Raw genomic sequence first — 144,179 nt, 5'->3', positions numbered from 1 at the left:
CTTGGCTATTGTAAATTGTGCTACCATGAATATTGGAGTGCATAGATCTTTATGAATTATTGTTTTGGTTTTCTTTGGATAAATACCCAGAAGTGCAATTGCTGGGTCAAAAGGCATATCCATTTTTAATTTTTTGAGGAACCTCCATACACTTTTCCGTAGCGGCTATACCAATTTGCAATCCCACCAACAATGTATGAGGGTTTCCTTTTCTCCGCATCCTCACCAACACTTGCTGTTTTTTGATTTATTGATGATAGCCATTCTGACAGGTGTGAGGTGATATCTCATTGTGGTTTTAATTTGCATTTCTCTGATTAGCGACCTTGAGCATCTTTTCATGTGTCTGTTAGCCAAAGGGAAACAGAAGAAAAAATAAACAAATAGGACTACATCAAACTAAAAAGGTTTTGTACAGCAAAGGAAACTACCAATAAAACAAAAAGATAACCGACTGTTCGGGAAAAGATATTCACTAATGATACATCTGATAAGGGGTTAATATCCAAAATTTATAAAGAACTTATACAACTCAACAACAACAACAAAAAAAAAACAATTCGATTTAAAAATGGGCAGAAGACCTGAAAAGATACTTCTCCAAAGAGGAAATACACATGGTTCACTTTTAAAGCAATTTACAGAAGCTCGTTCTTATAATCTTCCACCAATGAAGGACAGAAATTTCAAGAAGACTTGAAACGAAGCACTAATTCTGCCCATGAATAGCTAGGTCCAGTAGAATTTTAGCATCCTTATTTCATGGTGCTCCTCAAGGATCACTAAATTCCTAACCCTGTACTAGGCTTACTTATACAGAAAGCATAAACTGAGAACTCAGAAAACAAGGTCTCTCTCCATCTTTCCACATCCAAGCATTCTACTCCCAATCTCTACCACAAGAACACCACTTAACTGGTAGCAAATATGTATATAAGACTTATGGGCATAATAAGAAATACATAAATATGCTGAAACTGAACTTACCATTGACTACAGAGAACAAATGAGGAAAGTGGAAGTAGCCCAGTTGTATTGCAAGTCCATGATCACAAAAGGAATGCTCAAGAGGTCTGACCTCCAGCTCTGTTTATTCTCTAGGTTCACAAGCCTTCTCAAATTGTGGTCAGAGTCAAAGTGAGGTTTAAACATTCCCTTCCTCCAACTCACTGAATCATTATCTCCAAGGGTGGGGCCTGGAAAAGCCTACAGCTGATTCTAATGCACAAATTGTGGGACCACTGCCAAGTGCAGCACACACGTTGACCCTCAGACTTTCACAGTCATTTCTCCCATTTTTAAGGCCCACTTGCTCCAATGCCAGTCTCTAGCCATAGAAAGGCTGAAAAGCCTCTCAGGAGCCCTTCATAATTACTATAAGAAGAATATGCAGCCAATGCCCAGAGCTCTTCATGTAGCTCATGCTTGAACCTCTGAGTTAGCCGAGCAAATATGTGTGTGTATGTCTTCTCCTTATGCTGAGTTTCCCAAATCTTATTCATTCTTCTACCACTTTCTTGTGATTGTGCAGGTACCACTTGTTTTATTGTTTAATATTTTCTTTCATCTGACCCACTGTTCAAGACATAAACTATGTTTATTTTAAATAGAAATTGTATATCACCACCACAAATGGAAAACCATTATCATATTTCAGAAATGAAAAGTAACCAAAATATAAATGTAACAAAACAAAACAAAAAGGAAATTATTAAATTCTAGTTAGATTATAGCCTGTAAAAGGCTTAGACATGCTCTTTCTTTGTTAAAAAAAAAAAAAGAAAAAAAAAGGAGGGGAAGATTAGCAAGAATTAAAAAGTGTTTAAGGCAGATAAGTCCCAGACTAAAATTGAAAATCATTCTTCATTCTCCTGAAAACTATCTGACATTCCATGAGTGGAAGGGTTCCTAATCTTTAGGAAACACTGCCTCAGAAATGAAGTTTATCAAAGACAAGGACAGTATTTTTAAGAGAAAGGTAGACATATTGCTGGTTAAAAAGTCAATCTAAATATTTGTAAATACCATCATGTACATCCTTAAAACTGATTTAGAACTTAGAACAAGTGCTTTGCATATGGATTGCACTGAACAAATATTTGTTGAGTGAATGAGTGAAGGAATGTACAAACATCCTGGCTGTAAAATTGATTTTGCAACTTTCCTCAGTTTCACTGTTTCAGTAACCTTTAGTGGTTCAGTTCAGTAGCTCTCCCTAGTACAATACAAATTCTATTCTTTGAATTCTTTCCCTGGGTGGTGAGTTCCAATTACATGATTCAAGTAGACAGCACCTGATTTGCATGTGATTTCATTCAGGTCAGAAGGCTCATTAACAGAGGCTGAAGTGGGGTTTTCATCTGTTTATTACACTTTCCCTTTAGTGTCAGATCACCCCTTTCATTTATGTTAGCTTATTGGAGCCACTGGTTGACTTTTATGTTTGGGTTTTGATTTAGAATTATATGTCTAATATTAATCCTCCAGTTGCTAGCTTCTCTGTTGCTGAGAGTTTGTGTAAATGCTTGTGCAACCTAAAGCAGTTTCTCTCAACCTGCAGCTCTGGCTCCAGCTCACTGAACAACTTCTTCGTGCTATTTTTTATTAACTTAAAGGTAAACATTTCTATTTCTGGCTCATGAGCATTGCAAACTCCATGCACCCAAAATCTGATAATTCCTTTGAAATGTTTCTATAAACTACACACACACACACACACAGAGTTTGTTTTTGCTGTTAAGGTTTATAGTTAAGAAATAGCTTTTAAAAATATTCATTTTGCTTTTGAGTATATTTAGGCCTTATTTTCAGAATAGTATGTAATCAATTTTTTCAAACTTCAGGGCAGATGGATACCACACGTGCAGTTACAACGATAAAGGAAAAGACATTCTGCTTGCCATAACACTTGGTATTTTTGCTTATCCAATAGATTTTTATATTCAAGACATACTTTTTGAGCAGCTACCAGAGGCATGAGATCAACAACATATCCTCACCCAAATTAAAATCACGAAACATAGATAGTACAGTCCCTTTCTATTACAAATCTTATTTTGACCTGCTTATGGGAGTGTCTTTTAAGAATGCTAATTACTGTGACATATCCAAATCCTTAAAAATGTTCTGCTCAGGAGATATGGCTTCCACTAATAATAAACTTGGTTATTCAGATAGACAGCCCAGCAGTTGGTGAATATACAGGGTAGACAGCCAAGAAAAGCCAAGAGAACCTCAAAAGAGAACAAGAAGGAAGACTGCTCATGCAGATGTCAAAACTTGGTATAAATCTCTCACTTTTGAGACAATGTGATTTGATGCAGCAACCAAAAAATAGACAAGGGACTATAATAGACCAGGTAGCTTCATCACAGACTCATGCATATATGGACCCTGAGTTGTAACAAACTTGGCACTGCAAAAAGATAGGACAGAGTCAATCTTTCAATAAATGATGCTTGGACAATTAGATGTCCATACTGAAAAAATGACATTGGGCATGAACCTCAAACTATACATGAAACTCAATTCTAGCTAAATTACAAACCTGAATGTGAAAGGTAAAACACTAATGCTTTTAGAACATAATAAAGAAGATCTCAATAGAAAAAATGAGATCTTCTTTTTAATGATCTCAATAGAAAAAAAAATTGACATTATACAAAAGCACTATCTACAAAGGAAAAAAATATGTAATTAATTACATTAAAAATAAGAACTTCCGTTCATCAAAAAATAACATAAATGAAAAGGAAATATAAATCATGGAATGGGAGAAGATATTGCAACACAAGTGAGTGACAAAGGACTGCTATCAACATTACACAAAGAACTCCCACATATTGGTAAGGAAAAGGCAGTTAACATAAAAAAAAAATAACTGCAAAAGATTTGAATAAGCTCTTCACAAAGGAATAAGTTGAAGTTACCAATATACACAAAAAGGTGCTCAATGTCATTAATAATCAGACAGATGCAACTAAGAACCACAATGAGATACTACTATAAACCACCAAATTGCTCAAAACATAACAAATCTAGCAGTACCAACTGCTGGTGAGATGGGAACTTTCATTCACAGCTGGTGGAACTCAAGTTATTGCTACCTTGGAAAAAAGTTCTGGCATAATGTAGTAAACTTGAAATGTCCATACCTTATGACCCAGCAATTCTACTCATTGGTTATATTTGCTGGAGAATTTGTGCACATGTGCACCAGGAGATAGAAAAGAATCTTCAAAACAACATTGTTTATAAAATCTAAAACTGCAAAATAGATAAATATATTATAGAGCCGAGCAATATAATATGAAATGAAAAGGAATGAACTAGAGTATAAACAAAAAAATGATGAATCTTATAGATACAGTTGAGTAGAAGGAGCAAGAAATACAGTATTATTTTATTTATATAAAGTTCAAGAACAGCAAACAGCTGAAACTATACTATATTCTTTTGGGTTATATACATAGGTGATAAAACTATATGTTTATTTTAAAAATCAAAGAAATGCTTTTCACAGAATTCAGACACTAGTTACCTTCATGGAGAAGAAAGCAGATGTTGATTGAGAAGGCATATGAGGGTGCTTTGGGGAGACTCATGATGTTATATTTCTTGACTTAGATGGTGGTACATGAGTGTTTACCTTACCAATATTAATTATGATGTACATTTTTATGTGCTTTTCTAATGTGTGGTATACTTTATAAGATAAAAGGAAATAAAAGGAAAATTAAGGAAGGAAGACAAAGCAAGGAAAGAAAGAAGGGAGGAAGAAAGGAAAGAAGGAAGGAAGGAAGGAAGGAAGGAAGGAAAGGAGAAGTAAGGAGGAAAGGAAGGAAAGAGTAAGGGAGAAAATAAGAGAGATAGGCAGAGAGACAGATATATACTCAATGACCCACATAAAATTTGTGCAACAAAAATAATAGAGATGTGTGTAAAGTTTTAGCTAAGAATTACGATATTGTTTGTGAACTTCTGGTCAAGATGGTAGAGTATGTAAATGCTGTGCTCACCTCCACTCATGACTATATCAAAATTATAACTAAATTATAAAACAATCAGCCTGAAGAACCATCTGAAGACTAACTGAACGTAACTCCTATAACAAGAATATAAAGAAGCCACATCGAGAATAGTAGAAGTGGAGGATACCTCAGCTATGGAGATCCCCCATGAGGAGCAAGGGGTCCCAGCCCCACACCAGGCTCCCCAGCCCATACCACAAGTGTGGGGAAAAAGCAGTCAAGAAATCATAACAGAAAACTTCCTTATCTTAGTGAATGAAACAGACATATGATGGCAGAAAGTGTAGAAAGTCCCAGACAAGATGAACCCAAAGAGGCCCACACCAAGACACATCATAATTCAAATGCCAAAGGGTACAAAGAGAGAATCTTAAAAGCAGCAAGAGAAAAGCAATTAGTTACTTACAAGGGAACTCCTATAAGATTGTCAGCTGATTTCTCAATAGAAACTTTGCAGACCAAAAGGGATTGGCATGAAATATTCAAAGTGATGAAAAGTAAGGACCTACAACCAAGATTACTCTACCCAGCAAAGCTATCCTTTAGAATCAAAGGACAGATAAAGAGCTTTCCAGCCAAGAAAAAGCTAAAGAAATTCATCACCACCAAACGAGTATTGCAAGAAATGTTACAGGAACTTCTTTAAAAAGAAGAAAAAAAAATAAAAATATAAATAATAAAATAGCAATAACTATATACGTATTAACCATCACTTTAAATGTAAATGGATTAAATGCTCTAATCAAAAGATAGGGTGGCTGAATGGATAAGAAAACAAGAGACTCACTTCAGATCAAAAGACATACATAGACTGAAAATAAAGATATGGGAAAAAATATACACGAAAATAAAAACAAAGAAACAAAAAAGCTGGGATAGCAAGGCTTATACCAGACAAAATAGACTTTAAAACAAAGGATATAACAAGAGACAAAGAAAGACCCAGTAATCTCACTTTTGGGTATTCACCTGAAGAAACCCAAAACATTACTTTGAAGGGACATGTGCATCCATATGTTCATTGCAGCATTATTTACAGTAGCCGAGATATGGAGGCAACCTGGGTGTCCAACAATGAATAAATGGATAAAGCAGAGGTGAATACACACACACACACACACACACACACACACACACACACACACACACATGTAAGCCAGAATATTACTTTCAAGCTATAAAACAATGAAATCTTGCCATCTGCAACAACATCAACGAACCTAGAAGGTATTGTGCTGAGTGGAGTAAGTCAAACAGAGAAAGACAAATGCCATATGATTTTACTTACAATTGAATCTGAAGAATAAAATAAACAAACAAAACAGAAATAGACTCATATATAGAGAGAATATTTTAATGGTTCTTAAATAGGAGGGAGCCAGGAGGGGTGTGAAAAAGGGGAAGGGTTTAAAAAGTACAAATTGGCAGTTACAAAATCATCATGGGGATGTAAAGTATATAAGGAATATAGTCGATAATATTGTAATAACTATGTATGGCGTCAGATGGGTATTAGATTTATTGGGGTTATCACTTTGTGAGTTATATAAACATCTAATCACTTTGTTGTACACCTGAAACTAATATAACATTGCATGACAATTATAATTGAAAAATATAATTGTTTTTAAAAATTATGAATAATAAAATCACAATGACTGTATATCTATCACTAATTACCTTAAATGTAAGTGGATTAAAAGCTCCAAATCAAAAGACAGAGCAATTGAATGGATAAGAAAATAAGACCCATACATATGCTGCCTACAAGAGACTCACTTCAGATGGAAAGAAACACACAGACTCAAAGTATAGGGATGGAAAAAGATATTTCATGCAAATGGAAACTAAAAAAATCTGAGGTAGCAATACTTATATCAGAAAAAATACACTTTAAAACAAACTACAAGAGACAAAGAAGGATGTTTCATAATGACAAAGGGACCAATCCAACAAGAGGATATAACCCTTGTATACATTTATGCACCCAATATAAGAGCACCTAAATATAGAGAGTTAATATTGACAAACATGAAAGGAGAAATAAACAGTAATACAGTCAAAGTAGGGGAATTTAACACCCCATCGGCATCAATGGGTAGATCATCCAGACAGGAAATCAAGATGGAAACAGCGGCCTTAAATGACACATTGAACCAGATGGGTTTAACTGATATCTTTAGAACATTTTACCCAAAGCAGCAGAATCTATATTCTTTTTAAGCACACATGGAACATTTCTGAGGATAGAACACTTGTTAGGCCATAAAACAATTCGCAATAAATTTAAGAAGATTGACATTATATCAAGCATCTTCTCTGATCACAACAATATGAAACTGGAAATCAATTACAAGAAAACTGAAAAAAGTGCAAACACATGGGGACTAAATAACATGCTACTAAGCAATGAATGGGTTAACAACAAAATGAAGAAATAAATGAGACACTTTGAGACAAGTGAAAATGAAAACAAAACAAAACAAAATTTATGGGACAGAGCCAAAGTAGTTCAAAGAGGGAAATTCATAGCAATACAGACCTACCTCAAGGAACAAGTAAAATATCAAATAAACCATCTATCTTACATCTAAAAGAACTAGAAAAAGAAGAACAAACAAAGCCCAAAGTGAGTGGGAGGAAAGAAATAATAAAGATCAGAGTGGAAATAAAAATTAAGTCTAAAAAAAAACAATACAAAAGATTAATGAAACCAAGAGCTGGTTCTTTGGAAAGATAAACAAAATGATAAAACTTTAACCAGACTTATCAAGAAAACAAAGAGATAGGGCCCAAATATTTAAAATCAGAAAGGAAAAAGAAGCGACAACTGGCACCACAGAAATACAAAGGATTATAAGAAAGTACTATGAACAATTATATGCCAGCAAATGAGACAACCTGGAAGAAATGGACAATTCCTCAAAACATAAAATATTCCAATATTGAATCAAGAGGAAACAGAAAATCTGAACAGACAAATGACTAGTAATGAAATCGAATCAGTAATCAAAAAACTCCCAACAATCAAAAGTCCTGGACCAAATGGCTTCATAGGTGAATTGAACCAAACATTCAAAGAAGAATTAATACCTATCTTCCTCAAACTAGTCCAAAAAATTGAAAAGAAGGGAAGACTCTTAAGTTCATTTTATGAGGCCATCATTACCCTGATTTTAAAACCAAAAAATTACCAAAAAAAAAAATTATAGACCAATATCTCTGATGTACATAGATATAAAAATCTTCCACAAAATATTAGCAAAGTAAATTCGGCAATACATTAAAAAGATCATACACCATGATCAAGTGGGATTTAGTCTTGGGATGTAAGGTGGCTTCAATATCTGCAGCCAATTAACATGATACACCAAATCAACAAATGAAGAATAAAAATCATATGATCATTTCAGTAGATGCAGAAAAAGCATTTGACAAAATCCAGCATCCATTTATGATAAAACCCCCAGCAAAATGGGGAAAGGGGGACCATACCTCAACATAATACATGTCTTATATGGCAAGCCCACAGCTAAAATCAGACTCAAAAGTGAAAAGCTAAAAACATTTCCCTTAAGATTAGGAACAAGGCAAGAATGTCCACCTTCATTACTTTTATTCAACATAGTATTGAAAGTCCTAGCCACAGCAATAAGACAAGAAAAAAAAGTAAAAGTCATCCAAATTGAAAAGGAAGGAGTAAAATTGTTGTTATTTGTAGATAACATGATATTATATAAAGAGAACCCCAAAGAGTTCACCAAAAAATCTACTTGAACTGATAAATGAATTCAGTAAAGTAACAGGATACAAAATTAATATTTAGATATCTGTTGCATTTTTATATACCAACAATGAACTATCAGGAAGAGAAATTAAGAAAACAATCCCGGGGTGGCTCCATAGTGTAGTGGTTAGCACGTCTACTTTACACGCAGAAGGTCCTGGGTTTGTGCCCCAGGTGGAGCAATGGATCATACCCCAGGTGCACCAGGCCCCCCGGGTATGCCAGGCCCCCCAAGTGCGTCAGGGGTGCCAGGCCCTGGGTGAACGCTGCGAGTGTGTGGGAGGAGATGCCCCACCTTCAGAGATCCAGTTTTTAAGGGGAGATGGCGACATCCATAGGTCAGAGATGGAAGTGTGGGGGGGCGGAGAAATGGGGGCGGTGGGAATTAAAGAGGGGGGAACAATCCCATTTACAATTGCCACAAATTAAAATACTCAGGAATAAATTTAACCAAGGAAGTAAAAGATCTATATTCAAAAATTATAAGACATTGAAGAAAGAAATTAAAGAAGATATAAATAAATGGAAGCATATACCATTCTTATGGACAGAAAGAATTAGTATTATTAAAATATCCATACTACCCAAAGTAATCTATAGAGTCAATGCAATCTCTGTCAAAATACCAATGGCAATGTTCACAGAAGTGGAACAAATAATCCTAAAATTTATATGGAAACATAAAAGACCCTAAATAGACAAAAGAACAAATTTGAGACAAAAGAACAAATTTGGAGGTATCACGCTACCTGATATCAAAGTATACTACAAGGCTATAGTCATCAAACCATCATGGTGCTGGTATAAAAACAGACACAGAGATCAATGGAACAGAACAGAAAATCCAGAAATTAACCCGCACCTATATGGCCATTTAATCTATGACAAAGGAGGCAGGAATGGACATTGGAGTAAAGACAGTCTCTTCAATAAATGATGTTGGGAAAACTGGACAGATATAGGCAAAAAAAATGAAACCACTTTCTTACACCATCTATAAGAATAAATTCAAAATGGTTTAAAGACTTAAATGTAAGACCCCAAACTATAAAAGAAAACATAGGCAGTACACTCTCTGACATTGCTCTTAGTAATTTTTTTTTTTGATATGTCTCCTCAGGCAAGGGAAGCAAAAGAAAAATTAACTAAAGGGCCTAAACTAAATTAAACTAAACTACATCAAACTAAAAAGGTTTTGCACAGCAAAGGAAACAATCAACAAAACGCAAAGACAACCTACTAAATGGGAGCATATACTCACCAATGATACATCTGATAAGGAGGTAATATCCAAACTATATAAGGAACTCATAAAACTTAACACCAAAAAAACAAATAATCTTTAAAAATAGGCAGAGAACTTGAATAGTCATTTCTTCAAAGAGGACATACATAGCCAATAGACATATGAAAAGTTGCTCAATATCACTAATCATCAGAGAAATCAAATTAAAGCCACAATGAGATATCACCCCACACCTGTCAGAATGGCTATGATCAATAAATTTACAAACAACCAGTGTTGGTGAAGATGTGGAGATAAGAGAACTCTCATGCACTGTTGGTGAGATTGCAAACTTGTGTAGCCACGATGGAAAACCTTTTGGAAGTTCCTCAAAAAATTAAAAATAAAACTACCTTATGACCCAGTATTTTCACTTCTGGGTATTTATCTGAAAAAATCCAAAACATTAATCAAAAAGATACTTGCACCTCTATGTTCACTGCAGTCTATTTATAATAGTCAAGATACCTAAGTGCCCATCAATAGACTGGATAAAGTTGAAGTGGTACGTATATATGATGGAATATTACTCAGCCATAAACAAGAATGAAATTTTGCCATTTGTGACATGATGGATAAACCTAGAGTGTATTATACTAAGTGAAATAAATCAAAGAAAGACTAATACCATATAATGTCACTTATATGTGGAATCAAAACAAAACAAAACAAATAAACAAACAAAACAGAAACAAACTCATAGATACAGAGAACAAACTGATGGTTGCCAGATTGGGCAGTGGGTGGGGAGCTGGGTGAAAAAAGTGAAGGGATTAAGAAGTACAAACTGGCAATTACAAAATAGTCATGGGGATACAGCTTAGGGAATTAGGCAATAATATTGTAATAACTACATATGATGTCAGTTGGATGCATGACTTAGTGGCATCGCTTTGTAAGTTATATAATTATGTACACCTGAAACAAACATAACATCGAATGTCAACTATAATTGACAAAAAAATATATTGTTTCTAATAGCAAGTATAGAGAAGAATCTAAAAGTCCCAAAAGGAGGAAGTAGATGAGTATAATCATATGATATGGTATGTCCATTTTCAAAGTCTGTGTAACTATTACAAATGATGTTCTAGAAATATATTTATTTACATGGTGGATCACATCATGTGGCAGACACAGAGATGTGAGGAAGGGTTGTGGACCTCCTCCAGCTGACAGCTACATCCGGATTGGCCTCTGTTGTAGAGAGCCTCTGGAACATAGATAGGCCTATGACTCAGCTTTGATCATGCAGATAAAGACAATACCCTAAAGGATGAAAGAGCAAAAAAGATACAGGAGCCTTCATATTTGAATGATCATGCAGCGCACAGAGGCCCCCCCTCCACCCTGCTACCTCTGCCTAGCTGGTCTGGTCCACCACCTTGGAGAAATCAATTTCTATCTTCTTAAAGTCTCTGTATTTTGAAGTATATTTGTTATAGCCGTGTTGCCTTTTACCATAGCTAATATAGTTGTCTGCATTGCAAATCAGGAGATATCACATAAAAATACTAATTTCTGTTGAAAAATCTGGTAATGTAGCAACACTGGACCTGTATTTTTGTAAGATAATCTTCCAGGGGTGAATGGTGACTGCCCCTCAGAAGGACCACGTGATGTTTAGCTCACTATAGTCCTGCCTGGTCCACTTCTTTCTTTCATGGTATCTGCCTAACTTCTGAGAAATTTGTACCCTCAGCATTAAAGGCACTTTTACCAATCCATTCTCCTGATCCAAAGATTTCGCTCCCTCCCCAGTGACAGCTAGATTTTTCAGTATGAGAAGCACCACATTCTCACCCCATCTATTAGTTGCCCCTTCACTCCTGTACTCTCAAAGTCTCATCTCCATGTCTTTGCTCATGCTGGTCCTCCTGCCCAGAAAAACCAGCCTCCTCTCCACTCCTGTAAAGCACCCCTGTATATCTCCTCAGTGCCCAGTGACCTTGTCTTTTTCTATACTGCTAGGATGCAAATTAATTGTCTGTGCTTCTCAAAGGATCATAGAATTTCAGAGGTAGAAAGAACCATAAGGAAAGGAGATAGAGATGTAAAATAAGTATTTGAAATGAAATGACAAAACTAGTCAATGGCCAGTTTCTGGAGGGAAAACTTAGACTCGCCAACACCTAGCCCTTCTCACTCCATCTCATTCATGAACTTTTCCAAAACAGTTTCATAAAAAAATTTTTTTTATCACAACATATCATAGAAAGTCAGTTTCACATTATAACTCTGTACATGTACATACACATAAAGTTCACAAAACATGAAATATACTGATATTTTCTAGTCTATTCTATTTTTTTAATGCTTTCCTTGAATTATTTCTATGACCCATTAAATAGTTTACAACCTACAGTTTGAAAAACAGCCTCCTCCATCATTTCTTCTTGTCTGGAACTCTGCTTGTCTCCGATCCAGGGTCAGCCACTTAAGGAGCTCTGAGGCCTTGGGAAATTACTTTACTTCTTTGAGTATCAATGTTCTCATCTATAATATGAGATACTAATACTTACTTTACTAGGTTGTTGTAAGGATTCGAGATAATATATAAAAAAATTTTAGACCTCTTACATAACATAGTAAGTGGTCAATTTTGTTGTCAGCTAAATTTGTTGTCAGCTTTTCTTTACATTTTTGTATCGTATTCTTAAACTACGTAGCAATTTCTTTAGAATGTCACAATACCCAGAAAGTTGCTGTGCACCTGATAGGGTCTCAGTATGTGCATCAGGGACAGTGTCCTGTCACCTCCTGGATTCCTGCCTTGAATACTCAACTTCAGGAGTCAGTGATAGAATCCAAATGGGAATGGGGGAGGCAGGATGGTGAGAGAGTGTGAGAAGGGAGGAAAGAGAAGGCCGAGTTTTTCCTCCTCCAAAGGCTATGAGCACCAACTATTTCACCCTCCCAAGCACAGCTTCAGATGCTGTCAGAAACACAAAGAGTCTTCTAGGTGAGCAGAACAGAACTCCTTATATGGGGTCCAAAGGGAACATTACCTGGCAGCAGCAAAAAGGATAGGTTAGAACAATGGTATTCAGTTTGGGGAAGGGCAGTTTTGGGGAGGGCAGATTTTAAAAATTACACACAAACACATACACATGTGTGCATGCACTAACACACAGAGACACACACACATACACACTGAGTTAGTTGGTAAGAATAATAGTATAATACGGTGTGACAGCACCATTTATAGAGGAAGAAGCTAGTCCTCAGAGTTGTTCACTGAAGGTCTCAAGTTCACCCAGATCTAGGCCAGAAACAGAATTCTCTTCTCAGCCAATACCTTTCACTCTGTGCCACAGCCAGCTGCATACTTCCAAAATGCCCTCAGATGCCCACTCTGCCTCCATCTCCTGGATATAGGCAGGTTACATATTGGTTTTGAAAAGCCATAGGCATTTAACCTTCTTTTCTTATTTTTTATAAGAACCAATGTTGTTTTTTGATTAATTTTTGTTTTTTAAATCCCTGGGGAAAGTAACATGGACTACATTCGATTCTGCAAATATCATCACTCTACTGGCCTCTTCACAAGCAGCCCCAAACCATCTTTTCTGAAGACACTGCAGTGGCCATATAAAAACAGCCTCTCTTCCTATTCTCACATTTGCCTCATTTGATTCCGGAAGTCAGAAAATAACTGCTGAACCATTAAAATACTGTCAAATTACTGATTGATGAGAAACCAAGTAATTTCACTGGCAGCCTGCACTGCCGGTTCCCCACCCAGCCTAGAGAAATGCAGAACAGTTAGGTCATGAAGTGCAGGCCAGACACACTAACTCGTTCTGCACAACAAAAGAATTTCCCATATACAGGAGGCCAAACAACAGCTCAGGCTCCGAGTTTCTCAGCTTTGTCAGTTTAAGTTAGTATTTTAACACAATTTTAATAGGTAGTGATTTTATTTTGTATCTAATTAAATCAACGGAGCATGAAAATAGACATCAGAATCTGGAAGATAATGAGTCTGTTAACTTTGCTGCCAGCGTAGCTGAGCGAGGTACAGTACTTAAGCCAGAAGAATAGACTGCTTCAGAAGAGGCTTTTATTAGCTTCATTAGAGTGGTCATCAAATGAATGATTTCATAGTAAATCTAATTAACCAAGGAATGTGCAGGAGTGCATCTTCTTCCTGCTAATTGGGCATCTAGACACAAGGCATATTAGCTACCTTAGAAATTTAGCACACAGATAAATTTGATAGATTCTTCAGGGAAAAGTGTTTTATGCAAGGGGATTATATAGAACAATTTTGAACAACACAAGATCAAACTTACCAGCCTCTGGGTTCTGATGGTGGACTGAGGAACTGAGGACACGCATCTTTTTCCCCAACCCCAGGAAAGGCAGCATCTGAGACAGAAATTTTGAGGAATCTCTGAGGGAAAAAGAGCAGAGATAAAGTCAGTGCTAGATAATAGACATAAGTGTAGGGTGCAGGTCTGCCTCAGGGAGTCCTGGGGAAGCTACAGGTTCTGCCAAATACAAAGGTCTGTCCTGGGGCATGTTGTCTGATTGCAAAGAAGTCACTGAGGAGTCAGGGTTCTCAGCAACACCCTCTCAGACAGAACCACAGCGAACTGTCCACAGCGAAGCACTCTACCTCAGGATGAAACCTCCTCATGATAGCCAATGTGGGTCTCCCAAGGCCACCTGCCTGACTTGACTTGTCCATGCACCTATAAGGCTTTTCAACATGCCCCACTCACTTAAAGGAGAGCACAAGGCTCCTGCTTCAGGAAAACTCAGACCTATATACCTGAAAAGGAAACTCATGTCAGCTACCGGATGATGTGAAAAATAGTCAATCAGAAAAAAGAAGAGATCAATTAAAAATACGATCACCACTATAAAAATATAGAAGGAATAGTGGCAAAGACTAAAAAGCAAGTTTTATTTTAAAGGCAGAGTCAAAATCTCCCAGAATATATACAGTAAAAAGCAAAGACATAGAAAATACGAGAGAAAAGTAGAGAAAGAGAATATATTCAGACAGTGTGACATGTATCTCATAGTACATTCTAGTAGAAATGTACAGTCATACCTGAAGAGAAGAAATAATCAAAATGATAATAAAACAAGAAGCCCCTGAACTGAAGAAAGATGTGAATTTTCAGACTGAAAAGGGTCACCACATTCCATACAAGATCAAAGTAGAAGACTCTCATCTAGACATATTCTGCTAACATTTCCTGACTCCAAGGGTAAAGAGAAAATCCTAAAAAATTCCAGAAAAAAAAAAATCTGATTACTGAAAAGAAACAGAAATCAAGGTTCTCTTAAGCAACACTGGATTCTAAAACATCATGCAAGTCTAATGAAAAATTATTTTTTACCAAGAATTTTATGCCCTGGCAAATTAAGTCAAATACTAAAGTAAAATAAAAATACTTTCAGTCTAACAAGTACTAAAAGATTTATCCCCCACATACTCTGTATGAAAGAACTAAACAAGCAAAATTAAATGAAACAAAATAAATCTATGTTATGTTGTAAGAGTGGCCACTGAATATGATTTCACAGAAGTGAAATATACTGGAAGAACTTAAGGGAAATCCATTAGAATGAGATACTGAAAAAATTCTTTGATGAGCAAAGTGTTTTTTAAAAAAAAGTATTACGTTTTCTAATACAGGGTTCAAATCATAGCTGACTCTACAATGACCAATACCTACCTAATAACATTATTGTAAATGCTGTTAATTGGTTTTCAATATTTTAGAATTAACCTGAAGACAAGACAGAAGACTTAATTGTAGTTACACGAAGTGTGACATTATAACTCTAACGACCATTAACTGGGAGGTGGAGAAAGAGATGGAAGAAAAGATATAAGAAGAGATGGAAGAAAGAGAGTAAATGGGTAATATCTAGGAATTCTCACTGCCGATAGAGGCAACCACTTGAAGAATTAGTCAAAATTACAGGCAACAGGTACCAATGTGGAGAGTGGGAAGGGAGCAGTTGAGTAAGCTAAAGTCCTTTCTTGATAGATGGAAGTTAAAAGATTCTATTTAAAGATGATATATCAAGAAATAGAGGTGCAAGCATATTACATAAAGTTATAATGTTAAGTGTCAGAAGAATTTATGACAGAAACTATTGATAGTAGTTGTCTCTGAGGATAGGCTCTGAAAGTTAAAGAAGATTTGAAATTTCACTTTCTACTCTTCTATGTGTTTGAAATTTATTATTAGGCTTTTGTTTTTTATGGAATCTTTAAAATAAAAGAAGAATTTTCACATTGATCACATTGTAGTCTTCACCAATGTTTTTCAAATTCAGTTAGTAGGAGCATACTAATTTGAATGACTTCATGGCCTTCAGCAGATTTCAAAATCCACTTGTCTTTAAAGAACTTTATTTAGCTGGACATTAAAGATTAAAGTGAAATGCTTAGAAATGCTTAGAAATTTTTTTCTCTTAAGAGGTAAAATGAGTAGCTGTCTGTATGAGAACTATGAAAACATACACATACACACAAATACACACTTTTAGGCTAATTTATAAGCATATGGCTCCAAAACTATTCCTGTTGCCCTGAAATATGCCAGTATTAAGGGAAAAGGTAAGCTCTTCAGAAACTCAATAATGATGATTATATAGGAATCTATGTATATCCTTTTGAGGTCAGAGAGCAAGGAGAAGCCCTAAGGAAATTCTAAACCCCTGTGGATTCTGGGATCTTAGCAAACAACATTGGAAGCCCTCTTTCCGTGTTTCTTTTTGATGAAATCACTGGAAACTGTTTCTTTCTTAGTATCTCCTCTATAACTCTAGCATCTTTGTGGAATAGCAATAAAAATGTATTGTCTTGCTATTACAAACAAGCTCTTTCTCTCTGTGATGTCACTTTCAAAGCCTTTAAAAACTCAGCCCTGGGGAGAGGGGGAAAAAAAATGGCTTAGATGATAGAGGCTTTGTCATTCCTCTGGCAACTAAATCAAAATCGTGATGGAAACAAGGAGCAGCAGCAAGGAAAAATCACCTGGGATCTTGATGAACAAGCCACACTAATAGGGAGAAATCCAAGAAATTACCTTGCAACAGCAGAAGGTAGGACGGGGCGAGGACGCAGGGCTGCCCGATCTCGAGTGGCTGAATGAGACAGAGGCTGCGGCAGCAGCAGCGGCACAAGCCTCTTAACCTGGCGGTGTCCACAAGTATATTGTCACAGTGACAAACCTGCTCACTCTGAGCACCAGTGCCAATTCAGCTGTGTGCAGGGGGCACCAGGAACTTATAGGGAGACATTGTCAGAGTGAGAGCCAAGGCAAGACTTGCTCTGTACAGAAGTGCTGGCGGTATCCATTGTTTCCTGTTGAGCCCTCACTCATCCAGTGCGCAGACACAGCACTGCCATAGCTCTGACGTCATCAAACTAGATAACAGATCACTCCGCCCAGAGGATTCCCTGAAACCCCACCTCCCCCAACTCCCCGCCCCACCCAAGCCACATCCTGGTGTATCCTCAACGAGTCAGGTGCTCCTTGCTGAGCAGCGCCTAGACTCACACTGGAGGCAGCTGGCCTGGGTTTCTGGTGTGGCCTTTTGAGGCAACTATAAGCACAGGATCTGTGGATTGCTTGCTGAATCTTAACAGGTGGTCCCGGGGGCACAGAGACTTGGGCTAAGTTTGGCCTGTAGCTGAACCCCGCTCAGGACTGTGCCATTGGACACCTACTTCACAAATCCACACTAATAAGACCAGGAGACTTAGAAGCTTTGCTTAGTACATTAAAAACAGACACAGAATGGCAGCCAAAATGGGAAGACAAAAAAGCAGAAACTACATGAGAGAAAAGAACAGAGATCCAGATATAATGGAGTCAAGTAATCTAACAGATGCAGAGTTCAAAACACTGATTATAAAGATGCTCGATGAACTTTTGAGAAGTATAGATAAATTCAGTGAAAACTTCAACAAAGATAAAAAACATAAAAATGGAAATTATAAAAGAGAACCAGTCTGAAATGAAGAACACATTATCTGAGATGAGAAGCATATTAAAAGGAATAAACAAAGTGAATAAAGAAAAAGATCAAATGGCCTATGTAAAGGGCAGAAAAGCCAAAGACACACAAGCAGAATGGCAAGAGATAAGATGCCAAGACTATAAAAATTATTTAAGGAGCATATGGGACACTATTAAGGGTCCAAATATCCATCTGATCGGTGTAAATGAAGAAAATCAAGATGTTGAACAGCTGTTTGAAGAAATAATGATGGAAAACTTCCCTAACCTGGTGAAGGAAATGCACATAAAACCTCAGGAACCTCAAAGAATTCCAAAAATCAGGGATTCAAAGAGGCCCACACCAAGACACATCATAATTAAAATTCCAAAGTTTAAATACAAAGAAAGAATACTAAAAGCAGCAAGAGAAAAACAGATAGTTACTTATAAGGGAACACCCATAAGACTGGCAGCTGATTTCTCAAAAGAAACTATGCAGGACAGAAGGGCTTGGCACAAAATATTCGACAGAGTGAAGACTGAGGATTCACAACGAAGGATACTTTATCCAGCAAAGCTATCATTTAGAATTGAAGGACAGATAAAGGGCTTCCCAGACAAAAATGAGCTAAAGGAATTTATCACCACCAAGCCAGTATTACAGGAAATGTTGGAGGAATTTCTTTAAGAAGAAAAACATGTATCAAAAACAGGAATAAAGAATGGTAACAACTAATTTAAATCATTTAAAAGTTTTTAAATAATTTCTTCCATTAAAATAATTAATTAATTAAAAGAATAGTAACAACTATGTTCCTATCAATAAGCACCTTAAATGGAAAAGAATGAAGTGCTCCAACCAAAAGATAGAGTAGCTGAATGGATAAGAAAACAAGACCCCTACATATGCTGCCTACAAAAGATTCACTTCAGATTAAAAGAGGCACACGGACTAAAAGGAAAGCAATGGAAAAAGATATTGCTTTGATGGATCTAGAAGGTATTTAAATCAGACAGAGAAAGATAAACACTATATGATTTCAGTTACATGCAGAATCTAAGGAATAAAAGGAACTAATCGAAAACAGACTCAAATATAGTGGACAATTTGGTGACCGACAGAGGGAAGGGTGGCCTGGGGGACTGGGAGAATGGGGTGAAGGGTTAAAGTAGTACAAATTAGTAGCTGATGGATGGTCACGGGGATGGGGAGCATGGTATAGGGAATGCAGTTAGCATTAACACATTAGCTAGGTGGAGGGTCAGAAGAAGAAGGGAGCGATTGGAGGGAAGATTTTATGAACTAAACAGATGTCTAACCAATGTATTGTATACTTGAAACTAATTTAAATAAATAAATAAACTCAGCCCTGGAACATAACTCCTGGCCCAAAAGCTGAAGGCATATCCACTGCCCAGACACATGTGATTCATATCATCTGCCTGCGAATTTTTTTTAATTTTGATAATTCTCTTGATGGTATATAAGCATGTGGAGCGAGACCAATTCAATGTTACAACTGCTGTTAGAAAAATATGGTTTGCCTTTTAGTTGAAAGTGAAGGAAAACATCTGCCTGTCTGTCCTCTACAGTGATTACACGACAAAGTGTAGCCCCAGTGGTGGTTCCAGAGTTCTAGTTTCAATTGTCTAAAACCAAAATGGACACGAAAAATCTTCATGGGAATACCTAACATTTATAGCACGTTTATTCTGCAACTGTTCCACATGCTCTCCATGAATATGTTACTCAATATTCACATGACTCTGTGAAATAGATGTCATTATTAGTGTCCCCATCTTTTAGAAGAGATAACTGAGAAATTGAGAGAAGTAACTTACTTGAGGTCGCAGAGCTAAAAAGAAGTGGAGCTGAGATTTGAACCAGGCAATTATCTTCCTCCTTTAGCTATGCTTCCTCCAAAGCAAGACTTTCATTCTCTCAACATTTTTAAGTGCAAATAATTTTGAGAATCATAATTTGTGCCAGAAGGGGTTGTACAGATTAGGTTGATTTTTACAATAATGCCCACCCTCTTCTCCATGATTCACAGCCCCTGGTTCCACGTCTCTCTGCAATGTTAATTCAATGCTCCCATCTAGAGAAGGAGTCCCTCTCCCTGGTATCTGGACTAACCGCATCTGGACTAACCGTATCTGGACTGACCTTATCTGTGCCTTTCACCAAGAGAATTCAATGGAAGTAAAGTTGTAGAATTTCAGAGCCTAAGCCTTAAGAGGTCTTGCTGCTTCCAGCATTGTCGTCTCCAAAGACCCTGTGATCACCACAGCAAGAAGAAGTCCAGGATGAAACATCACATGGGAAGAGAGGCTAGTGTCCCAGATGTCCCATCTGAGCCCAGTCTCCGACAGACGCACCAGTCAAGTGCTGTTCATGAGTGCATATGGGTGAGACCAGCAAACAACAGCTCAGTCAACTCACAGCCCTGAGAAACTGTCATTGTAGGCCTCAGAAGCCCACACTTGCTACAGTCACTGTCCTGGGCTGCTCAGCCAGCAAAGCTGGACAGACCTGACCTGGGGTGGGCGTGGTCAGGGGACACTGGATGAGAAGGGGAAGAAAAGGAGAAAAGTAGAGAAAGATATGAATCCAGCGAGGGCTCCTGAAAGAACTCTTGTTTCCACCCTGTTTCAGTTGGGCTCTCTGCAACTGCAGGCCAAGAAGAGAGAAGATGAAGGATTATCGGGGGTCTCGGAGAAGTTCAGCCCCTCCCCTTCAAGACTGGGATTGGCTATGCTGCTGCCCCTGGATCTCTCTCCCTGGGGCCATGGCAGGAGATATCTCCCAGTTCTGGCCACCTCCATCCTCTCCCCTCTTCAAACTGCCACCATAATGGTATAGAAGGAACAGCCCCAAAACTCAAATACAGTGTCCCCTTTTCCTACAAAAAGGTGACAAGATCCTGTGGTCTCCGCCAGCTATTCACACAACACCTTTGAGATTTTTTTTACCCATAGCCACGGACACTTGTACTACCATTGCTTAGTGTTTTTGTTTTTTTGTTTGTTTGTTTGTTTTTTAATGACTCACTTCCTGACTTAAATAAATGTATTCTCATTCTAAGCAATAATACCTATGACGCTGTGGGTTTGATTTACTGTTTATAGTTTTTCCCAATATCATTAAAATAATTGCATAACTGAAAATTGTAAATGTTCCTTCCTTGTGTACCACCTGAAATCATCCCATTGACTATGTTTTACTCTGAAGCCATATTGAGAGTGTGTTAGAATATGTGGGTTGCAAGAAACAGGAACTGAGTCTGACTGCTCTAAATGAAAAGAGAGCAGTTTCACAGGCCAGAAAGAAAAGTAGAAGTCCCAGGCTGACAAAGAACATAGCCAGTAAATAAGTCTGGTCAGGGAGATGGGGGTGCCCAAGTGACAGGGCTCCATCCCCATCCAGGCACAGCCATTAGAGTGAATGACAGCCAAGCATTTTTGGTCTCTAAGTCACTCTGTGATTCACATTCCAAGTAGGAAATTCCCACTGGCCTTCTTGGGACCTTTGCCCACCTCGTAGCTACTGGCCCAAAGGTGCAATTATAGAATGGATGTTGCACCATCAAAAGAACACTGTCAACTCTTCTTTCCTTCTTAACAGAAAATTGCCTCTGCAACAATATTCATTGGTAGGGTATTTCACCAACTTCACATTGAAGGTAGAAATAATTTTGTGTCTTTTGGGCAGATTTGGTTCTTTTGGGGATTTTTATGTTTTTGATTTGTTTGATGTTAGAGCTTTTTAGGAAAAAGGGTGCGCAATAAAGAGAATTAATAGCACTATAATTATCCAGCTTTTAAAAATAAATCCTATTTAAATAGATTAAAAGTACTTTAATTATAATAATCTACTGATTACCTGGGCCTAAAAGAAATCCTTTCAGGTCCGTATTCTAAGACCAGCTGGGCTCCATCTAGTTCAACTAGAAAGCTCAGAGCCCAATTTTGGCCCACCGACAGTAATCGATAGAGGGTGCTTTTCAGCCTTATTTCATTTTATATATCTATGCTTGTTTTTCTTTTTCCATCACTCCTTCCTAAACACCTTCTTTCTTTTATGGGATATTGTTTGTTTCTTTATATCCTTGAAAGGTACCTTAAGTATGATGCATAACTAGTTGAGAGATGTAGATGATGATGGTGATGAAGAAGATTCACATAGATACACACACATAACAGGATGTTAAAATGGACTTCTTTCAGTCTCAGTTTTGGCCAAAGCTCATATGGCCAAGAACAAATCAATAGGTGTCAAGTACTCCCATATTTCACAGGTTGGTACTAGACCACTCATGCAAGACTTGCAAAAGAGGGGCTCAAAAATTGCAATCATTAACCTGTTACCGCCTTGAGGATTGAGGTTGAGAGGTTATGGAGAAAGCTATCAGTGAAATGAAAAAATGCCCTCTCCCCACTTCTCTGGGGAGAAATTGGAGGAGAGGGTGCAAGAGGGGAAAATAAGTGGGTTTTTTTTTTTTAATGAGTCCTCAGGATTCCTATTCTTTTAACATACCAGTTCCACAAAACTCGCAGTCTTAACACAAAGAGTTGAGATCATAGGAATCACTTCTTGACATAGCGTTGGTTTCAGCATTCCTGGATGCAGGTCTACATGATGGCCATGAGAAATCTATCACTGGACTAAATAAAAGCTCTTACTTGAGATTAGACCATAGAATTTTTCTAAGCTGAGCAAAATGCCACTCCTCCTAGATGCCTACATTCTCCTGAGGGGTCTTTGGATTTTGTTTCCTTGATCTGTGAGCTTTTCAAGTTTTCCCTCATTTTGCATTTGCCAGTGCTGGTCTTTTGAGACTAAGGACTGAACAGCAACTTCTCCTTCCTCAGAAAATGAGTTGACAAGGCCACTGGCCTGTGGCTGTCAGGGATGTGCAGAGTCTGAGGAGGGAATGGGTAATAAATAGAGCACCAGAATGGTGGTGGGCTCAGGCCGCAGGCACATCTAAAGATGTAAACCTCAGGAAAAACTGTGAAATATCTTTATCATACTTTCAAAACAGAAACCCAGTGACGGTTTTCTCCACAAGCTAGGACGTTAAACAGCCCTGCTGCTTCATGAAATGTAGTAGCTAAATGTAGTGCTCTCACAAGGAACCAACCCACTTCACCTAATTGGTGAACACTTCAAGACTGAGTCTTTCTACGTCACCATAATGATAGGCTGTACTGAATGTTCAACACGTTAATAGGTGCAGTAGGAAGAATGGATTGTGCAGTTTAAAGCAAGTGGTATGAAATTCTAGCAGATCAATGCACTCTGGGTTAAGTGTTTTATTACAATTACAGGAAAACTAAGATTCAAGTAATGGGCTCAAAATAAACTCTTAGTTTTCTGAGGTTATAGCTTTAGAATATTATCTTTTCTGAAAAATCTAAAACACAGCAAACGAGATTCTTTTTTTAATTCAAATTGGTTATTTTTCATTCACTTCTGGGATTATATCCTTGAGCTAGTAAAATGAGAAATCAAGACACCCCAGGGCTCCTTATTAATTATATATGCCAATTATTTCCCAATGGCCCCATATAAAACACTGCTGACAATAAATATTTTGAGAATATTTATTGTCTGAGAGAGAAATATATTAATTTTAAATTTATGGTTGGAGGTAAGCTTCTTACCCTTTTTATTATTTTCCAGAAATTTCCCAAAGATAGATGTTGAAGAGGAGCTTTTCCGAAAGAATTTTTTTAAATGAGTTATCAACTCGATAAAGAAGTGGGCAAAAGATGTGAACACACATTTCACCAGCAACTAAATCCTTTTCCTATGTTTGAAAATTTCCTCAACATGAGTCTATCCTACTAGAGAAACTGGAAGGGGCAAACACTCACATTCCCAGACCCTGTATCGAGGGCCCAAGCCTGTGACCTCAGCTCAGCTAACCAGGCATGCAGAGTCAGGAGAGACGAGAATCCAGTCTGACAGAGGCAGCTGTGGGTCTTTGGGGTCTGTGCCATTTGCACCTCTCTTTCCACCCATTCTTTGAGCCTGGCTCACTCGTCTTTCTGGTGATTCTGGGAGATGCCCAGTAACACTTTTTCTCCTCAATCAGCACTAGTCACTTTCTGTTGCATTCAACTAAGAACCCTGACTCATTAAGTATTGAATCAAGAATATGAGAGCACTGTTCAGACAAAATGCTAGACCTCAAATGTGCCTCAGTTTCCCACCTAAAACATGGAGCTGCTAACACCAGCCTCCGTTTCACTGAATTCTTGAAAAATAACTTGCAAAAATGCAGAAGTTCTTCAGAATTAAGTGACATGGACAAAATAAATATGTATATCTGTTTTTGAACCAGGTATTTTACTAAAAACAATAGAGATTTCAAAGCCAGAGGAGAAGAAAAGACTCCATGTGGAAATATTGTTCTATGTCCGTGTTCCATTTCTTTTAGGCAGAAGTTGAAAATCCAGCCCACACAACAGCCTGAGTGGATTTCAGAATTTATGGAGTCATCTAGAAGAGTTTTTTAACAGACTCAACAATGCTACCTAAAGCTTTGAAAAGCATACTACTTAGCCATAATTCATTCCACCTGTGTCACAGCTTCCGTGTGTTTCTCTGCCCTGTATCTTTTTTAAGCTACTGAGACAAATACAGGACTGCTGTCTTTTAAAAACTCATCTGTTCGAGCCTTTTTCTTACCAGCTGTAAGCCCTAATCATAGCATCTGAGGTACAGGCTAGGGAAGTGGTAATTATGTCACGAAGAATGAGCCCAGAGAAGAAAAAGCAGCAAATATGAGGAAGCCCTGAACGTCAGAGGCCCATTCTTAGAAGAAAAGGTCATTTACAAATTGAATGCAGTGCATCTGGAGAATATTCCTTCATTAAGACTTTCTTTTTAATTCTATAAGGTCAAGGTACCCACAGCATTCAGAGAATATCACACACTTTCATTTGCGAATCCACCCAGTGACACTGTGTCCCCTCTCACAGCAAAGGTATTGGAGATGAACAGAGACCGTGAACCGAGACCGCCCCTGGGCTGACACCACTGGGAAGGAATGGGGCCCCCAGGAACTTCGGGGCATTAAACCAGAACAAGCTGCTTGAACTGAGCTAATGTTTTCCTGCCGGTGTCAATGGCTTGGAAAGTCAATTCCATTCTGCTGAGTCTTTTTCATCAGTTCTGATACACTGAACCCATCTTCTTTTCACACCTGCAGCTTAGAGAAAATTCTGTGAATCAGTCTGTCACCAGTCCACCCTTGGCTTGTCTCCAACAGGCACAGATATGGTTGTGGCCAGTCTCAGGCAAACAGAGATTCCTTGTAGAGGAGAGAGCTACCAAAAGAGTGTCAATGTCTGGGTGCATATAAGACAGACCTATAGACTTCCCGCTGTTTCCATAGAACCAGACACCTCTCACAGGGCCCAGAAGGCAGAGAGAAAACGGCTCTTCCCTGAAAGTGGAGTTGGGTCACCCTTGCACACTCCTGGAGGGAGTGCCCAACGTACAGACAAACTCTCTTAGCACTTGTAGAATCAAGGGAAGAAGGACAGGCCAGGTGAGGAGGTGATCTCTCCCTGCAGCACAGAAATGACCAATCAGACATGGTTCCCTCAGTTTAGCCTCAAGGCTGCACAGGGGGGCTGGGGTGTCCCAGCTCCTAGGGTAGGGAACGTTGGGTGCTCCAGGTTTGCCCTCAGCCTGTCATATCCCTCCCCCAGAGCATCATAAAAGGTCTCCACACAACCAAGATGGGCACTTCTTTTGCATGGTTTCAATATGTGTGCAGCCCCCTGAACTTCGGCTACTGCAAGTTCAAATGGCTTCATTCTCCCCAGCCAATGGGGACATGGAGCAGGGCCATGCAATGCCAGACACAACCACAGTGCTCAACACATTCCTATAATTTCCATTCTATACAGTGCACCCACAACCCATTCTACTGGCCACGGCACAAAGAACTGACTCCAGAGTTTAAACTATTGGTGTTAGCATTTTTCAGTATTATTCCTAAACACAACTATAATACCAGCTCTAGCCGCCCTTTCCAATTTTAACATTCTCATACTCTGTGCATCCCAAGTGGCCTCTTTCCTCACAAAGATATTTACCTTAGATATGTGTAACTTCCAGGAGACTAAAATACAATTATAAAGCTATTAGCTAACACAATAACTTTTGGCTCTTCCAAAGAACTCACACAATTAATAAGTTTGTTAGGATATTCATCCTTGCGAATTTATCTCCCTATGCGAGGAGGACTTACAGACTATATCTTGGATCTACCAAGGGACCACAGAAATGACATTTTATTATCCCAACAGATTATGTTCATGATGGAGAAGGAAGAAAAGCTTTTCCTTCAGACTGAAACAGGAGGGAGAAGACCTAGCCTGGGCAAGAAAAGGGCCAGGCTCCTGGATCTCTTCTCATAGGGCTCACTTCTGCCGTTGAGAGGCCAGAAGGTTTATGCTCTCCAGGAACCCAACTCTAAGAGATCACCTGTGAATTTGGAGTTGGTTTAGACACTGACTCTCATACTGGAGCACCTATCAGAATCACCTGGAGGGCTAATTGAAACATAGATTGCTGGGCCCCACCAGAATTTCTGGTTCTAATTGGTCTGGGATGAGGGCTTAGAATCTGTATTTCAAACCAGTTCCCAAGCTGGGTCACTGTTTTAGGACACTCTAAGGGAGCTAGTGAACACAGGCTCTGATGGATACCCCAGTCCAGCTGCTCTTTGGCCCCCTGGCCCTTACTGTGAGCTCCCCATTCTCAGGAGTCTAACCTTCCCTGGATGGGCCCTAGGCCCATTCCCTTTGACACCAGAGCCAAGTGCTGTCCATGTAGCAACTCCCATGCCACAAAGTCAAGTGTCCGCTGGCTCTGCCCCTGTTTTTCCCACTGCCAGGATCAGCTACATAATTTGTGGGGCCCTTGTTCAAAAGTTATTAAGAATTTCAAGTGTAACAATGGAACATTAAACTAAGCACATTCCTTTCTTCCCAGAACTTGGTCTCTGGGCCCCCACCATCCAAACCAGAGTTCTGATTCTTTCTCTGCTCAATCCTCTCTCTCTCGTGTCTTCATACAAGAATCCATTCTCCCTCTGCACCATGCTGCACCCCTTTGTCTCCACAACTTTGGCCCCTCAAAAAGGAGGTATTGGTATATTTTTGGAGGGAAATTTAAAAATCCATCAAAATTATAAAGTGCAGTGTTTTTAGTACACATTTTTTTGACACAGCAATTCCACTCCAAGGCACTTATTTGTCCTCCAGGGGATAGAGTCCTTGAAGTGCTCTCACAATACTCAAAGGGTACCACTCAGTGACACGTTGTTTGTAATAAAAAAAAAAAAGTTAAAACTTAAATATCTGTCAATAGTAGTTAAAGAATAAGGCAGATTTATAGGTAATGACAAGAAAGTATATAGTCAAGTGTACAGCAAGTATAAAAAGCAAGTTGAAAATGTGTGTGTGTGCACATGTGTGCATAAATAGAAAAAAAATTCAGGAAATCTAAAAAACAAATTGTTAGCCATTACCACCAGGAATTTTGACTTTACAATTTTGACTTTATCCACTCTAAATTTAAATTTTGTATTAATTCTTTTATTACTTCTGAATATATGTAGAACTAAAACATACTTAATAAACCCCCCACCCCACCCCCATCCCTCCAGTGAAACTGTTTTCAACCAGAAACCTTGACCACCAGTAAGGGCTGCTCCCTCCAGCCATCCCTATTCTTTCCAGCTCTGTCCCTTCCGCACTGTTCTGTGTCCCATTCCTGTCTCCACCCCTGTTGTCGTGAAGCCTCTCAGGTATCTGATCTAAGTGAGACTACAGCTGAATCTCCTGCATCTAAATATGTTCAGTTTGCCCAAAAAATAGGCCCCTGTGAAAGCCCAATAAAAATATTGAAAGAAGCATTTATGAAACGTCTTATAGATCTATTGCCTTATTCAGTTTTCACTCTAAGGTAATGGATGCCTTCTTATTTTTACATTGGATTTTAGATATGCAACAAGACCCCTACCCAATACCTCAAAGTCAAAAGTGTCTCAGGTATATCCCACATTGAATTTTTATGGGCCTCCAGCCCACTAAGGGCCTCTAGCCTACCCATCTCTTGAGGCACGAAACCATTCATTCCTTTCTCACACTCAATTTGGAATAATAGTTAGTCCTCCAATGGATAGGTTCCTTGAAGTTCTCTCACAGTTCTCAAAGGGTGAGGTGTTAGGGTAATGAATGCTAGTTAACAACAAACTCCCAAATTCCAGTGGCTTAACATAGGTTTAATTCAGCTAAGCCCATTGTGGATTTTCCTCAACGGCAGACAGCTTTCTGCTTGATCATGCAGGGTCCCAGGTGCCTCCATCTTCTGGCTCTATTCTCCTTTGTGTCCTTGGTATTGGAAAGGGAGAGAGCATGGAGGCTACAAGGGAGGTTTTATGGGCCATGCCTGGAAGGGAAGAGTAAAAATCACATTCCTTTGGTCACAGGATTTGGCCTCATAACCTACCTAACTGTATGAGAGACTGAGGTGAGTGGTGTGGCAGACAGAATAATGGCCCCCATAAGTGTCCACATCCTCATCCTCAGATACGGGGTTCCATGTTACATGCCAAAAGGGACTTTGCAAATATGATTGGGTTAAGAAGCTTGAGAATAGGTGATTGTCCTGGATTCTACAGATGGGCCCAATGTAATCAATATCCTAATAAGAGAAGTGAGAAGGTCCACGTTAAAAACAGGAGATGTGAAGATGGAGCAAAGGTCAGAGTAATGTGCTTGAAGATGAGGGTAATGTGCTCTGGAAGCTGAAAAAGGCAACGAAACAGATTCTCCCCAGAAGTCCCTGTAAAGAACAAAGCCCTGTCAACACCTTGATTTTAGACTTCTGACCCCCAAAACTGTAAGAGAACAAACCTGCGTTGTTTTAAGCCTCTAAGTTTGTGGCAGTTTGTTACAGCAGCCATAGGACTAATACCAGTGGTCCAGCTATGTGCCAAGGAGGAAAAAGCAACAGAATCTGGTAAATGCTTTCCTCAGCAGATAAACCCGTCCCCGCCTTTCTGTTGCTGCCATCTCTGTTCAAGCTCCTGTGGCCTGTCATTTGGCCCATGGCTTTGGCTGCTCTCCCTCTGATTTTACCTCATGCTAATGTCTTTCCTACTCAGATGCCAGAGTGGTTTTCCCTAAATTGTAGGTCAGATTGCATCACTGCTTCCTCAAAAACTCCGGTAGTTCCTACAGAAGAAAGTTCAAAATTGTCAGCCTGCATTCCAAGTCCTCTGTGATGTGGCTCCTATCTGCCTTTTCATCCTTACCCCTCACAAGCTCCTCTCTCCGTGAGGTAGAAATGCTGGGGCAATAAGTGCCCATGAGTAAAGTCAAAAGACGTGGGTTAAAGAGGCCTGTTAAGGTGCTGGTAGTTGGCCTACGGCTTATCCCCTTCCACACTCTCAACTTCCCCTTAGGTACCGCCTCTGTCAAGAAAGAGAAATCCAGGGAAGAGCCTTCCACATGTGAGAAGGGGTCTGAGAAAAGGTGTCTCACATACCAATAAGTATAACCCAAAGGAGCTTGTTCTAAGTCTAAATAATGAAAACGGCAAGCCTCAAATTTTCATTGACCCTCCTGGTTATCGAAGCCAGTTACCTCAGCATGCCAGGCTGGACAGTCATCTCTGCCATCAAGCCACTTCACTGAAGTTTTTGGTATGAAAACTGATCCACCAGCAAGGAGACAAAGGAGCCTTTAAAGATTCCAAGCCCCTGCTTGGAGCTTAACTGCTTCTGAGCCCAATGAAGACAAAGCTCAATGAAGTCAAAGACAATGTCCACTGTCGACCCCACTGGCCTTTATCAGCTCGGTGCCTATATCCCCTCCCCCATTACTCCCTAGGTAATTCCCAAACTCTGGGCTGTGCCTTCTGGTCTGTATCCCTTTTCCCTAACCCCTGTGGCTTCTAAATAACAAGGGACTGCAAGTCAGTTAATCATGTAAGATCATAGACTTATAGAATTTTAAAATACATGTATAATTTGGGGAAAAGTTTGGAAAGGGGGGAAGACAGAGAAAAATCGCCCATACCTCTACTAACCTACTGCTTGCTATCACTTTGATATATTTCACTGAAAACATTTTGGTATGTATATTTTAACATAACGTCTTAAATACAATTTTGTATCTGGCTGCATAGTCCTCTCAGGCATCATTTAATGGCCTCATAATATTCCTTCCAATAAATTCCCTGCAAACTATCAAACTGATCCCCTATTTTTAGATATTTGAGCTATGTCTAATTTTTTTATAGTTTGCAAATAAAACTTTGATGAATGCATCTTTTTCCATTTTTAAAAAATTATTTCCTTAGACCAGATTTCTAAAAGTGAGATTTCTAGATCAAGATGTATGAAACTATAAAGGGCAGTATACATTTTGTCAAACTGCATTTTAAAAAGTTGTACTAATTTAAAGTGAACAAAGGAAAAGACTATCAGTTATTGAAATGTTTTTATTTCATGTAAATATATAAGAATCATTTCAAATATATTTTTGCTATTTTAATTGGCAAAGAAAAAAAAAAACAGGATTTCGGACTTGGAAGGAAACTCTCATCCAGTAGTTTCCAAACTTGGCTGCACATCAGAATTACCTGAGGAGTCTTTTAACAATATGAGTTCCACTAACACCTGAGAAATGGCTGTTTTACATCTGGAGTAAAAAATGTACAAAATGAGCCTGGAGAGTTTTGTCATTTCAGAAAACAAGGAAGCTGTTAAAGATCAATGGCATGTGTCAACATAACTCAGGTGCCAACTTGAAGCAGCTCCCACTGGCCAAAGAGAGGAATTCTAAGGATAAGAATTGCAACGGATCAAAGCACATCAAACATGCCAAAACCTATAAGGTTATAATGATACTAAAAATAATAATAAAACTTCAGTGGTCACTTTGGAGGATGGTAGTAATATCCCAGCATCAAAATGATTCTGAAAACTTAAGGTAGCATTTAGGTTCCATTTCTTTTCTGAACTTTACTGTGGAATAAGCAAATAGTAGATGAGGGGAAGTTTCTCTGTATTACCTCAGCTGATAAGTGACAAAGGAATGATAAATTTAGGATATCACCATTGACCATAATGAATTAATGGACACAGGCAATATTCAATGGCTACTAATGTCACAAAAAGAGACAACCAGACATTAATGTGCCCCTAATGAAAGAGCACACCACCTCTTATGAAGTATTCTTGCCAAAATTTTTTAACCTAAGTCATATCAATCCTCTAGATCAAATTACTGCTTTACAAAATCTAGACTACATAGGAAAGTTATCAGAACAAACCACCCAGTTTCTTCAAAAAAATGTTTAAAGGGAAAAAAATTGACGGACACCAATGAATTAAAAGTTACTTTAGAGCTATATTAATCAATCATAATGAATGATCCTTATTTGGATTTTAATTTAAACAAAAAAATCATCTTTTTATAAGACAATTGTGGATTTGTGGACAGGATTTTTCTTATATTAAGGGATCACTGTTATTTTTTTCTGGTGTATAATGATATTGTGGATATTTTCAACATCTTTATATTATAGAAAAACATACTAAAATATGTACAATTAATAATATATCTGGGATTTATACAGATTAAAGAGGTCATGAAGGAATAATTGTTGAAGCTGGGTGGTATTTCAAGGGGGTTCATTATATGAATTCTTCTCACTTTGTATGTTTGAATTTTCCATAATTCAAAGTAAATTTAATTTTTACATCAATTTTTTCACATAATTTAGGTCCTAGGCCCCACTCCCACCTTCTGAATTAGGATCTCAAAGGTAATCTGAGTTCTGAGAGCTCCCATGTGATTCTGATGTTGCTGGTCTGTGTACTGCTTGTCTAGGAAACAGTGATTTGACTCACAAGGAAACTGAGGCACAAGGACAGTACATTTCTGGCCCAATCTCACATACCTAGTTCATGAAAGAACCTAGGTTACCAGACTCTGGCCTATGGTTCTTTTCAAGATAATAGGCAGCCTCTTGAATGTGAATGTCCTAGCTCTTGAATGTATTCCCCTTAAGTAACATGATGCTTTAACCTAGTTTAAATGCGTGTGTCTAGAAGGTGCTCTGGAAGTTGTCTAGACTCTTCCAGTTCTCTGAAATCACAGTCCCATGAGGCTACCTGATCTATGAGGACCTGCGTCTATTATAGCAAAGGAGGGGGACTTTTGAGCCACACCCGCATACAGAAACTCAACCTTAAAACCTCCAATGTTATTTCCAAACGAGATTATAAATGAAGATCAAAAATCTTCCCCAGCTATCTTCCAGTATTCCCAGCCCAACACTAGCAAAAGCCCCTATATCCTCTACCTCTTTTCTGAATATTCAAATGGCAAGAGACACGTTCAGAAAGGAGGTTGAGGACTGAGGGCATTTTGTTTCTATTGGATTGTGAATCCTGGAAAGAATAGGGGATATTCAATCTAAGGGGTATTAGAATATTGGGGGTGAAGAGTGGTATGGGAGTCTAGGACTTCCCAGGATAACTGACATAACCTGGGAGAAAGGGTTCAGTAAATTCAATCTTGGTGGATTAAAGAAAAATAATCTTTTTAAAAAAGATTAATTAAAGCAACTGTGAAAAGGTATGAGGTAGGAAAGAAGAGGGACCATTGAGAGTCTGTGGTTTTCCCTTGATCACTGTTTAACGTGAGGATCTCTTCTTGATCTTTGGCGATGGAAGAAGAGGCTTAAGAGAGGATGACTCCTAATCTGACCCCTGTTGTTAAAGAGGCAAATCCAAACCAAAAGCACTGGCTCCTCCCTGGCCCAGAAGTTGATGACAAGGAATGGAGGTTTAGGGGAGGTATGTTTCACTCTTCCACCGTGCTGCCACATTTGATGTTCAACATTGCTATTCTGCAGCTTAATCAAACACAAGATAGATCTGGAAGATAAGAACCTTAAGGTCCAATTTTTTCATTTGTCAATTCATTATTTGGACTTTTAACATATTTTTAAATTATGTTTCAGGTGTACACTATAATTTGATATCTGTATACACTACAAAATGATCACCCCCAAAAGTCTAGTTATTATCCATCACCATACGCTCCTTTCCCCAACCTCCTACCCCCATCTCCTCTGGTGACCACCTATCCTGTTAGTTTTTGTTTTATTGTGCTCATTTTAGATTCCACATATAAGTGAAATCATATGGTATTTTTCTTTCTCCTTCTGATTTATTTTACTGAGCATTATAAGGTCCATTTTTTTTTCCTATAATTAACTCCTAGTACGGGAGGATCTCGCAGTATTCTATCTTAAGAGTCACTTGGGAGGTAAAAAAAAAAAGTTCCCTCTAACCATGTATCAGGATATAGTAGAAAAATGGAAACCTGTCTAGGTGGTCCCTTGTCTAGAAAAGTAGACACAGCATTTCTTAGATTGATTTTTTATGTACCAGAAATGTCTCCCTTTCCCTCTCTCCTAATCCTCATTCTGTAACACAACCACACCTGTTTCACATACATGAAAAACTAACCTCGTAACATTATACATGAAAAAATTGAAAACAGCTAAAGTTACCCAAACACTTATATTTATGTTATATAATTTCTCTTCTAAATAGTATAAAATCATAACTTTTTAAAAAATTGAGTTACAGTGAATTTATATTGGGAATCTTTGGCCTTTTGCCTCAGCTGTCAAAGGAAATCAGTGTGCATCTAGGGACACGACTACCACTCAAAATGGCTTATGCATTTCTTCAGATGACTAGACCTCATTCATCTCCATAGCCTGCCAAAATCACCTTTGCTTTATAGATTCCAGAAATCTTCCCAGCTGCAAGCAAGTCGTTTCGTCCAATCAGAACTACTTTTTAAAACAGTATGCCACAAACTCCCAATGCTGGCAAATGTGTCGTGAAATACCTATTCTCCAACATTACAGAGTCTAAAACGATTTTGGGAAAGTTGGCAACGCGCATTACATAAGCCATAAAATATTTACAATAATTATAAATTTACATTTAAAATAATTCCACATCTAGGAATAATCTAAAAACTTTTTTAAAGAATGTAAACTAAAATGTAGTGATGTTCATCGCAGCATTATTTACAATAGAAAAAAGTGGAAACCACCCAAATTTTTAACAGGGACTTAGCGAACTATAGTAAATGATTGTAGCCATTAAAGTTATTTTCTAGAAGTTTGTAACTTGGAAAGCTATGTCCATCAAGTGCCCTCTTCCTGGAATCCAAACCTCCAGAAGGACAAAGGCTAAAAAAAGTTAGAGCTGTGATTCTCCCTGGGAGGCCTGGCCAGACTGCCCACTGCTGTGATTCTGGCTCCCTCCACCTGCTGCTGTCTCATATCCTGATTTCTACATTTGGCTTCCCAGCTGCACTGTCAATTCTGAGTCTCCATAGGCTTCCACTGAATTCCTTCTTGCTTAATTTAGTTATAAATGGCCCCTATTATGTCCACCAAAAGACCGTGAGACCCTGACACACCTAACCAACCCATTAATCAGATCACCAGACTGAAAAATAAAGTTGCCCAATCACAGTTTGAAAGAGCTTTCCAAAGTAGGTTCAGTGGAACTTTTAATTTTGAGAAATAAGGTCTCTTGCCTGGGGATACATAGTACACATTCAAGGTTCTGAGAAGTATTGCCACAAAGAAGCCTCGAGTTTCCCAACTTACTTGACTTTTTCCAAGTTACACCTATTAACACCCTGCAGTGTAGTAGGTAGTAGAGTGGTGAGAAGCAGTGAACTAAAGATATGAAAGAATACTTATGTAGTCTATACAATTTATAACTTCCCCATATACCAGCCCAGAAGCAACAGGGGTGCTATGTCCTTTCCAGTTAGATCTGTTTAAGCATCAAGTGAATTTAATCTTAAGGTGAACATTTAGCCCCTGTGGGGGGAAAGGTCCAAGAAAATAAGAGGGGGAATCACTTATCGAGTTGTTATGTGCTTAGGACTAGATACTTACATGATCCCAGTTCATCTTCACAGCCAAGAACTTCCTCACTGGTTTCCCTGCTTCTCTTCTTGCCCCCTCTCCCATTTTCTCCGCTCAGTGGCCAGTGATATCTGAAACTACTCCATTTTCTTGTTTAAAACTATTAAGTTCTACTTAACCTCATTTCATGCTACACCTTCCTTTCCTCACTGCACTCGACCAACACTGCTTTCCATTCTCCAACACACCAACACACCCTTAAAACATCCATACTTGCAGCTCCTTTTTCCTGGAGTACTCAGTGTCCTATAGCCAGCTCCACCTTATTACTCAGGTCTTAGCTTAAACATCACTACCATTGTGAGGCCTTCTTGATTACCTTAAGAGGTAACCCTCATCCACTTTCTGTATCACCAGGGGATTTTTTAGTACATTTTACCATATGAAATTATCTTGTTCAATTTTGTCTGGCTCCTCATATTAGTATGTAAATTCCATGACAAAGGATCACCAGACTGTCCTATTCATCATCATATATCCCAGCACCTAGAACAGTGCCTAGTGCATAGATGCTCAACTTATTCATGAACCTTGTAATGTGGATGGCACACCCATGTTGTAGATTAGGAAATGGGATCAAAATGCCTCCTGTTAAGCAACCTGACCAAAGCCTCAAAGCCAAGAAGTGGTTGGAACCCATCCTTTTCAATAGTGGAAGGCTGAAGGGAGTCTCTGGGTCTTTGGAGTCCAGGTATTATGTTGAATCGTTGGTCAAGTCCTGTTAGGCCATAGAATATGAAGAGCTAGGTTTTCAAAGAACCACTCGGCTTTTGTGACCTTTCTGCCTATCAAGATCTATAGAAACTAATCCAGATTTATTAAGATGGTCATGATCAGAAATTCATCTTTAGAAATCGCATTCCACCCAAAATATCCAAAGAGCTCTAAGGTCTTGAGATTTGACAACTAGACTCATTCATACATGAAATTATGGAACTGATTACATCTAATATTTCATGCCCCTGCCCATCTTTCTTCTTACATTAAGCAGTGTTTTGACCAAAGTAATTACAAATTAATCAGAGAGAAATATCATTTTAGCCAAGATCAGATAGTTTATCATATTTATCTTGTCTGCAACACATTCTGCAAGGAAAGAAAGGCTTCAGAGAAAGTGGTGAATGGAAAAAAAAAATGCTACAATACAATGAGAAGAACAAGGCAAGTCCTCTATTTTCTCCAGAAGTACATATTCTCCTCCACTTTCATCAAAAGGATCTGTTTCAACAGAGGTAAACCATCTTCCACACAGACATGAGGTGCTCTACAAGGTCCTTAAGGGCCTTTGGGTCCCCAATGAGTGCATGTAAGGACACATCAAGATAAATTGACAAAAGGCCAAAGTCTAGGATAAAAGAGAAGTAGGTATTACACTCATGCATTAAAAATAGCTTGAAGGCTTTTTCCCAAGTTACATAAGGACATATGAGGTACAAAGGAAGCTATGAAGTGGTGATCTGTGTGGCTAAGTACTTTGCAATCATTGTGATAGGCTATGGCACTTGAACAGAAGCACTTGGCTCTTCACTGGATAGGACAATATCAGAACATGTGCCAGGATCGTTAATCATGAAGAATTTTGTAAGTTTACAAGATAAACTGTTCTAGAAATACTCTAAACACATCTAGATAGTTGAATTCTTCAACTTATCATGAATGACATTATAAACTGTGAAATAAACAGTAGACACAGTAATTCTTTATCTTAGTATCAAACCTTTCTCTCATTCTTCATACATTGTTAGTTGTGGTTTTATTATATAATTGTCGAAATAAAGAATACACTATTTCATCACAAAATACATGCAAATAAAAAATACTGGGAGAGGTTTTGACAAGTTCTATATCAGTCAGGAGAACAAACAAGTAAAAAAATCATTCTCTACTTAAAGACCTTCTCTAACATATGCCTCTGTTTAAGATTGAGCATGCTTTTAGGATAATCAATTTAGAATTAAACCAATATTTTTAGATGTTGGTACCTATTGAGTACTTGAGTGGTAGTTCTGCTATATATATATATACACATACATACATACATACATACATACATACATACATACATACATACATACATTTGGCACAGAGCTTCACATGTTGCAGATTTTCTGGGGAGGAAACATTCTTAAAATAAGATAGGATATACTAGAAGATGAGGATAAATACCCTGTGAAATACGTAAGCTACACATGTGATCTTGAAATTAAAATTTGAAATTCACATTAGCTATATGTTATTGTGAATGGAGAATATAAAGTTAAAAAAATCCAATTAGGACAGCTGTTTGTTTTTGCTACCTCCCTACACTCCATGAGGGAGTTTATTCTCCCAGAAATAGTTTCACAAATTCTTTATTAAAATGTTAGCAAGGCCAAAAACCAACTGAAAAGCGTTTTCCTAAAAGTTCTCAATAAATTGTTCATATCCAATAGCCACTGCAGTGCAATAAAACAAAATATTCTGGGGGAAAAAAAAATCATCTAATACAACTATTTAGCTGCTAATCTAGTGTCAATGTATAGTGAGGTGCTTATTCTTTTCAATCTCAGTTTTAGCTATTTAATGTTTTTAATTGAAATTTTGGTTTTGTTCTTCCAAATTCATATCTGTGCAGTTTTTAGAACTCCAAAGAGATTTACAAATATCCTGAGGACATTACTAGAAAGCCATTATTTCTGAGTAGAATATAAAGTGTAATTTCCTTTTCAAATTCTATATAGTTTCAGCTCTCCATTCTAAAAGTAGTTTTAGGGTACAGTTCTCATTTCTGCATAATCTGGAAATACAAACTATAACGTTCAAATACACACAAAATACAAGAATTCAATTACACTCACATTAACCCTCTTTTTAGTCTTCTCTCAGGATACTGTTCTCTGTCCATTCATTTTGTGAAAAATTGCACATTGCTGCTCAGCTCTGATAATTTGTATAGATTTTTCTTTTTTACTTTGAACTTGGGACAAAATATCCAGTGCTTCATCATATTTCATACTACTCTCCAGGCTCTTTCCACATATATCCTATTTAAGCTGTTTACATTTAGATTTTCCTTTATGGGCTTCCTTTCAGGAACTTTGGTTAACAGAATTCTACAATAATAAATGAAAAGCAATAAAACGTATTTTTTAAAATCCACTTAATAAAACTTTTTCTCAAAGGAAATTAAGAATTAAATGTCATCTAGAAGACTGGGACAGATTATGAAGTGATATTCATTGTGCAATAAACCAACAATGTCTCCAAGTGTAAGTCTGTAAAATCTGTTAACCAACTACAAATCAAGGACAAGAAAATATCTTTTAAAGGTACCAGTGTTAAGGAATTGTAGTCACTCTTTGATTTAGTTAAAAGATGTTCCCATCATTAGTTTTCAGGAATACTGATTTTAAATACCACTGTATGACAACTATGTACCAGTGATTTACATGATTTCTTCCTTACAATAAACACATAAGGTTATTCACCCATTTTATAGGCAAGAAAATAAGGTTCCAAAAGATCACACACAATGAGAAAGAGCTGGTATTCAGGTCCAAATATGACTCCACAGCAAAATGAATATTTAACCCAAACACTAAGTGTGCTAAATGCCAAAATTTTTATCAGGCAATAAAGCTAAAAAAGCAATTAGTCATTAATAGTAATATACAATTTAAAATCACACAGCTTGCCTTGAAAGTATATTTTGTACCCCACGTTATGACGTGTTGAGATTAACTTGCATCATACGTAAACATTAAAGAGAATACAGCACAAAAAGTGATAACAATGGTAAAGTTATGTGGAGTAGTTGGGATATACATTTGGTATTTTGTTTTGAAGTTTTCACTCAAAAAATACGAATGTGCCATTCAGGGTAAATTGTTCTCACATTCTTTAAAGAAATATAGAAACTTTAAAGAAAAAGTAGGATTTAAAAAAGAACCAATGCACACGTTCCCACATGGATGAATCTTGAGAGCATTATGCTAAGTGAAATAAATCAGTCATAAAAAGACAAATACTATGTGATTCTACTTATTTGAGGTATCTGGAGTAGTTAAACTCACAGATAGTAAAATGGAGGTTGCCATGGGTAGAGGGAAAGGGGGAAAAGGGGATTTAATACAGTGGTCTCCAACCTTTTTTGGCACCAGGGACCGGTGCTTCTGTGAGAATCTAATGACTGATGATCTGAGGTGGAGCTGAGGTGGTGATGCTAGCGCTGGGAAGCATCTGCAAATATGAAGCTAAGCTTTGCTCACTCACCGGCCACTCACTTCCTATGTGGCCTGGTTCCTAACAGGTACCAATCCATGACCCGGGGGTTGGGGAACCCTGGTTTAACAAAGTTTCAATTTTTTAAGGTGAAAAGTTGTGGACATTGGTTGCACAACAATGTGAATACACCTAACACCTAAAAATGGTTAAGATAGCAAATTGTTATATTTTTATCACAATTAAAAATAAAAATGTTTAAAGGAACCAATTAATTACTTTTAATGTGATAATGATACTGTTGTTATGCTTTAAAACAAAACATTTAGAGATACATACTAATAGGTTGATATTTGCAGGCTGGTATTAACAAATAAATGTTCATTCTACAATTCTATGTTTGAAAATTTCCTCTAAGAAATAAAACAGAAAAAATAACTCTTCAAAAAGGAGGAAACCATTAAGAAAATAAAATTTCCTAATCAAGAGAATCTATCATGAAAGTATTTTATTGTAGTTTAAACATGTAAAATGTAGTAATATTTTAGCTATAACTAATAAAGTGACATCACTTATTTCACTTAAGAGAAAGCTTCCAAAAACTAGATATGGTTTATCAGGCTTGCATTAGAAAAACTATATGGAGAAAATTACATGAACAGTCTAAAGTTTGCTATGAAAACAACATATTTTTATTAAAGTAATTAAAAGTCAAAGAACAACAACAAAAGGGAAATTCCACAACTTTTGTTTGTAACTATATAATCTTTATGTAGAAAAACTATAAAGTGACAGTCTGGAAAGCAGTTCCACAATAAACTTAATCCTTACATCAAGGATGTAACTAAATTATGGACTCAGTTCACCCAAAAGAAATTGTCTTGCTGGAGAATATTTCAACTGAGCTGGTTTCAACTATATTATTCTCATTTCTGAAAAGTGTCTTTCCTGATATTTCAAATCACCAGAGATAAAATGTACAAGAGCCTGTTGAAGTAAAAAGATAAATCACAAATACTCCAAGCACAATTACATGTGAAAATGGATGAGTACATTTTATCTGTAGATCTACAAAACTATATAAATAACCAATTATACATATAACCCATTTACACCAAAGCTCCATGAGGTGGTACTGAATAAACACTGAGGGATTGAATTTTCAATAACGGAACATGGCTCACTCTGAACAGCAGCACATTCCCACCTTTTAGTCTATCATCACAGCACTTCCCCTAGGATTTATATTTGTGTATTACCTAAGTCCTGGGAAGCTGATTAACAAAAATAAAGAAAAAACCCAAAAGGGTAATGAATTAAACACTCCCAAAACTCTATTCTACAAGATGCATGTGAAATATGAAGAAACCAAGTTCTCTGTGAGTTTTTACAGTCACTAGGTGCCTTCATTAGTATCTGCACTGAATTTTCCATAATCAGCTTTTCCATTAAAATATGAGTAAAACAACAAAGAAAAAAAGCTTTTACTTCTTAAATGTACAGTCTTAGAAAAGTGGTACTTTTTTTAAACAACTTTCTCTGCTAAAGAAATCACACTGTTGTGGTCATCTGAATAGGTTAAGTCACTTTAGCAATACAGATTAATTTGCTCTCATTTATAATAATCAAAACAATTAACTATTATCATAGCCATATAAGTTTTCAGAACTTACACCACCGTGGAGGCAAATGTGTACAGAATATTTCTAATAAACCTAAATTAACCATGATTGGAATTTCTTAAAAATATTCTCAAGTGCTCAAGAATATTAAAGTGGGGGGGGGAAATACAGAAGTCATAAGCAAGTATCTCCTCCAAGACTCTTTAATTAGGATTGAAAGTCTCAGAGTAGGCCCACAAAAATGGTCTGCAATAAAGAAAAATTAGTTCAGTATATAATAATTTCTGCAAACTTTAGCAGAAAAAAACATTCTGAGCCAAATAAGAGCATTCTTTTAGGTCAGGGCTTTTTGTTTAGTTCTTTAACCTCTAACTTCTCGACACGTTATAGTTCAGAAATACCCATACGTTTACTAACAGTAAATAAGAAAATAGTGTCAAAAAAAATTAACAAACATGATTCTTTCAATCACAGGTCTCTCTGTAAGAAACAGACCACCACTTATTTACTTTCTCTCACCTGTAGAAGAGGGAGATTAGATGGTATTAACCTGGTAAGGAATCTCTGTTTATAAATGTTAGGTTAGAGGGTAGGGTTCGCACCACGCCCTTTATAAAAAGAGTTGATAACAGAGAATTTCCTCTTATATGTAGCTATGGCAGAGGATAGTAATCGTCTATCACAGAGCTGTAAAAGGGCATTTCCTGTAACTACAAGGTCCTGCCTTTGAGCTTTGTAGTCAACCTGTAGAAATTCTGCTATCCAATTAAGTGTTCTTTAGATAGGAAACGGATGAATAATATGCTATTATTAAACTATGGTAAAATATCTACCCCCTGACTATTCACCAATTTCTGATCCTGTTAAACCTTTATAGAATCCATGGAGAATTAAACAGGCTTACTCTAGATATTTTCTCATTACGTAAAACTGGAAATAACCTATCTAACCATATCATTTGCAATTCCAGAAAGAAAAAAAAAATCCAATACAATCTAATACACACATTGACAAACTTCACAGAACATATTCATCAAACCTAAGCAATCCCCACCCATCCACCCAAAATAAAGCCAGTCTTACTTACTCCACTGTAAGATAAACAATGTTTGCTGTATCTAAATCCAGAATTAAAGATGTGCTAAATTCCATTGCAGTGGAAAATATACTACAAATAAGCACCCAGAACTGATGTTAACAATTTCTATTCACTCCTGCTTCTCTGGGATATTTTTTTAAAAGAGAAATAAGTATTCCTTGCAACTTGACTGGCAAAATCATTACCTGACTAATTACTTCTAAGGCTAGATAAGAAAGAATGATGGAATACCCAAATCACCAGCAACTCAATGTTATTATTTTTGCAAAGAAAAGTAATTATATAAAATTCCATTCTCCCAGGCAATGAATTAGGGAGAAAAATATGTAACTTCAAAAATGGCTCTATTTGTAGGTTTTTCAAAAACAGCACCAAATGTTCCATGTTTAATTATTTTGAGCAACTTTTAGAAATTAACATTTTCTAACAATATGGACAAACACAAGAGTGAACAAAAAAGGATAACTTTTAAGCAATATTACAGGTTGATAAGAACCACTAAAGAAAATAATCTGATTGGCTCATATCTAAAGCTATTGTAGGTATAGCCAGTTTAAAAGTAGCATGCCTCAAAGCTCAGCTAATATACCTAACTTCTCAAAATCAAGGTACAGATGATTTTATTTTGTGACTAGGAAAGATCAAGTAAAACAATTTGAAAAGATATTTTCATATAGCAAAGATTATCTTCAAAAAGCACACTAACTCAAAACCTATTACTAGAATAGTTTTCTACTCTATTAAGGCCGAGGGGACATCAAACCACAGTATAGTGCCTAAATGAAAAAATGAAAGCTAGATTCGCAAATAGTAGTAGTGTCAATTCAAATCCACATAACCCTTTATTACATCATATGTATAGCAATATTATGATCAACATTATACAAAGTTTCTTATTTCTTCCTCATACTGCAGCAATTTTTATTCCTATTATGTAACAGATCTCAACTCTGCAAATAGTTTAAATCAAATTTCTGCACCTTGAATTTACAAACCATTGGATGTTAGGTTTCCTGAAAACTATTTTATCTTTAAATTTTAAAGTTAAAGCTAAAACTAAATTCTTTTTAAAACAAAACAAAAAACTAAGGTGCTTTAAACAGAACCTTGCAGAAATATACTAATAGCAGTGTTTGAAAGACAGCCTACAGTGGACGATAAAAGGACAACTATCAAACAAAAAATTCTATGGTCAACTCTTGTTAGAAAACTTCTTTTATAAATAAACTTCTTCCATGATAGAAGATGAAATCAAAAGATGGAGATTTAATTTTTCCCTAATAATAAATAGTTGATTAGGACATAGGTTGAGCGTATTGAAATCATATTGTTCCTTTCAAAAAAGAAAAAATATTTTAGCCAGGCATTCCATTAACAAAACACTGTGCCACATTCACCTAGTCTTTTGATCTCCGGGTATTAGTATTACCCAAGAGAACCTCGTCGAAGAAACTCGTTGGCAATCCGACCAAACAGGAGTCTAAGGTCCCTTAATTTTGATAGTCATATTAGTAAATATAAAACTTTAGCCACTTGAACAATGGAGCTTGTAAAGTGCATTAGGTATAGAAACACAACAGAAGTGCTAAACTCAGTAGGATTTTAAGGGACTTGTCACCAACAGGGCAAAAAAACAACATTATAGTTTTCTGTTCAGATTTTATTTGAAATCTAATTCAAATTGTCAAAGCTACAAAAAGGGGGAAGACATCTGTATTATTTTTGCTAAGTCACAACATCCTAAAACAAAATACTACTACTGCCAGCAGATCCATTATACACATTTCTGATGAAATTCATTAGCACAATAAAAATTTCATCTTGAGAAACAGCCACAACGAAAAGTAATTTATACAATATAAAACAATGACAGGTCTACAGATGCAGTTACTCATGAGTTTACACATGCATTCACAACAAATAAACAAAAACCCCAGGAATGCTCTTTCATTTGACTTTTTGTTTTGTTTTTTTTGTGTTTTTTAAAAAAAACAGACCGTTCAGGCACAAAACAAAATTGCATTTCCAATAAGTGACAGCATCTTAAAAATTTATGTCAGTGTTTGTTTTTCTTTGACTTTTTATGAGACCTGTGTGGAGATCGGGACTGGGATCTGGATTTCTTCCCTGATTTTTTAGGGGATCTAGACCGTGATCGCCTAGACCTTTTAGGTGTCCTTGAACCAGATGGTGATCTGAGGAAACAAACAAAAACAGTTTATCAAAGTACTCATGTGACCAAAAACTGACTATCCTTAAATTATCTAAAATGAGTTTTAATGGAGCACAACGAAAGTCACTGAAATAAAAAAGGTTGTTAACTTCCAAAATTTATACTTTGCCTACGATATGTGTACACACACACACACACACACACACACACACACACACACACACGAATTTTGAACTTCCTATTCATTGAATTAGTGATCAACGATGGTGCATTTGCTTAAAAAGACAGATTCTTGAGCGTTACCACACTACTCCATTGAAAAAAAACCTTAAGAGGTAAGGACTGTGAATTTGTATTTTTAACAAGTTCCCCAAATTGTTGACAGACTCCAAAAGTTGAACCTCTAAATATACAAGATGAAGTTCAAAATGGCACCTAATATCATTTACAAAATTTTGAAAACATGGCAGCTTTGTAGCCTATCTTCTTGTGGGGAAAAGCATCAACTACTGCATATCATTCAAGGGAATCGTTTAAGACAGCATAATTGTCTAAGTGCTATTCATGAAGATTATTAAAACAAATAAATGCATGCACACACACATATGCACACACACACATGCAAGTGCCATTTAGAAAAGGAGAAAGTTATCTATTTTATAAAGATTTTACTAAAAAGTTACAATAATAAAGTTTTAGGATATAAAGCAGTTTTAGCTCTCAGGAAAATTCTTCTATGAGACCAGATAAATAAAACATTGTCTGAACCACTTTTCTGGAACTACAAGGAAAAAAGTAAACCACACACAAAATTACACACTGAAGCAATGTTATTTATTTCCACAAGTCTCTACCCAAGATCTTGCTATTAAGATTGCTGGGGGGTGGTGGAAGGGATGTATTTTTCTTTCAGCCTTGACAAAAATCAAAGAATATTCTATCGAAACTAAAGAACAGAATGAAAAGTAAAGCAGCTACACCTATTCCATAGGAAACACTGGATATAATGTTTAAAATTCTTGGCTCGTCTTTACTTATTGGAAGCTGCCTTATGTTTCAGTCATAAGGAGACTGGCATAGGGAGGTGGGAAGGCATAATCTAAAATGAAAGTATGTCTCTCTGGTTTTCTAAAATCTTTTAAAAAATGGCTACCAACCAAATTATTTTCAAAAGCTGGTGGAATGACAAAGAAATTGGTATTTGAAATATTGCAAAAAATGGCTTGCATTTACCTTTTGGCCTTTTTGCTAACATCTCTAGGAGAATCTTTGTGAGATGACCTGGACCGTGAGCTCTCTTTATGAGATCTTTCTGAACGCTCTGATCGCTCCGATTTTGGTGATGGGGATTTCACTCGTCTACCACTGCTACTGCGAGATGGGCTAGGGGATGTACTGTGTCGCCTTTTCCTATGGAACAAAGCCCCAAAAACATTCCATAAGTGAATAAAGGATCCTTCTACTAAATTAGCTATTATAAGTCCTACCAGTTTAGACTTTATCTTCGCTAATCTTATTAATATTATTTTCCAACATTCAAAGCCCTTTATACCAAGAACAATTAAATCTTAAACACAAGTGGATCAAGACAAAAACTGAATTCAACTAAGTTGGATTTTCTTTTGCTATAAGAGAGATTGCTGGGACAATGGACAAAATTTCATTAAAGTCTCTGATTAGGTAAATTTTTTAAATGTCAATTTCCCAATCTTGAAATTTTTATTGTTAAATGTAAGAAAAAGGGACATCATGCTGGCAAGTTACTCTTAAATGGTTGGGGGATAGGGGAAATGAGAAAAGGAAAATAAGGCAAAAGTCGAAATATTTTAACATCTGAGGAACATGGGTCAAGGATATCTGGATATTCTTTATACTATACTTGCAACTTTTCTGTAAATCTGAAATTACATCAAAATAATAATAATAAAGCAAAAAACCAACAGATTTATTATTTAACCAACTAGTATAACTATGTTATTTGTAACTATCTGTAGAGTAACTAAACCAGAACTTTTTTATTTGCATTCACTTGGTTTTTATTAGGAACCTGTTCTACTGATTGAAGTGATTTTGTCTACTAAATCAGAGATTTGGGACTATAAAAGTAGGAAATAACTAAGAGAAAAATGATTTTTATCAGAATAAAGACAAAGTGAGAACCAAGTCCTTACAGTCTATGTACACAATCTCCTTTCGAGATAGGACTAGAAGACTCAAGTTTACCAGTACGAGTTCAGCAAAGAAGAAATGGTTCTTCTGTTGGAGGCAACAAGAAAGGTCTAACGAGCTGTTGAGTTATTTAAGCCTTAGGTCTGATATCTAATATGGTAACTGAATTCTTGCACTGAACTAAGGCTAAGTAAGGTACCATATGAACCATATTAAAGGGATAATGTTCCAGTTAATTAAGCCAAATGCCAACTCACTGTCCCAGTTAATTGCCTCCTGTAGACAGGAGCTGAATGTTTACCATGAAAAGAATACTTTTCTACTTTGTTGGAATTGGTGATGAAAATATAAAACACTACATCATTCTAAGTCCTGAAACCAGAACACGTATTAAATAAAAAATGTTATACCTTTCTTTTCTTGTTGGAGTACACTCATCTTTTTCCTTCTTGTCTTTGGAACGAGATTCCAATTTTTCTTTATCCTTCTTATCTCTTTCTCGTTCTCTTTCTAATTCTTTCTCTTTCTCCTGTTGTTTTTTTTTAAAGAAAGAATATTTAGTCATTAAAAATACCAATCTGGGTTAATCTCATTTATGTAAAATTATTTTCTCTTCTAGTTAACTGTTTTTGTAAATCACTACTAAAGGTATAATGCCATTTTTTAAAAAATACCAGCTCTTTCAGGAAAACTAGTCATTTCTTCTACTTAATCCTGAATAGTAATACCAGCGACAGCAGCTATACATTCACTGAGTGCTTACCACAGACCAAGTAATTACTAAACAACTTTTCATATCAGGTAATCCTTTAAAACACCCATAGGAATAGTACTATTATCTTCATTCTAGAGATAAAAAATAAAACTCAGAAAGGGTCATAGGTCAGGATTTAATAAGTTCAAGCCCTAGAGCCAAGGCTCATAACAACTACCTAGATTGCTGTTGCTCCACCACAAAAACTGGGAAACGCTAACAATATACTGACTATGCCATCTCAGACTACAATAAAAGTCAGTAGTGATTCTAATTGTACAGCAAAGTGACAATCAAAAGAGAGCTATTACCAAAGCAAGAGGCTAAAAAGGAGAAATAGTTATTCACAATAATCATCAATCAGAAAATCTTATTAGTGAGAAACAAGTACCAATTGTATTGGAAATTTTAAATCCCAATGTACGAAAGTACAAACTGACTATGTGACTATACAATTATATAAACCAGAAAAATAACTTATTTGCTTATCTCCAGCTGCTACAATTGCTACTTCTCACTTGAAATTAGGATTTCTGTTGATTATATAATTAAAGGAGTAGTTATAGACAATGAACTCACAAAGCCAACTTAGCTCTTCATTAACAAGAATTTAATTTCTCTATGATTTGTATGAATTGAGAAAGCTACCTGATAACTGATAAAAAGCCTATACCAGATGTTGGCTAACATTTTCGATATAGAGCCTGATGGTAAATATTTTCTGCTTTGTGGGCCATACAGTCTCTGTCAAACGTATTCAATTCTGCCACTATAGTCCAAAAGTCACCATAGATAATATATAAGTGAAGGGGCATGGCTGTGTTCCATAAGTTTATTTACAAATATGAGGTGATGGCCACAGTATGGTGATCCCTGGTATACACCTTCAAGAAACATGCCCTCTTCTCCAACTGCAATCATGGAATGCAAGGAGAGTAAGACGGTAATACTTGTTTTACTACCATCAGGACCAATAAGCATCTCAAAATATAGTTTTCCATGAAGATCAAACATCTGTCACCACCTCCAAAGGGATTCAAAGGGTATATATACATAGCATCTTTTTAAAAAATCTCATTTACCATTTTCTAAAAATTAAAAATTAAAAATGATGCTGAGGAAACTGCCTTACTCCGGTGATCTACATAGGGTGTATTTTCCTGATTGATTGTCTTACAAGAATCAAACTAGTACTTTAACTTAACTATTTTAAACATTTTAATTCAATAATAAAGTGTAACAGTAGCTATTAACTCACAATCTTGCAAAATTGGGACTAACAACCCAGTTTCACAAAGAAAAAAGCAGGCTTTAGTGACTTGCCTAGAAGGGTACAGTATAGAGTGATACCAGGAATCCACAGGTCTGTGCAACATCAAAGTTGCTTTATCATACTGTTGCTCCCATCACCATTAATAGCTTCGCAGTGACTGTAATATCCCTTCTAGCTTTTTCTTATTTCTCTTTCTAGATGCTCTTTTTTATAATGAGTCAAGATACAGCAGTCCCAATAAAATTCCTGAGTTCTTTCAACAATTATCATGTGGGCCTCCTTGTCCAAAATTCTCTATATATACCTACATTTTTTTTATGTACAAAAATATCAGGTCCCTCAAAAGCTGAGAATTCACCAATGAGGTATTCCATCACTTTCAGTTCCTCCTTGAAAACAGAGTCCTAAATGAACTTCCTAAACCCTAATTCTAACTTTTTGTCTCTGTGCCATTTCTTATGGTTGCTAGTGTCTCATTGTCACAAATACTCTTTCTATAGTGTCTTCCAATCTGAAAGCATACTCTTAGCAGGATTTTCTAGGCCATAGGTAGTATCCAGAATAAAACAGTACATTGTGGCCCTAACCCTTTTCCTAGTTGAAATAATTATAAAACATCAAATTTCAAATATTCCTAATTGTCTACAAGTATCCAGCATTTACACATAAAAGGATATAATTTGAAATATACTTTTCCTTCATATACCAATATACCAGAATTCCAGGTAGTCAAACAAATAACTTTGGAAAATGAATATTATTGCATATACTTATTCCTTACTCGTTGAAGAAGTTTATCTCTGTAGTGTTCTACTTGCTCCTGAAAGCTCTGGCCTGGTTTCTTAGGTCTTTTTCCAGATTCCAATTCATCCTGAAACTTCATAACTTTGAGCTGTGAAATAAGATATTTTTATAATAAGTTTTTCTCATCACTATAGCTTCTCAAGCACTTCTTTGTTCTTCTTTTTAAAAATTCTTTTCTTTGAAAAGTGTGTAAAAAAGAAAAATACAGCAAAGTAGTAACTGATACTCAGTCAAAATATAACATCAACATAAAACTCCTTTCTCTAAAGGTCACTTATCGAACAAATTCAACTATGCAAAATTTTCAAGTAAACAAGCATGAATATCCATGTTCTCTGCACAGCCATATATGATGACTCAAAAACCATGAACTACAGTTCGTGCCCTTAATAACTTATTATCTCAACACAATAACAATGAACTTAGCATCTGATTCCCCAAAGATCTACATTTTAAAACTAGAATTTGGTTCATAGTCTAAGCCCAAAAGGATTAAGCTGTTGAGAAGTAGGCACCACAAAAGCAAGAGAAACAATCGCTGAGCATCTCGCAAAGAAAGGGGAGGTCAGATTATCAAAGAGCACATATAGTATGAAAATGCATGAATATAAGGTGTGTGTACATACATGTATGTCACATATATACAAATACAGTATAAAAATAATAATGTTCATAAAAACCATTCAAATTAACAAAAAGTTAAATTACAGTTTTCTTCTCTTTTAAGCCAATAAGGAAATAGAACATTTAAGAATGATCAGTCTGTTTTGGCATTTTAACCAGATAACTTCAGTTATCAAGAAAATATATTTTTATTGAACTCAATCTTAATGTTTCTACTCCAATAGTCCCATCAGGTCAGTAAGGCAGAGTTCAATAAGGTTGGCAGGAGTTTGAGTTAAGAAGGGGAATGGGCAGCTTGAAAAGGGTCAGCACGTATGTTTACTGACATACATCACCTTATTTCCTAAAAATTTTATAAACAATATAATAATATATCCCAGGAAAAATGAATCGACTCTCCATGTACAATTAACACCATACTGATTCTGCATAAGGTTAAAAGAAAATGTTTTCTCTGTTAACTTTTTGGCCTGGTGATATCTGAGAAAAGGTGTACCAGAACTGGTACCAGTGCAACAGTGAGAAGGTGGAGAAGTGGAAATAAGATAACTAATGTGGTAGATATTATCAGTTAATAAGAGGAATAGTGCTGACACATAGTAGGCATTCAAACTGTTAAATGAACAGAGTATTAAAATTAACTCTCATGTACACTTTTAGATTCTGGGCTGATTGCTACACTATTGCTAACATTTAAAGGGAATGTTTCATCACCTTGGGGCAAGGAACTGAAAAGTTTCCATTATAAAACTCTTCCCTCTATGACATGTCTGAATACCTTTGGTAATAGAGACATTAAAAGAGAAGGGATAGAGGGAGGAAAAAGTGTGCTTGAGATAGTATGTACTCTCCCATAAGTTTTTTCTCTTCTTATTGTTAAGCCCCACTTAATGTCTACTCTCTCCCTATTACTAAAGGGTACAGGAACTTAAAATTAGGCTCCTAAAATAAAATGTACACATACTTGAACATGTGAGAATGTTAAATTTTTTTGTTAAATAACTATGAACACTCAAAATGTAATGGATTTCATAATGCCAGATAGAATCTATTCATTAGAATCAATATCTTCAGAGGATCTCCTATGTGCCAGGCACTGGAGAATAATAAACAAAAAATAGACACAGTCCTCTCCCCTAGTGGAAATCACAGCCTAGTGAGGAATACAGACATTAAACAAACAGCAAGCAAGGAAAAAAAAAAACAAAAAAACATAATACACATATGACAATACGTGTAAAATCACAACAGAGATAAATAGGGAGAAGTAAGCAAATCCAAAAGAGTTAAGAAAAGGATACCAGGAAAGAAGAGATGCTTAGACTAAAAGGGCTGAAGGAAGTCAACTGGTATAATGATTTGTAAGCAGAGAGGAAACAGGATATACCAAGGTATGATGCCAAGAGGGAGCCTAGTTCAGCGGAAAAAGTGAAAGGCCAGTGTGGTGTAGTTTAAACTTCACTGCAATACTAACCTCGATTTCACGAAGTTTAGCTCGTTTTTCTTCACTCATTTCAGAGTACTTAGAAAACTTGGACTCGGTCATTTCTTCTTTGATTGGATTAGAGTACAAATGATGTTCTTCGGATTTGGAACTTTGAGTATCTTCTTCATCTTCACTTTCTTCTTCTTGACTTTGGAAATAAGCAAAATATATTGTATGTCAAGGCAGCAAAAAGAAAGTTACATTTTATAGTCTGGCTCAACTGTCTTATAGCTTAAATAAGGTTAGCAAAACATAAGAGGGCAATTCATCACTAAAACATTTTTTACAAAATATTTGATCAAATAATATAGATAACTTTATAAAACTCTTATGTTTCCTCCATAGAAAAAGTTTGCGTTTCACCATAATCATAATTTTTAAAATTCTGCTTATGTTAATATTATGCGTGCCTTTCATTTTGCAACAAACCTTCCTTGTAGCAGTTAAATAAAATAATTGATGAGTTTTACATATTTCACAGTTCAGAGTGATTTCATAAAGCTTAATGTTTAAAAAGCCAAATGTTTACCCTTCCTTCAGAACCTAAAAACTAGAAAATACATGAGTATGAGACACAGAGTTGCTATGAAACAATCAATGCAGCACTGATTAGCAGTTAACCCTAGGAATAAAGCAATGTATAAGTTTTAAATATCAGCACATACTAGTAGTCATGTCATTGATTCTGAAAGTTGTACTGGTTCTATGTAAGAGAAAAATGAAAAACTAAGTGACTATCATGAGTAGGGATACAAAAAAGAAAAAGTCTCCTTTTCTTCCAGACATGATCTAATGGAAACAGAAAGGCAGGCAACTGTGTAAAGTTGGTCATCATTGCTATAAGTTTAACAACATGTCTTTGAAGCGCAAAGAATGAAGGGGCTTAAAAAAACATTGTGTGTTCTGGGACTGGGCTCTGTTGTGTGTATATGTTATATCTAGGCAAAACAAGTCATCTGTGTACAAACTCAGAATGTTTATATATATAAATAAAATTCCTTATAAAGAATATTGACTGTGATACTAATATTACTGGCATAGCCTAGAAAATATGCCATTTCTCTTTAATATTTGAGCCTGACAAGCCCTTATATGCTGGTATTTGGGTACTAAATACATTCTACTATAAATAGGAGTCCTTAGTATATATGTGTAAAACTATTCATAATAATGTAAAAACAGTTATAACCAAAATCTTTCCAAATAAAAATTTAATTATTTTGGAGTCTGATAATAATACACACGAAATGAGAAAATTTTAAGCAAGGCAGATTAAAAATAAAGTGCTGGCAATTCAGAATCGGAAATGACATGATACTAAAATAAGATCATGCTACTTTTTAATTTCTCATCCAAAAGTCCTTTCCAGAACATTACTCAAATGTTTCATAAGCTTTATACTCTGAATCCATAAATCATTAGTACCACCTAAAGATACAACTCAACATAACACTTAGGTAGGGAGAACAGTCAAAATCATCTTTAAAAAATTATATTCTTTTTGGAAATAAACCAAATTTTCATTTCTCATTTTTGTCAGAAACTTCCAAAATGCAGTTTTTAGTTAATTTTTTAAAACACAAGAATTTCTTGTTTTATGGTGCATAAAATTTTTACAAGTGTTTCAGATGCTTTTAAATAAACTATCTGTGTATGTGTGTATGTATAAATGCAGATGTTTACTGAAGGACTATTCTGAAAAGGGTCAATCGATAAGGATGTGACACAGTTAATTAAATTGTAATAGCTATATCATGGAAATCGCTTAACCAATTCCAGTCTATTATTTACTTTTTTTTTTTTTTTTGCAATTTCAAATATTACTTGGTAAACATCCTTGTGCACTTATCTAAATGCTTGTTTTCAATCACAGATTAATACAGAGTAGATATATATGTAGAGACTGACATGGAATAACACCCATGACACACGAGATTGAAAACTGTGGATCACAGATTAGTATGTACAGTGTTATATAATTTAAATAGATATGCATGCTATTACATATACAGAGAATATATTTAGATAGCTAGACACTAAATATTAACCACATTATTAATATTTTTTAAATGAACTACACTACACTTCAATAATTTAAAATCTATAAATACTTTACAATTGCTATTTTAATTTTTCAAGGCCTGAGCAGTATGTTCTAATTGGTTTCGACTTCAGCACTAAGTTACCAATTCTAGGTTCAGATCTCATCACAGCTTCATTTTGCTCTTCTTTTAAAGAGATGGAAATTCAAGACTCTAAATTCATATAGAATTCATTACAAATTTAGTTAAATTACTATTTAGAACTTTTCTCCAAAGCATTCGTAGTGCTATTTATTTTTTAAATCACATTTCTGTCACAAATGTAATAATTACTAGTTTCAAAAAGCAGCTCCTTAGTAAAAAGGCATTTTGGATTCAGCCACCAGAGAGCAGTAGTGAGACACAGGAGAATTTCAAGGATTAGAAAGTTATATGTGAAAGTATTTTCCTTGCTTTGTACTTTCAGAAAAATTTTATGTTATTATTTATTTAGAGCTCCTAGGAAAAAAATCAAAAATATAAATTATATTTTCAGTGACCCATGCTTTAGTGTAAGAATGCATGATTTATTGTCAACACTAAAACGCATTCACGTTTCAAACGTTAACACAAATATCAAATTTATGCAAAAAAATTAATACAAAACCATCTGAACAGTATTTGAGTACTGCAATGGCTTTTCTACCCTATCTTTCCTCTAAATTAATTATTTTATAAGTACACATACTCATTTTTAAGCAGTGATTCTATAATGGTGAGCTACACTTATTAAATGTTATTAAATGATGACATTATAGATATAAAAATGGTTAAGAAAACCATTGTTTTAAAGTAAATGGAAATGTTCACAATTCCTGTACTTCTAAACAGCCTCAGATAGTTATTTCTATCAGCAAACCTATTTTGTAAACATTCTGTCATAACCATTGCTTACTTGTTCCGATCGCACCAATGTTTCTGGAAAGACATCATCACTGTGGCCATCTTTCCCTCATCAACTTTTCCTCAAATTGTTTTCACAAATGCTGATCAATCTCATTTCCTTAACAATCTAAATGCTACTAACACCTATTTATTAAATCCATACAAATGCCCAAATTGTGTTGGGACGCAAAGGTCCCTTTGTTTACTCTCCCATTTGAGAATAAAAGAACAAAGATTAAAAAACAAGCAAACAAAAAGACCCGTTTTGTGTTCTTGACACCATCTCTTCATCTATTTAAAAAAATTAACTTCCTTTGCAATTATTTAGAAAGGTGTCAAGTGCTCCAATACTAACTTGCAGGAGAATTTGGGAGCAGGGGTTCCTAAAATTATATTCATTATTAAATGCAAAAACAATTTTGGGGTGATTATCAAAGAGCAAAAAATTCAAAACTATAATCTCTATATAAATTTTTTTTCTTTTTAATCTTAGTTATTCTGAGGTTTTTACATTTATATAACATCATGGAATGGTCATAATGCAGTATGTTATTTTTTAGCAATGTATAATCTAAGTATAACTTTCCCATTCACATTTTAATAATCACTTAGTGAAGCCAAAACAATATTTGATGACAAAGATCTGAAATAAATGCAGGTGACCACTTAGTAACTATAACCTAGTATACAAAAATAAACTCAAAAGCAAAGTGAAACCAAATGCAGCAAGACCAGAAACCAAAAGCTCTTTATTCATTGGAAAAACAATGGAGAACTAAAAATGATCCTTGTGACAATTTTTTTAACAGTGAAATTTTCCTCTTCCCTATTATTTCAAGAATACCTCTTAATGAAAAAAAGGAGCATATATGCAATGAGAGACTGAGTGTATTCAAAACTTAGATTCTTACTTTTGATTTTCTTCTTCTTCTGATTCTTCATGCTGGTCAAATAACTCCCATTTAGAAGTTGTCACAGCTGAATGGAAGGGGGGAGTAGGGGGTGGGAGAAAGATGTAATTCCATAAGGTAAATTAGCATTTCACAGTAGTAAAGTAGAAGTGCAGCTTTAGAATTGAAATTTTATATTACAGAAGTTATCTGTGTTTATTCTTTGAATAGTCATTTCTACGTGCTAAATCTATTTCCTTCCTTACACCTACACTATAATTTTATTAAAATTCATGAAGTAACAAATAATGTTATCCTTATTTCTGTGCTAGATGGTTTAGATTTCATTTGAACCTAAAAATTTAACTATTACAGATTATAAGTACTAGGATACATGAACAAGTATTAAAAGTAGATCTCAACTCCATCTAATAAGTCAAGCAGTGTCAGAGGGTCAAAGTTTGGCATCTCTGAAACTGATCTCTAAGTAAGATTTTCAAATAGGTACAGCTTTCCCATCTATCTTTTTTTACTGAAATGCCTTAACCTGAAAGGTTTTTAGTGATTTCTCTAATTACTCTCAAAGCATCCAAACTGAAAAATCTAAGAAAATTATAACAGCAATCACCATGAAAACTTAGCCACCAGACCTAATTATGGTAACACTGAGTCTTAAGGTTGAAACATTCTAAAACATAAAAGGAAAACATACACATAAACACACACCAACAATTAATTTTAAGTACTCAATTTTTTAAAGCTCAGTATTTATTGTGCTTTTTACTCACCCTGTGCTTCCAATTCAGATTCATCTACCGCTTCCCATTTTGATGGGGCGACTTTAAATATAGGCTCATTTTTCTTTGAGTCTTCAGTTGCATCCACTATAGAGGAAAGATAAGCCATTATCCCTGACTTTTAGAGGATGATCTAAAGAGTTCATGGGAATCACTATATTATTAAAAAGTAAAATAAAGCCACACATGTACTAATAATTCTAGTGTCAAGAACAAAGATTATGACTGATCCAATTCTCTGCATCTGAGGTCCAATTTTTAAATAGTATGTAAATCAACTCAGAACATACAGGTTATTATTATTTCAAGCAAATGGAGAAGTAAAAAAGTCTTTAATACTTTTACCTAATTATTTTTAAACTACAGAATTCACATATTGTTCAATATTTTAACATATAATTTAAACGTACTTAAGATTGTGTATAATTCCTATTTCCAAAAATGATTTTAGGCAGCTATGAAAACTGAAACTATTAGATAGGAAAACTAATAAAAACAGAACTGATAAAACCAGGCACCTGGGATTATGAATACAACTGAACACAAAATTTGCCTGACAATTAAGATAAAAAAAGAAACTTATTAATATTATAAATGGTTGACCATCCTTACAAAGAAATATGACCCCCCCCCCAAAAAAACCCTTTTTATTGGCACAGTTAAATGTGCTACTGGGTATCTGAATTTAAAAAGCCAGAAATAAAAAAACAGAATAACGTTAATGACTGACACCTTAATCAGAAATTATGACCTTTTCCATATAAACTTGTGTGAAAATCAAATTGTTCTGAATCAAACTTACTAGCTAGATTTAATCAGTTTGAAATTTGTACTTACAAGGCACTCCATCAAGATCATCATCAAAACTCTTTATAGGGACCCCATCGAGATCATCAATGGGAGTAGCATCAATAGGAATTCCATCCACATCTTCTAGAGGTGCACCATCCAGCTCTTCCTCAATGGGGGCACCATCGAGGTCATCTGGTACATCCTATAGAAACAAACATTCTATAGTAACATTTTCTTTTATTTGCTGAAGTCACATTGCTACAGATTAATTTGCAATCCATACAAATTAACCGGCTAGATACCCACATTCCGAGGCACAATTTCGAGACATGATAATATAATATTTTATCATCCATTCTGACAAATAAGTAGTCATAAGTAAATTATTTATCAAATATTTACCAAGTGCTTATTGATGCCAGGTACCATGTGAGGCACTGAGGATACAATGATAAGCAAAAAAACAAGCCTGGTGCCTTGGTCCCTCCTGTCAGAGTTTAGTATAATTTTTTTTGTGTGTATTTAGGGGTGGGAGGGGGTGGGGGAATCAGATAATCACAACAATATACATATAACTGCAACTAAGATGACTGCTACAAGTAGGTACATCATACTATTAGGGTATATAATAAATAGATATATATAATAAATAGGTTTCACCTAAAGAGATCAGAGTAGTCTCTCTGAAGCTATGTTTAAACTGAAGTCTGCAAAATCTCAGGTAAAAGCAGAGACATTCCAGAAAGAGGGAAAAATATGTACAAAGGTCTATGGTAGAAGGAAATACTACACATTTAAGAAACTGAAACAAGGACTATGTGGTTGGAACAGAAAGGCCAATTAGGAGGATCTTGTAAGAGTGAAAGTTAAAATATGATAGTTGGATTAGGATTACAGAAACAAAGATAAAGGATTTAAAAAACTATTGAGATAAAAAGCAACTATCATTGTGGTACATCTTTTCACATACATATTTACTTATATAGTTATCTTTAATGAAATGAAATCATGCTATATAAATTGCTCTATTACTTGCTTTTTTCTACTAATATAAATCTTCTCATGTCATCAAATAAAAAAAAGTCGCCAATTTTCACATAAGTATACAAAAGAGAATTTCTCTTACACATAATTTCAAACTCCTAGGCTCCAGTAATTCCAGCAACAAAAATCCACTATTTAGTGGTAAAGAATTTTAAGTATTTTTCACAAGGAAATGTTACTTGCAACACATTACACCTCCAGTGTATCCCCGGAAATAAATTTTAAAATAATCAGAGGAATAAAATGAGTGCCTACCTCTGTCTCCTTTTCTTCAATAATATTTACAAGCCCTAAGAATATATTTTGTAATTTGATCAAAAATGGTTCTGGATAAATTGCCCAATCTTCCCATGCTCTGAAGCAGGTCATTACTCGTTGCTAAATAAAAAGGAAAAAGACAACAAATTACTAGCTAGGACAATATATCTCCAACTTCATCTAATGAGAATGACTATCACAATTTGCTTAATTTTCTTTAAACCGACATAACTTTTTAAAAGTTAAAGAATAACTATCATTACCATGTTTTCAAAAAATCGATGTTACTTTTCAGTTAAAAGGAAAAACTCAAATATAATGAAAAGGACAGTAACTGTTTGCCCTTGACCACCTAAGATCAATGTCCCATATACCACTATTGGTGCACAAGAGGCCACGTTCTGGGAAACAGTGATAAAAGCTTGGTATCAGGGTAGCCAAGTTTTGACCTAAATTCCTTATGGTGCAATGAAGTACTTCCTAATTCTGGCTAATACTTTTCTCCGTCCCATCCCTAAACTTTTCTATATAAATTCTGACTTGTGGTCAAAACTTAAGGTCAAAAAATTTTTGTGTGGAGTTGTTTGTTTGAAACTCCTAAATGGTGAGGGTCACTGAGCATCTTCCCGAACTAAAAAATTTCCATAACAAAAAAATCTTCTCATAAAAGTATATCTATTTATTTAATTATAAGGTATTTTGTTTGGCTGTCCTCAACATTGGTTTACAACTGAAGAAGTTATAAAAATTAATAACTGCATATACTTTATAAACATGAATAAAATGTATGTTCCTAATCTAGCTAAATTATAAGTCATGTGCTGCCTAACTGGGATACATTCTGAGAAATGCATCATTAAGGGACTTAATCATTATACAAACATTATGAAGTCACTTACACAAATCTAGAATAGGCTATATGAAATAGCCTATTGCTCCTAGGCTACAGGTCTTTACAGCATGTTACTGTACAAAGTAATGTGAGATTAAATCATGCACAAGAGAAATGCAATCAGGAGATTTACGAGGCTGCTGGATAACAAAACATACTATTTTACGGCAAAAGTGTTTTTAGTAGTAAGTAGAAAGAAAACACTTTAAAATAACGACAAAAGTATAGTACAATAAATACATAAACCAGTAATAGTCATTGATTATCATTATCAAGTATTATGAACTATACATAATTGTACATGCTATACTTTTATACAACTGACAGCATAGTAGGTTTGTTTATACCAGCATCACCACAAACTTATGAGAATGTGTTGTGCTATACAATATTATGATGGCTATCAATCACTAGGTGATAGAATTTTCCAGCTCCATTATAATCTTACAGGACCATGCCACATATGTGGGCCATCATTTACCAAAACATCATTATACAGTGCATGACTGAATACCACTACAAAACAAGTGATATTCTGAACATATTTTGTGAAGAGAATATTTAAAACATTTAAATAAAACACTTAAAACTAAAACAAACACTTGACAAAATAACACTGGGTAACATATTTTAAATTTGGGGGCATTTTTTGATACTGAAAGTAAAATTGCAGTAAATTTTAGAAAAATAATTTATGAAACTTGAAAGTTATAACTTGCACTTGTCTTAAGTAGTTTTCTAGCCCTCCAATGTGCTTCCCAGGCCCTAGCTCTCATAAATAACACTAAGGCAAACATAATAAAACAATAAACATACCTTAAAGTTTTCGGACTGTAAATGGCCTTGAATTGTACGATAGGTAGCATTGAGGTCTGAAAATATCTGACATAACTTTGTTTCAAAACTGAAATTCAAATAATATATTTTTTACAATATGTTTAAAAATCACTATCCATTTCAGCATGCTAGCCAATGAAGCCCATCCCAGACTTAAAAACTTATAAACTAATCAAGTAATTCTTTAAAATTCAAGAACTAAGTATTTAAACTCAAACTATAACTGAGCTGCTTTACCTACGATTCTGAATTTTTTTCCTGCAAAATCCCCACGAGTCTTAAGTAATAGATCCCTTGATTAAACAGGAACTTTACATCTAGGATACTTTGAGCCATCTACTCTGATCTCTTTGTTTTATAAGATAGCAAGTGGAAAAGTTAAGTGACTTGCCAAAGGCAAAAAAAAAAAAAAAGCTAACAGCAGAGTTCAGATTAGGACTCTCATCTCCAAATTTTCCCTACTAGAGAAAAGGAACTCCAGAGAACTAAGGAAGAGTTACATATTAATTACAGTAGAGCAACACAATTTACTACTGCATACAAAAACATAAGCAATGAACTACAACCAATACAATGATGATCAGAAGAGAACATAGAGATTCCAGTTAATGCTCTGCCTCTGGTTCCTTCATGTTTGCCATTATTTCTATTGTTTCAGCTTATTTATTATACGAATAACTAAATTTGCATTAAAAGTAAAGTTTTTTAACTTTCTATATGTCCTCTTATCAAGTTAATCAAGAAACTTAAAAACTTTTAAAAACCTGGTAATTTATCTTAAAGTGGTTTACTTCAATAAATGCAATCTGACTTTTTAAGAAAACTTGGACTATGAAGAAATTAAAATTATTTCTTATTCCTGGAGGGTGTTAATTAACAAAACAATCCTCTTTTCTGAACTCCTTACCCTTAAATATTTTATTTCAGGAATATCAATTTACATCATTATACTTACAATTTTCTATAATATGAAGCATTGGCAACTTTGGCAGAAGAGTTGTACAAAACATCAGAAACCAAATATAATCTGGCAATCTAAAATACCAAAAGATAACATAAAACCAATTAAAAATAAAACTATCAGCAAACAATGTATCTAGAAAAATATTCTATACTGGATATTTTTGGAATCAGCATTAGGCTACTATTTAGCTCTAATTTAATAATCACAACTAATTAGAATAGTTGTAAGAAATTCAACATCACGACAACCATGACTTTGGCAGTGATATAATTTGTAACTCATTTCCATTTCAACCTGTTAGTAACTTGTGTCAAGTAACATAATACTACTACATGGGAAAGATTTCTTCAGTCAAGATCTTGAGGCAAAAAAGAAACCAATTTCAATCCAAAAAGAAGTCAACTATTATCTCCCTTTTACTTCATTAAATGTTCCATAAGGAAAAATCATTCCAATACCTTTTTGGGAAGAGGTGTCTTTAAGATGGACAATGACTCAGTAATGCAATCCACTATTTCTTCAGCAGCTTCAGCATTATTAAGACAGAAAACCATTGCATCTCCAATATCATTTTTCCTTGGAGTTAACCCCCGCAGAATTTCCTCTAATTTATCCCTCTGTCTGAACACAAATTTTGTAATCTTATAAATATAGACAGAAATTTCAAATGCTATTATAGATGCTGCTCATAATTTCTTTAAAACCCACTCAGAAAAAACAATACTGAAGACTAAATTGTGTTAAGTCTGATTTGTAATAAGCTCCCCAAATAAGTCATATTTTTTTCTGAAGAATTTGTATGAAGAAGAATAATTTTCCTGGCCTGGAACTAATAAATGATTCCAGTGATTTTTAGTTTACAAATTAAGTAAATTTAAAATCATGGGCATTTTTTTTCAAGTCTTTGAGAGTATCCCAGTCATATTAACCCATTACAATGAAAAAGAACCTTCATGTTCTTTACTATCCTTTAAAGGAAGTCTGTCTGATATTTTAGCACATCTCCAAAACATTAACACAGGCAAAAGCAGGGGTTGACAAACTTTTTCTGTAAAGGATCAGACAGTAAATATTGTAGGATTTGCGGGCCATACAGTCTGTCGCAGTTACTCGACTCTGATACTTTAATGCCACAGCAGCCATAGACAGCATGTAAAGGAATGGGCATGATTATGTTCCAGTAAGACTTTATTAACAAAAAGAGAAGGTAGCCAGATTTAGCCTGTGGGCTGAGTCTGTGACTCCACTGACATAAGAAATGAAGAACATACATATTCAAAAGCAAATATATTCTCAAATACTATAATTCTCCATTACCAAATACTCTCACACACGATGCATCGATGCAACTAGTATTAAGTGAAGTATATAATTCTATATGCTAAAAATTCTTTAATTTTTTCCATGAAGTATACAGAACTTACTCTGAACATTTAATAGTTAAATTTGTTTATCCTTATCAAACCAGTCTAACCGCACTGTAGTAGTGCTCACTGAGCACTAATAACATGCTGCCATGGTGGCCACACACTGCAAGCTCTGTGGAGAGGCTTTGCATAGTCAACCATCTGACCTCACTAAGCCATACAATCAATAATTTTTCCTCTTTTGTTGCATTTAGAGAGGCAAGAATTCTAAGGGACACAAGATAATTTCTGTAAGAATCTTAAGTATCCCACTGTTAGAGAATCACTGCTTAGAGATCATCACTAATTTTATCAAGAGGAAGAGGTCAAGGTCAATAGGACACACACTTATACTTGCTAAGATGCTTAAAATTACAAAACATGTGACAAGGTATGTTACTATCTTAAACGTTCACAAGTAAAAAAAACATTTTATGTTAAGGTTAACATCATAAGACCATTAATTAAAGTAACTTCTCTGAATATTTAACAGAAAGGGGAAAAAATCTTACTCTTCTTTAAGTGCTCCCTTTTTACTAGGCTCCTCTACAAAAGCTTCTGTTTCTTGTTCTTCTGACATCCCATGCAAGTATGGATTTAATGGTGGTGGCCTCCAAAAAGATCCATTTTTGAACATACGAAAATCTTCCGTCCGCCACTTAGTTGGAGAATCTCCCTAATAAACATCCAGAATGTTATTAGAAAGCTCTAATACCTCAGTCAAAATTAACAAAATAACTAATTCTACTTGCCTGCAGAATAGAATAAAGTTTCCATCTATAGTAAACATGGGCTGGTGTCTGGTTTTCAAATAAGAACCTAAAATAAACATAAAAAAACCATTAAACACCATTCTTTAAGAACAGTATTCCAGTAAATATAAAAAAAATAAAAAATATTATTTACCTATTATTTAGTTCTAAATAAAACCAAAAGCAAAGATCCCAGAAAAGAAATCCTCACCCACTGTAATGTGCCATCTATCCCCTTCCTCATCCCAGCTCAGACTGCCTTCAGGACTGACATTAATACTCAAAGGTATGTACACATTTTGCTGAGTCTTACAATCAATTTTATTGAACACTTTATGTGTCAGACACTGTATCTGGCAATGAAGAGATTTTCTCAAGTATAATTTCTAAAGTAATAGTTTTTAAACTACTTAAGAGTGTTAAATCAATGTCTTAAATATCATTGCTATTCAGAAGATAAGCAATTTCCTATAAACCTCATTTGTTCTAATATATCTGACTTACAAAAGCCTTTCATTGAAAATCATAATGAAAAGTATTTTCTTCCTAGAGAATGCTAAAAACAATGTTATTTAATTAACGAAATCAAAATCAGAGAGAAAACTGACCCAAGCACATTCTAGTCCAATTTCTAAGGCTGCTTTCTCCTCTCATTTCCAAAATAACCTCATACTTTTAGAACTTTATTCTTGGAAATATTTTTAATTCAAAAAATGAAGTGAAAAATTCCATGCTACAACATGGATAAACTTTGAAGACATTATATACTAAATGAAATAAGCCAGTCTCAAAAGTATAAATACCACATGATTCCACTTATATGAGGTATCCTAAAGTAACCGAATTCAAAGAGACAAAGTAGAACCGTGGTGCCAGGGGCTGGGGGACCAAGGAAGTTGTTGTTTAAGTGGTACAAAGTTTCAGTTATGGAATATGAGAAAAGTTCTGCAGATAGATAGTGATGATGGTTCATAACAATGTGAATGTGATTAATGCCAACGAACTTTACACATAAAAATGATAAATTTTGTTATATGTATATTGTATCACAATTAAAAAAAAAAAATACACACCTGAACATGGGGTTGTTGATTTCTCTGTTCATAATCATAGCTTCAAACATTGGCCCTTCACGTACAACAAACTCTATCATTCGATGTATCAGGGCGAGCAAATTCCTACAACAACAACACAGTTAAAGAAAATGGATTCAGACCTACTACTATATAAAACTACACTTGACCTAAGTTACTAAAATTGTGCAGAAAAAAATTGTTCTGCTAATATAGAATTTTATACCAAAACAGTAACCTGGAGCATATGTTATTGCCTTTAGAAGGAGTGGGACAGTGGGGATAGGGGAGTGGGAGGGGAAGGAAAGGTAAAGGAGGGTGGGAAACCACAACATAGCTTCATAGTAATAAAGATTAAATTTTCTAAATGCCATTTAATTTTATTTCCCAAATGCAAAACATTAAATTGTGAATCACGACTAACTGGAAAGCTGTAAATATATAAATATCAGTAACTTAGAGCTTACATGTTATATCATATCCATCTAAAAACTTACACACTATCTCAGTTTTAAAATATTCCTAAACCAAGCACTTTTGTGGTGGTACTGCAATGTTATATACATGACTATAATTTATAAAAATGGAAACTATTTAACAAATTTAAGGCCTGGTTTAATAAAAAATCCATCCAACTCCTGTGCTTTTCTAGTACACATACAGCAGACAGAGTTTTTATTGAATCTGACCTTTAATGAGGCAATATCCCTTTGGACCACACTTCAAATTAGGTCACACAATTCATGACATGTATAATTCTGCCTGTGTATTATGAATCAATGAAGTAATTATAATGTCAAAGCTTTAAATTAAGTCCTCGTTCCAAAATATTCCAAAATAAGGGACATGGTGAGATGCCCTTCCCATTTTTCCTAAAAATTACCTTCTAATACTTAAGCCAAAAATAAACATATGTAACTTTTTAATATTTATTTTATTGGTTAGGTTTATAGAAAGTCTTTATTTTTAAAATATGAATCTGGGTCCTAATATCATATTAGACTCCAAACAGAATTTTGAGACATTGATTATGGTGTCAGGCAAAAAAACTCAGTTTATTACAAGCTTCTTTTGATTTCTCATTTCACCAGTCCCCCAGCATATAAAGCTGGCAAATAACAATTGGGAAAAGCAAAAGGATATTGGCTCTTGGTACAAGGCACACATTAAATTACACCTTTGGCATTCCCAGCTCAAATTAAGTTGATATAACTGCTAGAATATAAATATGTAGTTATAGAATTAAGACATCTTTTTTGGTTCTATAATGCCTGCTTCAGAGTTCATGAACAGCAATTAATCTCATGGTGATTATAACTATTGCTCACAGTTTTCAAACAAACCTACTTAAGTGGACACTAAAATCTCTCTAGAGTAGAAAAATAAAATTTTTTGACCTCCTAAAGGATCCTGAAAGAGGTCAAAAAAGTTATATAAAGTTTTATATCTTTACAAAGGGAAATTATATATTTAAAACTACTAATTCAACTTGAAATTGTTAAAATCATTACTTAATTTTAAATCTAAAAACTATTTTTCTTTTACAGAAGTATTAATTGCTCTGCAAATTTGCAGTTGATATGCAAATGAGAATGAATTATTCTCAAATCCATAGTTAATAACATTATTTTGAAGGGAAATAACATGAAATTATGATTCAGTTCCAAAACTCCCACTGGTATGTGACATATTAAAGTGAAGAGAAATTTTATATATAATATATAAAATCAATCATTAGGTGGACAAATACTATATACCCAGAAATTTGTATGAATTAAGTCAAAAGCAACTTGACTTAAGTATTAGAGATAGATGAAAAAAATGGTTTAGCAAATTTAAAACAAAGGATTCATTATGAGTCAAGACTTTTTAGCAAAATGTATACTCAAAATTTTATTTAGAAAGAAGCTGAGCCACATGTAAAGCTACTACTTGATATATGTTTTTTGAATGGTACAAAAAACTTTCCTGTGAATGCTCTATCAGTGGAAGAAAAAAACCCACTATAGTTTTAAACAGGCTTGTAACTGATAAAATCTGTTTTTAGAAATTTAAAGTTTAAAAGAAGTTTTAAAATGTTGCATATGATTATTTAAAATCAAAATCTGACAATCAGTTATTGCTAGCCTGAATTCAAGACTATTGAAGAATTATAATCACACTTGCTCCTTAAGGATTGTGTGCTTCCTATCTCAAAAACGATGACTTTTCTAATAGAATAAAATAGTGTAGTACAAAAAGATGATATATTTTAAGTGCATTATTTTATTTTAAAATGGTAATTATCTTATTCTGGGCAACAACAACAACAAAAAAAAAAACAAAAAATGTTTCTCAGTTATAATAAAACCACATTTATTGGAGTCGATCGTACCAATGTCTGGTCAAAAACTGTATACTTTCCCAATCCATCCCATGATGTTTTCCTGGTCCCCCGCTGCCGCAGACAGTTCAGCTGGTGTTGCTCACCAAGGCCAATGTCAAAGAGAATTTGGTATTCTTTTGTGTTTATTTATTATTCAACCAGTGTTGTGTTCCTGTGTTTGGGAAAAGGCTTAGCTTGACTGAGCAAGAGCATACCTAGAGCATGAACTCTTCTGCTTTAACATTATATTGAAAAAGAAAAGAAAGGAAAATAAAAGAATTCCAAACATCTTTGTTTATCATGAAAAAATAGTTTCTAGTATGTTCAGTGTTCATGGAAATAACAGAAATTCCTTCTAAAATCAATCAGAAAATAAAAACAAAACTATGCCTTCAATAAGGTGAAATCCAACTAAGATTGCATATTAAACACAGATAATTCAGAAACAAAAAAATAACAAATTGTGTCAAATTGTAACATTATCTAAATTTTAAGATACATTTAAAACACCTATTTTCTCATCACAACAGTCTAATATTAGACTAAATATTAAACCTATTAAATACATTCTAACTATTAAAGCTATAAAATTCCTTACATTGATAACAATAAAAGCAAAAAAAGATAATGATACAAAATTGCAAAGTATACTGAAGTTGGTTAAATTTCACATATCCCCCCAAAAAGTACTGGGAAGGAACCATTGCTCAGTCAAGATATTACCTTTTCCTCAACACCATTTTTCTTTAATTCAGAAGGGGATATTGTCTATATTTAGATCAGTAATAATAAAGAAAAACATGTACCTTTCTGTTGGGATAACCACTTTGACTATGGCTTGCGACAGAGTCTGTATATGAAGTCACATCAGATAATAAACATAGAATATGTGAGTATTGTTAACAAGTAACAAGCAAAAATATACATATGCATTGAAAATACTACACATCTAATCACAAGTTTTGCAGGCAATCACTGCATTTGAAGTAATTATACACTAAGCAATTACACAAAAACAAATGGATGTGTTCAGTGAACAATAAATGTTCACCAAATGCAAAGAATCAGAACATTCCTGCCAGAATGCACATCAATGCACTGAAATAGGTACTACACTGAGAATTATCAGATAAAGATTTTAATTTGTGAAATAATTAACTGTTTGCCTCTGACCATAATACAGTTTGCTACTTTGTTCCCAAGCCTTTAAAACCAGCCCTGTCATTTTAAGTGGAATTAATTCATAACAGAACCAACAAATTCTTATAACTTGAAATTAAGTTGGTTTTATGTTTAATAAAAAGGAAATACTCACCCTTTGCTTTTACTAGAGTAGTTAACATTAAAAAAAAAAAAAAACATATATGCTCTCAAATAATCTAATAGCTAAAATCTTGAAAACTGCTGCCATCCAAACAGTTTAACTATTTAGAAGGTTTTTCTAATTGAAAAGTCACTTAACCAAATACAAAGTATCACTTTCTCAGAACAAAGTAAATTTAGGATATGTACTTAAGCATACTGGATACAACAGTGGACAAAGGGAAAAAAAAGACTTAATAGTGGTCAAAAAGGAATGGTAGCCACAAATAAAAATATGACCTACTTTTTCAAATAGGGTTTCCATGGGCTAAGGCAGGGAACACATCTACTTATTTAAGAGTTGCCAAACAGAATTACACACACATTTTCTATAAAATTGTTGAAAAGAAACACTACCACAGATTTAGTATTTACAAATAGATGCGGCCCTATGTACATTTTTTAAATTACCTTCTCAAAATCCTCTTTGTTTTTAGGTGGCGGTAACATGGGAGCATTGGGGTTTTTTAACCGCTCTCTAGGTTGTGCGTTAAAAGGCAGTCCAGATGGAGGTGGGGGAAGCGTATGTTCCATCATGGAAGGTGGAATGTATATTGGATGTGGAGGAATAGGTACAGCTTTACCCCAACCTAACTTCATTTCAAAAGACATAATCATCTTTCCTACAAGAAAGAAAAGAAAGGTCACATTGGTAATAACTCTCAAAATAAATAAAAGATTTCAGTGATTTGAATTTTTATTTTTAACCTTTCCATTTCTGGTCCAGTTTTCCCCTTAAGTTTTTATAAACACTTCTCAGAACCAAAAAAAAAAAAGTCTGAATTCTATATATGGACAATAAAAATTCACTTACCATTTAAATTTTTTAAAGCTCTTTCAGCATCTCTTCTGTTCATAAAGGCCACAAAGCCACAATTTCTCTCTCTTGCTCTTTCTTCATCAGTTCTAGGCCACATAATTTTCACACTGGCTAACGGTCCAAACCTTCCAAATTCTTGGCACAACATTTCTTCATTCATCTGTTAAAAGATGTGTTTTTTGGTATGCAAAAAAGGAAAGAAAGAATTCTATGCAACCGAAAGCAAAGAAGTTTTTGCAAAATGAAAAAAGATATATTAATGCTACATTTTTCCATTCAAGTACTAGGACTTCAACACAAATAAAATCCTGCCTTCATGGGGTATTCACAAATCTTTTCATATCAGAAACACACTGTTTTATGTAAAAAAAGTGGCCAGGGTGATAGAGGCTAGGTGGCTGGAGAAATCTAAAGCACACCTTTACTTCCGCTCTTCCTCCTTTGGAGATCCTGCCATCTAAAATAAGCTATTCTACGGTTATAGTTTGGGCATTTAGCAACATTTTTCAGGCAGCGGCAATTACTGTATTTAAGTTAGGGAAGAAATATTTGTTGGCAATGCAAGAAAAAAAGGATCTGATTACTTTTTCTTTCTCCAACACAACGCTACCAGTGTAATCATGTATAGAGAAAACAAAAAATGGTAAATATGCGATGAGGTCAAATATACAATTTTTTTTAAAAAGCATATTATAGAACAACCACTACATTTCCCATAACACAATTAACACTGACATGTGGAAAAGAATTACAATATAAAAGACAAAAAGTACAAATGCTAGTTTGCTGTTAAGGAAAAAAAGAAAAAGGAAATCCATAAGGAAGCAGGCTATGCATTAAAAGGGTATAGTTTCAAAAGAATACTCTCCACCACTGGTCATATCCTGATGTGATAAATAATAAAAATCATCACCTAGTAAAACAATTCAATGTATAGTCCAGTTACAGAAAGAGAAGACAAGCCCTTAAGAATTATAGCAAAGCAATTCAGCCTATACCAGCAAGATATTGTGAGCGACAATCTAGTTCCATCAAATTTGCTTACTTCAGATTCTTGGCTATTTTTTTTTTTACTGCTGACAAAGTAGTTTTCTTCCAAAGTAGTTTCCTTCCAAAAGTATAAACCAACATTCATCTTACTTTTTCTACTATTACCTGTGGATTAATGTTTCCAAGGTATAAATTAGTAGTGCTTGGATCGCCTACATCATGTGACCCAGGTGCATAATCATCAAGAACTAAGGCAAAAAGAAAAAAAAATTATAACCTGAAAAATACAAAGTCTGGACAATTTTTATTAATTAAAAAAGCAAAAAACTGTATTACCACCAGATGATCTATTTCTTCTTGAGGGCGCATCCACTTTAAAAAGGGAGAAAAGAAAACAATTCTTAGTTTTTAGAGTAGTTAACCACAAATATAAACATTAAAATAAATGTCACTTACTGGAACGACGCTGACCATCAGAATCCGACTGAGGAGGCTCAAATCGACTTAACCTGCCTTTTGTTTTATGTCTCTCATCACGTTCTTCCTGAATCCTGTTGAAAACATTTATAATCACTAATAATATGTTTGTTCACATTTAATAATAGAACTTATCCAGGTATCATCTTCAAATAACTTGAAATATGTGTAATTAAATGCCAGTACTGACAATCAAGATTAGAGAGTCACTCAGCTTTAAGAGTCATGAAAAAATTTCTGATATATCATATACGCAATGAAATACAAAGCCCATGTTTAAGGTAAAGAAGAAATTCAACATTAAAACCAAGAATCTGTTCTTTCTTGGCTAAGTTTGACCATTCTTCACCCATTACACCTCAGTAACTATATTGTTTTCACTACAAATAGGACTCCAAACATTAACCAACTGAATTGCATCCACATAATGCAAGCAGTCCAGATGGTGGATAAAATGCTAATTCATTTTCAAACATACCCCATATACAGCACTAAAATATCTAAAACAACCTCATGGTAAGCCAGTTAGTACTAACTAAATGGTACACCACATTCTTCACACCTTCACACCTGTAAGCATCAGCTCACTATACCTATGATAGCTACTCTTAGCACTAGAAAACTTACTGTTTCAATTCTTCTTTGAAGAGTTCCAAATTGCTTTTTTTCTTTTCTTTCTCCCCTTTCTTCAGTGGCTATGAAGGATATGACAAATTATACTTCAAACAAAAGAAGGTTCAACAAAACCAATGGCTCAATAATCATTTTAAATAATTTTTATTTTAGTGCCAATTATGTTCTAATTTAAATTAAAAAGAATGAATGCTTCTCTTATCACTGAACTTCCTTTCCTGTTCTCTCAAACTAAAAAATTAACAATTATTAAAACAAACAAAATGACAATAAGCAATCTTATAGTAAAGGAGCCACTATATCACCCAAAAGCGTGCAATACTTAGGCTTGAATATTGTTAGAGGGGAACAGGTGGCAAAATTAATGAATACAGAGTAACTGAACTACCATGTAAAGTAACTGCCAAGAACAACTACCAAAAATATGCACCCTCAAAACAATAAACATAGGAGGATATGAATTACTTAAACAATCAGTAACATCATTGGATTTCCTTTTAAAATTACTTCCAAAACTGCTTTTGGAATAACCTCTTTTAAAAGTGCCAAAATAATTCAATGGAAAAAGAATAGTCTTTTTAACAAATAGTATTAGGACAACTGAATATCCACATGCAATAAAGAATGAAGCTGGACCTCTACTGCACACCATATACAAAAACAAACTCAAATGGTTCACAAACCTAAATGGAAAAGCTGAAACTATATAACTCTAAGAGAAAAACATAGGAATGAAATCTTTATGATTTTGAATGAGGCAATAACTTCTTAGACATGACACAAAAGGCATGTAACAAAAAAAACTGAAAAACTGACCTTCATCAAAATTAAACATTCATGCTTCAAAGGACACTTAAGAAAGTGCAAAGATAAACCAAAGAATGAAGAAAACATCTGCAAATCATATAGCTGATAAGAAACTCAACTCTAGAAATTGTAAAATATTCTTACAACTCGACATTAAAAAAGAAATAAGCAAATTAAAAAATGGGCCAAGAATCTGAAAAGTTATTTCTACAGAAGACAACAAACGGACAATAAACACATAAATGCTCAACATCATTAAGGAAGTGCAAATCAAAACCACGATTAGGTACAACTTTGCATCCAGCAAGATGACTAAAATAAATATGAAAAAACAGACAAGTGCTGACAAAGACATGGAAAAACTGTAACCTTCATACATTGCTGATGGGACTGTAACATGGTACAGCTGCTTTGAAAAACAGTTTGGTTGTTTCTCAAAAAGTTAAACAGTTGCCACATGACATAGCAATTCCACTTCTAGGTATATACAAAAGAATTGAAAACGTAGGTCCACACAAAAGCTTATACACGAATGTTTATAGCTGCATTATTCTTTTATGATAGCTAAAAAGCGAAAACAACCCAAATGTCCATCAAGTGATAAATGGATAAACAATATGTGGTATATCCATAATACAGAATATTATCCACCATAAAAGGAATGAAGTACTGATCTATGCCACAACATAGATGAAACCTTGAAACATGATGTTAAGCAAAGAAGCCAGACACAAAAGGCCTCATGTTATATGATTCCATCTGCATGAAATGTCCAGAATTGGTAAATCCAAAGAGACAGAAAGTAGATTAGTGGTTGCCAGGAATTGGCGATGACTAAAATAGGTAGATAGTTCCTTTCTGGAATAATAACAATGTTCTGAAATTAGAAATCTGTGATTACTGCACAACTCTAAGTATACTTAAAAAAACCAACAACACTTAATTGTATACTTTATAAGGATAAATTTTATGGTATGTGAATTATATCTCAATGAAGCTGTTACTTTTTTAAATTGCTTTCATAGCTATTTTTAAAGTCACAAAAAAATCAGTCTCACTATTCAGTGCAATCGTATTTCTTCATCAGATCTGATTCTAGATGACATAACCCACATCTATCTACCTCCCCCCACAAAAACCCCTCAAAAAATAAAAATTTTTCTAACATTGAGAATATTTAAAAGAAACTGTTGCTAATTCTGACAGTAATTCCAAATATCACAAAAATGTTCTAAGTAACAGACACATTGTTGGAGTATATATAGTCTTCCAAAGTTAACTGATACTTCATATGCTGATACAATTTAAATATCTCAGAGTTCAGAATTGTTTAAAAATACAACCCCATTCATTATTTTACATTAATACCTAAAAATAATCAACTTTTTACTTGCAATTAATATAGTAACAGCAAATGTTCACTGTTCAAAGAACATAAAATATATTAACTACATGTCCTAATTTATTTTCTCTTATACAGGAAGATTAAGCATCAAAACTCAACATCTACTCTCAAAATTAAAAACAAGAAACCAAAGTCCTGCTTACAGTGAAAGTACTGAAAGTACCATTGGCAATGTCATCTCTAAATATACATGGCCACTTATTTAAGTATGACTTACAGGTTTTTTGGTTTCTATCACAAGAAGAGATGGTGGTCTTTCATTCGATGACTGATTTGGAGGATTTTTTTGATCTGCAAATCTTGAAGATGGCTTATAGATTTTGCCTCTTTTTTCATCAGTTTCATGTTCTTCTGAAATTTAAAATACTAAGTTTCAATACTATTTTCATATTATTTGGATTTTATTTACTCGTTATTTTATTTGAAAATAAACAAAAATAAAATACTTTTAGTACTAATATACATCACTATTGACAATACATGAAGTTAAATTCAAATATTACTGCCTTACTCTCAAAAATACCAATTTAATCATTTTATAGTAAAACTATGAAATACATTACAGTTTTTGCAAAGTTCTCTGCTGTCTTAAACCTTGGAAGGTAGTAAGTATTTTTAAAACTTATCTGACTCTAATTTCTCAGTAATCCATATTTCGTCATTTATTTTGCTAATTAAGATCACCACAAGAGAGTGCTAATAGAAAAAGCAACCAAACTTCTCTCATAATTACCTGCAGTCATTCATCATTTTTGGATTTACTCAAGGATTATAATACTTACACTTACCTTTAGCTGCATTAACAACACCTCCACGCACAAATGTTTTCACTTTATTACCATCGCTTCCTTCAAAAGCAGCAAGAAATTCCTCATATATCTCAGCAGCAGCCTTTTCATCCTCCTAAATACACATAAATATATTAATAGCACTTAATATAAAAATTATTATTGTATATGGGGTGAAACTCATCAAGGAAAAATGTAAATGAAACCTTTCCTTCACTGAGGAAAGTAGGTTAAACAGTCTTAGTCGGTAATATCTAATCCTTACAAAATATTAGATATTAGTTAACAATGAAACTAAGAGAAGCTTTGATCTTCTACTGGCAATTTGTGGAACCAGAAAAGATCTCACTAAATAAATTTGTTTAGAGACAATTCAAGTGTCAAATTGTATGACAACTGACTGTATAAAATATATTATCTCATTAATGTTTATAATTTCTAAGGCACAATGATTTAATTCAAAGTGAATACAAAGATTTCCTTTATAAACTACCAAAAACATGTTTATTAGAAATTAAAGCAATATCTCCAGAGAGCCAGAGTTGGCATTTAAAAAAAAACTCAGAACCTTGACAGTTTCCATTAAAACTATTCTAAATGTCCCCCGAAATGTATGAATAAAAAGGACAATAGAACGGAATAGAAAACACAGAAATAAATCCAATAACATGGCAATTTAGTATTCAATAAAAGGAGCATCAAATCAGTGAAAAATAGATGGATTTTTCAATGAATAATGTTGGGATAACTATTTGAAAAAAGGTAAAAATGAACCAATTATTCACATTATATACAAGTATAAGTTGCAAATTAATCAGATTTAATTTTTTTTAGAAATGAAACCATGTTAAGTATTAGAGGGAAAAAATGAGAAATTCCTTTATACGCTGAGAATGGGAAAATCTTGACTGAAAACCCAGAAACCATAAAGAAGGACTGATAAATCTGATTATATAACAACATAGTTTCTGCAAGGAAAAACACCAGAAGCAAAATGAAAGGACAATCGATAAACTAGGACAAAACACTGCACCTTGTATCATAGATCAAGTGTTAATATACTTAATATACAGAGTTTCTAAAAATAGAGCTTACAGAAAGATTGGTTTAGATAAGAGCAGACAGTTTACAAAATAAATACAAGAAAATCTGTTTAATCTTACTTTTAAGAGAAATGCAAATTTAAATCTACACTGAGATACTTTTGTTCACCTAGCAGACTGGCAAAACTCCTCTGATAACATCCGTTGTTGGCAAGGCTATAGAGAAACCAGCTCTTATACATTGTTGATAGGAATGCAAAATGGCCCTACCCTTACAGAGAGCAAAGTGACAATATTAGCAGAGTTATTTATGCATTTACCATTCAACCCAGTAATCTCAATTATAGGAATATATCCCAAAGATACACTAGCAAAAAAAAAAAAAAAAGCCATATGTATAATACTATCCATAACAGCACCCTTCAAAATGTCAAAAGATCAAAACAAAAATGCCCTCAACAGAATTTTAGTTGAATAAACTATTGCTTATCTACACAGCTACTTAAAAAAAGAAAAAGGCAAGGACTAATTCAATATACTTGGAGTAATCTCTGAGATATTTTATGAAAAAAGTGAAATGGAGAAAAGTGAACTAACTATACAAGAGTGGGTACAATATATATGTACACACACGCTTATAAAAAAGAATAGATCAAAAAATAACCAAAATTGTTACATAGTAGAAAAGGGATAGAAGCTGGACTCCTTTGAATATACCCTATATTACAGACTTGACATGGGAGTGGCAGCTGAGAATACCCCGGAGGTCCAAAGTCTCTGAAAAACTTCTCTCTTCTGCCCATACACCGCTGCCCCTTCAGATAGTTTCCAAGGATAACTCAAAATACATTTTAAACATTACCTTTTTCTTTAATTCTTCTTGCTCTTTCTTACTTAAAGTTCGCTTAGCTGTACTCATTTTTCCAATACTGAATGCTTTAAGTTTGTTTTCTAGAAGAGGCTGGATAAAGAAATAAAAAGCATACCTTTACATACAAATTATTAATGCTATCTATAACTCAAATGATACAGCTCAAATGATAACCAAATTTTCAGATTAGATGACTTTAAAAAAATAACTCATTGTAAAAAAAAGCTGATGGCACTGTAAGCATCAGGTGGCTTGCCTACCTTAAGCTTAATTCTGAAGTAAATATTCATTAAAGAATATCATTCGCTAGCTGAAGGTCAATAACATACAAAAGCCATTTAAAAAATTTAAAAAAAAAAAAAAATTAAAAATGAAACAGAGATATGCCCAGGCTTAGAACTCATTCAACACCTGCTCGTTGGCAGCAAGAATAAAAACACTTAAAAAGGGAGAGCACAGATGTTTCTGGGCAAAAGAAGCAATAGAAAAAACAGACGAACAAATAGAGAGGAGGCATACACTTCCATGGTTCAGTAGCAGAAATCTAAATATCATCTATAATCCCCATTTCAGGTAGTACAAATCACATCATTTTCTTTTATAATTCTGCAAATCACCTCATGCTTCATTAATAATACTGATGTTTGTGAACATAATCATTTCATTTACTTTGCTAGGAATATATCACATACAGTATTTTAGGTTTCCACACAAATTAACATTCACTGATTAATTATGAATATGAAAAAATAGTATTTTAATAAAGTTTCCATTTACGTAAAAGTAATTTCCTTCTGAAATATAGCTTCAATAAATTATCTGTAGACCTTTAATTGTTCAGTTATTCATTTGAATGTTAAATTTTGATTTATAAATTTTAAGAGGAAAATGTTTATTAAATATAACCTAAAATATTAATCTGCTATTGAAATCTAAAGATTTCTCTAGCACCTACCAAAATAAGAAGTTAATCAATTATAAAATTAGACCTTATCAATTCTGTTATTAAAAAGCCTAGCCCTTGAGATATGCAGCATCAAAGAGTAATATTGCTGCAAACTATTTTAAAGTTACATCAAAATCATTTGAAAAACTAAAGCAGTTTATAACTCAAAAGTCTATACTGGGTTTAAGGAACAGATTCAAAATAAAATTCCCACCCCCCCACCTCACCCCCCAAATAGAAAGAAAGATGTTTTGCCATCATTCAGCATCTTTGGTTTCAACTTCAAAAGTTTAAACAAATTGTAAAATCATATATAAATTCAATGAAAAACAATTTTACAAAATAAAATGTTAGAGATCAAATTTTATTTATAACCTAAGAGCTACGCCCAAGAGAAAAATGGTTAAGAAAATTAAGAAATGTTTACTAAAAGAAAGACAATCATCCATTAAGTTTATTTACAGAATTTTTGCTAAAATTTAAAAACTTAGAACTGAAAATAATATTTTTAAACGTGCCCCTGTAAAATGGATCTCAGCAAAGTAAAAATACATTTGTGCTGAGAAATATTAAACAAGAAAAATAAAGTGTTAGCAGTGTTAATACTGGCTGGTGGTGATTGTCTTCTTTATCATAATTTCCAAATTTAATCACAAGAAAACATTATTTAAAATAGAAAAAAAGATGAAAAGAACATGAGAGCACTTTGTAGATACATGCAGTAAAGAAGCTCCTTCTTTGGGTTCTTGGATTGCCCTAGACATTGCACTAATCAGAGTGAATAGCATCTGCTCTGTTTGCTTCCCAGGGCAAGACTTTAAGCTCTCTGAGCAAGAGCTGTGTTTTAATCATCTGTGTATTTCCAGTGAGTAGTTTTGGCACTTGGTTCCATATATGTTTGGTATGGGAGGAGAGAGGGGATAACAAATCTGACCATTAACCATTTTACATCCAAAATGTTTTGTTTTTCTTTAAATTTTAAAATTTAAATAAAATATCTCACATATGAGCTAAAAAACGTTTCCTTAGCTGAACTTTAGTTTCTCATTAACCCGAATACAATGAAGAATACTATTTTCAAATAGTACAAGATAAAAGAACAACTACAAAACCAAGATATCCAACCACCAAATTCAATCAAGGACAGATTAAAATCATTATACTTTCTTATCTTTATCAATACTTACTCTTGAAAGATTCTGATGAGGAGAATCACAAAGGCTTTCACGAGTACTTTCATTCCTATAATTATGTTTCCTTGGGCTCTTAGGTCGTGTTCGACTTGGCATATCACTATCTGAAGGTCCAGATGTATCCATCTTCAGGAAAAGTAAAACAAGTTTTTAAAAATTACACGGGTAACAGTAGAAACTAGAAATAACCCAAATGTCCAAATATTGACAAATTTAATTATACACTAGCAAAACCCTTTTTAACATCACCACGATTTCATCAAAAAAGTCCTTAAGTACAAAGAAAGTTTTCAATAATTCTAACAAGCTCAAATTTTATATCAGTAACAAATACTTGTTTTCCTTGAAGCAACAGGTTCATTTCCTTCATTTTCAAGAAAATATCTGTCAAACCCCAAGCCTGATAAATCAGTCTGTCTGTCAGATGCTCCTTCAAATAAAAATGGTAATCCATGAAAAAAAGAAGCCAATTTCATTTCTCAATTTAAACAATTCCACAAGTACTTTTCCTCAAGACAAACATCACACTTTGGTAAGCAGAAATGCCTTGTATGTGCTTCCCATTTCATCCTACACAACATTAAAAGACCCACAAAATATAGTAATAATAATTTTTACTGCTTCATCAAGAACAATATTAAGTGAAACTAGCATATTTTTACTGTGCCTGTGGGGAAGAATACAATGACTACTAGTACATTTTGGCAACACTGCCTTGATTCCTAAGGTGCCAGTAGTTTACCTATCAACTGCTTTTTCACCATAAGTGCAAATGTCAACACAGTGAAAAAAGCACATAATATCTTAGTATTATTACAAAATAGTTTTGAACTCACAGACCCCCCCTCCGCCCCGAAAGATTCTTCGAGACCCTCAAAGGTCTGAAGACCACACTTTTGAGTACTGCTATAATAACACACGTAAAGAAATGTTTATCGCAGTACTGTTCAACATGTCAAAAAGCTTTAAACAGAAAATATATGCCCATCAGAGAAACAGCTTACTAAATAATTGAACCTGCCCCTGTGAACATTATGATGCCATTAAGAAGACTAGATTACAGTTATGCCTGTTGACTTGCAGAGATTTCCAGTAAGTATATTATGCCATAAAAAAAGAATGACAAGTACACACATTTATGTATGTACAGAATTTTATAAGCATGACAAAAAAATGAAGGAAATACACACACTAGGTTTCTAACGGTTTGAAGAGCCCAACTTATACAAGAACACCAAAAAAAGGAGGGCACCTAACAAAAAAGATGAAATAAAATAGGCACTTACAAAAAAGGTGAAAGAAAATAGTCACTTACAATATAATTATATTTATTTATCAAGTGAAATCGTTAAGTATAGGGATATAAACAAAGAGAAATTAAATTTTAAAGAAAAATTGCCTTTTATACTCACATGCGCATCTGAAGATCCAGATGAATGAACATCTGATGATCTGGTCTGCAAGTATTAAAAATAAAAGTCAGTATTTAAATGATCAGAAAATCTTACAATGCTAACGAGTGTTTCACGGACTCAATTTTTCCAAACTTGTAGCAATTCTTCCTCAGCTAATAAAACCAAACTTACAAAAAGGTTGTGATCCAAAATAAATGTGCAAGTCAATTCTTTAAAATTCGGAATGCCTATTTCCGAAAATATGATGCAAATGATAGTAGGATAATTACAGTGGAAAACTAACCATAATTTTTACAACAGAATTTTTGTTCAAAAGCTCTTCTCAAGCCATAAAACAGTGTTCACTGCTTCAACACTAATATAGCAGCAACTTCTTACTACACAGCAAAAAGAAACCTCCCCTTCTTTCTTTCTCTAACCACCCAAAGTCATATAAGCAGCAGATTCTAATGCCATGAAAACCCACTTGATGTCTAGCAAATGACACAAATTCTACTACTGCAGAAATAGTTCAAGAAAAACAAAATCCTATTATCAAATCCTTGTTAGGCCTCCATTTTGAACTTGTTCTAAGGGAGCTGCTGCTTCTTCAGCATACCACTACTGCTATTACACAAGGAAGAAGTCAGTCTTCAAATAATGGCACCTTCCAACAATGTCAACTCTTAAAATTTCATCTTACTTTTTCTTAATTGATCTACATTTCAAATTTCATACAGCATACAATAACTTATTGGTTCTTCACTATGCATCTAAGAACAAAGAAGCCAAGTTGCAAGGCTATTTAAATACGATTCATATAGGCCCACACAGTATTGCTTTATTTATCTTGTCTAAACATAAGGCTAAGAACAGCCTATTGGATTTTCATACTGAATCAATTTACTCCTCTGAACTCCACTGTACTGGCCCCTAGACAAAATCAGCCCCAAACTATCAAGCACTGAGATACTTCCCACCTCTATTCTTTCTATCCATTTTTCTGTCGCCAACCTTATTGTATCCCCCCTTACTCACTTTCTCCTCCCCCTAATCTTCCTTAAAAAGCAAGATAGCATGGAAGAAATTTTTTGATATTTAAATAACTATCAAACAAACTTTGAAACACAGTTTGAAATGCACCTATTTGCATACACATAAATGAGAAAATCTGAGAATAACTAACTTTTCTTAGAAAAAAGTTCAGTCAAAAGGCTGAAAGGTTTGAAAAAAATAATAAATTGCCTTCCAATACTGTAGTATTATCCTGCTATGAAACAAAAATATCCCAATCATAACAGTAACAAAAAATATAAAACACTTAGAAAGCAACCTGTTTGAAGAAAACACAAATTTCACAGAAAGATTCAAAGTTATTCAAGTCACCTTTTGAAAAGACTCATCATATTCCTGAATGAAAAAGCTCATTATTAAGACAATATCAGCTATAACCAAATTTATTTTCATATAATACAATTTCATTCAACAGCTCAAAGTACCAAAGGGAAATATTTGCAAATGGGATTGCCAAAAAAAATTCTAAAGTTCACCCTGAAGAAGCATGAGTAGCTAAGAATGTGTTAGCCTTTCTTTAACCTTCTATGCCACCACATTCAAATAATCATTTCTAGGACTTAAAAGTAACAACACAGCTTAGGAAGATGCATCAGCTGATTTCAATTAACCTAAGATGACACTGGTCATATCTACTGCAAACCATTTTTCACTGACACGCAGCTATAGCTACAAAGCATTCATAATGGAACTTTTAAATAATTTTATTTTTCAATTACAGTTGACATACAATATTATATTAGTTTCAGGTGTGTAACATAATGATTAGACATTTATATAACTTACAAAGTGATCGCCTCGATAACTCTGGCACACATCTGACATCATACATAGTTATTATAGTATTACTATATTCCTTTTGCTATACGTTATAGTCTCATGACTATTTTTTAACTGCCAATTTGTAATTCTTAATCCCTTTCTCTTTTTGACTCATCTCCCAAACCCCCTGCCACCTGGCAACCATGAAAATGTTCTCTGTATTTATTTGTTTCTATTTTGTTTGCTCATTTATTTTGTTTTATAGAGTCCATATGTAAATGAAATCATACGGTATTTGTCTTTTTCTGACTTATTTCACTTAGCATAATACCATCCATGTTGCTGCAGATGGCAAATTTTCATTCTTTTTTATGGCTGAGTAATATTCCATTGTATATATGACCACTTCTTCATTCATCTTTTTTAAGTTTATTGGGGTTATATTGGTTAATACAATTATACAATTTTCAGGTGTATATTATAATTTGACATCTATATATTCTATTGTGTGATTACCCACCCCCGAGTCCAGTTTCCTTCAACTACCATATATTTGATCCCCTTTATCCACTTCATCCTCCCCCAACTCACCCTATATTTAACCCCCTTTACCCCATCTACCTCCCCACTCCTCCCCTAGTCCCTACCCTCTGGTAACCACTAGTCCATTGTCCATGTCCCTGAATTTGTTTATCCTGCTCATTTGTTGCTCTTAGGTTTATATCCCACATATAAGTGATATCATGTGATTTTCAACTTTTTCTGTCTGGCTTATTTAGCTTCGCATGATTAACTTGAGGTCCATCCATGTTGTCGCAAATGATAGTATTTCATCTCTTCTTAACTAATACTCCATTGTATATGTACCACATATACAATATGTACCACAGCTTCTTTAGCCAATCATCTATCGTAGGACACTTCGGTTGCTTCCATGTCCTGGTCACTGTGAATAGTGCTGCTATGAACATCAGTGTGCAAATATCTTTTCGGATATGGGTTTTCAAGTCTTTGGGGTAAATACCCAGTAGAGGGATCGCTGGATCATATGGTAGATCAATTCTTAGTGTTTTGAGGAACCTCCATACTGTTTTCCATAGTGGCTGTACCAATCTGTAGTCCCACCAGCAGTATATGAGGGTTCCTTTTTCTCTGCATCCTCTCCAACATTTGTTATATTACTTGTCCTGTTGATTATAGCCATTCTAATAGGTTTGAGATGGTATCTCATTGTGGTTTTGATATGCATTTCCCTAATAGCTAGCGATGTTGAGCATCTTTTCAAATATTTGTTGGCCATTTGTATGTCCTCTAGGGAGAAGTGTCTGTTCAGGTCCTCTGCCCATTTTTTGATTGGATCATTTGTTGTTGTTGTTGTTGTTTTTGTCATTATTGAGCCATATTAGGCTTAAGAACAGTTAGAGATTTAAAAAGTAGTTACCAAAATTTTAAAAGAATAACCAACTTCTAAGGTTAGTGGTCCACGTAAACAGTAAATATAATGCTACTTCAGAAATTGAGCCCCTCCCTCTAAACCTGGAACTGAACTGTATTATTTATCTTGGGCTTGGGATTTTTCTTTTTTCCTTTTAAACTTAAGAACAACAAATTAATGATGCTTAAAGATCTTCTGAAGTCCACAGCCCTAATTCCTCAGCCTAATGAAAAGACTCAAAAATAAGTGATGAAAGAGAAAAATAAGGGAGGTTTGAGGCAATAAAGAAGCAGATATGAGAGGAATTTATCCCAGGGTAGAGAAAAATAGTACAGATGTAGAGAAAGACAGTAAGAAAATCCAAAAGGAAAAATGATCATTTGATGGCTACTGAAGAGATAAAGGTGAAGCCAACTACACTTATGCCATATGACCCTGTATCTTAGCGACAGAAAATAAAAACTATTTTTCTGGCTGCTCCTACTTTAAGGCCTCCACACCCGAATTTTCAAATTAGCCAGCTATCCACAGTAATATTCCTCCAACACTGCTCTTCTATCTAGTCAGCTCTCCATTCCCATTTGTCTCCTAAATGGGCTTCTTTCTTCTCTTATTCTCTAAAGCATCAACTTACATCTCCACAAGTTTAACAACTTCTCTCATAGGAAGCAAATTGACACCATTTTTCATACTGCAATGACTCTCAATTTTTGATCTTCAATCTTGCTCCCTTTCATAGGTTCCAATCTGTTCTCAAACTACCTCCTGGACATCTTCACCTGAATGTCTGTCTACAAGCTACTCAAATCCAATATATCTAAAATTCCTCATAAACTAGCTTATCCCCTTGACTTTCTCACTTCTGACACTGGGTCCTAACTCTCAAATACACATAATCTGGAAGTAGTAAAATGTTAAGAGCACAGATTCTGGAATTAGACTTCCTGGTTTTAGCACTTACCAGATTTGTAACCTTCCGCCTAGTTCTTTCATTTGTAAAGCTGAATAGCATATGCCTCGGAATGTTGTGAAGGACAAATACAGGTGAAGCACTCAGAACAGTGTTTGGTACATAATAATTAGTAAGTGTTAGCAGCAGCATTATAACAGGGCCATCCTGCATGACCCTTTCCTTATTCCCTGTAATCAGTTGAGTCATATTCTGTTCATCCTACTCCTAATACAGCTATTCTACAGCAAGGGTCCCCAACCCTTGGGCAGTGGACTGGTACAGGTCTGTGGCCTGTTAGGAACCAGGCCTCACAGCAGGAGGTGAGCCGCTCTCCCAGCACTAGCATCACAGTAGTCTCAGCTCCACCTCAGATCAGGTATTAAACCCTCATAGGAGCACTGGTCTCTGGTGTCAAAAAGGTTGGGGATTGCTGTTCTAAGGGACTCCTTTTCCTTTCTAAAGACACCACTGTGGTTCAGCTCTTCCCTTTAGTCAACCATTTACTGGTACTATGTCTTGCATTAGAGATATAAAGTAAAATAAAAAATAGCTTCTATTATGAGGAGCTAATAAAAGAGTCAAGTCAAAATGTGGCTATGCCACAAGAGCACAGAGGGCAGGGAATATTAATGGAACTGGGGAAGATGTTAGGGAAAGTTTCCCAGAAAGGATCTGAAGTGAGATTTTTTTTGAAGCAATCTTCAGTATCAGTAATACTGCAAAAACCTTTAAACGAGTCCTCACATCCAAATCCTTCCTAAACTATGCCCCAGAATAACTTTCCTAAAGGATTTCCTGCCTCGAACTTTCCATGACTCTCTAATTTTATTCTGTAGCATTCAAACCACTCCACAATCTAGCTAAAACTTACCTTTCTATCTCAGCTCTTTTGTCATATGCAAGTGCCTCATGCACTTGCTAAGCCACATCACTTATCAATCCATTTCCCAGCGATTTTTTTTCTTTGCCTTACCCATCTCTTTTTTATACTATCTCTATCCTTCCAAGCTCTGCTTAACTGTTCAAAAAGACTCAACCACATTCCTCTATGCTCTTGAAGCTTCTCCTTCCCCACCCTCCATTTAACCAGCTGTCACTTATTTCTCTAAACTTTTAGATCTTCTGATAGCTCTGCCTTGTACTATTATTATGTGGTGATGCTCTTCTTCCACTAGCCGGCATGCTGCCCCATGGATATGGTGTTATTTAACGTCTTCTTCCTCAAAATTGAACACAAGATCTTGCAAAAGTGACAGATTCTCAATATACATATTGACTAAACTTTTTGGAACAAGTTCCTACACAAAATTAAACTCCACACTCTTAACATACTAGCTGTCTACTCACTAACATGTAGCAGTTACCTAGCTTCATAACACTCTCCAAGCCAAACCAAGATCTACCTCTCAAAAAACTTTGTATCACTGAGACATGCATGCACTATGTATAATAAAATTAAATACCTAACCTGAAATGATCCTTAAAATTACATCCAAAACTACCAATACACGAAAATTTGTAACTACATTTTGAATATCCTATAGTTTATCTAGACTGAAAAAAAAGTTCTAGGGAAAACAATTTAACTCCAAAAAAATTATTTCAGCAAAATCTCTAGCACATGGCTGCTATACAATAAAATGTTAAAGCTACTTAACAATAGTATAAGAGGCAAATTACTTGTAATATTGTTCTTGAGTTTAATGTCCTGTAGCAAGTTTTTATTTCTATTTCAAAATTGATGCTCTTCGTAAAAAGGGGTAGAGAGGCAGGAGTCTTCAACTTGCGTATCAAATAAGACCTCCTCTCATTTGCCAGTAAAGCAAATGGGTATTGGGCTGGGGTTCAGGAATAAAAAGAAAATTAAAACGACTTTTAAAAAACCAGTGCTCCTATGAGGATCAATTCAATCCAATAAGATAGGAATTTTTTTACTCATGTCAACAGTCATATTCAAGTACCAGTGCCACAAATACTCAAGTTTCTAAAAAGCACTGATCAAGAAAATGGAAGTTCATAATTCCACTCTCCACCCAAAAACACAACCTTCCACACATAAAACTAACTACCTTATACTTTAAGATAAGGTTACAACCATATCATAATATTCAGTTTAAACCAAAACTGGCAAACTATGAAGAGCCTATTTCAAGGTTTGTGTTTTGTTTGGAGTTTTTCATATTTACATCTTACTTATCTTCAGGTATCCCCCTCAAAACACACACACACACACACACACACACACACACACACACACAGAGAGAGAGAACATGTACATAGGCAGTAATAAATTCCTAAGGATCACAAGCCTTAAATGGATCCTCATTTTACCTACTTCTTACAAGTGAAATACTCGGTTTATCAGCAGTCAAAATAGCTCCTAAACCAATTTAGCACTGGATATTAAGGAACCGAGCAGTATTTTCCACTTTATTTACCTATATAACCCAATTTTTAACAATATGGCAAAAAATAAGCACTGTCAGAGTGAAATAACACGGCACACAATTCAATATTAGTACTATTACCAGCACAGGAGATACAGAAGAAAATACCACATTCTCTTCATATCCTCATTTTATTGAACAAGCAACCAAGACAACTCATAAAATAAAAATAATTAATTTTATAACATAAATTCTTAGTAACTATGCCTAACGATTTTCTAAGCAAATATATAGGTTATCTCTGTTTCTCCTCTCAAAATGAAAGGTACAACATAGCACCAACACCCCTTTCCCCCAAAGTAATATTTTGGTCTAGTGATAAACAAATAATGCATAGGAAAATTTAGCTCATTCCTAAAACACTGAACTTCTACATTTGCCAGGCTTTAAAACTAAATTACAGCAAAATTGCACAGAAAATAAAACACAAGATCTCTTCACTGGGGACGACGATACATAAAGGTAAGTCATTTGACTATTCATACATAAAATGTAATTTTTAAAGCTAAAAGAAACTGTAGAGGTTATCTAACTTAATCTCTTTATTTTATAATTAAAAAATCAAATAATTTTGCATTATCAATGGCAAAAATCCTGTATATTGTACATTTTCCTCAATGCCTAGAAATATGATTAACCAGCATCCCTACCCATATCAATGAGAATTTAACTGCCAAAAAAGAATGAGCATGGAACAGAGCATGTTCACTCCATTTGTATTGTAGAATGTCACTCATCTGCTGTCCCTAGAGGAAGGAAAATCAAAACACAGGGATCAAAGGCTAGAAATTCCAAATACTGTAGTATTAGCCAAAATGATCTGATACTCTCTCCAATAATTTCTGGACTTGTGTTAGAAATAAAAAGCAACAATCTGGGCAGTCATTATTACAGTTGATGACTTAGATTCTAAATCTCAGGATTAGAATTTATCCTAACATTTTGAAAAGTGCTTTTTATTTCCTCTATGAACAAAAAGGAGAGGGAAAAGGAACTAATATTTATTAGGTACTTTACAGATGTTAACTCATTTAATCCTTACATCAACCCTGTAAAGAAAGAATTACATCTATATTACAAAAGAAGAAATTGAGGCTCAAGAGTTTAAGCAGTCTGCCTTAGTATTACAACTATAAATAATTATCAAGTTAGGATTTGAATCCTAATCTAGTTTGTTATCAAAATCCAAGATCTTTCCACTACACCAAGCAGCCTCCATATTAATAAAGAAAACCATGTCGATACCATTTGAATTCTGAGATATTGATTCAATTTACAGTGAATGAAAACCTAATGCCATATAAACTAAAAAGGTATGTTACTGGAAGATCCAACAAGTTACTTATACTTAAAAGTCACACACAACCATGAGAAGTACTATTATATAATACTGAACAGAGACATTAAAATGTTTTCAATGTATCCAAGGCCTCAAAATAGGAGATACTTAAAATATTACTTTGAGAAGAAACAAAAATGACGCTTATGAGTGAATTATTATAGATTTAGCTAGCTTTAGTGATCGTTCCCAAATAGTAAGCAAAGCTGTTTTTGTCATGAGTCTGTTGAGGGGAAGTGGGTAAAGTGTGTCCAACTATTCCTCTGCTCCTCAAGGGGAAATGTACCAGGGAGGAAGGAAGAAAATAATAACGAGTAAATGCAGAATGCAAAGTAGCCAAAACTGGCCCTCTACCATAGTTTCTACATAACTGAAGGATGTCTGGTAAAGCCATTACTAATTATGAACATCATTCACCAAATCAAAAAGATTATGATTTATTAGAAACTGAGAAAGCAAGTACAAAAAGAGTTACTATGTCAGAACAAACTGTAAACGCAAGGGTCAACAGTAAACTTGACTTCCTAATAATCGACTTATAATCATACACACTCTTTAAGATGTAACGTCCCTAGAACCTTTAAGTGTTTCACAATTTACATCACCAACAAAAAGCTTAACAACCACTTACTTCGAGCAGTACCTATTACTTTTAATATCATGTTGAGAATTCAAAGCAAAAAAGATTAAATGACCCGCCCAAGATGGCAACTAAGGCCTTACGCTAACCACAACCTAACTAATGCTAAACTAAACTACAGTTCAATGGTTTCACAATACGCAAACATGGTTCCCTGTAAACTCAAGGCAATTTACTAATCTTAGGAGGCTTCCAAGTCTCCGAAGTTTCCCTTTCAGTGGAACATACACACAAAGATGCAAGAGACCCGGAGTCCTCGAAAATGAGCTCTCGAGTGAAGTGCTCATTTTATACTTCCTCTTAAATGAGATAAGACCACGTGTAGAATAGCACTAACCTTGGCGATGCAGCACTGCAAAGGAGAGCTGCTCCCGCCTCTGCACTTCCTACCCCGCGTCCCTCCAGTACTGGTCCCCTCACAACTCGAGGCCCCAGAGATTATTTATTTCCAGGAGGGCATAAGGGAAATTGCGGGAGGCCGGAAGCGTTAAGATTGAAAAACAAATAACCAGAGAAAGAAGCAGACCCTAAGCACGGGGAAACGATTCCCGCCTCTCCCAGGCACTGCCCGGCGCCCTCAGAGCGCAACAAGGTGAGATACAGGGGCACTTTTTCACCGCTTCAGACTTCAATCTAAATCCCCGATTTCACTCCATTGCAAAGCTTGGGCCGAACTACTCACGGCACTCCACCCCATCCCTGAGCCCGCCCGCTCGAGCCAAATCCAGGCTGGGACTAAGGGGAGATACCAGGCCTCTCAACCTGCGCACCACGGTGCGTCGGCACCCCGGCCTACCCTCGCGACCAGAACGCGGACTCCCACCCCGATCTACTCCTGCTGGCCAGAATGGTCTGTAGGTCCCAGATGACAGTGAGAGACTCACTGACTTACGAAGTCCTCTAAGAAATTACCTTTGAACTGGCCTTCTGAGACCCGCCTGGCGTTTTGTCCGCCATCTTGAGCTTTGCTCCTCCTTCAGCGGCCGCAGCAGCACGGGCGAGTGGAGCGCCGAAAGAGTGGATCACAGAGGAGCCCGCCAGAGAGTCTGCAAGGCCGAATACTCGATTGCCGAGATAGGGAATTCCGGCGTAGCTGCGCCACGTGACTTCCGGTGTTATTAATGCACCGGCCCCGCCCACTACGCCGGTATTTCTGTTTAGGTCCGCTGCTTGTTGTGTTATTGGAGCCCGTAATTTAGAAAACCTCCTTGTACTGGTTTTCAGGTCTGGTTGATATATAGCTCTTTTTCTAGCGCCAGCCCTTGATAGGTGCGAACCAGTTGTATTTCCTGGACGAGGAGGGGACGGCTTCTTAAAGAAGAAATGCACTGGTCACCTGGGAGTGGAGAGGGGCGCTTTTACTTTAAGAAAATAAGTCTAGAGCGGACTAGGGGTCCCGCATTCCACGGACAAAGATGTTCGCGCCACCTCGAGAGCTCACACCCTACTGTGAAACTTGCAATATGCTCAAGGTACCTTAATATAGAGTTGCGCCCAGAAAGCGGAGAAGAGGAGCATTTGACCCACCGAACCTGAGATTCCGGCAATAGGGGTGTGCGGTAGACGCTATTAGGATGTCTACAAAATGGGTGCCCACAAAGGCAGGATGAATGAGAAAGTCATAGTTTTCTAAATCTACCGTAAATGTATGTTATTTAAGAATTACATTCTACAACTTAGTATTTTTATTTTTAATCACAAAGTGCAAGAGAACACAAATTTTTCTGTACTTAGTTTTTTAAAGTTAATAGGGTCTGTATTCAAAGAAGGAAAGCTTACTTGAGAATATCATACCCGAACCTAGCCAGTTAAGGAAAATGGAAAGAACATTCTCAGCAGAGGGAGTAGAATTAAAAGCCTGGTGGCATAAACCAGTACAGGCTTCTGTGCAGTCACCATAAGCAGTCAAGTTTTATTAGACTAGTTGTAGAGGGATATGACTAGAGAGGTGGATGGGAGCCAGTTCACACAGGGCTCTGAGGCAACCAATGTGCTTAAGAGTTAGAATTGTATTCTGAGGATGAAGAGTGGCCTTCGACAGTTAGAGTTGTGACGTCAGATTCTAAGTTTTAAAAGATGGCTCTGAAGACTGGTGGAAGGGAGGAAGAAAAAAGTTCATGACCTTTGCTCCCTAATTCAATTATGCAAAATATTTTGAGCCACGTTTTGTGTTGAGAGGCTTACAGAGACAAAAATACATTGTCTTTATGATTTAAAATTTAATGAAGAATGGGGAAGAGAAACAAGGGAACAGCAAACGGCAGAGTTAAATTGATGTTGCAAGGAAGGATTGATAGCTGTAGGAACTCTGAAGGAAGTAATTCAGAGGATAGGGGTAGGGTAAAGAAATGGAAGAGGTTTCACAAAGAAGAATTTGAACCAATTCTGAAGAAGTAGAATTTTGTTGGTAGAAGGTGTTGGTAGAAGAGGGTGGGGAGCTGGGGTAGTGGTGAGGGAAGCACTTAGAGCAGTATCTGACATTTGGCAGACTCTCAGGAAAGGTTAACAGTCACGTGTCAGGCACCGAGGAATCAACAGGCTAAGGCTCCTGTTCTGTGTGAGGGGATACGGGTAGAAGAACAGACAATAAACAAATAAGCAAACAAGACATGATTAGAAAGTGCCAAGTGCTATACATTAAAATGGAATGATGCTTTGCAACCTCTAGTCCAAATGAATTTATTCTCAGCCTCATTTTTTCAATTCTGTGCTTCTCCTCCACCACCGCCCCCAACCCTACCCCAGCCCCTCATCCTGGCCTCTAATTAAGGGCTAATCAATTTTCTACTTTAATGGAAGATGTCATTTCCTCCCGGATCCCTTATAGATCTCTCTCCCTGCACCAAGCCTAAGTTAGAGACCCTACTTCTGATCCACAGTAACCTATACTTTCCTACTCAATATGCTTATCACACTAGTTCTTAATTATGTTTACAATCTAAGATTAGAAAGTGAAATTATCTTCACTTGAGATGAAAGGAAAGGGAGTGGGATTGGCTATGCCTAATTAAGTTCTGATTAGGTTCTGGCAATGCTGCAGGCTGACTTTGTCTCTATAAAGTGAATGTATGCATGCATTGAAATCCCTAAAGTCCTACATTTTTACTAAATGTTAATGCCAAAGGAGTTAAAAATAGCATTAATGCAGACTTCTTTCTTCTTTTTCATACAATAAAGCCCCAAGGCAGCCAAGGAACTCAGACAAATGTGACTTGACTAGAAGTGATAGATCTTTATTAAGGCCTGATTAAGTACACTTCTAAAAACTCACAATCATGGTTATGAGCAGAGTTCTCCTGAATATATATAGGTCATGAAATCTTGGCCCTATTACTCAAACCACAAATTAAGGAGGATGAGATAGCATGTATATAATACAAATGTGATTTTACAGAATCTGAAATTTTTAGATGTACAATTACTACTACACATTAATAAGGAAATCATACAATTTACTGCAATTAGTATTGCTTTTTCACAATCATACTAAAACCAGGCCGTTTTTCTCTTCCTCATGTACTGGTTTTCTAGTCTCACACCTGTCATCTGTTGTTAAGGGCTCTCCGTGCAGCTGTGTTGAACAGCAATCACAAAGTAGTGCCAGATGCAGTCCAAGGAGGTGTTTTCCTTGGCTCAAGCAGAGAGTTTTTTTTTTCTTTCAAATTTGAGCTCACATTTTTAAATTGGGAGATTTTACATTTTTATACTCAGAATTTCCAGCTTTTCTTGAAAAATGGAGTGTCTAGCAACAATCCAGTGGACCTCTTGAGAAGGGTGCTAGAGTGCTATGCACTCCATCCAGTTCACCAGGTTTTCACCACACGTGAGGTGGGCAAATGCTCCACACTGGACTACTTGAAGGCATTTGAGTTTTCTACATCTCATGTACAATTTGTTTTTCCATGGGCAGTGATCAAAGCATTTAACGATCAGTCCCCCAGGCACCAAGGAGAACTGACATCCATTAGGCACAGAAGGCTCAGAGCCTACGGCCTACAGATATTTTTAAGGGCCTCCCAAAATGTTTGAATTTCTTTTATAATAAGCAAGAAAAGGTTGCATGGGAAAGACTTAAACAAAAGCAGCATTTAACAATATGCACAATGAAAGAGACCTTAAAAATGCCCCCAAACTAAAATCTGTATTGTGCCAATGGACTACTCCTACTTGGTGGCACTTTTATTCTAGAGAATGTTTAAGCAGCTTCTCTCTGCTATCTAGGCTTCAAGATATAGGTTGGTGAAAGCACAATACCATCCATTTGTTCCTTTGGCAGTTATTGAATTTCTAGCATGTGCCAGGCTCTAAAGAAAGAAGATAAAAAAGGAGGGAGGGACAGCTAAAAATCAGACTTAGCTCTTCTGCTAAGGGAGCTTCCCTGCTTCTTTTATTTGTATAATTTTTTCTCTTGGGCTTTCAGGTATACAGTCATATCATTTGCAGATAACTACAAGTTTACCTCCTCTTGTCCCAATTTTTTTCTATCTTTTGTTTTTCTCTTGTGTAATAACATTAGCCAGTACTTCCAGAGTAACATTAAAAGTGATGATAATGGATATCTTTGTCTTGTTCCTGACTTTAATGAGAATGCTTTTTGTGTTCTTGTGAGGATTAGCTGACTTCTGGGTTTTAAGTTGAATTATATACTAATTTTTAGCTAATCATAGAACTGAATATACAGAATTTTAAATTCTCATAGAAAATTCAGGGACCGTGAGGATACGCCAAAGAATGCTGATGGTTAGACAGCCCTGTTAGAGAAACACAGTTACAGGCTTATGTAAACAAAATTAGGACAACTCCATGAGTTGAGAAAATAAGGGAACAAAATAGAAATGTCCTGCTCTGTGCACCAGGGAGACTGGGCAGTGGGGAGGGCAGATTAGGGGAAGGAGAGGTAACAAATTACTACAAAATTAGTGGCTTATAGCACAATATATCGTGTCATATATAACATTTACACACATACATAAATTTATGTATTACAAATTGATGATTTTATAGTTCTGGAGATCAGAAGTCTAAAATGTGCCTCAGGCCTATTTGTTTTGGGGGTTCTAGAGGAGAATCCATTTCCTTGCCTTTTCCAGTTCACCTACATTCCCTGGCTCATGGCCTCCTTCTTCATCTTCAACACCAGCAGCATAGCATCGTCTCTCCTCTCTGACCTCTGCTTCTACTTTTACTTCTGCTCTCTAATTCTGTTTCCTCCCTCTTATAAGAATCCTCTGATTACATTGGGCTCACCACAATGATCCAGGATAATCTCCTCATCTCAAGAGCCTTAACTTAATCACGTCCACAAAGTCCCTTTGTGATATGAATTAACTTGTTTGAAAGGTTCTGGGGATTAGGATGTTGACATCTTTAGAGGGCTATCTATTATTTACCTACCACAGGATCTAAAATGAACTTTCTGCTTCTTTATTTTGTCCCTGGCTAACAGGCATAGCTTTGATCCCATCAGAAAACTGACATGAAAATGGTCCTAATAAATAGTCACCTAGAATCAGTCAAGTTCAGAAATCATTACTGGGGAATTCAGTGAGTAGAAAGCGTGGTTCCAGCAAAGATGGTAAGACAGGTCCCTGTTGTCAGAGGACTTACGGGGCCTAAAGGAGGCAGACATGTTATAATAAGAGTGTAATCAGTGAAGACAGAAATTTTAATTGAATTTGTTTACTGATATATCTGCAGAGTCTAGAACAGAGTAAGTAAGCACCATGAGCACCATGCGGGCACTCAATAAATATTTGTTAGTGAATAAAACCTACATCAGAGGCGGGTTTGGGGAAGCACAGAAGATGGGCACTGCATAAGAGGAGTCAGGGAGGACCTCATGAAGGATTCTATAGAACTTTTGGGGAGGTGTGTCCTGCTCACAAGAGTTCACCACTGGGCTAACTCCTAGGAGTTACAAAAGGCTGCTCAGAGAACTGGATGGAGACCTTAGCACAATGTTGTCTCATTTTACGAAAATGCAAATCTTGCTAATTTTAAAGAGGTTTAAAAGTCTCCCTTCAGGTACAAATTTTGAAATAATATGAATCATCCCCCATTTAAAAAAAAAATTTGTCATGAATTGTGTGATTTTGGGAGCGCCCTCTAGTTGCTAGATGGGATACTGCCCAATTCATGAATCACTTAAGAAAGCCAATTAGATCTTCAACTTTTATTCAAAAAAAGAATTGTGTGATTTCTACCCAGGCAGGCCAGAGGAACCGCAAATGTCATTTATTATTTTGCCACGTGGCAGCACTGCTGCTGCTGGTAAACAAAAAGGCCTGCCATCCTTTGTAGGTGTCCAGTAAACACACATAGAACTTCTGTGAGTGATCTTATTGGTCTTGTCACATTTGTTGTTACAATTAGTGAGAATTCGGAATGAACGCTTATGGCTGAATGTCTAGAACATAGTCAAAACAAAACAAAACAAAAAACAATGTTGTAATAGCACAAGAACGGACAGATTTTCTAATGTAATAGAAGAGAGATCTCTCACATAGTGCCATTTGCACAAGGGATCTTAATACACAACAAAGGTGTCGCTTCACAAACACTAACCACAAAGTAAAAAGTTAATGCCTGTGATTACATAAAAAATTAAATTTTATTCAACGAAGTCCATCATGGATAAAAATAATAGATTATAAAATAAAGATATTTGTAGTATCTAAAAATGGAAAGATATTAACATCTAGAATATACAAGGACTAAAAATCATCAAAAAAGACCCCAACTTTGTAAGAAAAGTGGGCAAAATATATGAACAAGCAATTTAAGAAGAGGAAGTTCAAAGTCCACCAAGCATATGAAGATATACTCAATTTCATGAGTAATCCTAAAGAAATCCAAATTAAACAATATCTCATTTATATCCATATACCTATAAGATGACCAAAAATTAGAAAGCTTGATAGATGCCAAGAAGTGTTGGTGGGGATGTGAGATATACCTATCACGCCTTCCGATGGGGAGTTATAACATTCTATTGCTGCATAACAAAACACCCGAAACTTAGTGGCTTAATACAACAACCATTTTACTTAGCCCATAAATCTGTGTCATCACAATTTGGACTGGGCTCTACCAGGCAGCCCAGTCTTCTGGTCCCACAACTCATCTCACTCATCTGAACTTCCAGGCCCGATGGGAAAAAAAGCGCTCTCAGAAGACCACCTTCAAACTCTCCATAGGCTTCCAGACCTCTTTTACCCCGGTTTACCAAGACCAGGCCCGAGTACACTTTGCAAATGAAGGATTTTGACTATCATACTCTGTGACAGTTTTTGAAAATTTTCTATGAATTTTGTTCTTAGATCATTTACTAAAATCAGTCACTCTTTCATTAATCAATTTCAATGGCTATTTTCTTTATGATGAATCCTTTGTTTCCTTAATGGGCAAATTAAAATCAAAGTTTAGTTTTCCACTTCCAATTCAATTAAGTTATCCACGTAACTAAATCTAGACTTTGGAGAGTCACATATGATCTTTGTATTTGGCTTCAGAAAGATGGATGGTAGAGCAAATTAAAACATTTTTGATCATTTTCTTCCTTAGTTACTGATTTGTTTCTGATTTTTAAAATGTGCCTACTGTTATGGGCTGAATGCTTGTGTCTCTCCAAAATTCCTACATTGGCCTCAATGCCATGGTATTAGGAGGTGGGCCTGTGGGAGGCAGTTAGGTCATGAGGACGGCATCCTCCTGAATGGAATTAGTGCGCTTATGAAAGACATCTCAGAGAACTCTCTCACTCCTTCCACCATGCCAGGACCCAGCAAAAAGACAGTCATTTATGAACCAGGAGGTGGCTCTTCACCAGACAGCAAATCTGCTGAACTTGACCTTAGACTTCTCAGCCTCCAGAACTGTAAGAAATAAGCTTTTGTTGTTTAAGCCACCCAGTCCATGGTATTTTTATTATAGCAGCCTGAATGGACTAAGATATATACTATGTTTATGTTTCTCATTGATTTTTGTTGGTTTACTTTAGAACATAGAATTGTTACTCAGATTTTAAAAACACAGAAGTCCTCGATTTTTGACAATATGAGAAACCAGTTAAAGAATAGTTTGAAAGTATTTTCTTTAACCACTAGAGGGCACATTGCATTGGGTGTTTTGGGATTTTTTCCCAGTCCTGTATAATTTAAATGTATATTTCAAGAGAATGTCAAAGAATAAGAAGAGAACTTTGACTTTTTTTCAATGTAAATGGTTTTTTTTAATTTTCATTAACTTTGTAAATGGTTTAGGTATGAAGAAAGCGACAAAATAGAGGGGGAAATCAAAACCCTAAAACCTAAATATTAGTAAATCCAGATACTGTCTTTGACAATCAAAAAAATACAAAAAAAAAATTCTGTTCAGTAACTAAGCAGAAAGATGGGAACTCTAACTCTTTGGGAAGCAAAAAGAGAGAGTTGCAGCACCAGGGAAGACTTATACTGTGAAGTGTTAGCAAAAGAAGCTCTATGAATTTGTGAAAAGAGGAAACTCCCTACTTAACTAGAAGTCATTAACGCATTTCCTGTTTGCCCCGAGAATACTTGCCCAGTGGCGCTTGTGGCTGCAGTGTTTACTCTGAGATAACTCATGGATTACAGTCCTAAATTTATTCCAAAGTTTGCCACAAAATGTCGCTTTTTTTAATAATAATAATAGCATCATAATAATGCTATTATTTCTATAATAATAGCATTGCTCTAGTATATAGATAGTCTTTGGAAACAAATGACATCATTCTATTTATAGCATTCTGTTTTTAATAGCGGTACTTCCATTTACAAAATATAGTCATTCTCTATCACTGAAAATGTCAAATCCTAGAAAAATGGCGTTCCTATGCATGATGTTAACGTCGTTCTCGAACAGTTGTTAGCCAAAGATTCATTTGATGAATCCAATTTTTCCAATATAGACGGTTCTTATGATTTTTCGGATAATGTTTCAGAAGACAATATGGTCAGGCCTCCCTCCAAATCAGAATTTGATGGAAATAGCCCTATATCAGCTGACTCGGGTCACGCTCTGAAATGGTCTACTTGTGTTACGATTCCACGGCAAAGGTATGACTTTACCGGCACACCTAGCAGAAGAGTTGATGTCAGTCATATACCACTGACCCACTGCGGTATTTTGAGGAATTACTGAGGAATTAGTTTCAAAAATTACCAGAGAAATGAATGACCAAGCTGCCTTGTTGGTGCCCAAGCTGCCTTTTTGACTTCCAAGCTACCTGATCCAAAAGGATTTTCGTGAGTGGATAAATGGAAAGATACTGACAATGACGAACTGAAAGTCTTTTTTTGCAGTAATGTTACTGCAAGGTATTGTGCAGAAACCTGAGCTGGAGATGTTTTGGTTGACAAGGACTCTTGGATACACCTTATCTCAGTCAAGTTACGACTGGTGAAAGATTTTTACTTTTACTTGGGTGCCTGTACTTTGTCAACAATTCTTCCATATCCACTGATGAATCAAGGCCCAGGTTTTATTGTAGAAGATCAAACCTGTGTTCGACTTTCTTGTAAATAAGTTTTCAACTGTATATACTCCAAACAAAAACATTGCAGTCGATGAGTCACTGATGCTGTTCAAGGGGCAGTTAGCTATGAAGCAGTACATCCTGATGAAACAAGCACCATTTGGTCTCAAGCTATATGTACGTTGTGAAAGTCAATCTGTTTACTTGTGGAATGTACTGGTTCACACAGGGCCAATTATGAATTTGAAAGATTCAGCTGATGGTCTGAAATTGTCACGCATTATTCTTACCTTGGTCAATGATCTTCTTGGCCAAGGATATCGTGTATTCCTTAATAACTTTTATACATCTCCCACACTTTCAGAGAATTACATCAAAACAGGACTGATGCAGTTGGGACAGCTTGTCTGAACAGAAAATAGATGCCAAATGAGCTGAAAAAATGGATTGCTAAGGGAACGACTATAGCCAGATTCTGTGGTGACCTCATGGCACTGAAATGTTCTGACAAGGAGGGGACAATGTTGTCAACACTTTGAAGTAGACAACGCTTTGAAGTATACAACAGAAATGGAAAGAAACCTTAGAAGCCATGTGTATTATAATGAGAATATAGGAGCAGTGGACTGAGCTGATCAGATGCTCACTTCTTATCCAACTGAGTGCAAAAGGTACAAGTTTTGGTATAAGAAATTCTTTTGCTGACTTCTAAACATTATAGTACTGAACTCCTACACCTTGTTCAAGATAGACAATCCTGAGCACATGATCAGCCATGTAAACTTCAGACTGACGTTGATTGAAAGTATGCTGGAAAAGCATCACAAGCCAGGGCAGCAATGTCTTCGAGGTTGTCCGTGCTCTGATGATGTCACACCTCTTTGCATACCACCAGCATCAGGGAAACAGAATCCAACTGGTTGCTGCAAAGTTTACTGCTAACACAATAACAAGGATGGCAAGAAAGCCTGGAGAGAAATGTGATATCTTTGTGCAGAATGTGATATTCCACTTTGTGTTGTTCTGTACTTTGAAATTTACCACATGAAAAAAATTATTAAATACTGATCATCATATACATTTCTGTTACATTAGGATTAGAGACAAGTTCTGTTTAGAAATAATTCCAAGAACAATTTTTATATTTTATTTTCATATTGAAAACCAGTCAGATTTGCTTCAGCCTCAAAAAGCATGTTTATGTAAAATTAAATTAATGCTGGCAGCGAGCTGCACTTTTTTTCTGAATGAGAAATGGGTTCAATATTTTATTTAGTTTTATTGGATTGACAATATATGTGTATCATAAAAATCTTAAAGGTTCAAAATACTAGACATTGAAAGATAAAGTCTCCTTTCTCTCACAATATATAGTATCCCTCCTTGGAGGCAACTACTGTTACTAATTTCACATATATCCTTCAAAAAATCTATACACTTATAAACATATAACCAAGCAAATACATTGAGTCTCCCTCATCTATCCCACAGAAATGGCACTGCTCTCATTTTCTACTTTTTTAAAAAACTTAATGATATATCTTAGAGATCCTACTCTGTATATATAGATCTGCCTTATTATTTTAGTGGCTGCCTGCTATTGAAGTTGTTATTATTTTATAATTCTTTTGAAATTATACCCATCATTTATTTAATTACTCTCTATCAATGGACATTTAAGTTACTTTCAATCTTCTTCTTTTATAAACATTAATGAATACTTTTACATATGGAATTTTGTACTGTGATTATCTGTAGGAAAAATACCAGGATTAAGTCAGAGAATATACACAATTAAAGTTTTGATGACACTGTCAATTTGTCTTCTATAAAGGTTATACTAAGTTTCCAGGCTGTACTAATAGTTTCCTGTTTTCCCAAACCACGCCCACACAGTTTCTACATAATTGTTCTTATCTTGACCAATCTGCTAGGTGAAAAATGGTATATCCTTGCATTTTGCTTTGTGTTTATCTTAATATAAGTGAGTTGAGCATCTTTTCACATATTTAAGAGAAGGACTGGTCTTAATCAGGGTGAACTCTGTATAAGAAAGGAGTAGAATGTTGATGTATTATCAGCCAAGTTAAGACCAGAAGGGAGTACATTTTTATGGAGAAAAGAGAACCTGAGAAAGTCCTGAACTGTCCCCATAAACAAGGCCCTCAACATCACCCCTCTGCCCACTATGTTGAGCTCCCACCTAGGCAAATGTCATAGGAACCTTCCCTATCAAACAGAGGAAACACTACACATCGCCTGGGACCAAAATGTACCAAAGTGAGGGCATCATTTCCAAAACACCTTATTCCTTTAATCCTCAACCCTGCTTTGATCTGATCCTCCTTCTCAATCTTTTCCCCTGCACTTTTTAGATCAACTCTGTCCAATAGAAATATAATGTGAGCTACATATGTAATTTAAAATTTTCTAGGAGCTACATTGAAAAAAGTAGAAGCAACTATAAGTATTTTTAATAATGTTTATATATCTTAATATATTCAAAATATTTCAACAAGCAATCAATATTAAAAGTTATTAATATTTTACATTCTTCTTTTTGGACTGAGTCTTTGTAATCCATGTGTATTTACACTCACAGCACATCACAAGCCATATTTCAAGAGCTCAATAGTGGCATGTGGCTAGACCAGCATTGCCCAACAGAACTTTCTGCAATGATGGAAATGTTAGGTCCTTGTTCCCATAAATACCATCTCCCTCCTATATATTCAGTCTTTCCCCAGAGGACATTTTGCCTCTTCCTTCAGGAAGAAGAAATCCAGGCCCTCTTCTAAGGTCATTGCACCACTCTTAGGTATTTCTACTGGAGGCCACTTATTCTTCTACATACCAGAACTTCCATGTGTGGAAATATGTCTGTAGGATGAATTTCCAAACAGGAAATTGCACAGTCAAGTGGTATTTACAGTTCTAATTTTGATAGATATTGTCAAATTGCCTTCTACAGATGCTGCACCACTACATACTTCCATCAGTGCATATCAGTGTTTTCAACTACTACACAATATTCTGAAATGCGGAAGTTCTGCACCATAGTGTATAGGCCCCTCCTGAAGCAGGACATTAGGTTGTTTTCAATTGTATTACAAATAGTGCTGCAATAAACATTCTTGTATGTGCTTCCTTGTGTCTGTATTTCTCTAGAATAATTAAAGAAAACAAAGAGCAAAGGAAACAGCTGGGCAAAAGCTCCAAGGTGGAACAGAGCTGGAAATGGTGAGAAATGGGGAGAGAGCTAAAGCACAAGAAGAAGGCCGCAGACGTCAGGGCAGATGTAAGCAGAATCCCTTATAGGGCCATGGAGGCCATAGGTAAGGTTTTGATTTGATTAAGATCAAGTTTATCTGACCTGCGTTTTAAAAGATCACTGTCTGCCTCATGGAAAATGGCTTTGGGAAAAGACTGGAAGCAGGAGACCATGCAACGATGAATTTAAGTAAGGGCACCAGAGGCCTGGCTGAAGTGAAAGGAAAAAATCCTCAGCAGGTTTCATCAAATGGAAAATAAATGGAACAGGGAGTGCTCTACTCTCAGCAGAAGAATCTGTGGAGGGCAATGAGGGGTACATAGATCCACAAGACAGACACAGCCCGCAAGGCATTTATTCTCTAATGAGAGATACAAAGATTAAGCAAATAATTTCAGGTATAGACAACAGTTTCTCTCTCTCTCTCTCTCACACACACACACACACACACACACACACGCACACACACACACAGAGTGTCATAGAGAATAGAGCACAGGCTTTGACATCAGATCACTCTACTTTCAAAACCCTGTTCTTCTGCTTACTCGCTGTGTTACATCGGTCAAATCAATCTCTCTCTCTGTGTGTGTGTCTCTCTCTCTTTCTCTGTCTCATCTGTAAGGGTTGGGTAGAAGATTAAATGAGGTCATTTTTGCAAAGCCCCTAACACTGGTAAAAAGGAGATACTTAATTGTACTTGGTGAATGAATGGGGGAAATAAAAACATTCCCTTTCTCTGCCATCTGTTTTCTTCTGCCTCTACAGGCCTTTCCAGGCAATCGTTCTAAATTCCTGCCACCCCTTCCAACTACAGAAAGTGGTTACCTGTGGAGTCAACCCAGATCATTAACTCTTTGCATGTGGTTTTGCCAGAATCATGAGTTGCCAAGTAATGAAAATTAATAATAATTCTTATTCTCTGTTGGGTTTATTCTTTTTCCAATGTTATTCTTCTTAAAAATTAATAAAATATTTTCACCATTCTCCCCCTTTTACTATTAGGGAATTTTACTAGAAACAATAGATAGAGGATTTAATTTATTTGATTAATAGATACCAAATTATTACGATTTAGTTTTTTATTTTAGACAACAGCTTCATGGGGACACTAATAAATGTGATTACTTTTGCTAAAATATTCCTTAATCCTTTGGTTTAGTGCACTGATAATGGAAAGTGCTATTCCATTGACTTTTAATGAGTGTACGCCACTGACTAGTGGAAAACTCAAAGAAAATTTTACAAAAGTATACAAGTTAAGAATACTAAGGTAGTTTTAAAATCTCTTTATGCTCTAGCACAAAGGTGTTCTTCAGTATAATTTCCTTTTCCTATAAGTTTTCTCTATAGATCTTTCTGAAATTTAAGATGGAAATCTGAGGAATAGTGTTCTTAAATTCTGAAACAATATTAGTTATTCCTAGCTATTGAGATTTTAAAAGACTTTCTTTGAGTTGGAGGCCTTAATTTAGATCATTTGTTTTGGCAGTTATGAGATTTTGCTTTCTTTATGAGTAAATAATTCAAAATTGATAAAAGTAGTAGGATGATAATAGATAATAGATAACTGTTGATTCAGGTCATATCCACAGTTGCAAAGTGAAATAATGTTATTTACAAAATCACTGGAGCTTTCCACTCACAGACAATAGATTGCCTATGTGTTAAATCAAATGTTAACTCTACCATGTACCCTGTCATATCTTCTTCTGCCCTCACACAAATATATATATAAATCAATACATGCATATGTAGGGCAGTTTTCTCCCTATTTCTTGTTCAACAACATGAAATTAAAGGCTTCTGGTTTAAGAAAGTGGACCAAACATACATATTTGCCTTCTATTGCTCCAGAGACCATCATTATATAGATTTTTTTAAAGGAGTGGGGGGTAGATATAATTAAAACAACAAAGAGAACAGGCGAGGAAGTCACCAACATACAAGACATTTCTAGAAGAACCCTGGCAAGGACATTTATGAAGATATCATATTTAAATGGCTTAGTACATTGTAAGTGCTCAATAAATTTAGCTATTATGTCATGACTCAGGAACTTGCTTTTGTTATTTCAGGCCTTTATTCCTCTGTGGAAATGCATTATACTCAAAAACTTGTTCATCCATTTCCTTATTTAAGAAAACTTCAGATTATTTTCTGGTTTTGTTTCTGTTTGTTTGTTTGTTTGTTTGTTTGCTTGTTTTGAAGAACTAGACTACAAAAAGATGGTGCAACAAATTTCTTTATATACCTATTCTTTAATTATTGGCACTTTTATTTCTATAGGTTAGATTTTCAAAAGTAGGATTGCTGGGTCAAAAGGTATGTGCAAGCTTAAGTTTCATTGATGAGCCAACTGATTTTATTTTTTCAAGAATTGACAAACTCTGGTCAACAATGCTGAGGACTGCCTGCTTTTCCATCCTCCAGCCAGAGCTGGTTGTATCATCTAATAAGTTGATAAATTTACAAATTGATTTCAGTCTGGTGGATTAAAAAAACAGCTCACTACTATTGTAATTTGCATTTCCCTGGCCTAGTATAGTTGAGCATCTTTTTTTACATTTAGCAGGTACATGAAGTTCTTCATTTGTGAAATGATTATTTATATCTTTGCTCATTTTACTTCTTCTATTTTCTTACCAGATTGTAGGAGTTCTTCATATTTCAAAGATATTTTCTTGTCTGTCCTATACTGACTTTGCTACCACCGTTTCCTAGGCAGATTCTAATTTTTATGTTATCAAACTCCAGATTTTTCTTTTATAGCTGCTGGGTTTCCTGTCCTGCCGTAGGCTAAATCTTTCTCAAACTGAGACTATGCAAATATTCTCCTATATTTCCTTCTGTTATTTTTATTTTTTATGTTTTAAATTTAGCTCTTTAATCCATCTGGCATTTTTTTTATAATGTAAAAAATTAATAATAAGAATAATAATAACAGCTAGCATTTACTGAGAAAATTCTGTATGCCAGGTGCTATGTAAGAAATTAGAGATAAAAAAATTAAGGATTAGAAAATTTAAGGAACTGCCCAAGTTTACACAGCTAAGACACCAACTGAGATCTGAACAAAAGCAATCTCACTTGGGACCTTATCCTTCTAAATATCCAGATGAACAGCTAATTATGGCAACCCCATTTAATAAACGTCCTTTCCCACTGTCAGCACTGAGCTGATCAAGAAGGAAAGGTTTCAGTGGTGAGACACTGAGTTGAAAGAATGCACGAGGAGCCAACATGAGAGTGGAACAGCAGGCACCAATTTTATTGCAAGGAGAGCAACACTTCTGCACTAAGGGATCACATGGGCTTTATATATGCCAAAGAACAATAGCATTCTGCCACACATGAATGATAAACAATAAGCTGAATCACACTTACATAAGTTAGGTGCAGGCGCCCTACTACATTGATATAACATTTTAAATCCAGAGTCCTATCCCTAGCCGCAAGCCTGGATCACAGCCAGACCTGGGCTCCACACTCTACCCCTACGGGGTTGCGGTGTGGGATTTGGCCTGGAGGGCACTTCACCACCTTGGGCCCATAATCCACAACAACAATATAAAGAACAACAAAATACTACCAGGCTACAGGCTACAAGGGCTAGGATGGCTACTGTCCACCTCCAGGAAGACCCCAAGGAATTCCAAGTTGTCAGGGGGTCTTCTCCCAGGGCACAGATGGCTTGGACTTCAGCGTCCATTTCCTGGAGGGCTGCCTGTGCCTGCTCGGCATGATCAGGAATGTAGACACAGCATTCTATATGGAGTAGGGCACAGGTGCCACCCTGGGCAGCAGTTAGGAGGTCAAGGGCCATGCGGTTCGGCAGAACTACTTTCCACATTTGTGTGGTTTTATCCATTAAAAGGGTTATAGCCTGATGCGTAGTGTTCAATGCATATGCAGTGTGCTAGACTAAAGCTTCTACCTGCAATTCTATATCTAAGGATCCCACCCCTGGAATGAATAATGCCAGGGAGTAGAACGACCATGCTGCCCATTTCTGCCACTGCCAGTGGAGATATACGAGGCAATTGGGGCAAGGTAGATAATATGTGTCCAGCTAAATATGGATGTCCCCGGGTACAATGGCCAGTCCAATCAGAGGGGAAAGTAGGGCCAGCTGTAGTGCCCATGGACCCAGAGATGCCCTGTATAGCCAGTCATAGGCTCTGTACCGACATAACATTGCCCATTCCACCAGACCTTGGAAATATTAGCAAGGGTGGTGTTAGCACACAGCTCGGGGGGTAGCCACTCCATGATATAGTTGGACACAGATCTTACTTGCTCTATGCAGTGAGGGGCCTGCTCCCGCAATTCCACATGTTCTCCCGCCAGCCATCCCCACCCATTGGAAATGGCATAGCCTATGAGGGGCGGGGAGTAGCAATGGTCCTGGTGGAGCAGCGCTTCCACAGCTTGCCGTCTCTGGTTCCATTTGAGTGTGGTGTTCCAGGTGCGTAGCCATGTCCATTTCTCAGCTGTAGCCAGAGTAATGTGGCACGGCAGTCCCTTGGCCGCTTCCACTGGTAGTTCAGTACACACCCAGTAGTGAGAAGCTTTGTGGACAGCAGCAAACACATGAGCCCAGGACATGACACTGTTCCCTGTTGTCAGCCTGGGTGATAGGATAGAGCAGACAAAGGATCATTAGGGGCAAGTCCCTTCCTTCTGGAAGGACACAGGCCACCAGCCCATCTTGAGATAGAAAGGTGGCTGGGAAAGGAGCTGCCCCTGGCCTGTGGTACCAGTTTCTCCAAGGGTAGCAGGTCAGGGAGTCTCCACTGGTGCTACAGTATAGAGAGGAATGGGCCAGAGGCTAAAAACAAAACTCCCTGTTAACAGTGAACCCTCTGCTGTGATCGGGAGTGACACTCACAAGGGTGTGGGCCAAATGCAAATCCAGGGCTCTACTAGCAACTCGTTGCATAAGTCCTGTCCCCAGGGCTCCACAAGGGCCACCTATGGTTCTTGTGTTACCTATATAGTCTAGGGCCATGACCAGGTGGCCTGTTTACCTGCTTCCAAAGCTTCTGGGGCCACAAGAGCAAAGCTCCCTGGTAGGTCTGGGGCAAGAACTGTTTAGCAGCGGTGCCCAGGAACACTTTGATAGCCCATGGCAAGCCTGCTACAACCCTCTCAAGAGGAGACAACCCCATTCGCCGGGGCTGCTCATTCAGAAGGTGTATAGCCTGTGGGAGGTTAGTGCACCAATGATGCCAGCGCCCACCCCCCACCATCCCTCCCATAGCCGCCCCGGCCCAAGGCATGCAGTTTGTCCTTCAGCAAGCCATTGAACTGCTCTACCATTCCAGCTGCCTGTGGGTAATAAGGAACATGTAATTACCACTGCACATTGTTGGTACGGGCCCAGGCCTGCACCTCTTGTCTAGTAAAATGAGTGCCTCTGTCACTGGAGATTAATAAGGGCCAGCCATAGGCGGCCATGAGGTGCTCTAAAGCGGTCACAGTATGGTATTGATCAGCAGCTGCCACCAGCCATGCAAACCTTAGACCGGTACCTGTGTCCACACCTATGAACACATAGCGGCGTTCCCGGTCTGCGGACAAAGGCCATATGTAGTCCACTTGCCATTTCTGGAGTGGCTTAGCCCTGTAGGGCACCACCCCCGGAGTACGCTTTACCTACCGTCTCTCTGGGTGCTGCTCAGCACACCAGGGGCATTGTGATATGGCAACTTGTGCTTGTGCCCGGGTCAATGATAACCCCCATCGCTTCGCTACCTGTTCCATGGTACGGGGCCCTACATGCTGCAATGTTTGGTGGAGCCAGGGGCCAATGTGCACTGGAACCGGTAGTACACGGGTGGAGCGGACTGATGCCCATGCATCGGCTGCGTCATTTCTCAGGGCCTGTAATGGCCGATGACTGGGGGAGACATGGTATATGATGGCCCCCTGCTGCAGACTCCGCTTCCAGAGGTCTTCTCACAATCCCGGGACCCACAGGGGGCGGTGCGCTATCATCCACTCCCGAACAGGCCATCAGGGCAGCCACAGAGTTAGACCTCTAAACACAGCCCAGCTGTCAGTGCAGATGTGCACTGGGCCAGTTTCATTCATAAGGACCAACCAAGCAGCGCAAAGCTCAGCCCATTGGCTGGATTGCCCAGCACCAGTCTCATACCAGGTTTCTGTGGATGGCTGTAATGCCATGGCAGCCCACATTGGGGGCTGCCCGTGGCATGAGCCAACTGTGTACCAGGCTTCCTCAGGGATGGGAGTCTGACCCTCTACACAGGGACTTGGTATGTCTCCCATCTCAGTAGGCTTCACCAGAAGTTCTACTTGAAATTGTGCTGGTCCCAATAGGGAGTGCAGTTGACCGAACAGGGGTCTCACAGAGAACTGCACCTGCTGCTCCGAGTATGCCCACCACTTAGTCAATGTAGGGGTCTCTGCAATTCCCTTACAGGGAGTCTTCACCCAAGACCATTGCCACTCCTCTGCGGGGTACGTGGACTGCACGGTTACAGGATTAGGGCCAGTGATGGCCAGTGATGGTCACTGGCCCTAATCCTGTAACCGTGCAGTCCACGTACCCCGCAGAGGAGTGGCAATGCCAGTTGTTTCTCTATCAGAGAATACCACATTTCCGCACCTTTCCATAACTGGGACCAGAAACCTATTGGTACCTTCTGGGAACTATGCTTTTGCCACAAGTCCCATCCAAACCCTGCATCATCCATCTGCACCGTAAGCAGAAATGGGAGGGCTAGATCTACTATGCGTAGAGTTTGGGCTTGTGCTACAGCTTGCTTTCTAGCCTTAAAGGCCTCTTTTATCTCGGGGGTCCAATCCCATTGGGCACCCTGTTGCGCTAGACGGTGCAGGGGTTGCATCAAAGAGACTAAATGAGGAATGGACACTCTCCAAAACCCCAGCAGTCCCAAATAGATTTGGAGCTGCTTCACGGTTTCAGGTTGGAGATATGCCTGTATCTTATTAATAACCACCTTTGGCATTACTTTTATCTTACCCGACCAAACACCTCCCAAGAATCTGACAGAGAACCCAGGTCCCTGGATGTTGTCCTCATTGATTGCCCAATCCCAGTTGGCAAGAGCTTCTCGCAGGCTGGTTGCCACTGCTTCTAGTTCTGTAAGAGAATCAGAGGTTAGCATTATATCATCAATATAATTATGCAAGTGTACTGCAGGTGGTCATTTCCACGTGGCTAAATCTTGAGCCACGAGACCATGGCACAATGTAGGGCTGTGCAGATAGCCCTAGGGAAGGAAGAGGAATGTCCACTGTCACCTTTCCCAGGTGAAGGCAAACTGTTCTTGACTTTCTGGGGCTATGGCAATAAAGGTGTTTGCCAGTTCTACCACATAATAATATCATTCAAGTTCATGTGACAACTGGTCCGTGATGTCCAGGTGTTCGGTCCGGCAGCATGCAGGGGCAGCCTAACCTTATTCAGCTCCCAATAGTCACTGGTCATGCACCAGGAACCATCGGGCTTCTTCACTGGCCACATGGGGGAGTTGTACGGGCTATGAGTAGGACAAATGACACCGGCTTCTTCCAGCTTCAGAATGGTGCGTCCTATTTCCTCATGGCTGCCGGGTAGGCGATACTGTTTTCTGTTCACTGCCTGGGTAGCCTGGGGCAGCACCAACGAGGCATAGTGTGGATGTCCCTGGAGAATAGTTTTCACCACCTGAATACGAAGGCAAAACTCACCAGCAATGGTATTTACAGTCAAGTCTCGCAAAACATCAATCCCCAAAATGTACTCCTGTATGGGGGATATGTTCCCCATACTTGGTATGTCCAAGGAAGCAATCTGCCAATACCCAATGTCATAGGGACCTGCCACAAGCAAATGACTCGATCCCTATAGCCTTCTATGGTTGCAGTGGGCCTGGGAAACTTGTGCAGATTCTCATAAAGCAGGGTGCTATCAGCACCCGTGTCCATGAGGGCTAATACCCTCTGCACATTGCGGGGGGACCAATATATAGTCAGTTCCACACATGGCCTCAGGTCAACCGGCTCCCCCCGCCAACTGGGTATCCTGGATGAATCCCTAGTCAGGTTGATAATTGACCAGTCACATCTCACGGGTTGTGGCTTTCCCAGGAATAGAAGTGAATTGCTGGTCAGGGTGCAACTGATTTCATAGTGCCAGCAGCGCTTTATTAGGTTGCTGCTTGATCTTTTCTGCAGCGACACCTGCCATGAGGATATCAAACCACATTTGCCAGTGGCTCACTTTCCCACCTGATTGGGCTGGACACTGCTCCACCTCCCCTTTTTGGCCATGCCTCCGTGGGTGCACTGGCGGGTTTGGGAGTGCAGGAGGTGGTACAGCACACACTTGGGTGGAACGCTCCTTGCATTTCACTTCCACATCCTCCAACCTAGCCATGGTGGACATTACCTTGTGGATTCTACTATCCACGTAAGGGTCCAGCAGTGCTGCCACAGTGCCAAAAGTACCGGCTGGGCCAGAGGTCAAGATCAAGTCCTTCAAAAGGGTTGTAAATACCTCCTCATCAGGGCTAGTGTACTGAGTGCGAAACATCATCTGTTACATGCCTATCTATTTCCAGAATTATCTGGACCAAATTAAGAACAGTCCATCTGCTCACTGTCTCTGGCAGCTCCCCAGGGTCAGCCCACACTGTCTTTGCAGTGGACATGAGCCGGTTAATGAGGGAGTAATTGCCTGCACCCCACGCCACATTCTAGAGGCGCTGCCTGAGGGATGGTATCGCTGTTAAGGAGGCCAGCTGAGCTATCTCTTCTGGAGATAATTCGGTCCCTTCGGCTCCGTCATCCACAGCTGCAGCAGCCACACTGGAAACATCTCCTCGGCTCTGCCATACCTGTTTCGTCAGGTCTCTGAGTTCTGTGGTGTACTGGATCAAGGAGGTATGCTTTTTTTTTTTTTTGGCCTTGGAGGCACCACCAGCTTGCCAACCTCCCGGGACCAATGGCTGTTCCACTTCAACCTGCTGCTGTATCACCAACCATGGCTGCTGCGGTATCACCAGCGAGCTCCCAGACCAGGACGATGGCAGCGACCCATCAGGGCCCTGCAGCATGTGTTCTGCTGCTGCCAGCCTCTTTTCCAGCACTTCTTCCTGATGTTGCAGTTGTTGCACCCACTGAGCCTGGTCCTGAACCTCCAGACTGGCCTGCTGCAGCACCGCCAGGAACATCCAGGACCCCCAACCTGCTGCCTCCCAGTGAGCAATGTGGACATTCGGTTCTAGCATCTCCAGGGCTTTCCGGACATCCTCTGGACGTGGCTTCACTCCATCTCAAGCCTCCAGATGTATCCATGTAGCCAGATACGTGGGCACAGGATACCACTGGGAGGTGGGGGCCACCCGGGGACCATCTGGACCACTAGAGGCTGTACTCACCTTATCCTGCCCGCTACGCCACGTGTCAACACCAAGATGATCAAGAAGGGAAGGTTTCGGAAGTGAGATGCCGAGTTGAAAGAATGCATGAGGAGCCAACATAAGAATGGAACAGCAGGCACCAACTTTATTGCGAGGAGCGCGTGCATCTGTGCTAAGGGACTGCATGGGCTTTATATATGTCAGAGAACAATAGTGGCATTCTGCCACACATGTGTGATACAATAAGCTGAATCCTACTTGCATAAGTTAGGCGCAGGCGCCCTACTACATTAATGTAACATTCTAAATCCAGAGTTCTATCTCTATCCGCGAGCCTGGATCACAGCCAGACCTGGGACCCACACCCACTTAATTAAAATATAAATTTCATAATACAAATTCTCAAATATAGTCAGTCTATCTCTGTATTCTATTGTAGTTGTATTGCAACTATATTGTTTTGATTTTAGTAGTTTTATAGTAAGTTTTGTTCTCTTTCTCTGGTAAGGCAAGTGTTTCCTCACTATTCTCCAAATTTATTCAATAAACTTTTGAATATTTTTTATTCCATACAAATATTTAAATCATTGTCCATTTTCTAAGAAAATATATCTTCATGTTTTGATTTGTACTGTATTAAATGTGCCTATTAATTTGTTAAAAATTGACATTTGCATATTAAATCTCTCTATCCATGAATAGGGTATAATGCTCAATTTATTTAGGTTCTTTAATAAAATTTGAGAAGTTTTAAAAATATAATTCTTATACCTTTATTAGTGAATCTGTTCTGAATTTTTAAATAATTTTTGTCACTATTATGAATAGAATATTTTTTCTCATGTCTAACAGGCAATTGCTAATATAGAAGAAAGTTAAGGATCTGGGCATATGTATCCGGTATTCATCAATTGAGCTGAAATCTCTAATTGTTCTAATTGTTTTTTAAGGGAGTCTTTTGCATTTTATAGGTATACAGTCATACTGTATAAAAGTTCATCTTCGTTTTCAATGCTTATACCACTTGTTAAATTATAGAATAGTCTTATTACATTAGTTAAAAGTTTCAAAAATTATTGAATAGTGGTGAATGTAAATATTGCAGCTTTGTCACTGATTTTAATAGTAGTTGCTTTAATTTGTTACTCAATCATATGATGTTGCTGACTGTAATTCACGGTCTTTAGCAGGTTTAGGTAGTTTCCTTCTGTTCTTATTATACTTGGAATTTTTATTAGAAAACCTGCTTTTTCAACTTTTCTCACTTATTGCCATAATCACATATTTTTTTTACCTTTGATTTGATAATATTCTAAGTTGTGTTGATGTGTTTCCTAGTGTTATAAAACATTACAATTCTAGAATAAGCACTACATGATTATTCCTATGCCTCTCAAACCATTCTAGACTATGAAAAAAGATAGAAAGCTCTTTACTGCATTGTATATTTTGCCATATCCTTAATACAAAAACCTGCTACAAAATATATAATACAAAAATTACAGAATAATTTTACTTATGAAAATAAAGAATTCTAAACAAAATATTAACAAATGAAATCTAGCAGTGTGTTAAAAGAATAACAAATTATATGAGAGAATAATTAGGAGACATAAAAGACTCAACAACAACAAAAACACCAGAGTAAAGGAATTTGAAAAAATGGTTAGATATCAAAAATCAATAATATCGAAAATCAGTAGTTATTCTAAATACTAACAACAACCAGTTATAATTGGAACTGGAAAAAAAAAACATATCCTATTCATACCATAGTTTTATTTTTTTAACCAAATTTTTGGAAGAAAAGTTATTTTCAATGTTATTTGGGGTTTGTGAAACATAATCTTGAAAATGAAAAATAAACATGGGTCGGGCCCTGAATGTTGTCTAATGATTAATTCACACAAGACCATTTGGAGATAAGGCACTGGATGCATTGCTGACTCATCGGATCTTCATTCTCTCAACCAGAACAAGTGCACCAGCCAAATTCAGAATAATCCTATTATTTCCCTGAAAATTACTTTCTAAATCATGTTTCACAATTGTGTTTGGGCTGGTCTTACATCAAGGGCATGGCTGATGTTCACTTTAAATCTGCTAAACATTGTATTGTCGCTGTTAACTATTAAAAAGAAATGCTCCATATGCAGCTTGGATAGAAAGTCCCCTGGAAAGAAAGAACTGGGTTGTCACATTTATTGGAAGTTTCCTATTACTAAGAATACATTCATTTATTTATGGATTTAACAAATATTTATTGCACACCAGTGCTGGGGATAGAGGGGTAGGCAGCACACAGACTAGGTTCCCCCCTTCATGTAGCTTACAGACTAGTGGGCTGAAGATAGTACTGCACAGAAATTGTGACGGACTAATTACTTTCATATGGAAAAACAATATGGAGAGCAACTGGTGAATGAAGAATTACTTATCTCCACTCCCAACTGAATAAATAGGGTCTTTATCATGAAAAGACCTGGTAACAGTATACTATAGTAAACGTTAATATGACACATAGGAAAGCCCCTTTTCAGTTCAGTTCTGTATCCTTCTCCCCTCTACTGCACTGGGCACATGTTCTCTAAGCAGAAGGAGAAGCAGCATTTCCTTTCTGTCTTCTCTCTGGGGCTGAGGTCAGCTTTGGGCCAAGGCCAGTATGAGTCAGCTTGCCCAGCACGGACTCTCATGGGGCTTTGAGACTGACCTTGCTAAAACTTTTGATGTATACATCTAGTGTGTGTATCCAGGATCCAGGATAAAGTGGGGATGTTCCTGTGGAATATGGGGCATGAGACCTGTGTGGCACCTGGGTTGACAAAGTAGTGAGGAAAAACATCTGGGATTTTTTTCCAAAAGAAATTTGTTAATTCTAACAGAAGCCACCAAACTGTTCATATATTTGTTCTCATAATTTCATTTTGAGGAATTTATGGCAAGAAAACAACCTAAAAGAAAAAAAAATCCAAAAATATTCTCGTAATAGCGTAATTCGTAATCATAATAACTTCTTAGCTTCTCAAGTACTTCCAGTGGAGAACTGTAATGTAACCTGGATGAAACATTAAAGAGGTATTAAAAATTGAAAGGATGTGTACTTTGTTAATTCATGGAAATAATTACATTTAGAACAGACCATAAGACGGTATTCACACACGAATTATAATTAAATATCGGTAGGATATCAAGAAAGATTAGAGTAGAATTTAGAATATTGCTAATGGTTTAGAATTTAATTAGGTTTTCCCATTGAATTCTCTATTTAAAAAAAAACACCCTTTTATGCAAATGGCAACTGATATCAACATACACAATCTATTCAGGCCAGGCTTAAAAGGGAAGAGCAGAAGCAGTTGTCCAGCATGCTGGAATTTGTCAGTTAGCCAGCCCCACCTCCAACCTCTCCAAGTCTTGAACAGAGACCAGGTTCTGAGGCCCTACCACCTCCTAACAAATTGCCCCGATGTTAGCTACTCAGATCCATAAGCATGCATCTCAACTTCTTTGGGTTTCTGGTTCTGCGCTCTGTCCCTTTTCAGTCTAGTAATGCTAATTACCTAAATGAGGCTAACTCTCCTGAGACTGCATGCTTGCCTGGAACACAACCATGTCTATCTTCATGCCTTTCACATTCTCACACAGGCTTCCTCCCAGCACCTGCAAGTGGAACTTGTTCCTGTAACACTTAACTCATCCTACGGCATTTAGCTGCCTTATGCCCAGATGTCCTCTCATTACTAAAGTTCATTCCTTTATAGCTCAGGGGCTTTTCATCTTTAAAGAACTCTACTAAAAGTTGTACCCTTTTAAGGCAGTACTTTCTAATATCGTGGCTGGGTTTGTCATTCCTTGAGTAAACAGGGAAGGGGGAGGCATAGGAATAACAGTAACAGCTACCTTTTATTGATACCCAGTTTGTATCTAGCACTTTTTATACATCAATATTCACAACAACATTACAGTTTCCCTTTGCAGATCAGAAAGGTTAAACAACTTGCCCACGATCATATAGCTGGTATGTGACCAAGTCAGACTTTAAGCTCAGGACTATCTGACTTGAAAGCTAGGGCTCTTTCAATCACCCCACACTGCGCTCTGTCCCTTTGTAGTTTCAGAGAAAGCCCAGGGCTAGACTTGCACACAACTTCACTTTTCTGGGCTCTGGTTTCCTCATCTGTAAAGTGAGGGAACTGGACTTAAAAAGCTGTCTACTATGAAAGAATAGAAGGTGCTAGGGAAATGGCCAAAAGGTTACCCAGAGGCCCTCCTTTCTCATTTCACCCTAGGGATTACTGACAGGCCACCATGGGTGCCTGTGTGGCATGTTATCCATTCACTAGAGAGAAAAGGAGAACAGAACAGGAGTAATCACCACAGCTGAATTTTCCCATTTTCCCCAGTTGTTACTCGAAGAAACAAGCATGTGACTCCATACACATTTGGAAAGAGAATCTTTTCTGATAGGGAGCTCTCAGCTGGCAATTTTAAGCATGGTAATCTAAATACTTTCCCATATAATGTGAAGAAATTCCTGGTGTAAATGTTACTGGACATCATTGTGGATGCAGGATTAGCAGTGGAGGTTCTCTCAGAACAGGCTCTGATTTTGCAAAAGTCTTAAAAGAGGAAACACATAAGGATGTAGTTTTGCACTCAGGGTTAAGTAATGTCATTGTAGGCTTTGTCATCAAAGAAAACATGCAGAACGCAAATGAGAGGAAGCATTACAATTGGGGGCGGGGAAGCCCCTGAAAAGGTTAGGTAATAAGGCAACAACTGTTCCTTTCCCAGGAACTGCGCCCAAGGACAACATGCCTGTGTCATACACAGATACATAGACACCCCTCTTAAAAATACAAGACTACATTCTCCTAAGTTTCTCTTTAAGCACACTAGATGAAATGAAATCCAACCTCAATCAAGCTGGAAGGCATTTAAAATTCAGATTCAACCCATCAGTTATTGACAGCTGAATGCAAATCTTCTTTCACCTCTCATGAACCCACGTTTCCAGGAGCTATTTTCCCTCCTGAGTCTCTGCAGCCAGCACTTGGCTGGACTCAGCCTTTAGCTTTGCTCTCAAAGGGAGACTGTCAGGTCACTTGGCACCTGCAGGAGCTACTGTGTCCGGGAGAGGGCACGAGTCAACAAACCTGACAGCAGGCAGCCAAGGCCTGGGCTGCTCCCTCTGTTCTTCCCAAGGGGGGCGGCCTTGGGGCTCCTGTGCGCCTGCAAGTGGGCCACCCCACGTGTAAGTGCTGATAGTGGGCTGGAGCCTCTGTGTAAACCCGAGTTGCTGTCTGTAGCTGCAGGTCTGCTGCGCTCTCACCAGTAGGCTAACAATTAGTGCACAGCACTCTAAAAGCACTCAGGACATCTGCACAACTCCAAGCATTTTTAAACTAGACTTATAGGAGGAAGATCTGTAAAACTCTAAAAGCTCAAACCACCAGCAAAGAGGGTGTACATTTTTTATACTTCCACTGCACTATATCTGCGTTGACATTTGCTTCTCTTGCTCTCAGTTAAGGTGAAACCATGGTGAGACAGAATCCTAAACAGTCTCTGCTAAGCTGCAGGGGTGCTAAATGATGCTATTAATAGAAGAGATTTGAGGAATTCTCTTTGATACAAACTATGTTAGAACTGACCTTTAAATTCAAATCAAAGCATTAAGTCTATCTTAATAGCCCATGTTATATGTTGTTTATTTCCAGATAAATTACTAGTTCACCGGTGGACATGCTTCTTTCCAGTTGCTCAGTAGAGAGGGGGTGGTGGTGGAAGGACATGCATCATTTTGGGATTTTGTTTCGTTGTTAGGATCTCCACGTGATTGATTTTGAAGTGCAGAAACTACTTCTCCAGTCACTGAGGTTCACAGCCAATAGCTTTGGTATTTTCTATTTTTGGTTTAGCTTTTCTGGGTTGGAGAGGTCAGTTAGGTACAGAAAATTCTGCCTGAACAGGGCCAATACAGATATTCTGAATTAATTCTAACTCTGGGCTTAGAAAGCCTGGAGGGTAAGTGTTCTTAAACATTCCATAAAGGTTTATTAAGTGTACCTCAGGCCAAGCAGTCTGATAGGTGCTGGAGATAGAGCACCCAGCAAAGGCCTCACAGAGCTTATATTTCAGTAGGAGAGAAAAGAATGAATAATATATATTATACCATATTTTATATAATGTCAGATGGTAAAATATGAAGAAAATAAAGCAGGGTGAGGAGGCAAAAGCGATGGGGGCTGTCATTGTAGGTAAGGTGGGTGGCAGAGTTTTCTGAGAGGTGGTGATATTGAGCAGAGAACTGAATGAAAGGAGAATGTCAGAGCAGAAAGCATCTGAGGCAGATGGAGGCAGAGAGAAACGACAAGGCCGAGGGCCCAGGGGCAGCCATCAGCCCACCAGTGAATCAGGAAAAGGCACCTCTTCTGGGCAGACAGCCCATGCTTGGGCTAATAATGAGCTGCTCATCAGATCTCCTTGCCTACTCAGCCACACCATTCACTGTACAGGGGACAGCCTGTGCACAGCCACACAGTCTCCCCTAGTGGCACTTGCTTGAGACTTAGAGGAAATAGCAAGAAGGCTAGTGCAGCTGTAGAGGAGAGAGGGTAGAATGAGGAGAGTGGGAGAGTGGTAACTGGCAACCTCAGTCTTAAAAACTGGTGATTTAGAATAAAAATCCTTTTCTTTTATGAACTAACTACCAACCACAAAGGACAGGATTTAGGAGCAGCCCCTCTCCTGGGCTCCTCTCCATTCCCTGTTATGGCAATGATTTTCCGCCATCAACCACGAGGCTGAGGTGAAATTTAAGAACCACATCAGCCCTAATGACAGTACCACTCCAATTTGGAAACAAGGCCAGCTGTTTCCGTGCCTATCTCACACAGAGAAATTTCTTCTTCCTCCCTCTTTTTATTCTTTGTTTTGCACTATTTGTACTATGCTTGTCTCTCCTGAGATAAGACATTCTGCACAGCAAAGTCAAAAGAACCTTGGCATGAGTGTAAAATCACAAATATTTTTTAAATTACAAAGAATATCCCAAGTAGACTTTCCACATCCCTTCTTCCGTCTCTAATTCCTTTCTTTATGAGAGGTTTTCATTTTCTACTTTATTTATGAATTGTTTAAAACGTTTTACAAATCTATTGCTTTTACAAGCCTCCATCCAACTACTTGATATTATTTTAATTTAATTTAATTTTAAAAAATAATTTAAGAAAACAAAATGTTGTGTTGTATCATGTTGACATCTACTAGATATCCCCAAGCCATTATTATAAATGAGTTTGATGAAGTAGATAAGAAGGACCTGTTAGAATGTTAATTAAAGACTTCCAGTGTGGTCTGGAGATGGGAATACGAGATAGAACTATAGTCCTAAAGGCCATTCCATGCCACTCCCCTTCCCTCCCAGCACAGACCCAATTAAATCAGTTTAGTATAATCAGAAAGCCTCCAAAATACAGGAGTGGCCATTCATGCAGTTTAAAGTAGAAAGCAAAGTTAAGTTCCATTCTCCAACAAATCTATTTGTTAATCAAAAGTAAGCAAGTATAAGTATTGTTATGGTAAAAGAAAAATCAGAGAAAGTGAGACACAAACCAAGGGATAGACGAATAAGCCAGAATTGACAGTTCCACATGACACTTGACACTTAGTTTTATGTGATTTGCTTGCTAGATGATACTTAACCCTCATCCCACCCTCCCTGGGGTGGGAGTCAGAGATGGAGTGCTGGTGTCTCTTTAGCACATTACTTAGAAGTAAAAACACTGAAAGCTTAATGGCATTTGAAGCAGCATTGAAATGTTTCTTGTTTCAAAATGGTTACATTAAATAAGTAATTACAAAGTGGATGCATTAAAACACTGTGGACCCATTTCCCCTAAAACTGAGAACTGGGATGATTCTGACTTCTCTGTTGTGCTCCAACTTTCTCCTCTGCTCTTCTTTGTCCTGCCCATCTAGTACCAGCTTTGTACATGCATGCTGTTTATTACTGCTTGTTAAATAAACAACTGGGGCTCATCTCCTGAATGCTCACTATGGATTTATTCAATAATCCCTACCCCGGAAACATCTATAGACAGTGAGTTAAGAGTATATAAGAATGAGGTACTTAGAGTTGAGATTGGAGGGAGGAGGAAGGAAGGATAGAGGAGCAGGGCAGTATCGAGACTAAAACAAAACTAATGCATTTTGACCATAAAACTCTCAGAACACAAGGCTCAAAGGAAATGTACCAATGAGTGACTGTGAGAATAAGTATCTCCTAGAAAAAAAATGCTTCTTGTTCATTGTGTAGAAATGAATTAAGTGTGCTGAGGAGAGTCATTGGTAATCCCAAATTCTTGTGGTTTTCACATGAATGGGGCACAAGATGAACATAAAATCACTAAAATACAATCTAAAAAAGTCAATATATATAAGATACTCTACAATCAGTTTAGTGATTGGCATCTAGATAATTATGTTGATAAATATTTTCGACAAACAGATATTGTACCTCAAAGAAAAGGAAAATAATTACATTAAATAAATGTACAGATATATGAAAAGATGCTCAACATCACTCATCATCAAGGAAATGTAAATTGAAACCACAATGAGATATCACTTCACAACTGTTAGAATGGCTATTATCAAAGAGACAAGAAATAACAAGTGTTGGCAAGAATGTGGAGAAAAGAGAATGCTTGTGCACTGTGGGTGGGAATGTAAATTGGTGCAGCCACTATAGAAAATGGTATGGAGGTTCTTCAAAATATTAAACATAGAATTACCATATAATCTAGCAATCCCACTTCCTAGTATTTATCTGAGGAAAACAAAAACACTAATTCAAAAAAATATATGCACCCCAGTGTTCACTGCAGCATTATTACAATAGCCAAGATATGGGAACAGCCATAGTGTTTATCAATGCATGAATGGATAAAGATGTGGTACACATACACAATGGAATAGCATTCACTCCTGAAAATGAATGAAATTTTGCCATTTGTGACAATATGGATTGACCTTGAGGGCATTAAACTAAGTGAAATAAACCAGACAGAGAAAGACAGATACCCTATAGCCTTACTTATATGTGGAATTTAAAACCAAACTAAACTAAACCAGGCTCATCAATACTAAGAACAGATTGGTTGTTGCCAGAGATGGGGGGTAGAGGAGGATGGATGAAATGGGTAAAAGAGGTCAAAAAAGTATAAATTTCTAAAAATATATAAGTCCTAGGAATGTAGAGTACAGTATTGTGACCGTAGTCAATAATACTGTATTATATATTTGAAAGTGGCCAAGAGAGTAAATCTTAAAAGCTCTCCTCACAAGAATTTTCTTGTAACTATGTGTGATGACAGATGTTAACACTTATTGTGGTGATCATTTCTCAATGTATACAAATATTGAATCATTACGTTGTACATCTGAAACTAATATAATGTATGTTAATTACGCCTCTATAAAATTTTTATTAAAAAAAAAGAGAGAAATAAAACCAAATGAAACCAATAGCTGGTAAGCTTAATTGAGGCCCAAACAGAGCCCAGTACTGAGATGCTTCCCCTTGATATTAATGTGCAATGATATCATAGCAGGATATATTTTTTCTGTATTAATCAATCATTGTAATCAATAATGCTGTGCTAAATGCAAATATTATCTACGAAATCTTGGAATCTGCTACTTGCCTCTTTTTAGAGATCTAGAGTATGGCAAACCCCCTGGTAACAACAGATGTTATTTGTTTACAGGAAAATGCTCTTTATATGAAATGTACCTTCCAGCCATGCCTAATCAATATCCAGCTGACACATACTGCAAAAATACATGCCTTATTTGGCATCATTCTTCTCAGGGACATTCTAACCAGATGCAACTGGTGACCACCTTCAATAACACTTACAGTTGAGGTCTGAGCCAAGAAGCAACAGTGGTTTTTTTCTTTCTCATCAGTCGTGCTCATTTAATTATTTACAAAGTTTTCAAACAATTTAAAAAGCTTAAAATGGAAGGGGAGGCAATATGAGGTAATAAGTTCCTTTACTGGAGATGTTCAAGGCTGAGTGTCTGTTTTATTGTCCAAAAATGGGTATAGTGGATTTACCTTGCATGGAGTATTTTGAGAATTAGATATAATATATGTAAAGCACTTATCTCAGTTCCTGAAAACAGTAGATGATCAATAAATTGAAACTATCATAAATGGGAAGAGAATTGGACTGATGACTTAAAGGATTAAGTGACATCCTATTTTAAGATGTTAGGATTCTAGATCCCAAACTTTTAAAGGCTTACAGTACTGAAAAGAATTTCCACAATCACAAATATGTGTTGAGTGCTTACTATGGACAAAGCACTGTGATTCAAGGAAAATTGTCAGAAAATAATGAGGAGAAACTCAATAATCTATCTTACATACTTGTGTAACTTTTTCTAAAGTTAAAGAAATAGAAACTACCTAAAAGGCCCTACCAAAAGCAAGCAACAGCCAATGACAGTCTCCTCCCCCAAGGGTAACTGTGAATTAGGATGAATATAACATGTAAATATAAGGCCCTCATAGAAAGACAACATAGGCTCTAGCCAGGAAACAGGAAGAGCAGAATTGAGGGAAATCACTCCAAATGGAGACTGCCATCCTGGCTCAGGGAAGCTATGGGTGAGACTAAAGGGTTAGGCAGGTCTGCTCAGAGCTTAGAGACTGTTGGCTAACAGTTAGTGACCCCAAAACAGCCTTTCCAGCCACTTGAGAGGCAAGAAAGGGGACTCCGTCCTGGATCTGGCAGAGAGTGGAAGCAGGCTGGACAAATAAGAGCAATGGACTGCAGGGCAAAAGTCGACAAAGTTTTGATCACATGCATACCTTTCATCTGTCAGTGTTTTGACACTCCCTCGTGCCTCAATATATTATTTATAAGTTACCTCCATGTACTACATATTAAGTGTATTATAAAACCTTCACAGAGTATAGATTTTTAAAGAGATGACATCTATCGAAAAAGAAGTCGTAACACTGTATTCTTCTCCTTAATCAGTTTTCTTGTGCACACCACTTTGGAGAGAATAGGTGAACTGGTGGGAGAGAGGGGAGTATGGAGTTTTCACTCGATACTCAAAGGCAAAAACATCCTTAACAAGTCTTCCTTAGCTTTTCTTCAAAAGAGAATCCTGTCACCACTTCAGTAAACTGGCAGGAAGAGAGCCAGTTATGAACTCAATCTCCCACCATACTCTCTCTAGCTTCCAGCCTTTGGATTGTCCTTTTCCTCCAAAGGTTGCCATAATTACACTTGATGCCATTGCCAAAAGGTTTTCCACCCTTAGGAAGTTCAGACCACATAATCCAATAGTGACTATATTTGACCTGGAAGAGTTTGAAAAATAATATTATAACTGTTTTCAATTTTGGGGGAAAGAAAACACTTTGTTTAGACTATATCTTCTGAGGAGAGAGCCTGAACCTTATAGAGCTCTCTTTGTACAGAGTCTTGGGTGCATTAAAGCACTGGGTCCGAAGTGGGTTTTCTTTGATTCATTGGTTGGTTTTGGCTAAATATAAGAGTAGGAAAAAATTATTTCCTCTGAAAACAGGTGTATAATTAGCAAATATCAGTGTATTTTTCCTGCAGGTTTTACAAATAGCTCATTGTCCCTATTAGAGAACATCAAATTTGTTGTGGAATTTCTATATTTGCTTCATTTTATTCTTGTAAAGAGAAATACAAACCTATAGTGGTTTATAAATAAGAACTTTATCAAAGCTAACTATATAGGCAAAAGCATTTGTCCTCTTTGCTACAGTTCTAATATATGACTGTATTTTGTAGCCAGGACCTCTCAGCTCCCGAATGTACAGGGCCTCCATAGAACGACCCAAATCACATTTGGGGTCTTGGTTTGACAAGCTTTCAATTGGGAGAACTAGCTGGTTTCTGCCTCTATACACTTGCACTGGCTTTCCAATATAATACCTGGTAATTCTCTACCAAGAACCTGGTAGTCAGTCTTGATTACCTTAGAGATGCTTTATCTCCCGGTGCACCTTCAGGGAATGGCACCAGACCACTGCTTCTATCTGTTTAGCCAAGCCCAGGGGATGTGAGTGTGGTTCTCACTGCCAAGAGGCAGTTAGTTTACTGAGTTAAATAAAACAAACTACAAAACCCAGTTTATGTAGGGGTTTGGGAACACATTTTTATATCTCGAAAAACTTAAGAAAAATTAGTCCTATAATTTTTTTATAGTAATTAAGGAAAAGTCATATTGCTGTTTTATTCGCTGTTAGGTCAGTTTTTCTGTTTCCTTAGTTCTTTTTTACTTGCATTTGTCAAGGTATAGCAAGGGTAGCTGTCTGGGTTGGCACCAGTGAGCTTTCATGAACACTACTCCATGGCATCAGCTGATTTTATGCCACGCATGGGGTGAGATATGTAAAAGAGAAAAGCAGAAATCACAAAGACTTTCTGAAAGACTCATAAGAAGGTTAAACCATATTTTTTGAATTTACACAATACTGTTTTAAGGAACACCATATTTTATTATAACCAGTCTCACCACTCTTTAGCCATGAATATAAATGTTGTTTTATCTAACTAGAGTTTTTGCACATTCATTTACAGTAAATTTAATTATTTTACTTGATGTGGACTTTCTGTTATATTTCCCCCAATTATGGAAATGAGTGTATTATGCAACTAAGAGGTTGATAAATATGAAAATTATTATAGGATCAACATTGCTTACAGGCCACAGCTCAGGCTGTTTGTGAAGTAACAAAGGGTATGAAAAATTTTTTTCTGGTTTGCCCTAGATTCAGGTTTATCATTCCTAGGCCTGATTTATAAATGCCTGAATCTTAATCTCTTTTACAAATTAGCCTGATCCTTGGTCCAGACGTGAAAGGAAATTAGGTTTTGCCTTGAAACAACAAGGCTATAGACAGTGGAAAAACAGAAAATACTGAAACAAAATACTAGTTAAGTAAATACAGAAAAATATCATTAATTTAAAATCCCTTAATCAAGAATTTGTGATAGCTAAGAAAGGCATAAGACACAAGTGTACCTTTGGCCTAATTGTGTAAGAATTTGCTAAGCCAGTTACTAGTGGAAAACATTTTTTGCGAGAGAAGGCTGAAACTTCTAAAGTGACCATTTCTGTTATCTTTTAGTAATTTTAGACATTTACAATACTGAATGATTTCTTAGTTATAAATAATTCTTATTCACAACTTCAGTCCTCCTTGAGCAACTACTAAGTAAATCTTCCTTGATCTACTATAAGATTTGCTGTAGTGATGAAGGTAGCCTTTCCTTCGTAAAATAAAAATGAAAGCCTTTTCCTAAATTAAACTGTCCTTCCTTCCTAGTTTTTTTGAGCAAAGCGGCATGTTAGATGTTCTGGTTTAAGTACATGAGATCTAGAAGCAGCTTGCCTAGGTTCAAATCTCCCCTTCTACCAATTGAGCATATTATTTATGGTTATGAAGTGTCCATATTCTTGTCTGTAAAATGGAAAAAAAATAATAACTAAAAAAATTAAAAACTGTAAAACACTTAGAACCAAGCCTGGTCCCTTATAGCTAACTCCTGTTGCCATGACACTATACTGCAGGTCCATGACGCAAGTTAGACTCAGTCACACCCCTAGAGCATCACTAAGAGAAATTTCTGTGAAATGGTTTATAAACGTGTTAGAGCAGACAGGCTTTTTAGCCCGTTTTTACATGGCACAAGGGCATATTTTCACACGCAGTGTACACAACCTCCCCCCGCCCGCGCTGCCCCCGGCCCCGATTCTTCAGTCTTCTTTTCTTCTGGCCTCCAGCTACCCAAGCCTGCCAGGTACTTCTGGTTAATTATGCATAAGCCAAGCCATCCCCTCCCAGTCTCTACGAATTGCTTCTGTTCTCTTTTCAATTCGTGCAAAATGCACCTGCTCCTTGAAGTTTTCCCTCACTAACGCCCTCCCCGATCTATGATCAACCCTAGACTGGGACACAGCTCTGTTTAGGAACCCCTTCTTAATAAACTCAGATCGTTAGTCTTTCTGAATCGCCTGGTTTTGAGCAGCCGACCCTGAGCTGTCGGACTTTAGGCTTCAAACAAGATTCGTGGTTAAAGATACAAGAACATTAGAATGGCTGAGCTGAGGCCCCCGAGGGCTGGTGAGCGCGACAAGAAGTCAGTTACGGGATGGTTCGTTTGGACAGGACAAGGACGAGGGAGAAGGGAGGTTAGTGACGCACCTGAATAAGTCCGCTAAACGAAAGGTAATAAACTAAGGTTTGATGTGATGTCGACGAGAGTCGCGCGCGCTTGCGCGCGCGCACACACACAGAAAAAAGAGGGTAGTCCGAGGTGTCTGACAGTGACACAGCCCTGAAAAGGACGTGGTCTCAAAGCCCCCCAATTTCCGGAGCATCTCTGGCCGCGCCACCTCTGGAGATTACTGTTAGCGCATCTCTCCGCCCCGCCAGGCTGAGGAGCGCCTGGGGCCCCCCCCCACCCCCACCGTCACCGCAGCCCTCTGTCCCCAGCGAATGCCGCTCCCCAGTGTCCTCTCGAACGCCCTCGTGGCTGTCGGGTTTCGAACCCCGGCGCGGACCCTCGCCCTCCGAACGCACAGCAGAGTAGCTGGCGTAGCCTTTGCCCCCGCATCAATCATTAATGGGCCAGCTCGGGCTGCTGCAGCCCTAGAAGGGGGGATGGTACGGAACTCGAGACTGGGGACAACTCTATCACCCGAGGCGGCCGCGAAACACTAGCCGGGGAGGTCCCCGCCCCCACCTACGTGTGCCCGTCCCTCCTTCCCTCCAGCGATTCGGCTCCCACATCCCCGCCTCCTGCGCCGGGGGCGGCGGCGGCTGCGCCCGCACCGCTCGATGCCCAGTCACCGCAGCAGCGCCGCCGCCGCAGTCCGCTGCGCCGCCGCCGCCGCCGCCGCCGCTGCCGCAGCGCGGGCGGCCGCGAGCCAGTAGCAGGGATCTCAGCCAAAGGGCCGCCGAACCACGCGCGCCCCTGCCAGCCGCTGCGCTCTTACAAATTTATTATTTTTATTTATTTCTTTATTTATTTATTTATTTATTTATCTTTAGAAACGGCTGCTCAGAGGCTCAGGTCTTATCTTGAACCTGCAGCGACGCCCTGGGCGCGTGCACAAAGGCTCCGACGGCGGCCGGCGGGGACTGCCGAGCGCCCTGGAGCCGGCGCCAGAGGTCGCCTGTTTGCGTCCTAGGCAAACCCCAGACACCATGCCGCGGCGCCTGCAGCCCCGGGGCGCGAGCACAAAGGGCCCGCCGGCCACGATCGAGGCGCCTTTGGAGGCCGCCTCGCGCCCTCAGCCTTCCTCCTCCAGGGTTCCTCTCCAATCGGACAAGCCGCTGTTGCGCTGGGACGAGGTTCCCGACGACTTCGTGGAGCGCTTCATATTATCGGGCTACCGGCGGCTGCCCTGCACGGTGCAGGAATGCCTAGCCTCGGTGCTGAAGCCTACCAACGAGACGCTCAACTTCTGGACGCACTTCATCCCGCTGCTGCTGTTCCTGAGCAAGTTCTGCCGCCTGTTTTTTCTGAGCGGCCGCGACGTACCTTTTCACCACCCGTGGCTGCTGCCCCTGTGGTGTTACGCGTCGGGCGTGCTGCTGACCTTCGCCATGAGCTGCACCGCGCACGTGTTCAGCTGCCTTTCGCTGCGCCTGCGTGCCGCCTTCTTCTACCTGGACTACGCTTCCATCAGCTACTACGGCTTCGGCAGCACGGTGGCCTACTACTACTACCTGCTGCCCGGCCTAAGTTTGTTGGATGCCAGAGTGATGACCCCTTACGTGCAGCAGCGCCTGGGCTGGCACGTGGACTGCACGCGTCTCATCGCCGCCTATCGCGCGCTGGTGCTGCCCGTGGCCTTCGTGCTGGCGGTGGCCTGTACCGTGGCCTGCTGTAAGAGCCGCACGGACTGGTGCTCTTACCCGTTCGCGCTGCGCACCTTCGTCTTTGTCATGCCACTCAGCATGGCCTGCCCCATCATGCTCGAGAGCTGGCTCTTCAACTTGCGCGTCGAGAACCCCACGCTCTTCGTGCACTTCTACCGTCGCTACTTCTGGCTGGTGGTGGCTGCCTTCTTCAATGTGAGCAAGATCCCCGAGCGCATCCAGCCTGGCCTCTTCGACATCATTGGCCACAGCCACCAGCTCTTCCATATCTTCACCTTCCTCAGCATCTATGACCAGGTGTACTACGTGGAGGACGGCCTGCGCCAATTCCTCAAGGCGCCGCCTGCCGCGCCCACCTTTTCAGGCACCGTGGGCTACATGCTGCTGCTTGTTGTCTGTCTGGGGCTGGTCATTAAGAAGTTCCTAAACAGCTCCGAATTCTGCAGTAAAAAGTGAGCCTAGGCCTTGGAGGAGGCTGCTGGTCTACCTACCTGTTTGGAGTTTCTATTGTTGCTATTGTTGGTTTGTTTTCAAGTTTTGTTGTGTTTCCTTCTTCGCTCAAGGAGGGTGCTGCAGAACCACAGGGGAGAAATCCAATGTGATAACGGGTCTTCAATGCACCTTAGGGCTTTGGAAGAGGGAGGTGGGTCAAGCAGGAGGGATAGGGCCACTGGTTTTTGCCCCGGACAAAATTCGGGTAGTGTCTGTGACATCCAGGGGTTTTTCTAAGGCAGCAAATAAAATCCCAAATAAAACCCCAAACTTTGATTTTCTGCTCGTCTTCTGTGCCAGCGGTAATAACAAGTAGCCCTTGTGAGGTCAGGTATGCAATAAAGTGGGTAAGTACTGGATACTTCCATTTCGGTCTGAGGAATGCTTGGATTTGTCAAAAGAATAGAGCTTTGTAGGAAAAGGGCACAAAGACAGCCCAGGGCTTAACCTGCTAGAAAATGCATGGAATGTGAACACAAGTTAATTATAAAATGTTTCTCATGTTATTTAAATAGTAATATATACAATGACTTTTCCTAACTTATGGAGCCTGTAATATGCACTGACTTTTCTTTGTCGTGTAGTTTTGACTTTTGCAGCTCTTCTGCGTTGTGTACACTTGAACTGGACATCAGGGCAAGCTGCTTGAGAGTTCTCAACTACTTTTTTAAACAGTGTTTTCTGAAGGCCTGTGTGTGTCAAAATACAACTGTGAATTATTCTACCTTAGTGACTCTGGTTAAACTATTGGTGAGGAGCTCAGTGGTTTGTATGGATCCCAGATTTCTACTTACTTTAATGTATTTCACAAAACCCATTTTGTTTTGTTTTTAATCTTATTATTTTCTTCTTTACTTATTTAAATTGCCACTGGAATAAATGTGCCTTTGAAGCAATGCCCAAATGACTGGTCCTCAAACATAGGAAAGAGCAGTTAGAGTAAGCTTTTCTTACTTTACTACTAATCAAGGTTTAACATTCCACCCAGGAGGTTAGGAAAATGGTGTTGGTTGTAAGTTTTTTGGTAGCACCAGAAATAGCTTACCCAGGACATGCAGATCATTTGGCTTCTCTACAAGGAGAAGGAGCCAACTCACTAATGTGCCTGTGGTTCCTAATGCAGCTATCAGGGAAGGTGAGAGGACACTGTTCTAGCCTGATGCCATCTATCCTTGCTTAAAATTAAAAATTCAATACTCAGGAATAAATGAGGCAGTTATATTATAAAGTCAAGAGCATACTACTTGAATTGTAACTGAAATTTTTGAGTTAAATAAGGTTATCATTGCCTAGTTAAACACTGAAGTCTCATTTGGATTCAGACTATGGTCATGAATGGTGATCGTCCTAAATCACGGAGAATGCGTGAACACACTTCTGAGATCCTTTCTAACAACCACATTAGCCAGTGTTATTTAAGACATTTTTTATAAACGCTAACCTTTACTTGAGACAGCACAAACCACTGAGGTAGCTTATTTAAATACTTATCACACTTCCCAACAGGTCCTTTTGGTTAAGAGCCAAATAAATCATTGAAAGGGAAGTTTTGACTTCATGGTATAATTTAGATCAAGCACATAAGGTAGATGAACACTTATCTCAGCACTAGTAGGCTGATGTTCCTAAAAAGATTTTTGTTTTTGTTTATGCTTTTAATCGCTACTGTATTTATAAACAAGGAGGCTTGGCAGAGTTCCCTGGAGGAACCAGTATCCTTGTGTGTTAATTCGAACACAAAAATTAGCTTCATATATGTCTATATTTAATTTAGAGCCTCTTAATGGGATCGTAAATATACTTTGCACGTTTGCCGATGGGTGTCGGTGTCTCACCTTTTGCAAAGTGCAAGGAGATTCCTATTAGATTACAGAGGCTGAGAATTTGTGCCTACCACACATGTCATTCCTCTCTGTAACTTAATTCAATACGTGCAGTCAAGGGCAGTTATGGAGATCAGAATATTTCCACGTGCAATCTTCTTTGCATATATCATTACTGTCTCTTCTAGAGCCCCAAAGAATGTTTGGAAGCTAGAAAAACTGGTTGATGAGTATTTTGTAGCTTCCTTGTAAAATGGGACCTCCCCTTTCGGAAGGTACTTTCAAGAGACAGACTTTTAAAAGGGTCGATGAGTTTGAGAACAAGAAATAAACCCCATGTTTGTCATTTAAAATTTCTGTTGGAGATCTGAGTCTGCAAACAGAATTCATTTCTTGCCCTGTGTCTTTGTCCTTGAGGGTAGGCAACATAGGCAACATACGGGTAAAATCATACCCATATCATTTTCAAGTGATTATGATACATGAGCTCAGTAAGGTGACACAGTTTTCCCCTCAAAGGTTTCAGCACCCAGTATGTCCCAGAGAGAATGAGGACTCACTTTCCTTCCCTTCGCCTTTTCCTCTCTCCCCCTTCCCTTTTCCATACCATCTTAGTTTTTACGAACCACATATAACATTGACAAAAGGACATTCTAGTGGAAAATAATGGTTTCATTTTATGTCATGTTTGCAAATAGGTTCCTTATACATACATGAGACCAAGATGTTTGTGAAACTATGTATGTTATTTGCTAAATTATATCAGATTTCTGTCAAGATTAATGATATTTTAGAATCAGCAGATATTTACGAAGTCTCCACATTTACATGGAACTGTCCAGGCATATTACAAATTTTGGGGGGTAATATGGTCATCAAAATAAAATAGCTTTAAAAATATTTTTTCACACTCTCCGTTTTGCTACATCTTTTAAAATTCATTTTTACTTTATTGTGTTCAGCTGTTTGAAATGTAGGACAAATGGTAAATAAGAATGCACTCCATTATCTCTGTACAACCTATTTCGGCAGTAGAATTTTGAAGCATATTATGTAATGCATTTTATTTTTACTTGTTAGTCATAATCTAGATGACATCTTAAGAAGCAGCATCATAGAGTCATGCCTGGGAAATGAAGGTGTTTGACTTCATTCAATGCCTGTCACCATGTGGGTTGGTCTCTGGGGTTGACTCATGCTTTTTAGTTGACTAAAGGGGGTTCCTTTTGTCCCTGTCCTCCTTGCGGCTGCACCTTCAGCTGAAGAAGATGACCTTCCCAGAGAGAGGAAGTGAGTTCTTTGGTCATGTCATGACTGGCTTGTAAAAATAAATGTAATCTTTTCCACTGGCTATACACTTTCTATAAATAGCCCAAGAATAAAGTATGGGGCTTCAGCGCTGGCCAGAGTGGCCTTCACATGTATCCATTCATAAATCCTGTCTGTAAGTGCTTGTAGTCAAAAACCGTTTAGCCTAATTCATCATGCTACTTCAGAGGAATCATTTCTAAGAATACAAAATTTGTGGGTAGACGTTATTTTTATAATTTTTTTCTGATTTGGTGCTGAATCTGAAGGCTAACAGCAATAAAAACAGGGATTTTTATCTTCAAATCTCTTCACAACTTTATTTAGTTAACGTGCACAAAGATATAGCAGAAGAAAGTTATAGGAGGAGTTATCTCCATTTCAAGGTTATACCATCAGTCCAAGGAAACAGACTTAATTTTTAAAATTGGCATTAGAATGAGGGGATGATTGTATGCTTGATTGTGAATGTTTACTAGTTTGCACGGCTATGGCCAAGCACAAGCACTAATTGGAGATTATGTATGATATATATGGTGTATATATGGCATATATGTTATCTGTATGTTATATATTTTTTAATTGACTACTTTATAATTGTAAAATAGAGTGAAGTAAGATATGGCTATGCTCGAATTTAGGTTATAAAATCTTATACAAAATGTTATCAGCTACTTAAATAATTTTTATCATCTTGGATTGTTCTTCATCTGTTTAAGTCTGCCAAAGCTGACTTCACTCTGTCAATGTCCTTTGAGTTGATTTTCATTCATTCATTTATGCAATCCCTTTAGTAATCATTGAGCACTTACTGCATGTTAGACATTCAGCAAGGATCCAACCACATTATTATAGCCATTACCTTTTGTCTGCTTGTGGAACAAGGGTAGGAACACCAGAGAGGCCCTCAGGCCAGGCACCAAACTCTGATCTTGGCCATAAACAGAATGTCCCAAGCCACTGAGTTTGGTTCTTTTCTCCCATTTATTTGCATAAGAGCAATACATAGAATCTTATTTCAATTAACATGTACTTAACCACAATCAATTGCCTTTTTCTTTTTTTTCCTGTTTGCTTCTAGGCCTTTGTGAATTTAATGGTTAAAAAAGAATTAGAAAATTCAATGTACAATCCAGGTAAAGGGTTGCAGGCATATGTACAGAGTTGAAAATTTTATCATCACTACTAGTTAACAAAGACACTAATACAAGTCACTTTTGGAAGGTTTATATTATTCATAACATTATGATGTAAGGTTCATCCAAAGTGCTTAGAATGTGATATCAAGTGTCTGAATTTCATAGATAGCATAATTAAGTTTTTATGCTTACATTTCCAAAGATAAATGTTCTTTAGCCTTTTCCTCCTTTAAGGTCTTTGTGTTGTAATCTGTGAAACATGTCTTAGAAAAAGAATCTGGAAGATATTATAAATAAAAAGTATCAGACGTAAAAAAGGAAGAAGGTATGAGAAGGGGAGAACAAGGAGGATTAGAGTCATACAGCCTGAATCGAACAGCAAGTTCAACTGTGTACAATTTTGCCTGAGTTTTAAATTTTGTCCCTAGAAAATCATGTGAACTCCTATGGCGAGGAATTTTATTTGGCAGCCTAACCACATCCTACAGCTTTTGACCTGAGCACTGGTGCCCCAGTATATTTTGAGCAGTATGCTTACTCCTGGCTTAATGTCCTTAATTTGTTTTCATAAAATTAGGGCATAAGGCAAAGAGGCCTTAAGGAATAGCACCAGCCAATTGTAAATCACCTTTTGAATCATTTTCTTGAAAGATTGCCCATATTCCCTGTCACATATCTTCTGACAAAAAGCGAACAAGCCTAGACAAACTGAAGAAGGAAGCATTCATTGGTTGAAGCTGAGAACCATTGTATTCCTCTGTGAGAGTCTACCTGCCTTCCTATTGATGGTTTTACTTCTTCGGTATTACAAATAATTATTTCTTAAATGTGAAAATAGGTGTCAGATCTTCTTAGCCACTATTCCAAAAAGCTAATACAAATTGTTGTTAAAAAAGGACAAATGTATTGCACTTCTGGTTTACAGATTTTTAACCAGTTTGTAGGCTTTTTTGTTTTGCTTTAGAATGGTTTCTTAAGAGTCTGTTCACAAGCTGCAGAATTAGAATGTTTATTTATAGGTCAGGGGCCAAGAATGCTCATTGAACTGTTAATTTTGGTAGGATGTGACTTTTAAAAGTTCTGAGCATACACCTACATGCAACAAAACACTCACTTATTTACTATTGAACTCAATGGAAAAATAGCCTTTTTGAAATTTTGAAAATGTTCCCCCAAAGTATTGTGCATCTAAATATAATGCATGAACTTTAATACTTTTTGTTCTTGAATAATCTCTGGAAGCTATTCCAAACATGGCATTTCTTAAGGAAAATTTCTTGAATGTGCTAAATGTGTAAAAGTTGCAGGCCACCTTTCTCATGCCTTACAGCTCCACCTAAAATATGCAATAAGCACTCAAATAGGAGTGGAGGCGTGTTTAGTTGGTTATTTAACCATGCTGTGGAGATGGCCCTGCTCCTCACAGCTCACCACAATACTGAGAAAAGACAGGAGAAAAGACACCATGTAAATAAACCCTTGTTTCTAGATGAAGGGCATATGAAAACACATTAATTTCATCTCTTCTTTTAGGTCCATCTCTAGTTCGAAAGCATAATCTTTGTAATAAGCTGAATGCAAAAACAAAAATAGGAAAAAATTTTAAAGAAGTATTCTAATTTTATATTTTAAAAGTTTATAATAGCAATGTGTTTGTAAAAACAGGCCTTAGCACATAGATGAGAACCAGCGCTTTTTTGAAAGCCTCATCTTTGTCCTGGAAGTTTAATCACCTTGAGCTCTTACCCAAATGATGAAGACCTAGTAGGTCTTTAAAAATGTAAATAATGTGTATTGTAAAGAAGAGTAAAACAATTTTTTTAAAAATAAGAAAACTGTCAGATATGTTATAGGTGTGTAACAAGGCTACATTTACATCTTTTTAAAAACTTCGTTTAATTCACCCTCCCAGCAAGGCTTAGCACAGAAGGTCTGTTTTTCCACGAGGCTGGTTTTCTGTTGAGGCTATGAGCAAAATGATTCTGACTAAGCAACTGAATGTCAAGGCAATGATGGGATGAGATACAGTTCACTTTGATGAGGATATAACCACCATGAATAATATGGCCAAAAAATCCACAGCCCTGGATACTGCTCATTGTTTCTTTGGAGTGGAAAGAAGAATAAAGAATACGTGTTATAGCTCTGAACTCTCTTCATTTCATCCTTCTCCCAGACCATTGCCACTACCCTTGAAGCCTTCAGTTTCTACAAACTCAGGCTTGAAGACAGAAGGTTTCTAAACAGATTCCGTATGTATTTAGGCCTTCTCAAACCATTTGCCTTATGAGGTTCACCCATTTCTAAACTAAGTAAATATGGTTGCTGTACTCAGATTTACAAGAATGTACAACCAGCAGGTCCCCTTTTGCAGTAAAGGGCATTAGTTAAAGCACCATACTCATTTTTCCTCTCAGGTCAGAGGCAGAGGGAGGATTTAACAGTGACCAAATAGATACCTCCTTGTATCAGGTTTGTTTGTTTATTTCATTTAATGGTGATAATGGAGGGAGAAGGGAGTAAAGGTTAATATGGGCATGAAGGAAGAAACAATCATATTTTCCCACTGCTTGCTAAATTTTTAGGCTACCCTGACTCTAGTCATCACCTACATCCGAAACAGCTGTATTTAGCTAGCTAGAAGGACTTTCTCAGGATGTGTGAACCTCTATACGGGGACTAAAAGGTGGTTTCAAAGCATCAGCGTATTCTGCCAGAAAACATTATTTATTCATAATTCCACATTACCTTGTAAATTAAGCAAAATAATCCATAGAAATATCACTCTGGTCAGTTTTATGCATGTTGCTGAACAAAATTGTGATTCGTTTCTGTTGTGTAGATTGCTATGATTTCGGTTTCCTGAAACATTTGTTCTCTATGGTCTTGAATATAAAATTCTGTATAACTGCATTTTTTTTTTTTGCTGAAAAAACAAATGTATGAAATAATAAATTATAGAGTTTAGGACTCTATTTGTATGCCTCTGTGTGTATGTTCAGAAGATATTCTTCAGCTAACAAATCATTCCTAAATTAATATTAAGTATGTATAACACTAATACACACAATAAGAAAAAACATTGTTCTTTTTACAAAAATCAGCAAGCAGTGAGAAGAGTGTAAATTTGTCCCAAAGAAGCACTCTTAGTATATTATTTTATACTTTTTAGTCAAATGAAATAGAAAATTCATGAGTTACTTTGAAACCATATCTTCTAAGAAAATACTTACAAATCCAGGTAATGAAGCTTTCTTTTAGACCCCTCTATTTTCAAGAGCACATGTGGTCCATGGACTTCTGTTACAACACAGCTACCCCGGAACCCTGGTGATGTGTGTGAATTTGCAGTATCTCTGTCCCAAGTAACCCTAACAAGGGAGATCCAACTTCAGTTCTTAAACTCTGTGGTGATTGCTACATCTTTAAATCATGTATTGTGCCATGACAGGCCAAGTTTTTTTTAGTTACCAGAAACAGAAAATCTCTCAAGCACAAAAAGCTCTGTAGGAAAAATACTGGGGAGTTCACAGATGTGCAGAGCTGACCACCTGTGCCTCAGGAAGGACAGGAACAGTGCTAGAGACTCAAACTGGGAATTCTTGCCTCAATTGAGCGGCTCTTCAGGGCACTGCTACAAGAGTGAGCCAACTTCAACTTGGTTTCTGGCCCTGTTCTGTCTGCCCCCAATTTAAATTTCTAGGAAAGAGTATCTGATTAGCCTTGCTTAAGTCGCATGGACTCTTCTGGCATCAGGGTGTGGTCCCATTTTGGCCGCACAGTATTTCTTAGGCCATTCCTGTCATCTGCCTATTTGCCTGAAGATCAATTTCCCCATCCTTCCCCTCATCTGTTCTGTATCGGAGCTGATTTTAGTTTCCCTTGCTTTTTGTTAGGTCCTGCCAAGGGAAGAAATGGTGGAAGATTGAATGAAAGGAAGAGGGAAGAACACAGGGATTTATTTTTCTCCTTCCTTTCCTACTCTTCCTTTATGGTTCCATTTTATTCTGGGATCCTCAGCCCTGGCTGCTGCTTCCAGTCAAAGTATAACCCTGAGGGAAGCCAGCATAAGAGTGAGTGGGGCCAAAAAGAATAAACCACAAAGGGAAACTTGATCAATCTGTGCCTGAAGCCTACGCACTTTTGGACTTTTCCTTATGTGAGACAATAAATAGCTTTCATTTTACAATCCAGTTTAAGTTGTATGTATTCCTTGTAACTAGAAGCGTCTTAACTGATCCATAAGGTTTGCTAATCTTCCAGCCATAAATAAGAGGATATGCACAGCCTCTATTCCAACTTTACTTAGCTAGTCCTACAATTTAGGACCTGCATATTAGATATTTGAAATACATCATTTTTTTAAAGTACAGATTTGTGTAGGACTCAATACTGCCCATTGACCCTTCTGTGTTGCCTGAACTGCTTTCTCTCTCTCCTGTTCTTCATTGCAGGTATTTCATACCTCTGACACTCCCACTCCTACTTTCTCCTCAATTCTCTGATTCTATCACTTCCCATCTCTCATAAATCACAGTCTATCTATTGCCCATTGTTCTCCTGTATGTTCAACTACTTTTATTCAATAAGATTCTTCCTATGAACATTTAAAAATGTACTATTAGTCTCTCCTATCTTCTAAAAAGAGAAAGTAACCCTCTCCCCACTATGTCACACTCTAACGATACCCGCCTCTCACCTCCTTCACAGTCAGGCTTTTTGCAAGAGTGGTATACATTGTCTTTGTTTTCATACTTCCCACTCATTTTTTTCACCCACTGCATTTTGGCTTCATTAATCTCACTGGAATGGTGCTTACAAGATTTCTAACAACCTCCTTCTTAACCAATGGACATTTCTTAGATCTTTTTCTACTCCTTTCTCATGAAGCTCTTTCCTTGGCCCTTGTGACCTGATACTCCCTGGGTTTCCTCCCATCTCTCAGCCTACTTTCTTAGAATTTCCTTTGCTTGCTCCTCATATCCAAAGTCAATTTTCTCAAAGTGTGAGCACAGACCATCTACATTAGTATACTTTAAGTACTTTTAAGTACTTAGTCAGCAGCTTGGTTCTACCACTTCCTGTCAGCTCCCTGGCTCACAGCAGAGACATTGTAATTCTTGTTCTAGGAAGCTCAACCTTGAATCTATTCCCCCATTCCTTCCAGTGGATTTGTAAGCCAAACAATGCTTGCTAATAAATCCCCTTCATCCCCAACTAGCTTGAGTGGATTCTGTTGTCTGCAACTGAACCCCAATTGATACAACAGGTAAGCAGAAAAAGATGGTGTTCAAGAGTGCTAGAAATAAGAAGCCATCGCTCTTTACTCTCCAACCAATCACTGTCAAGTAGTTTGCCGGGCTTCTGATTTTTTATCTTCGATTTCCCTTCGAAGACAAAGCAGGTTATGGATCAGGCAGCTTCTTTAGAGAGTTTGGATCTATTTCAAAGCAAAACAACAACAACAACAAAAACAACAACAACAACAACAAAACACACACACACACGTTAAGAAGAGAGTTACCTATAAAATTTTTCCTTAATGTCATCTTAAAATAGAAGAGAGATGCAACATGTGAAAACTTGGAATATGTGTCAGGTGAAACAATAAGTGGCTTTCCCACATATCAGCATAGTTTATAGAATTTTTTATAGAGATTCAGCTCCTAATAACCAAAATCCATTCAATATAAAGTATATACAGAATCATAACATTGAATAGGAATTGTATGAGTCTTTGATCTAAAAGCTTAATTGTAGTCTTCCATTTCAGTGAGAAGAAATCAAAAGTGGGCCAGAACTTCAGCAGCTGCTTGGTTTCTTCTTTCCCTGGACAAAGGTACTTATCCCTGTAATGTATCCCCTGCTTCTTCTAGGAGTACCCTAAATTTCCTTTTAGGAAAGCCCCCTCCATGGAACTTCGGTGGGACTGCTTTCCCTGGCTATGGGTGGGCATGTGACTCAAGGTAGGCCTGAAAGTGCAGAGCTTCTCTGGATTCTAAACTTTTCATGACTTATCTGCAATACGTCCTTATGCAATCTATGAACTAACCCATAGTCTTCAATAAATTATTATTTTTTATTATTATTTTCCCCCCTTAAGTTAGCTGGAAGGTTTCCATTTTCTGCAACTAAAGAATATAGGCTGAGGACTTCTAATTTCTGATCTGGCATGTAAAGAGTATAGAAGTTGCCATTCCATCCTAACAATTAAAAAGCTGAATAAACTGAAAAATCAACGACTCTTCTTAGATCCATTAGAGAAGTGAGATCACAGAGCAAACCATTGTCCTCAAAACTGGGGTGACAGACAGGATACAGAGAATTACAATTTACCACATTAGGAACCCACCTGCAGAAACCTCTGCAGGAACCAGTACTGGGCTCCTTTTACCTGGTACATCATGCCTGATTTTCAATAAAAAATTCAAGACTATTAAACTAAAAGGCATAAAACATAGTTTGAAAAGACAGAGCAAGCATCAGAAGCAGACGCAGATAAGGCAGGATGTTGGATTATCAGACTAGGAACTTAATACATGCTAAGGGCTCTAATGGAAAAAAAACAGACAATCTGCAAGAACAAATGGTTTATTGTAAGTAAAGAGATGGAAATTCTAAAAAAGAATCAAAAATGAATGCTAGAAGTCAAAAACATGGTGACAAGTAAAGAATGCCTTTGATGGATTCATTAGTAGACTGGTCACAGCTGAGAAAAGAATCAGTGAGCTTGAGGATAGGTCAATAGAAACCTCCAAAACTGAAAAGAAAAAAAATGGGGGCAGGGAATAGAATATCCAAGTACTATGGGACAACTATAAAAGATGTAGCATATGCATAATGGTAAAACCATAGAAAAAAGAGAGAAAGGGACAGAGCTTTCTGACTGATAGAACATTCACTCAAAATTTGCAACTTGAAAGGAGATTCTACATATAGATATGACATGACTTCTGAATCATTTATAAATAATTTCTCTCCTCTCTTTCTGAGAAGATCAGTTTCCTGATCTCCAAAATTTTTTTCTCAAGAGCTAAAGGAATTCTTAAAAGAAGGTGGAAATTTTAAAAATCTGATTATTTTTGCAATTTACAGGTACTTTCTAAAACCATAGGATTAATAAAAGAGGTCTCATATCCTGCCTGCTCATATAACTTCCATCCTTCCTACCTTGAACCTACATAACTGTAAAAATATATGTGAAAAATTGAAAAGTAAGGAGAAGGCATGTGAACATTTATCTGTACAAAATGCAATTCTCTAAGAGCTACATTATTAATTCAAGATGACTTGAGTGGGTTTTTACTTCAGCATTTAATTCAATGTTTCACTGTATTAGTTCATCCTAAGCCACTATAAATCTGTTTTGACGATAATCTATAAATATCATTTAGAGTTCTTTCATATTCTTATTTTAGTGACAGAGAGATGTCATAAAGTACAAAAAAATAAGTTTAAGGAAATAAACATTTCTATAGATATACATATATAATACACCAACTACAAGGTAATGATCATACCTTGCATCTAAGGCAAGAAAAAGATGCACATTTTCTGTTGTTTTGGTTTGATATTTTCATTTTCACTTGTTTTTTAAAATGTTTTTATTTGGATGTTTTCTTTTTGTCGCTTTTAGCTCCTAGAGAAACGGTCAAATATAAAAGACGGCAGACGCGAAATCCTGTCAGAAGCTTCTAATTTTAATCTCTGGTGCTGATTTATCACAGAATCACATAAAGGGATCCAGGGCAAGTGGTATAAATCATGGTGCCTCCCTTTAATTTTATTGTACAGGTGGAATCTGGCTAAAATGAATTTAAAGAGTTTAAAAGGAAAAGTTGAGGGCATTAGCACCAGGTGGCAATTTTACACTGTCTCCTCATCCGGTTTTACAGAATCCTTTTAGCCTCAGGAACATCATTCGCTCGATTGTGGCAGAGGGAGCTGTTCTGGAAGGATGAGTCACAGCTGTCTTGTGAGTCAGACTCAAGTCTGGTGAAGATAAGGTTCTCCCTTTCTTCTTGAGCATAACAAAACAGGGCTTGTCATATGAATACTAGGGTACCTTTAAAAATAAACCCTTTTCTCCCCGTTCTTGCTGTTCAGTCCCATAAATAGTTCTGAAAAGATATATGTCAAACAGCCCTGTCGCTTGGCTCCCCCCATAAGTGCTGATGACTAGTCACAATCCCGTCTGAGAAATCCCAAAGAGGAAACAAGTGCCCTCCTGAAAAACCGGAGGCTGCATCTGGAATAGTTGCCCAGGTGTACGGGTATCTGAGTGACCAGCTTGGCTTTTGTGTTTGGCGCTTTGCTCTTATTGTCCATCCTGCGGCCACGGAGCTGGATAGCTGAGCGGCCTGAAGATCCTTACAAGGAAGAAAATCCTGGCCCCCAAAGTTGAGGATGTGAGAGTGGGGATTCTGCCACTCCAGAATACCTAAAGAGCTGTGGACACACACACATACACACAGGCGCGCGCGCGCGCCCCAAACTCAAACAACCTGCGAAGTGGCGAGATGATCCCTAAGAGTAAAGGTCCCCAGAAAAATCTCTTTCAGAACCCAGTGAGAGCGGAAGGGGAAGTGTGCCGGCGGCGGGGGGCGGGAAGGGGGTCGCTCTCTTGATTTCCGCGGGAATTCTTGCACAGCCGACTGGGTTTCAGGAGTATATCTCGAGCAGCCAGGTGGATGCGGGGTGTTTTCCAGACGTAGGCGTGAAAGGGGTCACAAGAAGCAGGGGCTGGGCGAGGGTGGGCAGCGGCGCCATGAGGCAGGGCTGGAAACCATCGAATGTTGGTCCAGGGATCGGATCAGGGCGCAGGCAGAGAAGATCCTGAGGCTCAGCGAGGTCAGCGACTCGGCTTTGGCGGGCTGGAGAGGGGAGGAGGCCGGCCTGGCCCGGAGCTTGGCACTGGGTGGAGTGGGCAGGTGGCTAAGTTGAGGGCACCCGGCCTCCAGCTTCCTGGCCGGGGCAGGAGAGCGCGCGGCGTGGTCGCGCTCTAAACTTCTGCCTCCTCCTTCCTCTTACTGTGGCTCCTTTCCTCTTGCATCATCATTACCTGGATGGGGTTTGACTTCTCGCGCCATCATTTTGTAGTCTTGTCATCTTAGGAAGTTACTTGACCCCTTTAGACCTCCATTTCCTTATCTGTAATATGGGCTGGGAATGTTTTCCACTTCGTAGTAGTGTGAGGATTCAGCGAATGAATGTACAGCAATTTCATTCAGTGCCTGGCACACGGTAGCTGTTGCGTACATTTTAGCTAGTGTTATAGTAGCTCAGACTCTTAACTCACAACACACACAATCTGTGAGGATCCTGGGGACATGTGTGTACTCTAGGGGGAAAAAAACTGGAATTGAATTAACTTTCTATACCAGTGTTGTCAAACAGAAATATAATGCAAACCACATATGTAATTTTCCAGTAGCCACATTAAAAGGGTAAAAAATATCAGATGAAATTAATTTAGCCCTCTATATCCAAAATATTATCATTTCAGCATGTGGCAGTAGCCATATTTCAAGACCTTCAATCTCCCACGTTCTGGGCAGCACACCTCAGATTCCTTTTCATCATCTCAAATGACACCACCACCTTTATCTATCGATGTAGCCACCCCTGCCTCTCCTCCCCACATACACACACATTCACCATGGCTTCACCCTCTTTTATTTCCTACACATCATCAATCACCATGTGAAATTACCTTGCTTATTGTTTCTCTCTCCCCATTATAAACTAAACTTTAAGATGGCAGAGTTGGATCCCCAGCACCCAGCACATTGCCCAGCATTTTATAGGCACTCATTTAATACTTGTTGAATATATGAATTAGCAAATGAGTAAATGACTGGATGTGGTAGATCTACCTACTCTACAGACAGAATTACCCAAGTTCGACTAAGAAGATCTCTCAACATTATAGAAATAATAATATTATATTTGAAGAATTTAGAGTATACACAATATTCATAAGGCTATGAAAAAAGGCTTCTGTAAATTTGGCCATTAATAAGGTAATGACAAGTAACTCAGCTACTGTTAGGTAGTTAGACATGAGCAATGGAAGAACAAAGAAACGAAGGCCTATCTCAGCGACAGCCCAGAGACTGCCCAAAGAACACCCCATTTGTAGTAAAAGAATCACTCCTGCATCCTGAGAGACAAAGGACTGGAGGGCCATAAACCTATAGCTGGTTTAGTCCCGCCACAGACATTTGCACAGAAAGTACTACCCTAACTTGCCCATAACCTCAGCCTCATTATACCATCATTATAATATCATGCCTATGCCCAGAAGTTCATGAATCTAATTATAACAGACTGAATTCTGGGTAAGCATATGCACAGTCGGCAAAGTGTTATATAGCAGGCAACTGTCAGTTAAGGTGACTCACCTATGGATCATCAAGGACCTCCCATTATGGCCCAAATATAGGCAGATTTTCTCATTTCTTCACTGTTACAGCTTTCTTTGCTGAAACTTGCTCCTTCCTTGGAGCATACTCTATCTTTTATCTTTTATCTTTTCACCAGCCAAATTACACAGAGCTACAGCCTTCCTTAGCATGGCCCAGCTGCTTCTAAAATATACTTTTAATAAATCTTACTTCTTCTAAATCTCACTGTGCTGAAATTACCTCTGTATCAGCAAGAAGAACAGAGAATCTCCAGTGTTACCGGAGCGCTACCAGAGTTCAAATTACCCCGGCACTAACATTATCTTTATTTATAGGTTTATAGACTTACTCAGCTGTGATAACAGAGGTATCAGATATTCTTCAACAGCCATTTATTTACTTTATGGATTACCTGGAATGTATGCTAGCTCAAAGATTTAAGACTTTAAAAAACAAAAATTAACATATAAAAATATTAACCTGAGTCCAAATGGTGAAGAGCCAGTTAACTATGGATGGGTTAACCTTCACTAAAAGGAGAGTAAATGGCCTAGCATAAAAGTATGTATATATATATATGCTCCTTTGAGACAATTTAAAAATAGAACTTTCTTGATAAAACTAAACATTTGGGCTACAGGGCAATAACAATAGTTAAAACTTATTTCTGGGCAAGCAACACAATTAAAGCTATAAATGTTTTGTGATATCAATTATAAGGGGCTCATTAGCTATTATAAAATGGTTAGTAAAATGGTGATTTCTAAACCTGGCTGCATAGTAGAATTACCTAGGGAACTTCACAAAACAGCTCATTTCTAGGCTCAAACCAGAAGCTCGAATTCAGGCAATCCATGGAGATTCTGGAATGTGTCATTAGAAAAGCCCTCTAGGTGTCTCCAATAATCAGCCAGGCATGGGAATCTCTACAAAAGAGTTGTCCAAATATCACCAGAAGCATGTTCATCAGGACACCAGAGAGGCTCCATTTTCAAGGGCCTCTTATCTGCCTGAGTCCCTCCCCAAGCCCTGCATGTAATTTTTTATTTGTAATTTTTTATTTGTAATTTTGAATTCCTTTTCGTAAAGAAGCAACCCTTCTCCCACCCCAAATTGTGAAATGCTCTCTCCCCACAAAGTCTGGATCTTCTCCTGGATGTAAACTATACTGTAGTCAGAAAACTATAGCCACAGAGTATATCTGGCCCTCTGCCTAATTTGTACAACCCACATCTAAGAATGTTTTTTTTTGCATTCATTCATTCATTCTTTCATTCATTTATTTAAATTAGTTTCAAGTATACAGTACATTGTTTAGACATCTGTATAGTTCGTAAAACGAACCCCCCAATTACTCTCTCCCTCCCCTGACCCTCCACCTAGCCAGCGTATTAATGCTAACTGTATTCCCTATGCCATGTTCCCCAACCCCGTGACCATCCATGGGCTACTAATTTGTACTTCTTTAACCCTTCACTCCATTCTCCCAGGCCCCCAACACCCCTTCCCTCTGTCCATCACCAAATTGTCCATTATATTTGTGAGTCTGTTTTTTATTAGTTTATTCTTTTTATTCCTTAAATTCTGCATATGAGTGAAATTATGTAGTATTTATCTTTCTCTGTCTGACTTTAATACCTTCTAGGTCCATCAAAGCAATATCTTTTTCCATCCCCTTCCTTTTTGTCTATGTGCATCTTTTAATATGACGTGAGTCTTTTGAATTTTTTCTTCTTAAAGAACTCCCTCCAACATTTCCTGTGATACTGGTTTGGGGTTCATAAATTCCTTTAGCTTATTTTTGTCTGGAAGGCTCTTTATCTGTCCTTTGACTCTAAATGATAGCTTTGCTGGATAAAGTATCCTTGGTTGTAGATCCTGAGTCTTTATCACGTCAAATATTTTGTGCCAAACACTTCTGTCCTGCATAGTTTTTTTGGAGAAATCAGCTGCCAGTCTTATGGGTGTTCCCTTGTAGGTAACTCTGCTTTTCTCTTGCTGCTTTTAATATTCTTTCTTTGTATTTAACCTTTGGCGTTTTACTTATGATGTGTCTTGGTATGGACCTCTTTGGATACCTGTTTTTTGAAATTCTCTGAGGTTCCTGGGTTTTATGTCCATTTCCTTCACTAAGTTAGGGAAGTTTTCCAACATTATCTCTTCAAACAGCTGTTCAACATCTTGATTTTCTTCAGTTACACTGATCAGACAGATGTTTGAACCCTTAATAGTGTCCCATATGCTCCTTAAATTATTTTTATAGTCTTGGCATCTTATCTCTTGCCATTCTGTTTGCATGTCCTTGGCTTTCCCATACTCTAGATAGGGCATTTGATCCTTTTCTTTATTCACTTTGTTTATTCCTTTTAATATGCTTCTCATCTCAGATAATGTGTTCTTCATTTCAGACTGGTTCCCTTTTATAATTTCCATTTCCATTTTTATATTTTTTTTATCTCTTTGTTGAAGTTCTCACTGAATTTATCTATACTTCCCAAAAGTTCATTGAGCATCTTTATAACCCGTGTTTTGAACTCTGCATCTGTTAGATTACTTGACTCCATTATATCTGGATCTCTGTTCTTTTCTCTCACATGGTTTCTGCTTCTTTGTCTTCCTATTTTGGCTGCCTTTCTATGTCTGTTTCTATGTACTAAGCAAAGTTCCTAAGTCTCCTAGTCTTAGTAGTGTGGATTTGTGACGTAGGTGTCCAGTGGCACAGTCCTGAGCGGGGTTGAGCTGCAGGCCAAATTTAGCCCAAGCCTCTACCCCTCCGGAGCCACCTGTTAAGATTCAGTAAGCAATCCACAGATGCTGTGCTTATAGTTGCCTCAAAAGGCACACCAGAAACCCAGGCCAGCTGCCTCCAGTGTGAGTCTAGGCGCTGCTCAGCAAGGAGCACCTGACTTTCTTAGGATATACCTGGACGTGGCTTGGGTGAGCCCCGAGCAGGGGAGGTGGGAAATCCTATGGGTGGAGCTATTTTTATTATCCAGTTTGATGGCATCACAGCTATGGGGCGCTGTGCCCGGCACACTGGGAGGGGAACAATGGATACCGCCAGCACTTCTGTACAGAGAGAGTCGCGCCTCAGCCTTCACTCTGACGATGTCTCCCTGGTGCCCCTGTGTGC

General features: G+C 37.2%; 2 protein-coding genes and 3 long non-coding RNA genes across 9 annotated transcripts; 1 reads left to right on the top strand and 4 right to left on the bottom strand.

The window, feature by feature from the left end:
- Window positions 1-12,279: 12,279 nt before the first annotated feature.
- LOC120613824 (uncharacterized) lies at window positions 12,280-15,558 on the bottom strand. Its single transcript, XR_005655775.1, has 2 exons — window positions 14,398-15,558; window positions 12,280-13,110 (listed from the first exon to the last, which is right to left on the bottom strand). It is a non-coding gene; the product is annotated as an uncharacterized LOC120613824 (long non-coding RNA).
- Window positions 15,559-35,927: 20,369 nt separating this feature from the next.
- LOC120613820 (uncharacterized) lies at window positions 35,928-38,529 on the bottom strand. The gene is made up of 2 exons (XR_005655773.1): window positions 37,987-38,529; window positions 35,928-36,494 (listed from the first exon to the last, which is right to left on the bottom strand). It is a non-coding gene; the product is annotated as an uncharacterized LOC120613820 (long non-coding RNA).
- A 4,364-nt stretch (window positions 38,530-42,893) lies between these two features.
- U2SURP (U2 snRNP associated SURP domain containing) lies at window positions 42,894-88,836 on the bottom strand. 4 transcript variants are annotated; one of them, XM_039876492.1, is made up of 28 exons: window positions 88,680-88,836; window positions 79,137-79,181; window positions 77,719-77,850; window positions 75,577-75,675; window positions 73,672-73,786; window positions 73,101-73,234; window positions 70,666-70,733; window positions 70,018-70,112; window positions 69,898-69,933; window positions 69,727-69,809; window positions 68,566-68,731; window positions 68,163-68,374; window positions 67,196-67,239; window positions 64,025-64,129; window positions 62,952-63,018; window positions 62,712-62,875; window positions 61,252-61,414; window positions 60,785-60,864; window positions 59,809-59,896; window positions 58,098-58,220; window positions 56,844-57,000; window positions 55,998-56,093; window positions 55,231-55,297; window positions 51,342-51,501; window positions 49,221-49,331; window positions 46,823-46,941; window positions 45,477-45,653; window positions 42,894-44,265 (listed from the first exon to the last, which is right to left on the bottom strand). In XM_039876492.1, exons 1-28 carry the CDS (start codon window positions 88,722-88,724, stop codon window positions 44,127-44,129), a joined length of 3,090 nt encoding a protein of 1,029 aa, XP_039732426.1. In that variant the 5' UTR covers window positions 88,725-88,836; the 3' UTR covers window positions 42,894-44,126. The 4 variants fall into 4 exon arrangements, with proteins under 4 accessions (XP_039732426.1, XP_039732427.1, XP_039732429.1 ...); XM_039876493.1 differs by having other exon boundaries at window positions 69,901-69,933; window positions 88,680-88,777; XM_039876495.1 differs by lacking the exon at window positions 67,196-67,239 and having other exon boundaries at window positions 88,680-88,791.
- A 14,951-nt stretch (window positions 88,837-103,787) lies between these two features.
- Window positions 103,788-108,703, bottom strand: LOC120613852 (uncharacterized). Of its 2 annotated transcripts, none has more exons than XR_005655788.1 (3): window positions 107,825-108,703; window positions 107,544-107,663; window positions 103,788-105,161 (listed from the first exon to the last, which is right to left on the bottom strand). It is a non-coding gene; the product is annotated as an uncharacterized LOC120613852 (long non-coding RNA). The 2 variants fall into 2 exon arrangements; XR_005655787.1 differs by having other exon boundaries at window positions 108,254-108,703.
- Window positions 108,704-124,909: 16,206 nt separating this feature from the next.
- PAQR9 (progestin and adipoQ receptor family member 9) lies at window positions 124,910-133,530 on the top strand. Its single transcript, XM_039876490.1, has one exon. It carries the CDS (start codon window positions 125,201-125,203, stop codon window positions 126,332-126,334), a length of 1,134 nt encoding a protein of 377 aa, XP_039732424.1. The 5' UTR covers window positions 124,910-125,200; the 3' UTR covers window positions 126,335-133,530.
- Window positions 133,531-144,179: the final 10,649 nt, after the last annotated feature.

The sequence above is a fragment of the Pteropus medius genome, unplaced genomic scaffold, assembly GCF_902729225.1.
Source record: "Pteropus medius unplaced genomic scaffold, Ma_sr-lr_union100, whole genome shotgun sequence".
NCBI lineage: Eukaryota > Metazoa > Chordata > Mammalia > Chiroptera > Pteropodidae > Pteropus > Pteropus medius.
Note: the sequence above shows the minus strand (reverse complement) of the source record. Positions and strands in the feature narration are given on the sequence as shown.

What these genes read in the sequence shown, in the direction of transcription:
- U2SURP (XM_039876492.1), bottom strand. Translation starts at nt 88,724, where the DNA reads ATGGCGGACAAAACGCCAGGCGGGTCTCAGAAGGCCAGTTCAAAG. An exon ending in AGCTTTAAAAAATTTAAATG is followed by an intron (nt 68,375 to 68,565) that starts GTAAGTGAATTT and finishes TCTTTCTTGTAG; the next exon opens with GAAAGATGATTATGTCTTTT. An exon ending in TGATCTTGATGGAGTGCCTT is followed by an intron (nt 56,094 to 56,843) that starts GTAAGTACAAAT and finishes TTTCCTCTATAG; the next exon opens with TGGATGCAACTGAAGACTCA.
- PAQR9 (XM_039876490.1), top strand. Translation starts at nt 125,201, where the DNA reads ATGCCGCGGCGCCTGCAGCCCCGGGGCGCGAGCACAAAGGGCCCGCCG.